The sequence below is a fragment of the Battus philenor genome, unplaced genomic scaffold (genome assembly GCF_028537555.1).
Source record: "Battus philenor isolate CCGP_79_NKW_IND1 unplaced genomic scaffold, ilBatPhil1.0.hap1 SCAF_13, whole genome shotgun sequence".
Classification (NCBI taxonomy): Eukaryota; Metazoa; Arthropoda; class Insecta; order Lepidoptera; family Papilionidae; genus Battus; species Battus philenor.
The window spans coordinates 10,701,583-10,827,723 of record NW_027181675.1 but is presented as its reverse complement, the minus strand read 5'-3'; the positions used below and the strand labels follow the sequence as shown (position 1 = coordinate 10,827,723).

General features: G+C 32.7%; 9 protein-coding genes across 9 annotated transcripts; 6 read left to right on the top strand and 3 right to left on the bottom strand.

Moving 5' to 3' along the window:
- The first annotated feature begins 4,926 nt into the window (after positions 1-4,926).
- Tbh (Tyramine beta hydroxylase) lies at positions 4,927-14,473 on the top strand. The gene is made up of 11 exons (XM_068777452.1): positions 4,927-5,002; positions 5,866-6,086; positions 6,792-6,932; positions 7,498-7,761; positions 8,344-8,493; positions 9,451-9,583; positions 10,165-10,331; positions 11,831-12,013; positions 12,506-12,693; positions 13,899-14,055; positions 14,238-14,473. The coding sequence occupies exons 1-11, from the start codon at positions 4,927-4,929 to the stop codon at positions 14,364-14,366; spliced, it is 1,809 nt and encodes a 602-aa protein (XP_068633553.1). The 3' UTR covers positions 14,367-14,473.
- A 998-nt stretch (positions 14,474-15,471) lies between these two features.
- On the top strand, positions 15,472-18,026 carry LOC137933390 (cold shock domain-containing protein CG9705). The gene is made up of 3 exons (XM_068777337.1): positions 15,472-15,677; positions 15,761-15,883; positions 17,156-18,026. The coding sequence occupies exons 1-3, from the start codon at positions 15,571-15,573 to the stop codon at positions 17,313-17,315; spliced, it is 390 nt and encodes a 129-aa protein (XP_068633438.1). The 5' UTR covers positions 15,472-15,570; the 3' UTR covers positions 17,316-18,026.
- Positions 18,027-18,305: 279 nt separating this feature from the next.
- Positions 18,306-67,110, bottom strand: Hip1 (Huntingtin interacting protein 1). Its single transcript, XM_068777451.1, has 24 exons — positions 66,783-67,110; positions 36,863-36,973; positions 35,077-35,229; positions 34,522-34,679; positions 33,786-33,847; positions 32,669-32,846; positions 31,453-31,573; positions 30,684-30,791; positions 30,379-30,500; positions 29,509-29,605; positions 29,015-29,078; positions 28,837-28,946; positions 28,671-28,771; positions 27,723-28,131; positions 26,338-27,288; positions 25,965-26,261; positions 25,257-25,407; positions 24,611-24,765; positions 23,908-24,028; positions 22,922-23,145; positions 21,547-21,788; positions 20,660-20,889; positions 20,354-20,511; positions 18,306-19,735 (listed from the first exon to the last, which is right to left on the bottom strand). The coding sequence occupies exons 1-24, from the start codon at positions 66,864-66,866 to the stop codon at positions 19,706-19,708; spliced, it is 4,437 nt and encodes a 1,478-aa protein (XP_068633552.1). The 5' UTR covers positions 66,867-67,110; the 3' UTR covers positions 18,306-19,705.
- Positions 67,111-67,506: 396 nt separating this feature from the next.
- On the top strand, positions 67,507-78,400 carry Ssrp (structure specific recognition protein). Its single transcript, XM_068776914.1, has 13 exons — positions 67,507-67,666; positions 67,745-67,930; positions 68,407-68,622; positions 68,764-68,942; positions 69,618-69,857; positions 70,041-70,169; positions 70,500-70,661; positions 71,790-71,922; positions 73,103-73,284; positions 74,689-74,797; positions 75,509-75,706; positions 76,635-76,925; positions 78,073-78,400. Exons 1-13 carry the CDS (start codon positions 67,616-67,618, stop codon positions 78,169-78,171), a joined length of 2,175 nt encoding a protein of 724 aa, XP_068633015.1. The 5' UTR covers positions 67,507-67,615; the 3' UTR covers positions 78,172-78,400.
- Positions 78,401-82,011: 3,611 nt separating this feature from the next.
- Positions 82,012-84,212, top strand: LOC137933166 (high mobility group protein D-like). The gene is made up of 4 exons (XM_068776988.1): positions 82,012-82,121; positions 82,762-82,924; positions 83,001-83,144; positions 83,230-84,212. The coding sequence occupies exons 2-4, from the start codon at positions 82,775-82,777 to the stop codon at positions 83,296-83,298; spliced, it is 363 nt and encodes a 120-aa protein (XP_068633089.1). The 5' UTR covers positions 82,012-82,121; positions 82,762-82,774; the 3' UTR covers positions 83,299-84,212.
- A 1,320-nt stretch (positions 84,213-85,532) lies between these two features.
- On the top strand, positions 85,533-91,498 carry Lst8 (MTOR associated protein, LST8). Its single transcript, XM_068777635.1, has 8 exons — positions 85,533-85,678; positions 85,777-85,916; positions 86,111-86,263; positions 86,341-86,402; positions 87,123-87,276; positions 88,384-88,574; positions 89,701-89,843; positions 91,081-91,498. Exons 1-8 carry the CDS (start codon positions 85,660-85,662, stop codon positions 91,194-91,196), a joined length of 978 nt encoding a protein of 325 aa, XP_068633736.1. The 5' UTR covers positions 85,533-85,659; the 3' UTR covers positions 91,197-91,498.
- Positions 91,499-93,810: 2,312 nt separating this feature from the next.
- On the bottom strand, positions 93,811-101,879 carry Gga (ADP-ribosylation factor-binding protein Gga). Its single transcript, XM_068777634.1, has 8 exons — positions 101,771-101,879; positions 101,406-101,704; positions 101,059-101,328; positions 99,836-100,046; positions 99,017-99,307; positions 98,676-98,802; positions 96,429-97,029; positions 93,811-95,688 (listed from the first exon to the last, which is right to left on the bottom strand). Exons 1-8 carry the CDS (start codon positions 101,805-101,807, stop codon positions 95,476-95,478), a joined length of 2,049 nt encoding a protein of 682 aa, XP_068633735.1. The 5' UTR covers positions 101,808-101,879; the 3' UTR covers positions 93,811-95,475.
- Positions 101,880-102,383: 504 nt separating this feature from the next.
- Positions 102,384-103,664, top strand: EMRE (Essential MCU regulator). The gene has a single exon (XM_068777580.1). It carries the CDS (start codon positions 102,535-102,537, stop codon positions 102,799-102,801), a length of 267 nt encoding a protein of 88 aa, XP_068633681.1. The 5' UTR covers positions 102,384-102,534; the 3' UTR covers positions 102,802-103,664.
- fliI (FLII actin remodeling protein) lies at positions 102,946-124,351 on the bottom strand. The gene is made up of 23 exons (XM_068777579.1): positions 124,242-124,351; positions 124,035-124,145; positions 123,658-123,896; positions 122,237-122,398; positions 121,829-122,043; positions 120,734-120,956; positions 119,295-119,536; positions 118,305-118,458; positions 117,375-117,507; positions 116,854-116,967; positions 115,846-116,028; positions 115,061-115,194; positions 114,059-114,233; positions 112,265-112,431; positions 111,638-111,764; positions 111,208-111,329; positions 109,872-110,085; positions 108,294-108,563; positions 107,139-107,251; positions 106,513-106,663; positions 105,794-105,958; positions 105,268-105,381; positions 102,946-104,744 (listed from the first exon to the last, which is right to left on the bottom strand). The coding sequence occupies exons 1-23, from the start codon at positions 124,302-124,304 to the stop codon at positions 104,610-104,612; spliced, it is 3,726 nt and encodes a 1,241-aa protein (XP_068633680.1). The 5' UTR covers positions 124,305-124,351; the 3' UTR covers positions 102,946-104,609.
- Between the last annotated feature and the right edge of the window lie 1,790 nt (positions 124,352-126,141).

The following is a 126,141-nucleotide window of genomic DNA, read 5'->3' as shown; positions in this document are numbered from 1 at the left end:
TAAATAAGTGAAAGCTTTAAAGGTGTTTGCTGACAAATAAGCCATACGTTCATCCCTTTAAAACTTATATCAATAAGTAATCAACGTGTATATAGCATGTAATATATATCAATGGTAAGCTGAAATTGAGTGATAAGTCAGTTAAAAGCCAAGCCCAAAAGATCAATATAAAAAATCTATTTTTTCCCAACATAGTCGGTCAAAGTTGTATGCGGTAATCATATCGAGTACATTACACTAATCGGTGTAACATTGCTCCTGAGGATGCCCCCTGGAGAGGTGAAAAACGTGTTGAGTGAATTAACAGTGGTAGTTGTGTAATTCGCATTGTTTACCGCATGCGCATTTATCAGCGGGCTGGCGGGCGGTGCACTTCATTGCACGACTACTGCTACATAGCAGAAGTAACTATATATTAGTACTTTTCTTACTTAGGACGGACTTTCGCAAAGTAACGCCTAAATCTATTAAGGTAAAGTACCCAGTAGATGACACCTTAACGATTTATCGAGATGTTTATTGAGATGGTTTGGTATGAAATCATCTTAGACGGAACTGCTTGTCATTACTGGTTGCGCTAATTATTCCCCTTTCAAAATGTGACAAGATTGTAGCAATAAAACTAATGTGTATTTTTATGTTATTTTTTAATAACATAAAAGTACTATGTTGAGTAGTTGACACCTAGTGGAAACTAAAATATTCAGTAGTTGACACTTTATTTTTCAGTAGTTGACATAGGTATGCTTAAATTAATATGAAGGTATAAAATGTATACAAAAAAGATATAAGCTAGTTCCATAAAAAAATCTAATTCGGGGACAGAGTACACATGTCTTGTCTGACTCATGTTTAATGGCTCGTTGATATGATACAACACGTCTTCCCAATTATAGTCCAAAAGATCCACTTTTTGAGGCCATTTCCAAAGTCTTCCACATTTCTGCATTGCCGAAATAGAAGCAGCTGTTTTGGTAACATGAGTAATAACCAAATAACAAAATAGTTCAAAATTATTTTAGAAGATAAAATAGAGTAATTTAACGTATAAGTAGCATAATTACAATAAATAAAACACTATTAGCAAATTATACTACAATCCATAAGTTGACACTCACATGTCAACTACTCAAATTTATGTGATTTCGAGTTTCAGTAATTGACATGACGCCATTTATATAGTTTTTATTGAATGTGATTTTAAATAATATGCATTCACGCTTCAAACTCTAATATAATTAAAGAAATTAATGTTTATTTGACAATGTAAAATAATATTACCTTTCCAACATTAAAATTCTTTTCGCTTGCTCTTAACAAACTTCACAAGAAAATAACAATAAAAATGGTGCGAGACGTGCGGTTGCCGTCATGCAAACGGGGTAACCAGTGGTGTTGTATAAGACACCACGTTAGTTTGTTTTGGTGCTGCAAGATATCTATACTATACCTTAGACACCATCTCGATTTATGGCAACCTGTATTTTTCTTAATATTTTATTTTCTTCCTCAAAGTGTCAACTACTAGTACAGTGTCAATTACTGGTGGTTTTACCTTACATATAAAATGTATATAAACAATAAACAAAATTTCATTAAATATTTGTAGTCTTTATAAAAGTGTCATCTATTACTTGACCTAGATTTTTTTAGTTAATAGTTTTCTGGTTTTAGTCCAATTTATGCTTGATGTTGTATTTGTGATGACTTGTATGTGTAAGAATCGCCCACTTTTCGAAAATAAGTCAATCCGTCACCAATTTTGATATGTAATTGAGAAAAAAATGTCTATATCTTGATTTATCATTGTAATTAAGATATTCAAAGTTTCAAAAATAAGAAATTAAACTATTTTTAGCTCAGAAGAGCTGAATTTTTAAGTTGATCGCAACAGTGGCTCCAGAAGAGCATTATTTCCTACTATTGAATCTTTAAAAAAATATTTACGATTATTAGTGCGCTTTATCGTAAAACATGGATTTGTCTTTTATTCATTAATTAATTTTGAAAGTATTTTATGATAAGTAATAATAATTGGATAATAATTATTATTTTAGGCATTCTTTTTTAAAATTTGGATGACACATTAATTATTCTTTTTTTAAAATATGAATATAGACATTGCGCTTTTCCAAATTTAAATCCGACAAAGGAGTTTTTAAATAAAAAGTCGACGCATTTTTAGTGAAGATTAACCTAAATCTTTTTATTTTAAATTGAAATTAATCCCAAACAGAAGGTATTTATTATTTACATCCATAATAAGTTAACATAGGATTAATAGTGTTTTTTTTTCTAAGAAAATTAAACGCAAACAATTTTTTATTTCATTAATAATATGTATCGTTAGGAACTGAGCATTTAGAATGTGTCAAGTGAACATTGTAACAATGAAAAAGATGTTAAATCAAGTAAAAATCTATAAAACCAAAATAACAAAGAAGAAATCCTATTTCTAATGCGCATTAGATCTTGAGATATATTTAGACATAGCGGTCGTTGATTACGATGTAGTTAAGACGTGATTAAACTCAGGATGCCCCAGGCAGCGTGGCGATGGAGGACACCCGGCCTGGAGGGTGGCGGGTGTAGGCACTCGCAGAATTTAATATAAGCCCAGCGATTTCCATTGCGTTCTGATGCGCATACCTAACGATACCATTAAACTTGAATCGCAAAGCATTTTGAGGAAATATGAAAGAAGTACAGATGTCAAAAGTTACCATAATGTATGATTAATTATTTTTAAATATCTTATATTTTGGGAATCTAATTTTTTTTTTCATTAATAGTTTAGGAGTCGTTTGATTTGTAATTTTGTTTTTAAATCAAACCATCCTCGACGTGATGAGCAGGGGTAGCCAAAAATGACCAGGCTCAATAACAATCAAAAAGTATGACGGGGGTTCGATTTTAGGAAATACAATGTTTCTAAAATTCACACTAGGTTCACTCTTTCATTCCTTATGAGTAGGCTTATATCTTCTTTTTAAAATAGGTTTATACAGGAGTTCCTAACTCACGCTGGTCTAAGAAGAACCCATAACAAATTCTGTTGGGTCTTTTTTGTCATTACTTTCACAAGTAAAGATGAAAGAAACCTTCTTTTTTGCCGCTGTAGCAATAGTTTACAGGTAAATATGTATTCACATGTATTCAAGTATTCCTTGCTTTTTAATAATTCTTATTGCATACAATAACTTAGAATCCTCTTGGCAGGTATCTAATTGTGCTGACTTAATATATCCTTATTTTTGGTACGGATCCCCATCGAACATTTTCTCCTATTCAGGGTATTCGAATAGATTTGGCCTTCCTTCACATGGCAGGCGTCGAAATTGAAATAACCGTCATTAAAGCGACGGAGTCAACAGAAGCCGCCGCTTTCTTAATATATATAATGATTCCTCTAATCATATTTTTTATTTATTTGGAAAATTAACAGCTGTGACTAATTATACAAAGCAATAATGTAAACTAAGAGCTAATTACAAGTCCCCCAAAGATAGCCAGTCATTTGCTCTCCGCATCCAGCCTCTCGTCGCGACTTTAACCGTGTCTACTGCCTCATGATCACCACTTCAAATCATTGCGGTCCTAATAACCGTCGGTTGTGCGACCGATGTGCCTCGCCAACTACCACATATACGATTATTTTTCGTAAAATGTCGAAGTCCTCGGTTTTACTTTCAATCTTTCTGATTCGATTTCGTAGTGAAGCTTCGACCATAGCTCTCCATTGCTCTCTGGGCGATCTTCAGCCTTCTTATCACGCCCATAGTAAGCGACCACGTTTTCATTTATAGTATTATGTTACGTTACAAATATTTCTAAATTATAAGCTTACCTAACAAATTAGACGTTAAACATCTACTTACCGAATGAACGGTGGTCAAAAATTGATAAAAGTCATGCTGCTTACAACAAAATATAAAGGTTATGCTCGTTCGAACTAAAATAGTTATATTGTAACTGTTAAGCCTTCAATTATTTGATGTATTAGTTACTCATAGGGTGGATTATATTGAAGGGCCTTGCAAGATATATAAAAGTTTATTATAGACCAGAAAATCCATCCTTCTTATCATTATACATTAATATTTAGATATACACATTAATATTTACATTAACATTATATCATTTTACATTAATATTTAGACATTATACACAAAATATATTTATTTTAATAGTACTGGGAGAGCCAAAATCATTTTTAGCGATTATAATTAGCGAAATGAAAAAAAATATTTCATCATGTTAAATTTATTTGATAGATAACACTTATTTTCGCGACTGTACTTTCTTTCTATTTAAATTCCTTTGGTTTTAATACACCGGCAGCATCCGTCGATCCTTGCATTCTTTCGTGCCGTCACTTCGGGAGCGTTCATTGCGAACGAACTTAGGAAAGACGGGAGGTTCTTCTCTCACTACAGTCTTTGCTTTCGAAGTGACCGCATCTTCCACAGTCCGCAGTCACAGATAACTCGATTTTAAAATGTGTTAAGTGAAACTATAAATATGGGATCCAAGTATATATCAGTGATATTATTGACAATATTTATTTTTCATTATTCTTTTTCGTTTAATCCAAAAGGTACGTATTAATTCTATTTTATTCCCATAAGATAATTTTCAAATCATTCAAGCAAAATTAAATGGTATATTTAACTTATTTCAATGGCATAATAGTGCATGTTTTAAAAAAATATGTTCTGTAACCAGCGGAATTTCAAGAATCTTTTACTCTTAAGCATAATTTCTATAATTTAAACCATATGAACTGTAAATATGCCCCTTCCATAGATTTCCAATGGAACTGATTAGTAGCGGTTTGCATTTGCCGTTCCGTGATTTCCATTCCAAAGCCTAAAGGCCCCATGACTATCTATGTACTCTGCCCACTGCTACTTCAACTTGCGGATTATGCAGGGCCATGCCGGTTACTCTCACTCAGCTACGGATCCTTACAATAATTCAGTGGTGAAGACCCTGGACGGATGTCGCTTCCAACCAAATAAATATTTAGGAGAGGCCTACGTCCAACAGACGACAAAAAAAGTTTCAGTAGAACTCGATTTTTGTATATAAATAGCTGATCCCAAACGTTGTTTTGCCGTGTATGTTATTTCTAGGAAACATTTTTTTAGTTCAATAAAAATAACTTTTGTATGCTGTATCATAAAAAAAAAGAAAAAAATTTATCTAAAAAATAAAAACTAGGGGGTGGACCACCCATTACATTTAGGGGGATGAAAAATAGATGTTGTCCGATTCTCCACCCTGGCCGATACGCACGCTAAGATTCATGAAAATCGGTCGAGGCGTTACGGAGGAGTTCAATCACGCACACCGTGACACGAAAATTTTATATATTAGATAAAAATAGTATAACCGATTTATGTTGAAATAATAGAGTAGTAGGTGAAAATGTCCAATAGTTATTAAGATACAAGTTTTGAACAATTTTTGAAAATCAAAATTCTTAACACCAACACGTATTCTCTCGTCTCTTTGTAATAAGATGTAACATACATTTGAAAAGGCCATTTACTTGACTTCATTGCTACCGGTACAGCTGTACCGCGCCTTAGGTGTACACGCGGGGAAGTATCGGCCTATCTGTTTCGTCCTCGTATTCTTTTTGCCTCGACCCCTATCTCGCGCTTTCTACGGCGCGGTACAGCGGTTTCGGTAGCACTGTAATCACATTTATCTTGAAATCGAAACATTACATTCAGCGCTTCTTTTTGATCGCGTAATACTGTCAGTAAAATGGAAATAATATAAAATTACGTAAATATAACTGCAATTTTCCTAATCAATCGACATTGCCTGTGTTTTAACTTCAGTCTAATGTTATAGATTGGACCGCTGAAAGTCAGTCAGTGTTAGATCCTAACGGCGCGTTGTTGTTAAAGTGGAAAGTCGATTACTTAAATCGAAAGATAAAATTCCAGTTGGTAATATCAGAGAAAGCACCCGAAGCGAACTGGATCGCTTTAGGTTTTTCTGATAGGGGACGTTTAGAAAATGCCGACATTTGTTTAGTCTGGACTGATTATAAAGGACGTGATCATTTCGAGGTAAGTGTATTCATATGTAACTCAAAAGTTAATAAAGTATTTGTCTCTTATATTGCGAACTTCGGCTCAAGATTAGAGATAAGGTAGGTAAATAAAGATCGATTTTTTTTTTATTTATTTACAAGAAACCCATAACAGTAAATATTAGGAGGACCGGAAAGTAATATCGCTTTCTAAACTAAAATTCACACGACTACATTTTTAACAAGTTTTTATTTCTAATCAACAATGTTATCAACAACCTTTTGCTATCTAGTATACGAATTTTCAATGCCGGAGCGCTAAAAAGCAATCGGTTTTTCTGTAAAATGTGCCTACAGAAACGATATTACTTTCCGGTCCCCTAATAAGTGATGAAATTAAAATATATCCCGAACTATTTAGACATAGTACACAACATTATGTTATTTTGTTCGTTAAAACAAAAAATCTCTGTAAATTTGATTTTAAAGGCACCAAGACTAGGGTTAAAAATATTGATTTCTGTTCAATCATCTGATTATTTTATAGAAAGATTATCCTTTTAATTGAATCTCAAATGTATATTGTTCTTTTTGTGAATATGCAACCGAACTGCTATAACACTTGAACCGACTTGATAATAATACAATATCTATTCAATCCGCAAATATTTCAACTTAAAATGAAAAGACTGTTATTATAATTTGTGCTGAACTTAACGAATTGAGGACGTGATGTTTTCAGGATGTACATACGGATTCTGATGGAAAGATAATGCCAGATGTTCAACAAGACTGCGAATCATTTTACGTCAACAGCAAAACTCGAAGTATATTTTTCGAGCGATATTTCGACACCTGCGATGACGAAGATTATGTTATTGAGGTAAATTTTCTCTCTAACTAATCTTATTTTATTTTGTTTACTTATTCAGGTGATTAGTTATCGGTATAAAATCTTTAAATTGGTGAATGTATGTCCCATTTGCTATTATATATATAGTTATTGTATGATACACCTAATCTAAAATCAAAAATTTGTACGTTTGAGTATGTTGAGCGTAATGACATAAAAATCAACATGTTGAATACTCCGTTTAACAGGTTAAGAAAAAAACATTTTGATTATAGCTTTTAGAGCATAATATGCTATATGATACTGCATGCTAGTGATAAATATTACGAACTTGGAAAAACTAAAAAGTAAAGGTAAATTGACCACGAGGGCGCAGCCCCATGCGCTGGTAATCCAGTCCGAACCACGCTCACAGCCAAAGCAATAAGTACCGCCAAAGATCGGCACAGATAGCGTAACATAGTGCGTGGCAAACTTTTTAAAATGCGTCACGATTTTCAGTAGTAAGAGATTCGACGCAAGGATGAGGAAAACTCCTGCCATCATATGCTCCCAAAAATCACTTAACAAAATCTCTTATCAATTTATATTACAGGATGGAACTGTCCACGTGGTATGGGCGCGTGGCGTTGATAAATTATTTACTTCCAAAGGCCTATGTTTAACTTGTACTGAACCTCAGGATCACGGTTTTATTAGAGTTCGCTTGTTGACTCCGACAAATACGCCTCAACAAAATGGCGAACAGTTAATTATTACTAACCAAGATTTAAAGGTACCTGGAACTGATACGACCTACTGGTGCAAGGTTGTTCAACTACCGGATTTTATCAATAAAAATATTCATCACATTATTAAGGTATGATATAATAATAATAAAATAAATAATTAATAAACGAAAAGGGATTCCGAGATCTCTACATCGCTGAATAATAGACAAAGCATATATCTTTATATTTAATTTGATGTCGAATCTATGTGACGACTAGGTCCCTTATCTAAGTAACTAAATTGTTATGTTGGTCCTGAAAAATGTGGAGTTATTTAGAATAAAAGAGAATTTTTCGAATTCTATCTTGCCTGCTAAAATATCAACTTTTAGTAAGTTTCTCAGGTTCCAAATCCACTTATAGAGAATGCACCTCGCTACATTTCCTTCTCCCTTTAAGACCAGGAGAATATGTCTTAGAAACGCCCTGTCCGGTCCGCTCTCCAGAGATCTGACAACACCATCTCCTTCTATGTAATAGAGATATTTTAAACTTTGTCTAACATTTATCACACCAATAGAGTAAACATAAATTTTTTTGATTTCATTATTTGCTTTCTTGATTATTACGCCACTAAGCTCCAATAATTATAATATCGTATTTGATTATGATTTTTGTACTCTGTATTGATGAACCTTAAATATATAAAAATAAATAAGAGGCTTTTTTAGTTCGAGTCTACAATTACTAAAGGAAACGAAGGCTTAGTGCATCACATGGAACTATTTTATTGCGATGCCGATCCCAAAATAGAGATGCCGCTTTATAATGGAAATTGCTTTTCATCCGATCGACCTGAGATCACTAAATTATGTTCAAAGGTATGTACTTTATCAAATATACAATTTATGAAACATTAGCTTATAATTTTGAATTTTATTATGAATTTGAAAGGTGGTCTTTTACTTCGAGTCTCTCTAGCGAGTTCCCAGTCGCTCGAGTAAATTTACGAATTATTTCAAGCAAAGACTCATCCAAAAGGTATGTTACAATATGTCAAACTCAGAATAAAATCGTTAGGAAAATAATTGTTCTAGTTTCAAAGAAAATATTTTTTTTTTTCAATTAATAAAATATTTTTTTAATATATTACAAGCCCCTTTGAGTTTTTTGTTAAATCTTCTCAAAAAGTGGCGCTGTACGAACTAAAGTAAACGTAATTGTAAGCTTATGATTAAAGATGATAGTAATGATCTAATATAATAAATCTATTTTGGCTTTGACATTGATACTAATTTCTGTCAAATTGAGTCCTTTTGGCATTCTTCTCGTACGACAACACATAAATGTGATTGTTGAGATTGATTTTGAAGCGAAAAATAATAGCAATGCAAAGAATCTGTTCAAAACACTAAAGTCAATATTGCGAGACTTGTGATTTTCTGCAATTCAAATTAAACAAATTCTTTGTTTAACATACGATGAATTTATTAACTGATTAACTTCCAGTTGAGTCTACCACATGTTCGGTTAATAAATGTGTCAGATCTGAGAAGAACCAGCAAAAGAAATTCAGGAGGGCTGAGCTAATATTTATTTTAAACGAATACAAAATGACATGGATTTTGCTAAAATCATTTCCAATGTAGAAGTAACGCTTACGTGCTTTGACAATGTTTTTACATCTGGCAAAAGAAACTTTCTAAAAATTCTCCGGGATTCTGTTATAAAATCATATACATTGCCTTTGTTCGACAGTGGACGTCCTACGGCTGAAAGGATGATGATAGTTCATGCACAAGCATTTCATTTAATGTGATTACCTTATCATTGTTTAGGTGCGAGCAGCTTGGGCTATGGGTGCACCGCCGTTTGCTTATCCGGAAGAAGCGGGGCTACCTATTGGAGGTCCCAGATCTAACAAATTCGTAATGCTCGAAGTGCATTACAACAATCCTGAGTTAAGAAACGGTATCAACAATCATTTTTCCTAAATTGATCTTGAAGATGACATAGAATAAAAAATGTGTCTCAAATGAAAGTTTGTATTTAATAGATAGATAAAAAAAGTTACGGCGTCAGATGAAAATTGTTTAATTAGTAAAGCACTCAATTTGAGAATTGCCCCGTGAAAAATATCCGCAAGTGAATTGACCTGATTGCTGCATTTTTTAAATTTGTTTTTTTTTTTAATTTTTTTCATATTTGTGTCACAAAGAAGCGTACACTCTTAAAAAAGCTCACAAAAATATGTTTTTACCATCAACAATTATTTATTAACCATCAGGTGATTTCAGTTGCAATGATAAATGCATACATTGCACGCAGAACAGATGCGACTGGAACTTTAAGGTTCAGTGGTGATGTTGAATAGACAATATTGCTAATGTTCTCGAAACATGCTGGAAGCAGGATGCTATAAACCTGTCTTAATGGGGGAGGTGTATATCCAGCAGTGAGCGTTCTACTACTGAAATGATGATAAACAGGTGATTTCATAAAACGATCGCGACGATATGAAATGTGCTTAATTAAAATCACGTTTATCACAGATTGGGTCGACAGTTCCGGGATCATATTGCATTTGACATCGAAGAGAAGACGTTTCGACGCAGCTATCATGGAACTCGGCTTAGAGTATACGGATAAGATGGCAATTCCTGGTGGCCAAGAAGCCTTCCCCTTGACCGGTTACTGCATTCCTCAATGTACCGGAGTGGTATGTTTTCGAGTAGTCGTATATTTATAATAATTGAACCAAGTCCTATTCAATCGTGGCTCTATCTATATCTCTATCTTGGTGCTATGCATAGACTAAACGATAGATAACAAGCATATTAAGTTATTATTATCAACATCAGAATTTTTCGAAACCCGTATCTGACAATCACAAGTTGGTAACATGAAGAAACACAAATGAAGGTGACTACGTTTCGTCGTAGACTATCGTGGAATAGGTCCTGACAAGGATAGTTCTGCATGGGCTTACAAATCAGATGATCACCCTACTTTAACACAAAGTATACTTTCGCTTAGTTCAAACTACGCTTCGAAATCGCACAAGAAATCACTGTCTAAATAACTTACCAAATAGTCATTTTGTAATAGACACACTTTGATCGTAGATGTTAATCTTAAAACTCAAAAAACGACACTGAATTGTCAACATTGTATTGTATTGTATCTGTGAAGTTTTTGCTGTTAGTCTTAAAGCTTTTACAGCTTCAATGGAAATGAGGTCGCAAAACTGGAGGGTCTGTGAATTATCTTGTTGACATGGGGAGTAAACCTATTTATACTACGAAGAAGGTTCTAGTAAGTTCGCGACAGTACTCGGTTAGAGTTTCCAAGAACTGTACACAAAAATGTATAAATAACTTCAAGGTCACGCGTGTTTACGGCACTTCTTGATCCTAGGTCCCATGTTTATTGTTTAGACGGAAGAACTCGAGCTTTATAACATTTATGTAGATACTCTACATATTACAGTTTCTCCGAATTTAATTGTAAAAAAATTAGATCAATATATAATTAAATACTAAATCAAATAATAATAAAGTCAAATAAATTTCACATTACGTTACTTAATTCCACTTATCATTAAGATAGTGCCAATTACAATTATAAAAGTTTTTTTTCTTTAATTAACGCCTCTCAAACAATGCAAACTCTAGGAACACCTTCGTTCCACGACGGATTTCTTCACCGAGAATATAAAGAGGAGAAGGCAGGTCCAAGATTTCATTCGACAACAAATTAGAAGAAACTTTTTCGACAAAAACGATGACCAAATTGGAAAATCCGGAAAGATTGGCAGAATAAAATACAAAACGTATGAATAAAATCAAGCGGATATTATTGACGAATGACAGCTCCCAGCCTTAAACCCAATCCCTCCACGGAGCGTCCGCCTAAGTGATCTAAGAACTCTGCGGCCTCCCAACCCGGTGAACTTGTGAGCCATTGAGCTTCGCTATCATCAAGAAAGTTATAGATTAAGCGCTATTGGACACAATATACCCTACAGTTGCGTTATGCAGCTGTTATTAGAGAACAGCGCCTCGTGCCTTTGATTCTAGGCTACATTGATATCACTACTATGTACGCTGTACACCTTATGGCTATATAACACACTTCATGTATACCAAACATTTTAGTTTCAATAATATAAAATCAACTTTATCCAGTTTTTAATATTGTCTATGATATTTATTTTAGGGACTACCGGAACATGGCATCGTGGTTTTTGGAAGCCAGCTGCACACGCATTTAACCGGTATTGCGGTTTGGACTCGACATTCGAGACAAGGAGTCGAGTTGCCCGTATTGAACAAAGATCTTCACTATTCTACACATTTTCAAGAAATCAGAATATTGCACCGGCCTGTGAAAGTTTTGCCGGTATAAACTTTTAATCAGTTTATCAAATTCTGTCCATTGTGATGATGTGACTTTGTACCGATTAAACACAGTGCCTAATATCATCATTGTTTTCATCATTTCAGTCGTAGGACAGCCACTGTAAAACATAGGCTTTCTCCGTAAATTTTCAATATGACCGAATTTAGTCGGTTTGCATTCAGGGTCTTCCGACGGCCTTAATAAGGTTGTCAGTCGACCTTGTTAGCGAGCATCCTACAAGATACTTGCCAGTCCAAGATCTCTATTTCAGAACCTTTAGGCTCCATGGCGCGCCCTCTGACGTTTCAACTTATCAATCAGCTGGGCTATATCATTAACTTTCGTTCGTTTACGGGTCTCATTCATGATTCGAACTTGTAGAGAAATTCAGAACAAAGTCATGGCTCATTTAATGTCTCTGAGCTTGCCAATGAGGCCTGAAGAACTATTTTTTATTAGTTTATTTCACAAATATTTTTAATCTATACCCAGGGTGATTTTTTGGAAACAACATGCATTTATAATACAACGGATAAAGCTAACGCAACCATTGGCGGACATGCAATTACGGATGAAATGTGCGTCAACTACATGCATTATTACCCCGCTACTGAGTTGGAAGTTTGCAAAAGTGCCGTATCCAACCTCGCCTTAGAAAACTTTTTTAAGTTCGAAGACCGGTAAGCTATGGTATTTTAATAACTCGTAATTGTTTAACACTGGGTTTACGGGCGTTTTTAATATACCTATCTCTACGAACACTTGTCAAATTGACGAGGAGGTGAAAATATGTACTTACTTAAAAAGAAATTATTAAAACTACGTCGCATTTGAACCATACATGGATTTACGTAAAAATAAAATATTAATACGTCAATTTCTTATCACGGATATAATAATAATAAAATAAATGCTACATGGTAATTATTTTCATTAAGCACATTTTTTACACATATTTTGAAAATCTTTTATAAATTTTCCGAATACTATTATTTTTACTGACACTTTACTTATCAATTTTTTCGGAAACCTGGGGTTGAAAGAGCCAATACAACGACTAAACAAAATATGAACTCTTTTCTGAATATTTTGGATCCATTGGGTGACATTAGGTCCGCGACGTCGGCACCAAACGTTTTTTTGTTTCCACCAACACATGAACCAAATATGTTATTACAGACGTATTAACTGATCATAATTAATCGCAACTCGATTTTATCATTAGGTGGCTCCCTTCGGAACCTTAGTCGGGTCATTACATTCTGTATTTCACTGGATTGGAATACTGCAGAACTCTTAGGTAACTTGAACGGATAGATCCATGGGGCTTGTAGGTGTTCGCGCTCAAAATCGGAAACTCGGTATAAGCTCTCATTTGATGTCCAAGGGAACCGAACATCTGCTCTTTGTCCATTTTATACAAATGCCATTCGCAAACTGTCAATGATGCAATTATAAAATCTCTGTCGTGATTGATCTATTCATAGCATATTAATAATAAAAAAACTCAAAGGTAATTAGATTGTATCGATATAATTCAACACTTGTGTAGATTGGTACCGTAAGTGGAGTCTAACAAATTAAATTTTATACTACATCTTATAGATTAAATTTTCAAGGGGGGGCAAATATACAGATTAGACACTATTTAAGCTGTGTATATTGTTATGAAACAGTTTACGTTTCATTTATCTTTTTCTTAAATATAACAATGTTATTTCAAAGGTCCCATAATATATTATAATAAGAAATATATATTTTTTTAATTTCTGTTGTATTTTCAACTATATAGAATCAAAACATTTACAGTAAAATTTTCCATGTCTAAATTGCATAAAAAGTTAATAAATATCCTTAAAAATTATTTTTTTTAACTATATTTCAGATGGGATAACATGTCTATATCCTATGACTTGCCTCCACGAGCAAATTATTTAGCTATTAAACCTTGGTCGCCATTGCGAGCAAATGCTTTGAATACTCTGTACACAGAATCTCCAATATCGATGCAGTGCAACAAATCGGATGGAAATCGATTTCAGGTTAAATTATTTTTGTAATACAATCACCATTTATTTGTCAATATTTGGGCGCCGATAAGTATGGTGTAAGATAACTCAAGTTGTTAAGATTATATAAGTTTCAATAATTATAAATGAATGCAAAAATGTTTTTTATAATAGTGAAAAGATTATGATAATAATTTGCTTATTAAAACTTTCAGGGTGACTGGGAGGGGCTGCCAATTCCAAAAATTAAAGTACCTCTACCAGAAGAACGACGAATTTGTTCTAAAACAAGAAAACGGGCATATAAAATCGTCACGTCTAAAAATTATGTCTACGGGAAATAGATCATCCTAATACATTCTGTAGTGTTAAAATAATGTTACACCTGCAATATTATTGTATTAATTATAAATTAATTCCAATGTGCATACATAAAGACATTAATAAGTTAATCCATATCAAAAAATTTAAATGAGCAAATCCATATCTGCTTCTTCTGTCTATTGTAAATAAAAATAAATTGACGTGAAAAACAACAAACACGGTTTACTTATTTATTTCCTCAACATTGTTGTTGAAATGCTGTTTCTTTCGACATATTTTACAAAAAACCGATTTTTTTTACTGCTCTGTCATTGAAAATTTGTATACTAGAAGGCAAAAAGATGTTAATATCGAAGGTGAAATATATTGTTGATTAGAAATAAAAAGTTGTTTAAAATGTTGTCGCATGAATCTAACTTAAGAAAGAATTACATTTTGGTCCCCCTAATATAAATGAATGTAGTGAAGAGTAATTTTTTTCGATTTTCTAAGAACATTATTACTAAATTAAAAATCGATATCAAGCACCGTAAGTCCAATGACGCAATCGGTGTCGGCGCATAGCCTTTTTTAAAAACTTCGCGGCAACGTATTTAAAGGTTCTAAACAAGAAATTAAATAAAATAAAAACTCTGTACTTATGTATGTTTTACACAAAGGCAATCAAAATCACAAATCAAAAATAACTTACCACCTACTTAAAATAACCTTTATAGATAATTTTGTAATAATAGTTTGATTAAAAGTATATATATATATAATATATATATATATATATATATATATATATATATATATATATATATATATATATATATATATATATATATATATATATATATACCAATAAGCGATATTTTCACGAAGTCCCACAAATCACACATGAGGTTATACAGATTTTTTTCGAATAAACTTATTACTATTATCTTTTAAAATGAAACTTAGGTAAAATTATAGGATTAATATTCATATAAGCCAAGTGATATTTTAGTTTAAAATAAACGAAACTTCCAACTGAATTTGTTTAAACTTCAATCTAATAGCATTTTTTTAGATAAATTATACCAACCATAATTTATATATGAGCAACACTGTTATAGTAGTCAGAAACTGAGAACACTGATAGATGATGGTAGATATGATAGCTGTCAGACATTTCGTATTTGTCTTGGTCTTGTGAACGAATTAGTTTATTTGTACATATATCACCTTGATTGCAAAATCATGTCGCACGATTATGGTTTTAACAGCGACGATTCTCCTAATAAAACGAATTCTCATTTACAACTTCCTAGTCCTATAATTACGCGTCGTAACCGAACTGCTTCGACGTAAGTATAATCTTTACGTTTAATCAAATATTATTTATCAACGCGTGAAATCTTGTTTCCAAATAACATCGCTTTTTTTTTAGTTCCGAAAGAGCTTTGGGAAATCCATTGGAAACTGGTAAAATAAAATCATTTTGCCGAGAGAAAGGTCATGGCTTCGTGACTCCAGAAAGGGGTGGAGAAGACTTGTTTGTACACATTTCTGAGTAAGTTAAATTTAACGTAATGTTAAAAGCATACGCTTTCTGTTTTATCTGAAACTCATTCTCCTTATTTTTGTACATTTTCATGCTGGTGTTTTTTATATTTATCTTCAATGCTGCTTCCCCGAACAGTGCTCAAGTACTAATCGAACTTAGTAGATTAAACTAATCAAATTAAATTTTTTGGGTTATATTAGAATTGGTAGATCTCCTCATTTTTGTACGATGATACACAACATTTTTTTTAACAGTTGTGATCAATTTTTACTTGTGAAGTAATTTGAACCATAAAAAAAACTTTTGTTCCATTTATTAATTCAAAAGTAACAAGTAATTTGGACTTAAAATAGTACAAAACTAGGATATGTCAATACTTCATATCTTACTAGTACTAGTGATATTAAAAGTCATAAAATAATTATAATGTAAGGTTTTGTGTATCTTAATAAAATTACATGAGTTTGCTAAAGTTTCAGTATTGATATCAACAATATTCTATAAAGGAATGGAATGCAATTTTGTTGCTCTTGTTTATTACCATTATTATTTATAAGGTCATTGGTTTCTACATTTTGATTATGGTTAAATAAAAAGTATGTATGAAAATTTGTGCATCACATGTAGCTAAGAAAATATTACCGGTATGTTTTGTAAAATGAAAAAATCATTCATTTGATTAAAACTAATGAAACTAATTATAAAAAGTGAGTATCTTATAGGATGTATGAACTTGACATAAAATTATTTATGACATAATTTCCAATTCAATAACCTTTAATTGCACCAATTAATTGCCTATATATTACTATTTAACGAACATCATACCTTTAATTGAACAATTATGATGTAAGTAGTTTTCATTATTATCCATAAATGGTGAAAAAGTTTTAAAATAACACATCTGATGATGTCTTTGTGAACTATGTATTTATATTTTTGTATATATATATTTCATGTGTTTCTGCTTCAAAAGCTTCCTGTTACAATCATTAGAGAAGTTAATTGATTATAAAGACTGATTTATAACATCTTTAAACCCACTAAAATAACTGGTTGCTTTTAAAACTATTTGACTTATTTTAGATTTTTCAAAATAAATATTGGTTTCATAGTTTTAGGGCACATGTAAATTGCTCACAATTTTTTTTGTTTATAAATTAAAAAGTAAATATCTTAATAGTATTTAAATCTTATCTATTATATTTAAAGACATCCTGTAATTATCATTTTTTATTCTGAATGTAGAACTAAATCTAGTATGTTTGTTTTCTATAGTATCGAGGGAGAATATGTTCCTCTACCAGGCGATGATGTAACATACCGACTTTGCCCGATCCCACCAAAGTTTGAAAAGAATCAAGCCGTCCACGTTCGTATTGTGCATCTCACTCATGAGAAGCACCTTAAGTGGGATGAGCCACCACCATTACACTAAGCTCATTTTTTAACAGAAACTCATTCAAACAACGACAATTCTTTGTAAAAGTAAACAACCAGTCATAATTGCAACAGGTATATTTTAAAATCCCTATAAGGGCCTATCATATTTAACTGTAGTTGTAAGATCATATTCTTTGTCTTTTTAAGGTATAAAGAAGGGTCTGTAACTAATTAGATTGATAAATCAGTCCATCTTAAAACAGTATTTGAGGAAACAAAAGCCAATGTGTGGTGCTAAATTTTCGAAAGTTTTATCAACATCTTAAGATTTTGATATCATATATGGTATATGATGGTACCTGGTAAGATGGTTATGGCTTTTTGTGGGGACAACTATCATTTACAACGACAATAGATACTGCAAAAGTTAAAGGTTAATTGGCCTAATGTTAAAAACATAGTTGTCCATTAGATTTAATAATTACATGGATATTGTGAATAATTTCGCACAAATTGTCGTACATGCATTATATACTGCATTATTTTTTATATAAATCTATGACACAGCATTTTGTCCATTCCAAGACAAAGCATTTTTAAAGAAATCTATTTTTATTCTGAACATACAAATTTTTTTTTTGCACAAAAATAATTTTTAATCATATTAATGTAGCTTTTACTGTGTTGCAAGGCTTCTTGAATATTAAATGTAATTATAGTGTTCATTACTGAATAATTAATACAAAGTGTGTAATATTGTAATGAGGTAATAAATGTAAGCATTATTTTGTTGTTTTAATTACTCCCAATAAATTAGTAAATATAAAAGTTTATTTGCAATTGTTCTTCACAATAATTAGCTAACTTAATTTAGCACTTGAATATATAATAAAAAAGATTATTAACATATCGATAATTTTTAATAAAAATAAATTCCGAAATTCATACTTTACTTTTACATCTGAAAGAACATCATTTTAATAAAAAAATTGGCAGAAATAAAAAAATTGATATGACGTGAATCATTTATTTTTATCAATAAAGTACATAATAAATGTTACAAAAATGGGTTTCCAGGCTTTTTCTAAAAATTTAAATTAATAATTATATCTACCTACATGATATATGATTAATGTTATAGAGGTTAGATAAAAAAAACTAAACACTTTAAACTTTACTATAATTAAGGGTTTTGTATATAAATGTAACAACAAAATTATAACATAAGAGGGTAATATAAAATGTCTATACATAAAGAATTAATATAAAACTCCCAATTCCTTACTTGTCTTAGTCTTATTCCTTAAAGCTTAATGTCTTGTCATTTAGTATTGGTTTACTTGAAGGAAGTTAGAATAATAATATATCTATTGTGATTTATTTATTGAGTATAACATAATAAGCAGCGCTTTTAATAATTTTAAGTCAGAATAGAAAAAGACAACTAACTAATAACAAAAACTTTGAGTTTATTTTTAATTTAATGAAGTAAATATTAATTGAAGATATTTATTATGTCTATGTTACATAAGACCCAAAAAAAGATGGCGATTTAATTTCCGTTACATAAAGATCCCATAACTTCAGTTGGTATCAGCTTTTCTACATTGATTAAAGCAGTTACAGATTTAATGAATACATAATGAAAATTCACATAATAAAGTTATATAAGAACAAAATAGAATGGAATGAAAAGGGTACTAAAGCAGGTTTTATAGGACAACATTGAAGAGTACACATAATAAATGTATTTTTTATTAGAGTGCAGATGGCTGCCTTTTTCATTTTTTTTTCACAAAAAGTACCTCCAATGCTAGTCTCTATTGCATTTAAATCAGCTTCAAAATCAAGTTTTTATTGTGGATGGATGATTTTTGGTGAATGTCCATTTATAATTTAAACTCGTACAATTATAGGCAGTTTACTAGTCAACGGTATAAAGGACAAAATATTAGAAAATGGTTAAAAACCGTTTTTAACCAGTCCTTATCGATATTGATGTGATCACAGATACTACAAGCCATGTTAGGTTAAATACTGGAAATAACATTTTTGATGTTTTCCCGATTTGCTTACCAGACTAAATTTCATATGTGACAGTCTTTTTATATATTTTAAAGAGGGAAATGCCAATTAAAACTCGATACTATTTATTTTATTTAACGCATCTAAGTCCGAATGCATTTATTATGTACTTAAATGAATCAGTGTAAAAGTAAAACCGTTACAATATTGAATAGTTTACATTGGCTTAAATCATATTTTTGATGTCTTTGATTCTTGCGCTATTTTCATTTATAAAACAATTCGTTGTTCGATAAATTAAATGCATTTCGAGAATTATTGTGATTCCATTGTCGCATATTCTGTGCATTACCTTTTTTTTCCAATCTTTAACTTATGCCTTTCCGGCTTGTCTATATTAGCTCCATATTATTTCTATCATTACTCTTTACCATTTGTCATGTCGGCATTCTGTGAATAAAAAAAATATATTAATTAAAGAATAACCACAAACTAACAAATTATATAAAAAAGTGCACTACGACTACTACGAGACTAGAATTTTCCTATATGATAACTAGGCTTCAGGTTAGAGCCTTTCAACATCAACATTCCGTGTGGTGGTGTAATTTTAATTAATATCAAATTAAATGCAGGTTTCAATTAATTTTTTTAACAAAATTACACTAAAACTAAACTATAAATTCAACGAATATTATTAATAAACAAACAAAGTAGCAATAGCGATATTGTATCTGTTTAGTTGTACATGGGGGTGATAACATATAACCAATATGTGTAATGGCTTGAAAAGGGTGGAATGTGTATCTCATGTCAAGAAAAGGCTTCAACAATTTTACAATAATTTAAAGCTTTTTCTCTTATCTTCAATCATCCTGAACAAAATTATCACTGAAGGTGTTAATTTTTTTATTTATTTAATCACTACCTGCCTTCTAATCTGTGATTTGGCGAGATATATAGATATACTGATGATAAATCTGCCCTGCCTATTGTGAATTTGAATATGGCCCACACATTTCACGAAGAAGGGCTTTGTTTGTATCTCAAGTTATAACTTAATTGTACCTCTTCGAGCTGCGCGAGTTGATAGTGCCTCTTTCTTAGCTCTGCCAGACGCACTCGTTCGGCCTCCAGCGCCGTCTCGAGTTCCAGCGAGCGGACTTTACTCTCCATTTCCAATATCCTCGTTGCAGTCAACGTTAGCGCTGACGTATCGAGGGCTTCTATAAATTTTTACAAGATATATTAACTCCGAGACCAATCGAGCATTATATAAATAAGACAAGAGTAAAAAAAAACATAATAGAAAATCATGTGCATATTAATAAAAATAGATACAGGTGTTAGCCTTCGAAATAAAGAAATAATGACCAGTGTCGCGCGCGAGGTCTGCGGCGTGTCGCGCAGCTGCGAGGACCGCGCCCGCTGCGGCGGCCACGTGTCGCGAGGCGGCCGTGAGCCGAGCGAGTGAGGGCGCTGCGGGCGGGGCGCGCGCTCGCGACGCCGCCACCAGTTGCGCAGTGCTGCCCGCAACCGAGTGCACCGCCGCAGACACTCCCTCTACGCGACCCTTGCCGTTCACCGTCTCGTCCGCTGATGAACTAAAGTCAAATGGTATTCTAACGGTTACTTCCCAATTATCTTATAATAACATAAATTATTTATGTGCCATAAATTAAAATCTTATATGAAAAACAGTTATAGACATAGGATGAATACGAAAAATAAAAATAAACGCCTAAATATCATCTTCAAAAAGACCTCCCTTTTTTCAGTTCTAAATCTAAATTTAAAAGTATATTAACAAATAATATTATTTTAATATTCAACAGTTGAAAATTATTCAAAATATGAGGCACTTGATTCATTAACTCATGTTACTTGGAGTGCACATATAAAAATTGTTAAATTTTACTTAAAATAGCAACTGTTGAGCTTTTGACTAGCTCTTCTCAGCTGATTAACGTTCCGATCCATTGGTAGTTTACTACGTATTATGTTAAAATAATCTACAATTGGAAAACTATGTAAATGCCTACTTTAATAAAGATATTTTCGATTTTCAATGTCAAAATAGCTTTATTACATAATCACTATAACTTTAAATCATCAGCTTAAAATTAAGATTACGTTAGTTCGTAACACTCCACCTACTGAGAAGAACTAAGAAGAAACTGAGGAGTTTGTAATATTTTTAATGATTCTTCTAACAAAAACAATCTTTAAAATTAGAACAATTAATTTATTATTATACTCACACGAGAAGCTTGGCAGCGAAGACAACGGCCTTAGCTGCAGAGATAAGACCCTCGGACCACTGAGGGTTTCGCCTGTACATCTTTTGCCGCGTCTTAATATCCCCGAGCTCGTTCTGCAGCTTCCTCGCGTCCTGGACAAGAACCTTCACTGCACCCATCAACGTGGTGCAAGCGTCGAGAATCTTCTCGTTAACTTCGAGCTTCACACCAGAATCAGCAGCTCTACTCGCCGCGAGCATCTCCTAAAATGTAAAATGGAAATATTAATATTCCAAACCTTCAAATATTTTTTAATTTAGCCTTTTGACAATCAAAATTTTTGTGTAATGGCGGACATGCCTTTAATTTTTCATATTTTTCATTCACATCAGACAATCCAAGGCGGTGCAAAAATAACTAATGAGAAGGTGTATAAATGTTACAGTAAACGTAATTATATTAAATATTCGCGCCTCAACGAGGTGCTAGGTTTAATAATTAAATTATTAAAAGGCAACTATTAGCAGTTAAGTTTACTATCGATTTTATAATTGAAATCTAGATCAGAATATATAATAAAACTTTAAAAGGGATTCGAAAATAATTCGTAACATAAATTTTCAACATTTTTTTAAGTATATGTCATAGATTAGCAATGAGTAAATTTAATCGGAAAAGCTTCTAGCGTGAAGCCGGATTTCGATTTAACCCCACCCGCTTCAACACGTTTTCTGTTAAAGACTTTGTCACATTTTACAATAAATAAACTTGCTCTCTATTATGATGTACTAACAATACAAAAACATGTTAAATCATAAATACATAAAACAATCGTTTATAATTGGACCTGCTTTCACCCTTATTCAAGGCCCACTAGAAGGCAATAACGCTTTCGTTGTGTTCACTTCAAAAATGACCTTTATTATACTATATTTAAGCTTATTTTGGTATGATTGCTTATCATGACAGCTTTTATTGCGTTTTCAAAATCTTCCTGGACAGCACCGGAGTAACCTATCTACCATGACCTTAGGGACTAGAGTGACGTGAATGATATAACACGCGTGTGTGAGGCTGAATGCTTCTGTTACCTTTGTTTTTTTTGCTATACCATGTTCACTCTTCCCTAAATTTGTCTAGACTACGTACTACCGTACTGTTATATCTAGCTAATGAATCTTATCCAACACACTCGGCATTTCCTAACACCCTTTCAACGCAATCACTCCGCCCGGCTAGCCTCCTTTGAACCGCACCAAACGATTGTCTTTCTATCATTTAATCAATTTTCATTCAAAGCTTTTTCTTGAGAGTTATATTTTTTTATTATAGATAAACAGGCTTCTCAATGAGGGTCTTAAGAGTACGATGGCCAAAATAAAAAGTATACACAGACCTCGATTTGCGCGGCGGCTTGTTCGATGGCTGTGTCCATAGTAGCGAGCTCATCATCGACACTGCCCGCGATCGGCTGTCGATCCACAGCACCTGCGCATGCTCCAGCTTTTCGCACTCCCTCTAACGCTGCCTCCCAAGCTCTTCTCTCAACTCTTCCTCCTCCCAACGCCTCTAGACACGCCTTCGTGGAAGACAGCATCGTGCGGCATTCATTGCTCAATTCTAAAAAGTTACATCAATTTCATAGTTTTTGTTACATACTTTTTTATTTATATATCTTGTGAGGCGTTTTTAGGCAGTCCCACTTACATTAACAAAGTTCAACTACATCACAGTTTTGTATACATTGTGAATCACGACATATCCGAAAATCTTAATTTACACACACGAAACACGATCCGATAGATTTACACTGAAATTTTTGTAAGAACGCAAATATTACAACGCTAAATCAAAAATAATAAAAGTTCGTATTTATTATGTATATATACGTGTGTATATGTAGCTGAAACTTTAAAAATATATGATCGAAACACTAAAGTTACTTAAAAATATATCACATTATACCCATTGAAAGAAATCCCATAGTATGATATAGCACCTTTCTTTTACATTTTTTAATAATTAAAGTCTTCGGACATCTTTGTGTTTCAATGCCGAGGTATGAAAGTTTCGAGAAATAACTTTAATAAGACACTTAGAATTTCGATTAGAGATGGTATAACGCTGAATGAGTTTTGTTCATTATTACTATTTTCTTTATCATTCGTATTATATAAGTGGATGCTATGAGAATGCCACGTGAAGAATACCTGAAGATTCCAATTTTAAATAAAGAAACAAATTAAGCTACAATAACATGCATAAACTTAAACCTACTAGTGTTCCAAAATTCTCAACTCAAAAAACTCGGCACGGAAATTACATTACCTATTTACCTGATTGGAAAGAAGTTTATGGTAGTTTAATATAGTGAGTACTTACTATCCGACAGCTCCATGTCCGTGGACACGTTACACAAGTCCGTGATATAGGACGACAGCTGAGCAGTGTTGTGCGCAGCGAATACAGCTGATTTCGCCACGGCTTCTTCGCTGCCTTCAACCTAAAATCGTTAAAAAACAAATGGTTTCCTCAAGATTTATCACGTTATGTGCTATTTAGAAGGCTGGGTGGACAAACGATATACTTAAGATCGCGAGAAGTCGATGAATGCGGTCAACGAAAGTCCAGACGATCCATGGCAAAGGCCATACGCCCTGCAATGGGCATCTACCGGATGATATGATGATGCAGCTATTCCGCAGTGACTTTAAATTAACTTTCACATCTTATGATCATAATACACCCTTAGTTTCGAATTTTTAAATAGGTTATTTCTAATTCTAGTGAAACACCAAAAGTTATTAAAGTTAATATGTCTTAACTTTAATAAGTAAATAAAACGGATAACTATATTAAACAGCTTACTAAATAATAAAACAAGATACGAACAGTTTCAAGGCCTCTCCCAAAGACCTGTCCTGCGCTTCTCGCATCCATCGACTTTTTGCGACTTTGACTACGTCGTTCGTCCATCTAGTGAGGGACTACCCACGCAATTTATTGTATATCGATTTAAATATAGTCAAAATTTTACACAAAAAATTACATTTTTAATAACGTAGATAATTTCTAGAAACAATACCTCGGAAGTTTTAGCCAGCTCTTCAAAAGCCTTCGCCGCCATTTCTGCTGCTAGCCGATTAGTGTCGCCCACACTGCCATGCTCGAAAGCATGCAGGGCACCGTTGGTCACCTCCAATGCAGCTTCGCTAGCGCATGTTACTAATCGCGATGTTTCTATTTCCAAACATAATTATAAAGCTATTATTCAATTATTAAAACATGATTTATACGTTTATTATAAGAAGTCGAAATATTATCGGAATTCGGATGATGTTTAGGTGAAATTGGGTAGCCGTTCATTTGTTGTCTCATTGCCGTTCGAACTCATGGCGATGAAAAGGGGTTATTGTTGAGGCACGGGATGGTATAAGAAAACGTGACGACGACTGTTAAGAAACTTTATGCCGATTATATATATACCTTACTTGGACATATGAATAATAAAGGAATTATTTAATTTCCATTCGACAAGACAAAACATTAGACAATTATAACTAACTAAAACCGGAGATTGTTAATGTTTTCAGCGTATTCAATATTTGTTAAGACATGATAAATATTTATATGCCTGAAACATGTGGGCGACCCCTTATATGATATAAGCCAGCACCACAGACTTACGCAGCTAAGCTAAATGTTTAGGTCTGTGGTACTTGAATACTAACGTCGTTTAATTTCCGCCTTCGCCTCTTGCAGCTGCGCTCTCATAGACGCAACGTCTGCTTCGAGCACTGTGTTGTGTTGAAGCAGGTCCTGTAATTCACACTCGGCATTCAGTCGCTCAGTCTCCGTATGCTCAAGTCTAGCGCTTACCATCTACATTATTACGATATTACATTGAAAAGAAAGAAAAATACTTAACGTAAGATTGAGTTGATAATTCCAGAACAGAATCGTCAGAAGGAATCCAGCGCATGCAGCGTATTGCGAAGTTGCAGAACCAAGCCGTAGATGAAGGAGAGAATAAAAATACATGCCATTAGAAAATGTAGCATCATGCGAACTTATTAAATAGTTTTTTCTACAGAGACCCACAATTAGAACTAAGTCACGAGATAGTTGAAACATGATCAAGTAGCAATTTGTATGCATAAGTATTATGTATAAAGAAATGTTATTAAACATTTATTAAAATGTAATTTGATTGTAAATATAAAAAGTCACGTAAAAAATGTAGAAGGATAATGATATGTAAGACAAATTTATGAATGAACATTCACATTAAATATATTTTACGATTGTCGACAAGCAATTTGAAGTGTATATTTATTTTAACGAAATATTTATACAATAACAATAAAACAATAACCTTCACCGATCTTAATAATTAATCAACAAAACGAACAGTGAAGCCACACAAATATTAATCTAACCTGATTTTCTTTTTCTTTCTCTGATAACAATAGTTCCAAATCGTCTCTTTTTGTGTTCAGTTCATGAATCTGATTTGTGATTTCATCTCTTTGCGCCACGACTAAGTCTATTGTACTTTGTAAATTTTTAATTTCTGTATTCTTCATATTAATAAGGTTTTCTCTTTCTTTTTTTAACTGCTCTATTTCACTATTTAACTTATTTTCAATTTCCACTTTCTCGAATTGCAATGCGCTTATATTATTATTTAATGTTACTATGTTTTCATGCATTGTTCTTTTATCGTTTTCTAACACCTAGTAAATTTAATTCTGTATTATTAAAGCGTGTACTGTATTCAAATATATTATTTGTTTTAAATGGACGTCACAATATACTTACTTGTTTTTGTACTGTCAGTTCATCGATCACTTTATGATTCTCTGTTTCTGTTTCAATTTTTTCCGCGGTCAGTTTAGCGAATTCATCGCTGAGTTTCTGATATTTACTATGTTCGAAAGCTAAATCTGCATCATTTATATTCTTTAAGTTTGTGAGATCTTCCTTTAAACTTAATAGGTTATTGGTAGTTGTTTCCAATTCTACATGAGTTTCCTTTAGTTCGTTTTGAACACGAACTAATTCATTTAACGATTTGTTTATTTCACCACGAAGAGTAATTATTTCTTTATCTTTCTCTGTTATAATTTCATTATAATTTACAATAGCTTCTTCCTTAGAGTTACTCACATGTTGTATACTTTCACGTAAGCTTGTTATTTCCATTGTCGTTTGATTTTGATAAACTTCAAATTCTTTCCTTTCATTTTCTATGCAGATTAATTCTTCGTTGAGTTTTGCTTGTAACTCTGATATATTTTCATCTTTTTTTGTTATACTACTTTCTAATTCAGATATTTTACTCAAGAATTTTTCATTCTCGTTAATCTTTTCCAGGTAGGTATCAGTTTTCTCACTTAATAATTGTTGTAATCTTTGAATTTCAATATTTTTTTCAGATTCAATTTCTTCCAATCTATTCTTTAGTTGGGTTGTATATGTATCTTTCTGAGCTGTTAAATCTTCCATTTCTTTTAATTTTACTAGCATATTATTTAAATCTACCTGTAGCTGCTCAACATGCACTGCAGTAGAATCTTTAGTTTTTTGAAGTTCATCTATTTTTTGTTGAATCATGTCTATTTCTATTAACTGATTATTGAACCTTTCATTATAAACCTTTTGATCTTTTTCATATTCACAATTCTTATCTTGTAGTGTGATTAGAACGTTTTGAATTTTTTTATTACTTTCTTGGCTTGCTAATAATTCATCACTTAGTTTCTGTGTTGTGAAACATAGGGTTTTATTGTTAGTACTACATTTTGTATTTGTATTGTATAATAAAAAATACTATCGTGTATCATAATTTGTGCTAATGCAGTGTGATAATTAGTGGCAATACGTATTGTACTTCGAATGATATCAATATAAGTAATGCGAAGTATTATTATATTTGTTCAACATAACTTACAGCATTTTTTTTATTCTAATATAGAAAAAAAAACTTTAGAATATTGACACTATATATTTGTATCATAAAACAGTAAGTACAAGAAGCTCAAAAGCTTTGCGTTAGTCTATTAGTAAAGCCGTAATATTAAATTCTAGTCACAAATCATGCAAGGTTAGTTCAATTAAAAACTATGACATACTATATAAATATATAATTCGTGCAAAATGTGTTATTATCCAGCTACTAGAAAAAAAAATCTGACCTGCTTTTCTTGTTGATACTGTTGCTTCAAATCCGCAATCTCCTGTAACGCCGATTCTTTCTCCTCCATCACTATTTTAAGTTCCTCCTCGTTTTTCTGCTTTATAACCATCAGCTCCTGTTTAGTCTTGTTTAATTCTGTCTCCTTTTCTTCTTTCTCTTTTTGCACTCTATCGAAATTTTCTGTGATTTCTTTCAGTTCATTTGCTATTGATATAACTTTCTCCTGTTGCTCGGCCGTTGCGGTTTTGTGTTCGATTTCTAAAGTTTCCATTGACGCTCTTAAACTTTCCAATTCAACTTCTTTTTGTCTAGAATTTTCTAATTCAGTTCGGAGATTGGAAATTTCGTTTTTATATGCCTCTATTTCTTCACTAGACGATGCGCTCTGTTGAAGGAGTTCCTCATCTCTGAAGAAATGAGTGACTTGATTAACCTTTATTTAATTATTTTATATTTAAAACAACACCTCAATAGTAAACAAAGATTTACGAAAATTTAACTGCTTTCGATAGCAAAGAACTAAAAGAATTTGCTTAACTTCTCTTATCAATAAAGGCAGAAGTTTTTTTATTTTTTTATAGAAGCACTTTTTTAATGGCTAACTTTATTTCTTGACCTCTAGTTAAAACACAACCAATCAATTAATTAAGAAACCAATTGTCACCTTTTTTTTCAAAAATTATTAAGTCGTGGTTGGAAATCAGTTACAAAACAAAATTATCATACCACATATCTAATATTCACATTTTTCGTCGTGTTTTAGTAGTATGGCAGCAATGTAGCTAAAGGGGATCCACCCGAGTCGATTAAATTTTAAAAGTGATCTAATAGAAAAAGTCTGGGAATGTCTAGTGTAGATAAATCTTATGATAAAAAAGTTATTGATACGGAAAAATTTGTATACTATCCTTAATTTAATTAACATGTTTTAACTTAATGAACTTACTTAATTCTGTCATTGAGCTGTTGTTGCAACATTAACTTGGCACTTTCATGCTGAGCCGCGGCGGCTCTAAGACCGGACGCCATTTTGTCTACTTCCGCTTTCTGAAAAGAACGCAATCTAATTCTGTGTTCTTATTTTGAAATAAAATAAACATGTGATTCTCTACCTGTCTGATTAGTGCAATGTGCTCTTCGCGCAACTGTGTGTAAGCGCCTTTAAGTTTTTGAAATTTTTCATCTATCACTTTAGCTCTATCTTCCGTCTCCACCAATTTCTCTGCAAATATAAATAAATACTCAACACCTTTCAACTTAATGTAACAATAAAGTATAAAATTCACATACGTTTTATTCCTGGAGTTTCCGCAGAAAGTATTTCGGCTTTTTGTTTCTCGGTTTCTAATTCTGACTGTAAACAGAACTCTGATTAATTTCTTGGAAAGTGTATATTGAACTGTGTTACGTTTATAATGCTATCGAAATCGCTGTACCACTAGGTCTCTGCGCACCCAGGCTAAGTAGGCCCCACCTATCCGCTCTTTCCAAAAACGTAGTACAGCAGTTTCGATAGAACTATAATATGTTACAATAAACGGCTTATAACCTAAAAATTAACTATAACAGCGGGAATTCGGGAACATCGTGTCCGGATTTAATGCCGAAATGAAACGTACGAATAAAGATAGAATGTTGTTTTGAACGGCGTCGATAGATGTCTTAGTGCACGTTTGGCGCGAGGTCTTGGCTGTATTAAGTGTAATAAAATAACCTTATTAAACCAAAATTGTGTAACCCCTATATAATGTAATGTATATAAATTAAAATATTAGTTTATATACCTTCGTAGCATGTAGCTGAGATTCGAGACGAGTGCAGTGTTCTCTCATCGAGCCCAGCATTGTGTTACGCTCTTGCACTAGCTGTGACACCTCGGTCCTGTCGTACACAATGTTCAATTTAAATCTTATATTAAAAATACTGACAGACACATGATAAATACAAGAAATAAAAAAACCCGTATTGCCTAAATCTAAATAATCTGTCATTGGTCTAAGTGCACGCATATAAATGTAAATGTAAAGTAATAAATCTTATTATAACATTCAGGACTTTTTACTTGATTCGTTGACTGATTTACATGATTGATATTATAATATCCTTATAATATGAGCAACTGTTAAGTTTTTGTCTGTCTCTTCTCGGCAGATCAGCATCCCGAGCCGGTGGTAGCTTAACACTAATAATGTTAAAATAATTGACAATTCAAAAGCACCATGTAAATGTCTACTTAAATCACGACATTTTAAATTTGAAAAGCCAATAGTTAAAGCTTAACAAAATGGTTATCAGATGTATGTGTGTTAGTATATTTTAGAAAGTTGCTATAGTGGGCTATATTTTGCCCGCATACAGAGATGACGGTCAACCTGAAACCAAAAACGTCCCCAAATTTCTCAAAGATTTCTAGTAGGACGAGTAGAAAACGGTTGTCTTACCATCTTGTAGGGAGACATCCAACGCTAATTAATGGTGTATTTTCTATATATAACTAAAAATAATATTGATAAGCCGTTACTGTAGCCACCTATCGTTGCGAAATGTATAGAATTTGAGTTAACCATAGCTTTAATTAAGATCAACTCATTGAGTTATTTTATTTCTATCCAAGTGATGAATTATGTTGTAGAAACAAATATGTTATATAATACCTCATTCTCTTCAGTTCGTTCTGTAGATGATCGATCAGTCGGTCGCGTTCCACTATAGGATCAGGCTGTGGCGACGGCGTGGTGCGCGTGTCGAAAGCCTCCACGGGTTCCAAATGTGAAACCTGAACAATGATTATAGACTCGTGATTAACTATATAATAACAAACATTTTTCTCAAAACTGTCTAAACCAGCATAACTACCGCGATTGAAACCCAGCTCGTTATATTACTACCTATAATGCAATAATAAAAGATCTGGCTAGATTGTATATATATACAATCTAGCCATAACCATATGGTTTACCTGACTTGCGGTATCGGACGTGTCTATGAGCGAGCCAACGGAGTCGACCTCATCAGGCGGTGGCTCGGGAATTGACACTACAGGCGTCACGTATGTTCCAAAGTCACTCTGTAACAAAATATTTATATCAATAATATGGCATTCCTGAGACTTTTATAAGTAAATTTAAATACTTTCACAGCAGCATTCCAGATAATGTTCGAAATAGTCATATTTCTATTTAAACAAATTGTCAAAAATCACTGTACATAAGTTCATAGAAAATAGCACACGTTACAAATAATATGTTTCTCGCCACGTTATTTCAATGTTAATAAAATATGCAATTTTTATATATCATAATCATCACAGACGGGTTGGCGATCGCAGTATGGTATTATGGTGCTCAAAGGACGCAGCTGGCTATACTCTCAATACTTGTTTGTAAGCTGTGGCAATCCCATACAATTAATGCACAAAGTGTGAATTATATAAGATTGTTGCAAGTCTCAGTTATTTAGCGCAGTGCTACCACTGCTCAAGTTCCAAATATTCTTCTCAGGTATGAGATATTTATAATCAAAAGAGATAGTAAACACATCTGAATATCAGTACGAATCCGCTGGACCATATTAGTCCTAATCCCGAGAAATGGTAACCCTGAGGGTAGCCTTCTCTATGACTCATTGAGCTACTGTCAGCTTGCCAATAAGTCCCGATGTGAAACACCACGTACCAAAGATATATAACTTAAGTAATAAAAGGTAAAAAGATTGATTCTGGTACGAACCTGCAAAAGGAAGTTGGGCGGATTAGAAGGCAGCACAGGCAGTGTCAGTAAATTTCTATAGTACTGTAGACTGCTTGCATGTTTGTAGAAGGAACTCAACTTTTTGAACTGCTGTCGGAACCTGTAATTGCAAAGTGCAAATAATGCAAAAAGTCATCAATAAAATGCAAAAAAAACGTATATACAGATGCGTATTTACCTAAAATACAAGTATTGACTTAAAGGAAGTTAAACACTTAAAATGAAAAAAATCAAGAATGCAAATGGGCGAGCGAGAGAGACTTGTGCGAGTGAGACAAATGTGTAACGATGTACGCACTGTTACGGAGCTTAATCGAAATATTTTTTTTAAAAAGTTTTTATTGAAATATACTATAATAAAACAGAAAATAATATAAAAGTAAAAGAGATCCTTGAGAAACCGTTTAACGAGCGTGTGTACTGAACTTCTTGGTAGGCTGCTGTGATGTATAGAAGTGATAGAATACTATAAAGTGATAGGCTAAAGATGCTTAATTGAGAGGTCCGTTAAATGTAACGAAAGCTGCTGATGCTACGCTTGGCGTGGAGGGAAACTGATAGTAATTCACAGTCTTCAACGACTTTCATACTTTGATGTTTTTATTAACCGTTTATGAATAATCGCAACGCCGTGTAGGTTTTAATATTAAACAAATGTTTGATCTCGTGTGTATTGTGGTCCAATTCTACTATAAAAATCATTTCAATCATTTCTTACCCCCGCAAAGAGTATCCCATGTAGGATTACCACTCCGAAAAAAGGCTCATCCTGCGGTGCCTGTACACATTCAACTTAACCACAGGATGTGCCTTAGCATATTACCCAGGAGCTGCGCTTTTCATAGAAAATCTAGGTGCCTTTCTAAAGGTACAGAGATCGTTCACCCAGGGGATTTTAGTGGATAGACATCCCACGTAGCCTTGACATTTCCCCAGAGACCAGAATATAAAAAAGATTTACTGCCGAAACAAAAAAAATTATACTCCTGGCGATGCCAGGGGAGATTAGGTTTTTCTCCGGAATATGCAGACACAATAAGTAGGGGCATCTGTGCGTTCCGTAGGAGATTCAAGTTCCAATTCAAAGGTGCGGAGAGTAGGAATCGTACATAACCTTGTTTTTCTTTTTTTCCTCCAGAGGGCAGAGTTTCTAGTGCTTACACAGATTTTCTCCCCAAAACTAATAAACAGTTACCTTTCACGGTGGCCGACGAGCGTGTCGGCTGGCAATGCGGCGTGCAAGCGGAACAGAAGGCGTACGTTGCAATCGTAGATGTGTGAGGAATCCTGAGCGCACGGAATGAGCGCTGCCAGCCGGCATTGCCCGCTAGCGGTCATCGAGTTGGCGCGCGCGTTGCCCAAACTCTCGAACACTACACGAACGACATCACTTATTCATTATTTTCCAATATAAATCTTTAGATCTTAAAGTTCTGCAGTAAAGGCCAATAAAACAAATGTTAATTCTTTCGAATAGATTTTACTAAGCCTTTTCGAAAAATCTATATACAGCATACAATTAAACATGCCAGGTGCGTAATGATAAATTTTTGATTCTAGAATCTGACAAGAAACTCGATAGCTACTCTTTGAACGCCAATATTACTGTCATATATCGACAAGCGCAGCGTACGGCGTTAGGTAGACAGACCTTGTTAAAATCGCTGCAACATGCTGAATGCAAGCTGCATCTAACCGATCTTATCTGAAATCTATGAGGCAGGTCTACGTCCGGCAGAGGACTTAAAACAACAGAAAATGATGATAATAGATCATTCAAAGTAATCACTTGTTTATGAAAAAAAGTAGTTTAATAGAGTCTATAAAATAAAATTTAGTTACTGTATAATGAAATTTTTTAATCCTGAAAATCAATGCTTAAAATAAAGTTTCAATGGGAAAAATACGTTATGAGCTGAGAAGAGCGCCAGCTAAGTTAATCGGCGTCTTTTTGTAATCACTTTAATGAATATCCTTAATACTGTAGTCAAAGCAATTAGCTTAAGCTGTATTATTATTTAAAAATATTTTATTTAATATAACAACGTTAGTAGCATTTTACTAGTTATTAATAAACTTTTTGGTTGCACGCAAAGGATTATCATATCAACAGGTCCTAAATGTGCAATATTTTCAACTCTACTATAACAATAATAGTAATTATTTTCTTTTATATATTTTTACGTAATACATAAATCGATTTCTCTCAATATTATTTGTTTTCTAAACCCAAGTAAACATATTTAAAGATGATTGAAAACCGGAAGAAAGGAGAGAAGAGAAAGTTTGCTTGAGTTTTTCGTGTAACGTACCTGCGGCTTGAAGGTTCAAAATGTCGTCCATGTAGTCGAATAGCTCTACGCAAAGCTGAAAACTGTAAAATAAGAATAGAAAAATATTTATTGTTTTTATACGTAAAACATGGTGGAGATAATTCTTCACCTACTTTTCAGTCGATGGACACCCACAGCAAGGTATAGGCCTACATCGACTTCCTAAAACCTAAAGTATACCGTCGGTATACCTAGAAAGGCACTACCGACGCTAATTACAGTTCAATTTAAGATTTTATAATAAAAGTGATATTTTTGGAGGCCTACCCAAGCCGCATCTGCCAGCTCGTGGTCGCCACTCGAAAATGTTTCAGCCCCAATGAAATGAGAGAATTACAATTAAAATATAGATTTAATATCAACATTAATGAGTTAATAGCATGAATTATTAGTGATAAATCGCATGTATTCATTTAATTAAGGGGGGAATACTAAACTCGTTTCGAATTAGAATCCAAGCCAAGGTCACACTCTCGTGACGAGCATGCAAGCTTGCTCTTGTCCGCCTCGAAATCGAGAGAAATAATTATATTTATGTCCCAACTGTCGGGCCTAATCGAGCTCCAGAGATCAGTTACCATAAAAAAGTCTAGATTAAGTACTTCGCAGCTGTCACTTTAAATTTGTGAAGCTGTAAACACCAAAGAGCAGAATGAATTAGTGGATCACAAAAACCTTCTCATCAATATTAAAATTTGATATTGTTCAAGCTTACTAGTTGTTGACATCGTTCTCCGCAATAGCGTCCAGCTCGTCTGCGGTGAGTTGCATATTGCCAGGGAAGCGAGGGTTGCGCTGATGGAACTTGAGCTTGCACACCAACAAGCTGCAGTACAGGTGAATCAGGCGTCCGTAGCCTTCACGCAGATGCACCTGCAACGGCCAGAAAATAATTTTATTTATTACACTTTAACTAGCTTTAAATAATGTAACCATAAAAAACAATGACACATTTTCAGCTAAAGAGAGATGATAAGAACCAAATTTCGGTAACATCTTTACACAAATGACACATACTCTTCCAACCAATGTACAAGATCGTCTAGAACTTTTTGTACGCCCGATAAATATTAAGTAAACTACAAAGACAGATATTTTTATCAACGTATAAACACATCCTTATCTAGATATTAGACAAACGCGTTTTTCGTTTTGTAGCACTAAGCAATAGGGCGGAAGATTTATTAACATTCTTTAAATAGGTGGGGGCTTGTGCGTTATGTATTTCGCGCTTAAATCTTATAGTGCGAACAGTTGTACCACGACTCACCCATAGCTTGCCTAGGTTCTCAATCATCCCGATGTGGCGCTGCGAGTCGTCCAGGCAGGCTGGATGGCCTTCGCGCAGCAGCTTATGCGTCACATGGCAGAACTTCCACGCCACGATGCGGTTGTCTTGTAGCGGCTGACGTATCGCCACCATCTATATAAAAACTTTAATGTAGTATTTCCATATATCGGTAAAACCATTTATCTTAAAATCTTTAACGTTAATGTATAACTCATTTGTTGTGGATTATTGTATGATACACCCTATACTGAAATAACGTAATGTGTAAAAAGCGTTTTCAAAAGTCGAATTCCTTCATATTATATTTAATTATTATTTAATATCATGTCCATGCGGATTTTGAACCGGGAGAATGTATTGGAGTGATGTCTTTAAACAGGGCGTTTTGAAATAGGTGTAGAAGCTTTAAAGCTTTTTTTCTGATAAATGACATGTATATTCAACCCATTAAAGCTTTTAAATTTTATCATCATAAGGTTCTGGTGTGGAACCCACAAGGTGGAAAATCTTGTGAAGGTCGTCGGAAGAAGCTGGATGCAGACCGCTTCCAGCCGATCCTATAGGTAATCTATGAGTAAAGACTTATGTTCTGCAGTGTACGTCATATATTATTATTAGTTCAAGTAATGACGAATGGCAGTTGATTTTCAACCAATTTCATTTCATGTTCCTGGATTCGAATATTAGTCAATAATTAATAGAAATAGTGACATAAAATTATTAAAGGATAATTTGTTGACAAACGTCTGTTAACATTTAATATCTTCCTGCCCTTAAACAGTCACGTATGCGCCACCGCTCTTTTAAGGAAATAAACAAAAATCAGAATCGAGTTAAACGCATAAGTTTTGATCAAAAAGTAATGTTATTTTTGTTATTTTTAACAGTTAATTAATTAATTGTTTACGGATTAAATTTATTTTTGTCTTTATCATAGTTATCCCCATAATTATTATGTATTTGTGGCAACATTTTTACTCAATCTCGAAGCAATCCAAATGGTTTTTGTAATCTTTTTAACTCCTTCGAAGTAGTATTTTAAAGACCCCTTTATTTTTATGGAAAAAGTCACAGGCCCATTCTTATTCTTCCACAAATGCAAACGTTATGGTTAATTACTGGCGCAAATAGCGCATAACTTGCACGTAATATTTCTTATAGACCGTTGTATCCTGTGGCAAAAACTATGACTTACGCTTTCCTCCTACAGGTTACGTATATGATACATATATATGTATAGACGTAACCTGTAGGAATAATAAATTCGCAATACTTTTTAAAAACTTTGTACACATACGAAAAATAAATTTGTTGTGGTCTCTGCTTAGGCCGTGTTGGCAACGATTAGAAACCTCATGGCTTTTCATTTAAGAGTGCTGTTATAGGGGAGCTTTATCTGATTATAATTTCTATTAAATTGGGCTCTTCCTCCCTTTCTTCTCATGACATTCAATACACGCTCGCTGCAAGGCCTAGGCCTGTTCCAAAGATAGCAACGACTGCCGGTCTTGCTTTACCCGCATCCAGAGCTGCTTCTACCATTGACCTTGACTATGTCGTCGATATTGATAATTACATGAATAAATTAATATATGTATATTATAAGACGAGACGAATAAACCTTGTGACTGGCATTAGTATTATATTTACTAATATAATGTTGAGACTACGCCGGGAAAACAATTGTTTAATCTAAGCAAACGAGGCAGTGTGTCAATGGACCATTGTCGTTTTGATATCACTATACTATAAGTCATTTTTTTACCCAATACGTAACAGCGCTCTGCTCTTGAAAAGTGCCGATGATTGTACTCCGGACATGTTTCTCCTTCACCGGGGTTTCGATAGAATTGATCGCCTTTTGTATGGCTAGCGTCTGAAATAAGAAAAACATTAAATTGATTCAAATGACTTATACTACCGGATGGAATAATACTAGCTTATGACGAATTCATTCCTCTCTTGAAGGCAATCACGTCTGCGGACAAAAATACTGACGCAATCAAACTTTCCAAACTTGCCAAAACGACGTAACGAAACTTTTTCCAATTTCGTATTTTTATATTTACAAATTGATATAATACATACAAAATCACCAATCTATAAACAGCTTGTTAACGATTAGACGGTGTGTGTTCTTTCTCGTTCTTTAAGGTCCTAGCGACCATCTGACCTGCGCGTTATATGACCTTGACTGCCTCTACAACTTGCCAATCCGGAGAGCTGTGTCAGTTATTCTATTCGTCTACGGAACTCCTCATTGAAGATTCTATCTCGTAGAGAAATTTTGAGCTTGTCAATAAATCCCAAAGTGAGAGACCATTTTTCTACACCGTAAGTTATTTTTAGACTTTGGGGGATATTAGACGAGATATTTAGTAGTTTCAAGAACGCTCGGTATGCCCAGAGTTCGATGAAAAAGATATAGTTATCTTGAATTAAAACTTGTCACTGCTCGCAAACATGTTTCCAGAGGATGGACGTGGATCTTCGTACCATATTACCATACTGTGATCGCCAAACGTGGCGATTGTGGTATATCCCCGCGTATATATCTTTGGGAGAATATCTTGCAGTGGGCGTCTATAGGCTGGAATGACGACGATATAAATCTTCATAAAATCCATAATTTAGTAATCAAAAATACATATAGTAAATACGGGTAGAAGGGGTCGTAAATAAATTGATAAGTTGAAACGGAAACACCCAAACGGAAGTGACTATCAAATACAATACTCTCGACATCAGCAAAGAAACAGATTTACGACATTCTATTACGCATTTAACAATTGATGGACCTCTTCTATACAATTGTAGTATTGAATATAAAAACTCGTGAAGAAAACTAGCTAGTACAAAAAAGTATTGGATTCAAAAGAGCTACATATGCAGGGCGATTGGTAATAGGCGTAAATTTTTTAAAGGAGAAATTTCATTTGTCAACAAAAGACTGTAAAACTATACCTATTTTTAATCAAAGTGATCTTGTAAAGTGATCACTCTGAAATATTTAACATTAATATGCTTTTTCTATTGGAATACGACAGACCAATAACTTCGGGCAGTACAGTCTGCAGGGGCAGAGAGTTAGCGATAATGAATTTTCATATGCAGTAATTGGAATATCTTAATTTGAAAACGGTTATCTCAACACATTTTCATTATGTTATTTGTGATTTATGATTTCTGAAACCATAGATTTTTGGATAGGGTGTACTATACATTGACAGCAAATGAGCTAAACATTTAACCCTTTAAAACTTCATTTTGTTTAACTGACAACACGTAGATTTGAATACAACATAAAAGGTCATAATGCAAAAGAAATAAAGAAAGACGATGATGCGAATCCGGTGGATAGACCACGTCTTAACTACTAATGTGTCTTTTTTGCGAAGCCACCAAAAGAACAGTGGAAGTCACGAGTCATCTTCTATGAGAGGTCGATTTAAAAATTGAACGCCATGCTCGCCACAAACCCGAGACGGAAAGCAACACGCTTTCATTAAATGTGGGCAATGTGGCTCTACCATAGGATGAGTTTTGCCAAACGAGTATAAACTTAAATAAATAACGATGACCACCAACAACCCGCTTCAAAGGTTATAGAGCTAAATATGAAGTATGTCAAGACCACGGCTTACTACCGTGTTACACTGTTAAGTATGTAATTTATTATTCACCTGCATTTCCGTAGCGATAACCTTTTACCGCAAACAACGCGTGTCGTTGCAATTGTTCTCGGTTATCCTTATTTAAAATATTCACTACCAGCTGTTCTCCACCCGCTTTGCCTGACCTGTTTTATGGGTATAACTTCGTAAAATCCATTAAGGGTTTTATTAACATGCCAAAAAAAATCTAAGTTCTCTATTTACGAGAGTAATATTTTGAAAATACTCATTTAATTTAAAAAACGCCTTCAAATTAGACTTGCGGATAAAATTTCGAAAAATCAGTTCTTACCTGACCTATACTCTGCAAAAGTAATATTCCTACCAAATATTAAATCTCTGAGCCTTGATTCCATAGATATCGTGATGAATGAGTAAATATTTGTAAATATCTTGTATATATAGGTAAGTATCGCTATTTACTTTACGCTCATAAATATTGTATTTGATTTTTTTTATAATCAATAAAATTACCTGACAAATTTTACCCTTTACATTTTTTAAACTTTTTTTTTATCCGCGAAAGTGGCTTTTCAAAATTGTAGTCGAGTAATTTAGATGAAACTTGGAACTTAAGTAAACCGGACCCATAAAGCATCGTCGCCGTTGAAATGTGGTGCTGAAGAAGAAATTTACGAATTTCGTAAACTGGTAATAGAACCGGCGCATCTACGATAATGATGCCTTCATTTGAGGATATTTGAGTTTTTCGGTCATATAGCCAGGAAAGGATGATAACTCGGAAAAATTATCGATCACTAGAAATGTAGATGAAAACGACGTGCGGTCCGGTGACCTGATCAGATCCCAAACACTGGATACCACAGCCGAAGCAATTCACACTGCTGAAGACCAGCACAGATAGTGTAACATAGTGCACGATAAACCTTTCAGAAAGGGCCACTATCCTTAATAGTGATGAATATGACGCAAGGAGTAGAAAGTTATATAAATATTTTTTAAGTTCATAAATTAAAAACTGTTTACTTTATTCTAGTATATGTAATTATGAACATATTTTAAATGTACATTAATATTTACTTAAACAGTCTTCTTAAAAAAACATACTTGCGTTTGACGAAAAAAATAGTGAGCTCATTACGTCACAAAGCATTGTAGGACAGGGCTACAAAGCACCGAGTAGCAATGTGTAGAAACTATGCAGGGCTCGCAAACACGCGGGGAAGCCTTATTATAAACCATGATTACTTAAGCATAAAGGGTCAAGGTAATTTATTAATCGGCTTTGGTTTATATAAACTAGTTTATGTGACATTGTATAATTATACGGTTTAAATTTTTTTATTTTGCTTCCGTATTTTGCGAAACTCTACCTGCTATATGTATATTTAAAGTCGTTTCAGCGCACAGGCGCCCAATGCAAGTCATAACCATGTCCCAAAGATATCTATGGAAGGAGATACTATAATCGCCACGCTTGGCAGGTTGATGATCACAATGGTATATTATGTGGTACGCACAGAACGCTGCTGTCCATCCTCTGGAAACTTGTTTGTAAGCGGTGGCAATTCTATATAATTAGTGCACTAAGTGTAAATTATGTAAGATTATTTCCCCGGAAAAGAACCTGCGACCTACGATCGCAAGTGTCAGTCTAAATGCCTTATAACCTGTGTAATCCGTGCGTTTATTTTTTTATACCCTCGGTTTTACAACAATTTAACGAATCGTTTAAATTTTAACTATAGATTACATATGAAATTACTTTGTTTCAATATTGTTTAATATAAAAACCCTTTCTTTTTCACACGTGCAACACAAATGCTCCAGCCAATAATCTTTTACCCAAAATTACTTCCTTGTTAAAAGTAACAAAATCTTCAATTAAATACTATTATTCTTTAGATTAGATAAAATCTCCTGGAATTTGTACGCAGGAATACAAAGTCAACTAAAATGACATTTTATTTTTTTTAAAAAACAATAGTTGGCACCTGTTATATCACGTCGCGATGGCAACCCTCGTAGCTATAAATTAAATTAAAAGATAAAATTAATTTATTCAACATTGGAACAAAACTCTTATTGATCGCCAGCTTATTATTTTTTTATTGTTTTTGTCTCTACTCTACACAAGGTGTTTGTTATAGCTGTGGAGAAGAAGCAAAAAGAACTCCACTAAGATTAGAGAAATTATAGGGACCTTGATGTACATATATGATTTCATTCACATTGATCATTACAAATGATTCAAGGTGGAAAATGTATAAAAGTACACTGGACCAATGAATTAGACTTAAGACCGGATGACATACCCAGTTACTTAGATACATGTGTTGGATTATTGATGCGAAACGCACACGCAGATATGAACATTAAAATAAACACTTTACGTAATTCTAAGGATGAAATTTCTTTAAGTATACATCAGGTAAAACAGATCCGTCATTGAATTGAAATGTTCTGGAATAATCGAAACGTCCGCTGTATTTACAATTTAAATACATGCATACATGTTTGTATTTCCGCAGATAGTTTATATATACATGCACACAACAATAACAAAGCGACGGAGAGCTGAACTGTACACGTGCCCGTCGCTGCAAGCCGACGCGAGGTTCGAGTATTTATGGAAGTGTGTATGCATCTGCTTGTAAACAAATACATATCGCATACCTCTATAAATACATTTGTTCCTTAAGAGGATAAGTGGCGTTGTTAAGGATTCTGGAATCGAATCGAGAACATCACACATAAAGACCGTTTTTTTTTTGTATTTGAATAGAAACTGACAGATCTAAAACGTTTGATATATGAAATAATTGCGCATATAAATTGAAAGTTAAAGTATATATAGATCCTTTTGATATTAAACATACATGGCACAGGCTTGATCTTTGACACATAAAACACTAAACACTAAACTTAGGGATAAACGCGATTGCGTTATGCTTTAAAATGCCGGTTGTTAAAGGTCAGTCTGTTGAATCGAAATATCAGAGTTAAGGATCTGTCGTGTAAAACCTGTGTTTCAAATGAACGAACAATTTTAAGTTGGACTTTGAAAACAATTCATAACCGAAGGTTGTGACTGCACACATAGCCCGAGCTTTAATGAATTCGCTTCGAGAAGCTTTCTACCAAAAACTGATCAATCACTTAACTCCAATGTGTTTTATGACGCTAACTCAAAAGAAGAGTTTTCAACAAATCCCAAACTCTCGTGAATTAAAAAAAATATTCGTCGAGAAATTAACTCAATTGAACCAAGTTTAGTGCTTAGTTTAACTTAGCGGAAGACATTTGGATGACATATTCTTTAAACAAAATACGCATTTCTATTCTCTTTCATTGTTTTTATTAAAACTATGTATCAAATATTATTTTTTTATTAAAGTTTAAAAATTTAAATGTACCACCAGATACTCTCTACATTGTTGACTTCTCAAACCAAAACAGAATGATTCGAACTTCAACCTCTTTAGGAGAACTGGTACGGTCATGCACAAAACCAAGATTAAATAAGAGAATATAGCGGGTTTTATCAAATTCTACAACGGATACATAAAATTGTAAAAGTTAAATATGACATTTCATAATATTTCTGATTCACTAAAATTGAGTTTTGTTAACTTTTAGTAATAAAATACATGAAACAGGTCCGGCATTATTCGGTATTATTCCTGTAACTAAAGTGAGGGAAATTTTCATGAATCATCGGTAAGCAACCGTCGTGGTTAATATGAAGTTATTTTTGACGAACAAACGCACTTTGTTTTGTTTTATGCATTTAGCTCGTGTGTTAGTTATTTGTGGCGAACTTTGCTTTAAACGCATTGAATATAAAGTCTATTAATCATTTCTGTTCGTATGAAAATAATGACTTTCCTATTGTTAGGTGAGTTGTTTATGTTAGAGCCGACGCAGTATTAAATTCCAATATTTTAAACAGATACTTTGCTAGACTAACACTAGTTTTATTAACATTACGCTAATGATGCAAGGGATTAATGAGTTATGTAAAGGCTTTGTTTATACAAGGCCAATCATATATCACTAATGCGTTATACGTAAAGATTGTAACAAAATATCTTGATTAAACAAAGAAATTAATCATTTTTGGTTCATTGGTTTTTAAATCAGCCTCACCATAGCACTTACATTTTTATTAATTAGTACTGGCTATCCCGACCGACTGTACTGTCAGAAAAAAAAAACTTTAGTGGTTTCTTTACAAGAAAAAATGTTCTAACTTGAACAGTAATCATTTAATTTAATAATAAACTTAATATTCCCTAAAAATTTTAAAGTATCTGCGCCTTTTTTTCTTTTTTTTCTATGAGAACCTTCTACAAAGTACATTATATTTTTATAAAAAATGAAAATCAATTTATAGGGTATCTAAAAGAACAGGAATTTATTTTTGAATATAGATATAATTCAGATTATACTATTGTCGTCCTTATTTCAGCCATAAGGGGATTTAGTCATGAGAGTAATATACTACAATGGCCACACTTGACAGACGGGATTGGCGGTCGCAGTGTGGTATTATGGTACGCAAAGGGCTCTGCTGTCCATCCTCTGGAATCTTGTTTGTAAGCAATGACAATCCTATATAATACACAATGCACAAAGTGTGAATTATGTAAAATTGTATCCCAGGAATCGAACCAGTGACCTACGATTGCAATTGTCAGAAAGATTCTCTGATTTTACTTTATAACTTGTAATTATAGTACCTGTCACCTTCAGTTGCAAAAGCACGGATGAAATAAAACAATATTAACTGTATCTGGTAAATATTATACGAGTTTTTTAGCTAGAAAAAATAGATGCAGTTGCACCCACTTTTATTTCGTCTTCGAAAAAGGTTATCGCCTGTGGAACTGTTTACAAAGGACTTACGAAAAAAACTTACTTTTTGCTTGTATTATTCAATCAAAAAAATAAACTCACCAGCTGATAGAAGCGCTTATCAGTAGGGTTGGCCATGGCTGCGTGTTAGTGGACTGAGGCGGAGTCAGCGGCATGCATTAGTTAATTCTCGTGCTGCGCTGCAATAAGACGTGTGAGCGATCTGGTATTAGTGGGTTATAGGCATGCAGAGAAGGCATGAAGTAACATTAGCAATTAAATGATACATGATGTAGATTAACATTAAGTGTTAATTAAAATATTCAAGTGAACATGATTACAACGACAATTCAACAAATACTCATAAACAGCACACAGGATGATTGGTTGTAAGTGCTAAAGTTTCAAAGGGGTGAATAAATAGTTCATGTCAGAAAAAAAATTAACACTATTTCCATCAATGTATAAACGTAACCAGTCTGAAAACTTTATTTTAGTTCGATTTGAATACGACATGCTAATAACATTTAACAGTTCAAAGTCAAGATAGTCCTGCCTTTCTCAAATACTGCAGTCATAGTTGAGTACGTGACCAAAAGAATCGGTAATCGGTAAGTATATAAAAACAGGAGGAAATATAAATAAGTGTAAAACAAGAAATGTAAACAAAATATGAAGATAATAAAATATATAAAAATAACTAGAAATAATGTAATAAATTTAAAATCTTGCTGTGAAAAAATATGATAACGACTATAAAATAAGGAAACAAAAGGCATGTTGATAATATAAATCCCTGTATAAAACCAGACAGGGGTGTAAGAAAGGTAAAAGAAAAAAAAACAGTACAAAGTCTTTAATGATAGTAAACAATACTTAAATATAATATGTAGTTATCTGTTATTCTAAAAACGTATTTTCACTACAAATGTTATGATTACGTTATTTTTTCTGAAAACATTGATAGTTAGATAGGGTGTACTTTACATTATTTTACATGAAACGAGTATCGCCCGTTTAAATCGTTTACCTATAACTAGGGGTACGGAAATTTCGTATTCACGAAATAGATGCGAATAAATGCGAAAATTACACATAAATGCGAAATATATGGTAGTGTTCCTATGATGGATTATTAAATTATTATCGTATCGCCCGAGTCGCGGCTCGCATCAATTAAACTTGAGTGAAGTTCGTTTTGGACGAAACAGTCTACGCACTTTTTGGACACGAACTGACTCGACAGAACGAAAGCTTTCGAGTCTCTCTTGTTCGTTGCCTATCGCTCGAGTCGGGGATGTTGCATATGAGCACTCGAGCAGTGTTCATTTGTAACGCTTTAGGCACGCAAGTGTTTTACAAAAATATTTTTTTGTGCACTTGAAATGGGACGCCCTAAGAAAGACTTGACAGATAGAATACTAGAATTTAAGAAAGATGGTCTGTATGTGTCCGACACAAATATTTTGATGTGCCAATATTGTAACATTCGTTTGTCTTAAGGACTATAAAGGAATTGATGAGACAATGAAAACTATGTTGAAATCAGCAAGCGACAAGTTTCAGTAAGCTTTCTCTTCACATAAAATTAAATAAGACGTACGAGGCTTTCTTTCACATTGGCCAATTGTTTTCCCCATCTGCGGCTGCAAGTTCAACCACATTAAATATAAACGTATTGCTGGAAAGCTTTTCGAAAATTCCTTTTTTCCAAGGATTTCCTCAAAATGAGTTAATTGATGGGCATGCGCACTTTCATAGGTTAATTCTTCGGTCTATTAATATAAATGAAAACCCCAATATACGGAACATATTGTTGGCTGTCAAATGCAACTTTCCGTCCAAGTCTGAAGTAGCATTACAGAGTATTTGGAGTCCAACCAACAGCGTGGACGTTGAACGCTTCTACAGCATATACAATGTCGTCGTAACGGACCGAAGAACGACGCTTAAGGAGTGAAATGTTGGAATTTCCACAATGTTAACTTTTAATTAATTAAAATTGTTTTATGTTAAGACTTGTAAAAAATTACTAAACAAGTATTTTTGTTTAATAAATACCTAATTTACCCAAATTTTACAAATTCAAAAATATAAATGCGAAATTTATGCGAAATTTTTAAATTTTGAAAAATATAAATGCGAAATTGGTGATTTTTTTTTTGCGAAATTTCCGTACCTCTACCTATAACTAATCAACCAGTATATGTCATTAATACAATAAAAACGATGAGAAAATCGTACTGTTTGTTTATATTTGACCTTGACTGGAGTGTATAATAATTATCGAACACATACAATAATAACATGCAAGGATTTATAATGGTGGAATAAAATCCCATATAAAGCGATTGTTATTCACCGTACGCCTTTGGGAAAACCGTACGGTATCATTCTTGTGGTAATGATGGTACAGTTAACTTACTGTTAATTGAAATTCATGCTAATGAATTATTATTTACATATATTCCGTTTCAAAACAGATGGTTACCTGTAACAAAAAAAATATTTTTTTATTATAATACCAAACTAAAATATTGTCCAAAGGCAATAAATAATTTTATTAGGGGGACCGGAAAGTAATGTCGTTGCTGTCGACATATTTTATAGAAAACCCGATTTATTTTTACCGCTCCTGTATTGAAAATTTGAATACTAGATGGCAAAGGGTTGTTGATAATGAAGGTGAGTATATTGTTGGTAAGAATGAAATAATTGTTAAAAATGTAGTCGTGTACATTTAACTTCAGGAAGCAATATTACTATGCGATCCCCCTAATATAAAGTTTTTTTTTTCTTTGCCTAATAATATTTGTTCGTTGACATTAATTGTTATTGTATGTTTAGTTTTGCGTTTCAACTTCCTTTCATAATATTAAATTTATCGGAGTATTTTATTATCAAAAGTGTTGTAATTTTAAAATATATAAGTAGTATGAAGCATATGAGTTTATCATTTCAGCCATATGACCGTCCACTTTTAGACATAGCCCACCCCCATAGATTTCCAATAAGCTGGTTTGAAGCGGCTTTCATTCAGCGTCTTCCGACAGCCTTAACCGTTTAAGTTCCAGACGGTATTGAAAAAACACTGTTGAAGAATCCCAAGAGGCGCGATCGCGCTTTCCTTATGTATGTACGAAAATACCCAAAAAGCACGATAGCGCTTGTTTGATTTATTGTCGAGAAGCACCAAGCGGCGCGATAGCGCTTGTATATGATAGGGGGAACGTGATCCTCGTATTTTTTCCGCGTTGTAGAAAATGTATTCATCCAGTATGTTTTGATAAACACCAATGCTACAAATTATAATTGTTACTCTCTATTTAAATTCTTTGCTAACAAATATTTCAACTTTGTTCTATATTTTTCTTAAATATAACAACGAAATTAAAACTTAATATTTTGTAATGTATTATTGTATTTTTATAATACGATTCTACCTATTGTAAAATATGCTATTTACTCCTAAAACGCACCGTCAGCTGCCCGCAGTGCTCGAAATGCGCTGGACTTTCTCGACACAAAATCTGAGCAGCGCGACCGCGCTGCTTAGGACTTAAACGGTTAAGTTGGTGGTGGTAACGATTGGTGGTCTCCACTCCAGAACCCTAATGCCGGAGCTATCTGTTCTGCGCGGTATGTATATACGGTAAGTTAGCACCACCCATTTGTGTATTGTTGAACACGGTACGTTGAGTACTAATGAATGTAAAAGTAATCACAACCTAACACAATAGCGAAAACCTTGACCACATATTTTCATTCCAGTGACTGTTTTGTTTAGTTTTCGCCGGTGCTGAGGCAATAACCGGTGTTTTGTCTAGAAAATATAACCAAGTATTTTAAATAACACTGAAACAAGGACAAATCTACGTATTGTGTAACGTTATCTTTTATTTGAACTTTTATTTCACAGCCTCATAGTTTTAAAACTTTAAAAAAAGGATACTTACATATTTTAAAATTAAAGAATAATATTCGAATTTTTCATATCGCAAGTCGTTACAAATATAATATTCAATGAATATAAAAATATCATACCTGAGATTTTTAAATTTAAAATTTTTAAAAGCCGATGACGGCAATTTACCTTGAAGCATAAGTTGGTATGTATCATTCATCTTAGTTTATTTTAATAACAAATAATACCTTTACATTTTCCGATTCACATTATATATTCCTTCTCACTAATGCTATCAACTTTAATGTATGTATACAACGTTTTATACCTACCCATTAACTGTTTGTAAACTGAGTTTCGTTTTAAATTTTGAATATTGCAATTTATTTTTTAAGTATTTAGAGACGCGCTTAGCTACGTATGTTATTGATTAATTTAATTTCAACATTATTGACACAATATGGCTAAAACTGCGTACACCTACATAAGATATACATACATAAATTACTCATATAAAATTGTAGATTAGAATATACATCCTTCAATAAAATTAGGTTACGCTATTTGTGAGCCAAAGTTATTTAAAAAAATACATTGTTACTTAGCTACAAAAATAGGAAATTTACTCTTTAGAAAATGTATCACGAGGATAATCCTGTAATTAATGTAATATATTTTCTTATACATAATACATATTGTAAAAAATTGATTTTAAAAGTGTTTATAGCAAAAATTAAATTAATTACATATCATCATCATCTTCATCAAGTCAGCCGATAGACACCCACTCTAAGGCATAGGTGTCCCACAAAAGATTGCCACAATAACAATTATATTATATTAATTAGATTATACAATATAAAGACAAATATTGTAAGAAATTGAAATCTGAATATAAATACTTCGTATATTTCTCACCAACCAAACTAACTATTAAGTATAATATGCATCTAAGTATTTTTGCGTGTATAATGCTCATACGGTGTACGTTGCTTTAGAAACGCACCGGCGGGAGGCCCACAGGTTATTAGTAGAAATTTCACGCCTGCTTAACTTTTCACGCGAGTTCAAATAGGGTCACCACGTTTGACAAGGGAATCAAAGTTCAAAATTTTTTTATCGCGGATACCAATAAAACAAACAATTGTAACTCCGTTTTATTATTGTATTGTTACTGTGTTATATTGGTAACATGTACAATAAAGGTTTTACTATTATTATAACTAATTTCATTCTTTTATGGTTATACATATAAACATGTTTAAATCAACTGAAAAAATTATTAATGGGACCTTTGAGACATGTGTTATTTATAGCAATTAAACGTGCCTCACTTCTGAATCATGGAGAGGACAATGGTCTGGATTTCATGAATAAATCGAATCCGGAAAATCCGTAGATTAACGATAGTACGACATAGACCAGTTGATTAGCTAGTTGTAGTGGCAGTGTACGGGCACATAGAATACTAAGCGGATATTATCGCCTGGCCGCCCAAGTCGAGGTCGCTTCGTGGGCACACTTGAGTGTAGTAACTCTATGGAGCGATCTAAGAGCTAACGGGCTTCCGATCTGGTAAAATAGTAGTATGTAAAGCTGACGCTCCTCCAGGAGCCCTCGAAATTCGATACCTTGAAAGAGGTTTCAGACTACACGCGCTTTGCAGAATCTAAGCAGCAGTAAGAGTTCGATCTAAAAAAGATCATGTTACGGTCGTCGGAAGACCGTTCGTTACGTCGACGAGGCCGTTTCCACCATTTCCTATTAGAAATCTCTAAGGGAGGCCTCTGTCCCTGCTGCTGAAATGATGAAGATAATGAAGTGTCACTATACAAAAAAAATTAAAGATTTTATTTTTTACGAAAGTTCTGTAGAGTCCGCGTATGGACACCCTAACTCGAATGAACAGTCTGTCCATATCCCGCGGCGCGCGTCTAAATCAGGAAACTGATGTTTACACTTTTTCCACAGTTATAAACTTAGTTTCCAATTACATAGACGGGCTTAGAAAGTGGACCACAATCTAATTGAAACAAAGTATCGGTGGTGTAAAATATGACAGTTTTATTTAGATAATGAGACATGAATGACGCTATCGACGCGGAAAACGGATATGAAATAAACACAACAATAAATAATACTATCATTCAATAACCACCTCTTGATTTTAATTTTCTAAATGCAATTTTTAATATTTCGTTTTAAGGCACATCATGAACGCACTAATATATAAAAAGATTAAATTCAACAAATCTTAAAACTAGCGAATTTAATCTCTAAATGCTAATAAGGCTATAGTAACCAAGACCGAAAAAAAGACAATCCTGCAGAAGATGTAAAATAACTAAAGGGTGCCTTCGACCTTAGTCACTTGAGAAGTCTAGGCTAATCACCTTTAGAGCTCAGGCAACTCGAGTGTAGTGATGTCCTGTCCAAACAGGCAAACACGATTCGATATTAAGTAAAAAACAAATAAGAACACGTGTCAAGTTCTAACGGTAATAAGATTACATATTGATTACTTACAACGGTATTACGTTAGTACGCTTGTAAACGAATAATGTGTGAAGGATTATACCGCATTCCACATCGTAACGTTATTACAGGGTTTACAATATTGCGTTACATTAGGTTATCGATGCTGTTTTCCGAGACTGAGGGAACCGGAAATATTTTGATTGAAATGTTACCAAAACCCCCAACCGCCTTAGTAAAGCGAGACAAGGGGAGAACGTACCTAGACAGTGGGATAATGTCGGAGGATAGAGCTAACATAATTCTTACTGTACTCGATACCCCGAGTATGGTCCGTGGGTAGATGTTCCCAGCACGGTTGTCCCACGCGCACCCATGGGACAATGACCCAAAGAGAAGCGCAGTACGATGGTGCTGTGAAAGCCGGAAAGGGTAGTAGCGCCTAACATCAATCGAATATAGAAAGCACGGCAAACGGTCGATACTCAAGTCAAAGTACATATAAAGCGCTACCAAAATAGCACTGTATAAGGGTTTCGAACTCACCTTGGGCATTTAGAAAAAGACAAGCTCTTGGGTAATATATGACAACGCTCTATGGAGTAATAATTCTACATAATGATGTAACTATATTACTAAAATAACATCATTATGGATGTATCACCTTCATGTGATAATAACTGAGTATATATTATAACAAATAGATGAGATTTATTACCTAATAACAATTAATTACATAAAAGTTAAATAACATCTTCTTATCCGATATTCCCGAGTGCCTAAAAGGCGAAAAAGCACGACTAATATATGTTATAAGTGAAGACTTACGGCAGTGAAACTTTGTATCTCACTTCGGGCCTCTTTTGCAAGCAAGCGCACAGTCGCTCAAAAAGCCATGTAGATTTCTCCTTGGGATTTCTCTACGAAATCGGATTAGGGATGGAAAAACATCTGTAGACGAACGAAAGTTACCGTGCCCAGCGGATTAGCCAATTCAAGTGACAGTGGGCATCTCACGTAGCGCGAAGAACAGAGAAAGTGGAGACAACGAACTGGCAAGCGCAATGTAGGAAGCGGTAGTAACAGAGAGGCAGATTATTGATTTGACTTGATCTGATCTGGTCTTTTACCGTGTACTTTTTGCAGTTACTTAAGTTATATATTTATCTGCGGGCGATGAGACCCAAATAACTTTAGACTCGTTGGTATATATTACCCAAGGTATATTGTTTAAGAACATGATCTCAATGATGATGCAACCTGGTGGTGCATCTTGCAGTCCATGATATAAATAACAATGTTATCCAACATTTTATTGCAAAAGCCTTAATCTTTTACGGTCCGCTGCGCGATTTCACCACGATAATAAGATTCGAAAATCTCTTTATTAGTTAAATCGTTTTGCGAATATACAACACCGACACACAAATTACTTTATATTAAAATACTAGAAATGTATATATATTATCTATGGTTAGGTTAACTTTCAAAAAACATGAGACAGTGTAGGCGATGTCGATGGTTTCACAACATTCCATTGTACGTTGTGCAAGCCATAGAGATACAAGCTTCTCGCCTTATAACTTCTATAGATCAACGCAATATGCACCAATTAAGGTGATTAATAGATAAACATTATGTAGCTTACAATATAATATTATATTTAATAAAGAAAAGAATGAAGGCATAGGTTTAAGTAAAATGAAAAAATCTAATATAAAATTAATGTAAATGGAGAGGTGAGTAGGATTTGACCTGAAAGCCTTCTTTGGCTTTAATGTTATGAAAATGTATTTAAAAAATAAACTGGTAAAATCATACATTTGTAGAAAGCTTATAAAACATTTGAAGAGTACTTGAAAATGCTCTTTAGTGCACTTTAATTTCTATTTTCTACACTAACCAATTATGTTAAAATAATATACTCTCGACACCAAAATTAAGGCTATGTTGCTAATTTAAGGAAACCAGCCCGTAGTGACAAAACGGGGCAAAACAGGGGGGAGGGGATAAATACAGGGTACGAAAGCAATAAAAAATAACGGAAACTATTTATCTGCAGTTCTTGAAAATCGAAATTTAAATGTTATTATTTAAAAAAACAAAACATATTTTCATGCATATGCTATCGTATAAAATAGAGCGTAACACGTAAAATTAAAAGCCGTATCAAATATTGTAATTAACAACGGGACAGTGCGAATGCTAAGCCAGTTGACCGTTCTAACCTAACCGTTTAAAAAGCCAACAGCCGTTAGTTCAGCATGTAAATGAAATTATATATTTTGATAATATCTTCATGAGGTGTTTTAACCATTTGCAAAATTATTGACTATTTTTTGTAGGGGTTAAGTAATTAGAAGAGCACCGTGAGAAACCTCTCTTAATACTTAACTTTTATAAAACTTAAAAATTCTGCATTACGATTTACGGTCGTGTAAAATAATACTTCAATATGTGTGAGAAATGATCTTTATCTATAATTTGTCCACAGCTAGGCATAGGCCTTTCCATAGATTTTCAATAGGACCAATAGGAAGCGATATCTGTCCGTGTGGGTAGAAGTCTACGATGTCATATCGTTGTCTCCACTTCAGTTTGCGGCCCCAGCGGCCATCTGTTCTGCGCGCTTTGTGACCTGCCACCACCCACTGCCGCAACAATTTTCCAATCATAAGCGATGAATAAAATATTAGTGGGGACTGATTATAATCTATAGTAAATTCTCCTTGGTTGTACTTTTTGTATTTGACTGACTGGTTGGCAGATTTCGATAACATTTTACAAATAAAAAATAAGTAAAAACCTCTTTCTGTCTAGCCTAATTACTAGGTTTATTCTTTTATAGTCAAAGATGTTTATGAAATTAAGATAGTGCCAGAAAGAACACGAAATTGGTTTGAATGTTTTTCCGTCCAGGTAACTTGATGTCAAAGATAAAGCTTAATTTGGTCGACTTGTTAATAGACAAATGCGATGCTATGAATCGAACCGACAATTTATTAATCATATGCAAAAAGTTGGCCGGTCAGAGTTAAGGACAGAGAAACGTGGTATGCCTTAGAAGAGGCTTTTATCAGAACGGGGTCCATACATAAAATAATATCATTTATTTGTCATAATGTTGTAATATGTATGGAAATAAATTAAAGCTTTACTTATTATTATGCAGTAATATTAACTATTTGCCTACCCCTACTAATCGAAGAAAACTAATACGGTATATCTACGAAATAATTGTTAAAACAGAAATAGTTTTTATTTTAAAAGTTAGATACGTGTATAATTTAATTTAACCTTATTCAATTATTCGTTCACGCACCAAATAAGGTACGGGTTACGTTACATGCATATAACGTATATACATGCAGTCGGGCGTGAGAAGAAACTGGAAGAAACGGCACAAATAATGCGGAACCATCGACCCGACGCGATAGCGAATACCACTTACGTATACAGGGTGATTGGTTACAGTTGTACAAGTTATATCAATTTTTAAATCTTTATTATTTCATGTTTAATCTTTTTTTGAAAACTTAAAATACAGTTACCAGTTATTTTACGGCAAGGTAAGATTCTCGGTTCTGAGATACTGATGTAACAATACAGAATGATTAATAGCTCATTTGACACCAGAAATCTTTATACACTATTTCCAATCACCCTAAATAAAGTGATCAGTATCGTACATGTTCTATTAATTTATTTTTTCTATAATGCGACAGACCAATAACTTCTGGTAATACAAAATCTACTGTGAAAAATAGTAAACAATAATTAATTTTAATATGTAGTAGTTTGAACTTAAAAACGCTTTTTCTTACTACGTTATCATTGTTTTATTTATATTTGAAACCATTCATTTTTAAATGGGGTGTACCATACATTAATTGACAGCAAATGAGCTATGCGTTTTCTAATTTATATATTTCACACAAATAACCAATCATCCTGTATATATTTCAGATTTTACTTTATAACTTGGAAACATGTTAAGTGACGTGCGAGACGTCCAGGACGTTGAATTAATGCTATTGGTCTTGTAATAGAAAATCCTCTATAGCACTTCTGTATGTAAAAGGTTTTTGTAAATAGTACACATATCTCCAATCAGCCTTTATACATAAAGTATTGTAGTCTAGGCACAAATGCAGTAATTATATTAAGAGCGTATCTAATGTTTACGCAGTTGCGAAATTGTAATCGAAAATGCGCGGTTAACAGAAACATTTAGGTTTTTATAATTATTAAAGAACGTTTTTCCTTCTTATTGTGGAGGAAAATGTATACAAGATACCTCGCCCTGTTCCAAATTCAAACTCTTCGATTAATTTTATCGACATTTGTCGTACAACATCACCACAGATAAAACATAAATATTATAAGTATAATGATTTACGTTTATGTATGTATTTACAAAGATTAAAAATGATAGATTGAATAAGTTTTATCGAAACATCTCTAATCAAACGTATAGGATGCGTACATCTGCGCGGAGTGAACATCCCACAGCGCAACGGAAAAGGACGCGTCGAACGCCCCACCGAACTATATCCCATCTGCCACGCAGCTTGCTGCTCGTGTAACCATTTCCCCTAAAGTGTACGACCGCTATCCAGGTGAGGTCATCGCGTTGATCATTAACAACACACTTGTTGTACTTTGTTAATCCACTATTGTTCGATCACTATAGTCGGATCGCATATTAAGTCGTTATTATTCGACTAGGAGACTAAGGAGATCACATATATGTTGTTCATAAATTTACTGCAGAATGTGGGTCGCTTGTAAATATATGTCTGTACGTACGTACTGGCTCATTTTTTATGTCCACAAAACTATGACAATACGTTTTCTAAGTAACAGAACAAAATAATAAAAACTATATGAGAAGTTTCAAATGTATCACAATTTACCTGAATATCATTTATTTCGCGAAAAATGTCCGCTTCAGGCATAGTTCCGCAGGAAATGGCCGGATGCAACGTCTCTCTTTTGTTTCTATTCAATAGAGCCTTATCACACAATCTATAATATATATATAAATTATGGGTCTTTGCAACTGTGCACTTTTAATTTTAGTTTATTCAAATTTCTTCCAACAATGCTTTCGAGCAGCCATTATCATTTTATTAAATATTGTTCGATTTGCGTCGAAGAATATGCTATGATATTGATCAATTTGATTTATCCCAGAACGTTATAGTTTGATTTTGTGCGACTTTGATAAATATACCTATCCCAATAACTATTTGGTTTTGTTTGTTTTAAAATTACTCTAGATGATGTGATAGTGAAACATAACCTCATTATACAACACATTGAAATCAAAAAGATTTTAAATTTGTATTGTCGTTACTGTCGGACCCGCAAACAGATAACGATGAACGAATAACGAACGTGCGGCGCTCTAAATATCGTCTTTATGACGTAACAGTGCGTTGTTTCAATTACCAGGCGCCAACTACAAACATTACCGTACACGTCCCTTAGTACGTTACTACAACGCTTATAAACACAATTTATTTTTCATTACTCAAAATTTCTTTTTTCAAATAGGCACTTTTTAATCGTTAATTATTTTTAACATAAGGTCAGTGAAGTAAGTCAAGCAAGTTGCCACCGGATCGGAATACTGACTTGCTGAGAAGATCCGATCTGGAACTTAACAGTTTTGAATGCCATGAGTCAACAAACCAAGTTCTACTAACTTATGGATTTGCTAGCCTTTTGAAAACCAAATTTAGGCGTTCCTAGTAATATCAGAATTTAGATATGTTGAGTAATATACGTTAGTTACGTATAAAATTTTATTTTATACCTAACGTAATGAAACCAAATTAAAACAAACATTATTTCAACGCTACTCTTGCTACTTTATTTAAAAACAAAATAATAGTAGGCTTCAATAAATGAATCAACGTTAATATTATTAGAGAATCGACCATTATGTTTTTTTGAATAATATTTGTTCACCCCTATCTAAGTAGGGACAGCAGAGTCTTTTTACTGTGTTAAATTTTTTTCGCGTTCCTATTTTTAATTCTCTTTCTCTCTCCTTATATATTTCACAACTTCTTCCATTCGTCTATTTTCTATTTTATCTATTTTTTGTCACAATATCTTACATTCTCCTGGCTCACTTGTCTTCTTATACGCACAACCTTTCTTTCTGTTCCGGTTCTAAAATAGAACCATTATGTTAGCTTTAATTTACATAAATAAAAATGAATAGAATGGAGAAAAAAATGAAAAACTGCGAGGAAAATAGTTAAACGCTTATATAATTTACCAAACCAAAGGATAAGTGAATAACACCTTTAAGAGACGGGTGTTTTTAACTCGTATGTGCATTTGACGTCAATCTAAACACCGGCGTGCTAATGTATGTAATTATTCTAGCTAAATGCGATGATTACCTCGTGTTTTAAGTTGACAAGGGTAAAAGGTCACTAAAAATAATTTATAAAACAGTTTTAAACGGTACTGGCCCATGTAGATAAATAAATACTCCAGTACTTACCGTCACCATATAAATCGATATGTTCTCGCATCATATTCAGAAATCATAGCTGTCTATGTCATACATTATTAGTAACTGCAATTACCACGATAAACTCTGTGAGAAACCGCGACAGAAAGCCGACTCACAGGTAAACTGATCCAAACAAGCCAACGTTAATATGCTGCACAAGACTTCAAATTTGAAACTATTAGTGAGGAAACATTAAAATTAAACACAAACATGTCTATCACTATTTTATTAGTTACCCTAACTAGCCCCGGAGAACTTCGTTCTGTAAATAAATTGAAGGAAAAGGCATATTATTCAATAAACGAATATTTAAATGACAAGAATCCTTGGCAATGGCATCGTTTTTCATTTAAAGTATAACTAACTGAGAGTGTATGTACATAAATACTATTGTAAAAAGCATAATAAAGCAAGTTGAATAACTTTTTTATGAGATGTGTTGTTGTCGAGTTTCTTCCTGTTTCTTCTCCACAACTATAACGACGCATTGCGAAGCAGAGTAGATTAAAAAAAAATAGATTTGTAAAAAATAAGAGTCCTCTTAAAAATCCCATGTTGAATAAATTACTTTCTTCTCTTCTGTATTTTAAACAGTTATACATAAAGGCCTTTTCGCAATAAAACAGAAAAGAAAATTAAACGTTATTCAGATTGACCATTTCGTTTATTGATATCAAATTTATTATTAATTATGAATAAAACTCAGAGATATACTTTTATTTATAAAACTTTTTTATAAAACAAAATATTTTATTTCGTACACTGTACAAGGCTATTTTTTAAAGGTATGATTATATTTTTCTTATAACACTTTAAACAATTTTAGTTTCATTAAATCTTAACACGCTGTCTTAAATGATATTCAATGTTTGAGAACCATGAATATGTTATATATTATGTGGTTAATGTCGAGGCAAAATGCACGAAGTTTTGGTTTGACCACTGTATTGCCATGTATTGATTGACGTCAAATATTTGACAGTTAAGTCAGTAAAGAGAAAAAAGTAATTTAATTAGGTTTAAAACCTTTCTTGTATGTTATTTAAAACAAGGAAGAATAAGCTTAAATGTTCGATTAGACTTCGAATTTCGGACTTACTACACTTTAAACGATTTCTTTTTATTTATATACAATTTCTTTTACCTTAATATGACTGCCGAGTTAATACGAACTAGATTGGTTATATAAGTGACAATCACCAATATTTTATTATTTGAATATTTATGAGTATAAGCCTACACCACTACTATTCAATGACATAGACAAAGCTAATTAAGAGATTTAAACAGTTTTTAAAAATAGAAGACGTATTAATGTTATAAATATTATCTTAGGTTCTTATACAAACATTAGTAAGCGGTTAGTCATCGAAGGAATCTTCCGGAGCTCGACACACTTATACTAACATAACTATGTATCGTTCACAGCCTTTGATATCATCGAGCATATGTAATACTTTAAAGGTCCTGTTTCACACCCGACAACACATGTAAATCAATATTCTAAAATTTAAAAAAATCTCTATACCTAAACAAAACATAGTATGTTAGTTTTTAAAAACGTATTGTTGAGTTGTTATTGTACATTAAATCTATACTTGTGGTAAAAATAAGTTCTATGGATGAAAATAAATAATTGTGGACTCGGTTTTGTTGCAATGTTTTTTACAAAAACAAAATGTATGTATATGTTTATATATAACAGTCACCATCGTTTCAGCCCATAGACGCTCACTGTATGGCATTTTCCATATGTCTGTGGCAAGGATGCACAGACTGCGGCCCGCCGGTCGAGTACTGGTGGCCCGCCGACAGCAAAAATAATACCCTCGTACATTCGAAAAATATTAAATTCTATTCCAGAATAAAACGAAAAAAATTTAATTACCTATACATCTGGCGGCCGGTCCGCCATCAGTTCATGATTTGCCCGAGTGGCCCCTAGTCTTAATAAGTCTGTGCAACCATGGTCTATGGTGAGATATACCATAATCGCCACGCTTGGCAGGAGGGTTGACGATTCCAGGGTGGTATCATGGTACGAAGAGGAAGCTGCTGTCTCATCTTTTGGAAACTAGGCTGTAAGCAGTCGTAATCCTATATAATTAATGCACAAAGTGTGAATTATTTAAGATTGTATCCCGGCAATCAAACGCGCAACCTACGACTGCAAGGCCCAGTCCTCTACCGCTGAGCTACCACTACTAAATTTAACTGTATATACAATTAATAAATAACTGATGTTTCCATTAAACTTTTATCCAAATTATTAACCGCATTATAAAAAGTATGCCATTTTTTAATGTGTTTTATTTTGTGTCAAACGAATAATTTAATTTCTTCTTAGTTACTAACACCTGAAGATTAACTTAAACGTTTACTTAATGCCTCTAGTGTGTTTAGACATTTAAGAAACATTGTTTAAAGGGGTAAATAGTACAGGTCATGAAAAGATCAAAACTTTAAAACTTGTACATCAAGTCCCAATTACCTTTAATAAAGTGATCACTTTGAAATATGTTAAATTGTTTTATTTATTTTTTCTATTATGATGTAACAAGCCAATAACTTCGGGCAGTACAACGTCTCCTGGGACGGAGATACGATAATTAGATTTAATATGTAGCCATCCGAATTTTTAAAGCGCTATTTTCTTACTATATTATTATTACGCTATTTATAATTTTTGAAACCATTGATTTTTTGGAAGGGTGTGAATACGTCCTCCTTTTTTTCTTCTTGGTCGTTTATCTTCATTGACGTGCTCTTCTTAGAAAGCCTTGGTCGACGATTCGACGAGTTGTCTCCGCTGATGTTCGTGACCTGCTTTTCTTGATGCATCCGTTATTGTAAGGCCCGTCACCACCAGCACAGAGTCCGCCCATTAAATCGGTGATCATCTTTTAGGTCTACTTCCTTCTGATTTTTTTTAGAACCAGTTTATTGAGACTCTGGTTGCCAATTTTCTTTATACCTTTGTCAAATTCTAATGATCAACTGAGTTGTAGTGTGACTTTTGCCAGATAGTTTATATTTTCTGTATAAATTATTTCCGATTAAGGTACATCCCCTTTACAGTTGAGTAGAAGTCCGTTGTTAACATTGCCGTCACGTCAACGTATGCTTTGTACAAATACCGTCACGCGTATTTTATGTTACGTGGGATTGTTTTTCAAATTACTTTCGCAGTGGAATGCTCGCGTACGTCAATGCAGTTTATTATATTAGAATTTTGCGGTACATGCTGCGATATTTTACAAATGCAATAAATGAAAAGTAAAAATAACTAGTTAATGAAAAATATTTTATAAGGCTAACCAAAAGTGCTCAATAACAATATTCCTTTTTTTATTTTTAATCTAAGGCGTTTATACGTTTTTGTTTACATGCATAATACGTTCTATATTTAAACATTTTACTGTAACCTTAGTCCAAAACATAAGCGTCATTAAAATTCTTGTTTGTCCTATGGCATTTACAGACTAACAGGGTTGTTTGCGTGATGTGGAAAAGCTTAAGCCTTAACTTATTTATAGTAATTGAGTTCAAGTACTCTTGGGAACCTTGGCTCGGGACTTGGGATTATTTATTTAATTGGTATAATATAGGGCTCAAACGCGCAAGGCGATGTCATTGTCAAAGTTATCAAAAAACCCTGAATGCAGGCCGCTTCTAACCGGTCCTGTTGTAAATCTATGGGGTAAGTCTCTGCTCAGCGATGGACGTCTAACAGCTCAAACGATGATGATAACGATGATGATGGTTGATTTACTCTTAGCTTGTGTGAGATTATACGAAAATTAAAAATTAAGAATTGAATAGACACGCCATTTTAAATTATTCTTTTCAAAATATAACCTATAGATGTCATAAGATGAATTAGTAATTGTTTTAGATCATAAATAGTAGATTATATTTAAAAATAAAAGTTTTCATTAATAAAATCATACATAACTGTTCGAACGAAACCAGATATGACGTCAATAACCTCCTTTCCACGCTGTTGCGTACACTAAAGCACTTTTTAAACATTTAAGTGTAGTGTATTCTTCAAATTACTAACTTAATTACAACACGTAATGGATTTACTTTTTAGCGAATTCCATTCAGAGTCATTACATAAACACTCAATTTCTATGTTCACTTATATAATATTACAGTTTTATTTACAGTCGTTGCGGATTGAAAGTAGAAGAGCGCAGAGAATGCTTTATCTAAACCTTTTATTTGGTAAATAAGCTGGAGGGCTCCTTCGACAGCCTTGAGGGCCGATCATAAAACACATCTCTTGAAATTTTACTTTCTAAACCCCTTATACATCCCTAAAAATATTGGATGATGATACAAAAATGTTAATTTGTTAATTATAAAGAAATTAATAAATATCACATATATATTAAATAATTTCTTTACTGTTCAGATATCCATGGGCCATCGCGTCGGTGTCACCACTATAGCTAATGTCCTTTTATTCACTAACTTATTACTTATTAGTTCTACAGGTTGCAAATGAGTTGGCAAAAAAAATTGTTTAAACACGTCCGAGCATAGTTAACAATGAACGCCCGCGTAAGGAAGATGCTATCTTTTTTATATTAAAGGTCGCCACAGGTTCCTTAAATATTCTGAGATATGTATAATCGGTATTGAATTATCTTAACTGTGATCTTCTGCCCCTCTCATGTCACCTCTTGTTACACTTAACAATCCACCCTTTCGACAGAGCGAAGTTATTTCATACGACTTATGGGCTCGAGTCTTTGCATAGACATTCCACTGGATAGATAGGGCCACGAGCTCTTAAGATCTCACTTATAGGCGAAAGCGCTATAGAATGACTAGGACACCAGGAAGCGGCATAGGTTTTTAAATTTGGCTGATATAGCCAGTTCGAGAACAATGTGAAGATCTTTTCTTGTACCTGTCACGATAATCAGTGCTACATTGTGTGGCCTAAATATTGTAGCTTCCTTGTGTTTCTTATACAATAGCACCTCTGATTTTTATAGTAACATTCATTGATACAGTTCTTTTTATCCCAAACCATATCATAGCAAGTGTTTCTCGCTACTTCCCCTGTACCTCAGCAAAGGCTAAGAGACGGCCCAAAAACGTACTCCTCACGCCGATCACAGGGTTCCCATCGAACACGCACCACACCACACCCGCTCCAGACACTGACAACACCAGCCTCCACTTCACCTGCGACCCTCTGCACCACACCACAACACCCGTTCTTAGGATCCATCCATGGCTCGTCTATGGTCCACGCTGCCGTCCCAAGCCATATACACAACATCAAGACTACACAGTTCTACTCGGGTAGAGCGGTTTACTACGTGCGAATGTCATCGTTTAACTGGAATGCGTCTGTCCAGCTTTTGTTTTACTGACCCTTCTGCTCCGTGAACTCAGTTCCGATGAAGCTGTAAAAGCAGCCGGGCTAACAGCATCAATTTCAACCGGAACCAAGTAGTAGTAGTTATATTTTCAAAAGATACAAGGCCACTGTACTATTAAAAACTAAAGTAATAACTTTTTATTTCCTCTATGATTATTCTTCAAATTACAGAGCTGATTATAATACCATTAAATGATATATTCAACACTATTCTGCCATATCCCGCGGGTAAATCCCACATTGGACACCTTTTTACTGCGTGGACAACAAAAGATTTATGTCGGACTTTCACAGATTAAAAGCCTCTGTTGTCCTTTCTACGTCTTTTGTCAATGCTATGGCAATGCTCGTTAGTTTAAACAGCGCTAGCCTTATGGCAAGCTACCTCAATTACAAAAAAAAACCTCCACTATATATAATAAAATGCACCAAATCGAGGCATTAACAGCAAGGCTGCAACTTAATCTTACTGCGGATGACCAGGCATGATTAATTAAAACTACTAAAATTCATAAAGATAACATTTCTTTTGCGATAGCATACAATAATATATTATTATCGTTATCTACACACACACATATATATATATATATATATATATATATATATATATATATATATATATATATATATATATATATATATATATTTATATAAGTTATATTTATTTGAGAAGCTTAGCGTTTTAAAGAACATCAAAATTAAATGTAATTAAATGTAATACAGCCAGAAATGTAATCTTCAAAAAGAACTCCAGGAACATAAAATTTTATTATTATTAAAAATGAGTATTGTTATATTGGATATAACAAATAAACGCCCTTCAAGACGACTGAATTCTTATAGTTTGTAACAAAAACAAATAATCACAATAAACACACAAGAAACATTCGATTGTTCGTGTATTTGCTATAAGAAACTGTACAACGTAACGAAAAAAAAATTCTAGAAGGCATAGAATACTGAGTAACTGTACTTAATGTGAACACAGCAGTGCATTGACTGCTTTGTCACCAGAGCTCAAAATAAACGCAACAGTGAGCTGTAATGTAATGCATTTTAAACTAAAAAATAAACAACACAGTAGACGGTTTATTTCAGAATAACGCGTAAGCCAAGCTAGAAAGATAACATCTATTTTTTACGACTTTTCATAGACGAGTAAGCTTTCTGGAAGACTGTAAACCATGGTTGCACAGACTTATTAAGACTAGGGGCCACTCGGGTAAATCATGAACTGATGGCAGGCCGGCCGCCAGAAGTATAGGTAATTAAAGACAATAAAGAATTGCTAATAATTAGAATTCAATACTTTTCGAATGTATGAGAGTATTATTTTTGCTGTCGGCGGGCTACCAGTATTCGACCGGCGGGCCGCGGTCTGTGCATCCATGCTGTAAACATTTGACGTCCTCTCCATGAAAACTGAATAACTCGAGGGACATCGGATGGTAATAGAGGCAGTTCTGACTCCGGGAGAACCGCCGCTCACCAGAGTACCAGCCTACTACTACTTTGACTGCCATGTTGGTCATATATGACCGGCAACGATTTGTCCCGTGACGCAACGGTGATCACTAATAACCGGAGCCTTTTAATTTTTTTACAATTGCATGAAACTTAATAAAAGTAAGAAAAAGACCAATATTTCGTGCAACAAAGTGCACCGCCCGCCAGCCCGCTGATAAATGCATATGCGAAAGTGGCTAAATATTGGTCTTTTTCTTACTTAGGATGGACTTCCGCAAGGTAACGCCTGATTCCATTAAATGTGAAACTTAGTAAAAATCGAGAGTTAGTGTATTTGAATATTACCTATATATAGAATATACTTCGATTATTTTTTTTTTGAATTCCAGCTAAATTAGTATTGTAATCAATTAATTTTTCGGCCAAATTGATACTACTGTACCAGTGATTCGTGTAAATCGTGTGGCTCCTATGTAGAATATTGTTGCATAGATTCATAACACTTGTGAGAGTTACGCATGGTTCATTTGGATTTTTTCCCAAATATATTAGAAATTGATACATATATCATCGGTTGGAACATATTTTGAAAACTGTAATGCCGTATTTAAATCGTTTTCGTTTCATAAATTGCCTAAATTTTACAGGTCATTGGTGACTACCAGTAATAGATCATAAAATAGAAATAACGTTTTGTATACATTTTTAAAAAGAAGTCTCAAAACAATGAATACAAGTAAACAGAATTTAATTAAAATTAATACAGGCAATGTTATAAGAGTTCCCACAATGACCACCCCTTAACAGGTGCGTACTGCAGTACAGCTTAACCCGTACTACAGCGCCGATTTTCATTAAGGGACCTAATTATTTGGTTTTTTAATCTTAAATCCGTTCATTACTGTTCGCGATCGTAATTATAGTTGTGATTTGCCAAGAAAGATAGATAATAATAGAAAATGTGATGTAACTTTCACCAATTCACCGTAGTTTAAACAATAAGCTACAATTGAAGTATTCGATAGAAAAATTTACTCAAACCCATCTTTATTTTGAACTCTTAATTCGTTACACTTGCGCTAACGTGAGCTTATCTTGACTTGAAAACATTCCATTATCGGTTATTAACATTCAAACAACTAACACTTTACCAATGATAAAGATATCACCATTACCGCGAAGTCGCCAAGAAGGCTGGCCAAACTAATGTCATCTTCGACCGGCTAATGAATGGCTTTGCCTTTATTTATTATCATCTTTTCAACCGTATAATGGCTACTGCTTAACATTGGTCTCTCCTATAGATTTCCAATAGGACCAGTTCATCGAATGCATGCGCTTGCCGGTCCACAATCTTTACTCCAGAACCTTAAGGCCGCAGTGGCCATCTGTTCTGCCACTTCAACGTGCCGATCTGCTGATCTATGTCAGTTATTTTCGTTTATCTACTGGTCATTATTAACCTTCGATCTCGAAGAAAAACCTCGGGCTTTGCCCTCTCCGTGGCCCGTTGAGCGACTGCAAGCTTGCCAATAAGGCTCAGAGTTTGATAATCTATTTATGACTGTTATTAGTTAAAACGAATAAAATTCACAGAGACGATATGGCGGACTGAAACTAATGTAAACAGTAAAAGTAAGTGGAACACGATAACCGCACGAGTTGCGTCTGTCGACGGAAACCAACAATCACGAGAGCTGTACTATAATCGGCCTGCCCACGTATCCGATCAAGCCGAAATTAACACACACAACACGCATACACACACCACATACACTACGGATTAGGTAAAATAGTAATTTATTTTGACCAACTGCCTTGCGAATAAACGTCCTCTCAACCCCCTTGTGGATGGAATTTCGTGAAATCTTACAATTTTTACTTAATTTAAAATAAGCTATGATGGATGGCAGATAAAGATCAGTCATCGCGGCGGTTTTTGGGTGAAGCATATGCCTTGCAATGGGCTTAATTGACTGATATGATGATGAATAATCATTAGTAACTAGCTAAACGCCGCCCGCTTCGCGAACCTAATAAACCTCCAAGCCGGTATAGTTTTATAAAATCTATTCTTAGCTAATCTCTGCAAAAAGAACACCCTTACAGTCTTGAAGGCTAATGGTTCCAAAGATAACAATATGAGTCAGTACATAGGTGGAAATCTAATGTGTATTCATATATGTATAGAAAAATTAACTATACTATATTTAGAAAAATATACTAATAAACTTAAATTTATCACGAAATACAGTTAATTACTCCAGTTCCATAATAAAAATCTTATTTTAACTTGATTTATCTAATTGTTACATCAAAATTCTTTTAAAAAGAGACACTATCAAATATTCAGCATTAAATTGCTATACGTAAATTGAGAACTTAATACTTAATAATGTATTCTAATTAGTATTGCAATACATTAAAGTTCAATTTTCAATAAACTTACCGTGTTAATAAATTTTTCCCGTAAATATTAAACTTTACACAAAAAGGCGAATGTGGCGAGAAAATCTAGAACCGCGGCGAAACTGTTCGAGTGTCGCTTACGATACGTTATCGAAAGCGTCAATACTTCATAACAATCAGTTTATCAGTAGGTAAATGATAACAAAAAATGGTAAATAAAATATTACACCACACGCATAATAAAAACTTTCGAACTCTAATAAATATATATATATTACTGTTAAACTGCCACCAGATGGTAAAGATATTTTATTAAACCAAATAAGCAGAAAACATATCACAACTTTACCACTTTAATTAATTTTGCTTAAATATTTTATACAAAGTGTATTAATTATATTCAATATATTTTGAACCTGATTTGAAATTTAGACTGTTCATTGAGAACTGTCTAGTTCACAAAGTATTTGACAATCTTTGCGCTGTAGGGATGATCAGTTAACTCCATTAAAACCAACGTACAAGCTAATAATGTACTTGATTTATTTTTCAGTACTAACTAATAATATTTCTCTATTTTCTACTGTAAAAAGTTACTTTTGCTACATAAATATTTGGTTAACTACAACAATTATAATAAGTAGGCAAATGGACATCTGCCAGTTTTGATAAACGAATAAATATTTATGCACACTTGTACCTAGTTAGATTAATTTGTATCATACTTGTGTATTAAAAGAAACACATTTTAATATCATTTATTAAAATTTACCTACAAATATAGAACATACCAATGAAACAAACACAAGCTCTGCTATATGTTGACAAGAATATTGTAGGTAATTTATACCATATCTTATGTTAAAAATTAAATGAGTTACACATTTGTTAAATAAAGAACCGTAAAATAAAATCATAAGATAATAAATGAATAAAGAAACCGATTACTTTAAGGATAATATTAGACAAAAATTAAGCCACTCCTTAAATTGCAATTACCTGGAATTTCTCGAACTGTTCCCGCTCAGCATCAAGACTATTCTTCTTTAGCTGGAGGACTCGAGGAAGCGATAATGACGCCATAGATTTTGCACATGCAAAAGACACCTACGGATTATAATTTCAAGGACTAAAGTTTTAATATAAATTCCAACTAGATATCAATGACACCTCACTCCACACCTGTTTATTGTATAGCCTGCAGATTAATTACAATAACATTAAAATAAACAAACAATTTCCCAAGGCTTCGAACGAGAATAGTAAACGCGTACTGTTAGCTGTACAACACGACCTACATCAAAAGCAAATTAAACAAACTGATGAATGAAGATGACACAAGAGTTACTGACAGTGATACTGACAGCATACAGAAATATCAAAGCTATTCCATTAGTATAATTTTTAATTTATGAAGTTAAGCTTTAAAGTTCAAAAATAAATAAACTGTAGTCCAAAAAATTAAGGAGTAATAAAAACCATGTTATAAATATTAGATTTCTTAAAAACGATGCTTTTAAAAATTACATACTATTTAATAATTAAATTTTCTATGCCATTAAGTTTTAAACCTTTATCAGTGTCATCATTATTTAAAAGTGATGATAATCAATAGTTAAGAGATGGTTATTATTTTTTAACACATATTATTTATTTTACGTGTTCAAATGGCTGTATGTTTTTAACCCGCTAACAATTTTAATTTTGAAGGTTAAGGGTAAAACATCAACTACGAAACATTGTCAGATTCTTAACCGCGCATGGAAAACTTTATTCGCTAATATATTAATGTTAGAAATCTAAGAAGGTTTAAAGATATCAAGAATTGCACAATGGAATTTCTCGAATATAATGACGTATCAGCTGAAATAAAAGGGACTATGGTATAATTAATAATATTTATTTCTTTTGTTTTGCTATGAAGTTGTTTTGTAAATTCTCTAAATATTGTTTTGTTATAGGTTCCCGGGCGTCTTAAAATGACGGATCAAAATATTATATTTAAAAATAGTAAAACCGGCAAAGTTGAACAAATATCTGCTAATGATATCGATCTAGTAAACTTTCAGAAATTCATTGGTTCCTGGGGTCTAAGGATCTTTCTCAAGAATGGTACTTTGCATAGATATGGAGGGTTTAAAGAAGGGGTATGTCAATAAGTTATTACCAAATTTAATAAAAATTATACATACATTAAAACAGATGAAATTATTTACATCATATTTTAGTTTTGTTCAAGCATATTAGTAGTTGCATCATAATATCTTAATCAATTTTATTCAATCGGTTTTATAAAAATGTAAATAAGATTAACTTGCACATTTTTTCTATGCATACATCTAATAGCTTGGTCATAATCATCTAAGAGCTTGGTCATATAAAAATCCGGCAATATATACATAATGTAAAACTCAAGCGATAGCTTCTGTGGAAACTTAAGAAGAGTTGGCCAAGATTCTTTAACATTGTAGCCCCTTAATCTGGTAAAGCTTTAAACGCCATAACCCTAACAATACTAATCATTGACAAAAAAAATTATCAATAATCATAAGTTGTTTAAAGTTTTATACTCAGAATTTGTAATGATGACTATTGATAATATTATGTGCACATTCTTCGACAGGAACAAGAAAAAGTGGCAAAATTCTTCAAATCAAACTACAACAAAGATATGCTTGAAAAAGAACTGTCATTGAAGGGCTGGAATTGGGGCACAGCTAAGTTCAATGGTGCTGTGTTAAGTTTTAATGTTGGGTCTAACACAGCCTTTGAAATTCCCTTACATTATGTGTCACAATGTAACACTGGCAAGAATGAAGTCACACTTGAATTTCATCAGGTATTTAATTATAATTATATACAGAGTGTACTATAATGTAATGACTGCTATATTTAATTATCATAGTAATAAAATAGTGTTTTTTTTTAAATAAATTACTCTTAAAAGTTAATTTTAAAGTAACTGTATGTATGTTTGTAGAATGATGACACACCGGTGTCTCTGATGGAGATGAGGTTTCACATTCCAACCAATGAGCTGGCAGGTGATATGGATGCTGTAGAAGCCTTCCACCAGCAAGTAATGAACAAAGCCAGTGTGATTTCAGTCTCTGGTGATGCTATTGCCATATTTAGGGAATTACAATGTCTCACACCTCGGTAAGTGTTCAAGAACATATTTAAAAAATTGTACCTCAATTGATAAAGTAATATAGTCTTCTGTGCACCAAGACTTAAGCACTGGAGTCTAAAGCAAATGGCAGTTATTATAAATTTCAAACAGCTCTCATTTTGTTGATTTTTTCTATTGATGTGATGAAATAGCTTTACTTCATCTACAACATAAAATACATACAAAAGCAAAACATCTTGATTTCAATTGAGAAAATATATTTATCTAAGCTTTTGCATCCTTTAGTCTACCATATTTATTAAAAACTAGCTACCCCTACAGACAAGAGAAAAACAAATAAAACGTTTACAGTTATTACTTTGACTTAAGGCTTTATTAAGAAAAAACTTATCAAGAAAAGGTTTTCTATTTCATACAATGAAAGCTAGTATTAATATATTTTCATAGCTTTAAACATAATGTCATTCTTTGATTTGTCCTAGGCCACATTTCTTTTTACTTCATTGACATCAAATATCAGCTTCAAATAGGTGTTTAAATTTATTGTCTGTGTGTTTGTACAGAAAAGGAAGTATTTTGTTTAATGTTGTCCTTACAATTTTTCTTCTACATAAGAACATTATTTTGAATTATTAGCAACACATTGTGAGTTCATTTTTACTTTTACAGATTTTATTACAATTTAATCTAATTTATTTCAGAGGTCGCTATGACATCAAAGTTTTTCAAACCTTCTTCCAACTCCATGGTAAAACATTTGATTACAAGATACCCATGTCTACAGTACTAAGGCTGTTTTTACTGCCACATAAGGATACTAGGCAAATGTTCTTTGTGGTTTCATTGGACCCACCAATCAAGCAAGGTCAAACTAGATATCATTATCTAGTACTGTTGTTCGGAATTGAAGAAGAGTCCAGTATTGAATTGCCATTCACTGAGTAAGTTACTATAACATTATTTGTACACTCCTTATTTAAGGTTTCCACTTAAAGTTATTGACAATATTCTTATATGTTACTACATAAAAATGAATTATTATTTATGAGAATGGTTATTAAAATTTTGCTTGGTTTTTATATTAAAACATCACACATATTATTAATAATGTTATCTTTTTTCAGAGAAGAATTGAAAGAAAAATATGAGGGAAAAATTACAAAAGAACTGTCAGGACCCACTTATGAAGTGCTTGCCAAAATTATGAAGGTGATTATAAACAGAAGAGTAACAGGCCCTGGAGACTTTTTAGGGTAATAATATTTTCTATTAATTGGTAATAATATTGATAGTAGCACGACCAACCAATTCACATGTGAATGTCAAGAGATACATTAGAAATGTTGAAATTACTCAATTGATATAAACTGATATCAAGTTGAACTTCCTAATAATAAGTTTAAAATAAATCCACAATGAATCCAAACACAACCTGATCTGAGAATAGTCTAAAATAAATTTAGTACTTCACAATTGCTGTAGCTGTATTATTACCTAAAAAATATTTTACACTGTAGTAGGTATTCTTTAGTAATTTTTGGTTAGTTGAACAATGTATTAATTTTTTAATTTGTGTATAACAGACATCATAAGACTCCAGCCATCGCATGCTCATACAAAGCCGCAGCAGGATACCTGTACCCTCTGGAGAAAGGCTTTATCTATGTTCATAAACCGCCTGTGCACATTCGCTTTGAAGAAATTGCGTCGGTCAACTTTGCTAGAGGAGGGGCATCCTCAACTAAGTAAGTTGTTCTTAATTAAATATGTGAAGACCTTGCTATACAGCTCACTGATATTTATATATAGATTATTTATACTAAGCCAAGCAAGGCCAAAACACCATTATTGCTAAAATAAATCTTGTCAAAAAATAACATATTTTCTCTAGGTTTCCAAAAACCAAAATATGTTGTCTAAAACAGTTGGTCATTTCTTGTTTGTTTTTATCTATTGCAGACAAAATTATTTATAGCAATATTTATATGTATAACGTAACTTTCCGCCATTACCATTAAAATTTTCTAGTATCTCAAATAGGAAACTGTATAACCAAAGGAACCATATTAAAGAAGAATTATATATAGTTCTAAGGAATATCCATAGGTTTCCAATAGATATACCGTATATGAAAAGCATTGTAACATTTCAAGTTTAAATAATATATCTGGGTGGCGAGTGCAAAGGACTTATAAAGAATCTCTATTGTTTTGAAAAAACATCTATCCATCTTAAATAGTATAATGAACTTTATCATATTGTTATTTTATTTATGTTATATTTTTGTTATAGAAATATTTTTTATATAATTTCTAATTTAAGTACCACTAATTCATAGTTTCAGACATTGTATCTGTACTTTTTGAATATTGTTTATAGGCAAAGCTCTTGACCTCTGTCTTGCCTGCTCTTAAGCAATAAGAAAGTCTACAATTGTACATGCTTGCCTAGATATCAATTCACTCTTGAATTATTATATTGCAAAAGAGCTTGGGAACCTCTTACCATAAATTTAATTTTAGAACATATTATATTAGGATATATAGGATAGGATAGAAGGAATTTTGTTTGGTGGTATCAACCTTTGTGGACATTTCACTCTCAATTTGGTTAAGTTGTAGTTTATAGCGTTCCAAGAGGAGGCTTCTTGAGGAACCCTCGAGCTGTGCTATCTTAAAAAAGATTTTAGGCTGAGCACCCTGCTCCCTCCCTAATCCACGGAATGTGGCATACTTAGGATAACTATGTTTAGCAAATAAGATTTACCTGACTCGCAAGTTAGTAGAAGGTTGAGCTGTGACATTGCCTTGAGGCATGTTAATTTTTAATATAATAATGATGATGGTTAAGCATAACAACAATTTCTTTTTCAGATCATTTGACTTTGAAATAGAGTTGAAATCAGGCAGTATACACACATTCAGCAGCATAGAGAAGGGAGAGTATGACAAGTTGTTTGATTATATCACCTCGAAGAAACTTCACGTAAAGAATACCGGCAAAAACGTAAGTATTACAGATTATGTAATTTCTTACTCATAAGTCAATTTAGAAGAAATAACCTAACCCAGTTGTCCCATAAAACAACGTAAATTCGAAATCGGGTGATAGGATTAGTAGTGGCTATCGTCAGAAAATAATTTAAACACATTTTTGAATACGATGATGAACTTAAGTATTATGTTGTAAAATTTTGTCAAAATATTTGGCTGGAAAAGAAGCCTACAGTGGCTTCATTTTTCAAGTGCATTCGTTTTTGTTTGAACAGAATTGCTTCTGATAACATTAGAAATACGTGACAAAGACTATTTTAAATTAATTATTTTGGTCCAGACAATTTTATTTTTACATTGATTCAGGAGTCTTTTTTTAAATTAATATATTGTTTGAAAATTCCGAAAATATGAAATAAAAAATTACACAAAACAGGTTTACGAAATAGGACCAAAATTACTTAAATGTATAATAAATAATTTTAGTATTAGAAATAAAATAGTATTAGAGAGAAAAGATATAGATCTAATGGATATATATCATAGAGAATATATATCTCATAGAGAAACTACAATTTCATTAATTATTATACATCTATAATATTTTTACCTCTAAAATAATAATATAATTTAGTTTTATTTTCTTATGAAAATTATAAAGTTTGTCAATTATAAATTATACTTAAACATTCGATGTTGATGTTTTTAAATAAAATTTCAACAATATAATTTTAGCTTAAAATTTTAGTTAAAAAATTATCAAACGGTTGAACCTATTTCATGAAAACCCCTACCAGAGTATCGATTTATCGTCTCTTGACTGGCCGCCTTACGTCGTTTTCTCACTACTGAAGATCGTAACCATTTTCGGAAAGTTGTCGCGCACGATTTTACGCCAATAGTGTCGGTTTTCGACGATGTGTATTGCTTCAAATACAGTGGTATCAAACGTGGTTCAGACCTGATTGGCAGCATGGAGCTGCGGCGTTGTGGTGGTCCCCACCATCCATGTGTCCGGTGTTCAAAAGTTTTCTTCGCTTACCCTGGCTATGTGACTGAAAAACTCTAATATAAACCTTCTATTGACCGATGTTAGTTACGAAAATAAAATCAACATTATTTAAATGTGTTCCACTTTTGTAATAATAATTGTAATTTTTGAAATACTAACGTGTTGTGATTATCGGTTTCAGGACAAGGCGCTGTACGACGACGACTTCGGCGATTCGGACACGGAGAAGGAGCCGGACGCGTACCTGGCGCGTGTAAAGGCCGAGGCCAAGGAACGGGACTCCAATGACTCGGACGGCAGCGACGAGAGTACCGACGAGGACTTCAACCCGGATAAGGCCAACCAGAGCGACGTGGCCGAGGAGTTAGTACCATGTTCTCTTTTACCCGTTTACCCACAATCTTTAATTGTTATTACATCTTTACACAGCGCTTGCTGATCCGAGACTTATGGGTTTGTTGAGTTATGTCGGTTATTTTTATTGCGTGTAAGGATCTACTTATTCTACTTACTCTGTGAACAAATAAGAACAAAAACTGTGTAATGTGGAGCAGTCTTCTTGTATTTCGTCTCCATTTTCTGTAGATTGGCATATTAGGGTTACATATTTTTTTTTTTACTTGATAAAATAGGTCTCATACTTTTAAAATACCAATAATAATATTTATTATTATATATTAAAAACTTAACACATTCTTTATAGGAAAATTTACATTTCGTGTTAATTCAACTAATCGGCTAAGACAATGAAATCTATTAAATTTAAGAAAATATTTGCACTATTTAGTATTTTTAATCTTAAAACGTCCAGGATATAGGGATTCCTCCAAAATGTTTTTTTTTTTAATTACGTACTTAAAGAAATAATTATTATTTACGAGTATACAAGAGTCAGTAGTACTTAGTAAATCCGAAAGCTCTGCGAATCCATATAAAAAATTATTGTTGAAAGCAGTTTCACACATAATTTCAATAGAATTTTTGTAGTTTGTATATAATATCAAGTAATGTTAAATCTGATTAAGTACCCCTATAGCGGCATTTTACAGAACCTATATAACAAGCTTATATTAATTAAATTCTAATTTGTTTTATGCAATATAGATTTCAAACCATCTAGTTTATTTGCAAGAAATATTTTAGGTGAGGAATGGAACCTGTGCGAATGTGTTCTAATAAAACACTTTGAAATATATAACCGTAAGATTGTACACCCAATGGCTTTTTTCAGTAGTAATTATTATAATTGATTTGAATTTATTTAGCTTTACAGGACCTGCATATTTTTAGTCTCATATAATCTTGTGATAAATTAAAAATAGTATAAAAAATTTAATAATTATATGAATGATTTTAATGAACATAAACCAAACGTCTTATATTTATAAATGATATCTAAATTAATTAGAACAGTCTACCTAAAACATTGGGATGATTCTGCAAGTAAAGTGTGGACTATATGCTATCGAAACCGCTGTACCGCGCCTCAGAAAACCGAGCCAAAGTGGGGACCGAGGAAAAATAGAGCATGAGCGTTGACTGACGTAACCGAGCGACCGATATTCCTCTCCGCCATAGATTACCGCGGTACAGCGGTTTCTATGGCACTGTAGTAAAATTGCTGATAAAGTAAATTGTGTATATTTTGAGGGTAATTTCTTTCAAGGGCGAAAAAATATTAAACAAAATGATTGCCGAGGATACTCGAAATTATCACTATAAGCTTCGCCATATTTATCTTAAATAATCCATTTATTTCTCACTAAGGTATGATACCAATCCATCGTCATCCGAGGAGTCCGACGCATCAGGGGCGTCAAACGACAGCAAAAAAGAAAAGAAAAAGGAGAAGAAACCCAAGAAAACCATCACAATTGTAAGTTTCAATATTTTATTATTTAAAATAATCAAATATAAACATTCATAGAGCCATTCTAAAACGTAGTTTTCTTTTATTAAACTTTAGGTTTAAGTATATATATAGTCAATCTTTAACCAATATCTATGATGAGCTGCAAAAACTGTTTATTCAACCCGATATGTATATAAACTCTTTATTCAATATGATAAATGTCGCAGACCTGAGAAGATCAAATGATAGAAACACAACAGGGCTGTGTATGTGTCTAAATATTATAAAATCTCATATTGAATTAACATTGAAATTGCCAAGGGACAGCCACGTCATCCCGTCATCCCAAAGTGTGCTATTATCTATGAAGTCATTTACAATATAGTAACTCTTATTATACAAATATTTTTCAAATCTAGCATTAAGTGCTGCTTCTTGATTGGCCATACAAAGTTTTACTACATGTAGCAAAGTCCTATGTATACATACAAAACTCGCATAATATTAAATTTTACTAAAAACCATTACCAGTTGCATTATCACTTTAGTTTGCTCTGTAGTTTATGTATAGTATATTATACATTTCCCGTAAATAAACATCAGTAAATGGCGAAAGTAACACAACACATGTATATGCAGTGGACGTGCGCTAGATTGAATTAGACAGTAAAGATATAATGTGAGAAAATTAGATTTTGTGATGAAAATATTAAACATTTCTTTTTTTTTTACCAGTCAGAAGCTCCACGCAAGCGTAAAGAGAAATCTAAGAAACGGGAAAAAGACGCAAATGCACCGAAACGGCCGGTCACCGCATTCATGTTGTGGCTCAACGAGAACCGAAAGAAGATCGTCGAAGAGAACCCGGGGATCAAAGTAACGGAGATCGCTAAGAAAGGCGGCGAGCTCTGGCGAGACCTTAAAGACAAATCTGTATGTTTGTTTATCTTATGTAAAATAGCTTTTTATGTACACAAAAATCCTCAAAATATGAACGTAATTACTAGATCCAACTTAACTGAAGAATGACACATTAAATGTCGTTAATAGCTTAAGAAAGATGGCGCTAATAATTATAATCTTTAACTTAGGTATAACTTATAAGCATCTATTATTAATTACCAATAATATTATTATTCAGTTATAATGTCTAGGAGAATAGAATGTTAGAAAGCGCAATTGGAAAGAAACTAATATAAGACTGTAGTCTTCATAAGAGCATCCTTCAACTTAAAACCTTGAAGCCTTCAAATGCACCCTGATCTCAGAAAAGCCCATAACAAATTAGAGGAGTTTTTGTGGTTATTATAACATGGAAAATATTAATCTTTTATAAACATAATATGCTAAAAAACTACCTATTATGCAAACAAATATTTGTGTCAAAATAATTAAATTTCGACAGATATAATGAATAATCCAGCGATGTGTTACCACTTTGCATCAATATCATGAAATCAATGTTTCTATATGAACATTGTCTAAATGTTAACATGTCCGACGTTGCACAGAGCGTACCGGCCTCGTTTCAATCATCATACGACGCTGCAAGCAGGCCTCTACCAACCATTTCTATCGGAAATCTATATTTGAGGCCGATGTACAACAGCGGTCGCCCTGCGAATGAGTTGATGACAATAACCCTAAACTAACTTAAGAGCATTAGTAACACACTAGCATTAATTATTCTCCCTTAGGCGCTTCATATCTTTACATTTGGGACTACAATAAGACACTTGTGTAATACAATTCGTTAATTCCATTAGTATATTGCGTTGTTACATACTGTTATAATATATGTGTACAATTTGTTTTTATTGGAAAATGTTAAATCCAAATAAAGTTTATTTATTTCATTTAGGAGTGGGAGGAGAAGGCAAACAAAGCAAAGGAAGAATACAATCAGGCGATGAAGAAGTATAAAGAAAGTGGAGCGGCTGATGAGTTCAAGCAGAAAAAGAAGGCAGCTGAAAAGGAGCGTAAGGCAGCAGACAAGAAGAGTAAACCTCCACCACCAAGTAAGAAAGCGAAGACCGCCAGCACTGTCGGCGCTGGGTCCGGCAAGTTCACGAGCAAAGAGTATATAGAAGACGATGACAGTTCTTCAGACTCCGATAAAGAAAAGAAGGAAAAGAAGAAAGATAGCAAAGAAGTAAGAACACATATAAATATTTTTTTTTCAACTCAATGTGTATAATATGAGTATATTTTAATGCACCGCTTCTAATTCTCATTTTGTTTAATTTACATGTACGAAAATATAGATTGCAAAATGTATATTGAAAAATGCAGGCTATATTCCTTTTTTTGTAAAAAAAAAATACCGTTCTTCTAAGGCAAAAATCGTTATGATCTTTTAAGAATCTTCAAAGTTACCGACAGATTTTGAAAATACTTAGAGGATCATAACGGTTCTTACATTAATAAGTTTTTTTTCGGGTCATCGTAGCGATATTAAGAGAAGGCCTGTGCTTTGGAGTGGGTGTCTTTCGGCTGACATGTTGATGGTGATAAAATATAAATATAGATATTATTGAGAAATTTTGTGCTTATACCACCAGCATAGAAGGACCGGAAGCACTCGCAATTTTGAGAATACGATTTGACTAATTCAGTTAACAATTTCTGGAATTTTTCATGAAGACAGAGAATTGAAAATTGTATATAGGTAACGGTTAAATAATAATCCTTTTGGCGTTTACCACAATGTTAGTTAAAACAACTCTCCGTAGATGTCGAAAATACATCAATGAAAACAAAATAGGCTTGTTAGTATTTTGGTTAGTTCGAATTAAATTACAAAAACTTTTAAAGGTACAAAGTTTATTGCGACAAGACAACTAGTTTATTATAAATGAAAATTAAGAAAAAATATGAATAAATATGTTTTTTCTTGAGTATTGCGTAAAATTTTATAAATGGAATATAAGCTATAGAGCTAATATTATGATGCAATATAGAGTTAACTCTTTTAACATGTTTTAACAATTTATTTAGTATTAATAGCAGTGGTTAACATATAGCTAAGGTCTCGCTAACCATCAAGAAAAATATCATGATACCGGCAAACTAAGTCAATTCATAAGTTATATAATTTACTAATCAATCAATCAAATTTTCTGCTATACAAAGTTGTAAACAAGTTTAATTAAAAATGCTGCATAAACGTGGAACCTGCAGACCACGGCAAAATGAAAGAGAGGAAGAAAGTTTTTTTTATAAACAAATTTGTGCAAACAACATGAGATTTATCACCTATAAATATGAACGATATTAACTATATTAATTCATATTTACAGACTAAAGAATCTAAGAAAGAGAAGAAGGCCTCGTCTTCAGAAGCAGAAGCGTCATCAGGATCTGGCGATGAAAGCGGAAGCGGTAGCGGAAGTGATTAGATGTAACATTTAATGTAATTAAAATAAGTTTCAATATAATGTTTTAATTTCTAACCTTTACCTGTCCAACAAATCCTAATAGAAACTATGAATGTTACATGGATAAGATTCATAGTTTCCATTCAGATAGTGCATTTTATTTTCTTAAAAAACTTGTTAAAATGTAAATCACAAATACTTTAATTCATACAAGAAAACTATAAAAGCCATTGAGAAATAAAACGCATAAACTTTTAATCGTGGTTTTGCTGCACCTGTCCTTTATGTGTGAAAAATACTCTTGCAGCGAAAATTATGGGTTTTGACGGACTTTCACCGACAAAAACACGCTAATGTTCCACCATCATCAGTGGGCACTGACAACGTTTTCACATCTGCATCTCCGCAATAGTCGACCGCCTGCGCATGGGCTGAAATAGGGAATATATTTTTGTACAAATTGGAAAAAAAAATTTGAAAACAATATCGTTTTTCTCTGTATATATGAATGGAATAATTCCTTAATAGGCCAATTATTTAAATCAGAATCTTATTAAGCTTTTTTTCTTTATCTTCTTCATTATGTATATTATTTACGCGCCATCTTATTTTTTTAAATAAGATAATTTGCGGCTTAAACAACTTATAAAATATACTAACAATTTTCATAACTAATTATAGGGACAAAGAAAATAAAAATTGCATGTTTTACAATGTGTATGTTTTATTATTCTGTATCAATTTTTTTTTGCTTTATTTCTGTCTAAATCATTTCTCATTTTTAGACAAAGTATGTATTTCATATAACAATAGAACAGGTGTACTTTTAATGTTGTAAAAGTAGTTTGATTTATTTTATGTAAGTTATCAAACATGTAGTTTATTTGATTTAGTTTTAGTGTAATGTTCTTTCAGAAATTATCGGAGAGTCATTGCGGTCAAGATTTAACTTACTGTATGTAAAATTGTGTAATGTTTATAAGACAAAGTAAATCTTAATTGAAGGACGGAATAAATATTTATATGCTTGGTTGATTTTTCTATTTCAACTATCCTATTTTTTAGCTATATTACACCATCAGTAGATAATTAAAATAATTAACACAATATATATATTTATAAATTTGATTTCTAAAAATGTATTGAGGTAAAATAAAAAGTATTAAAAACGACTATTTTTTCCTCCTTTTTGATTAAATAATGTAAAATTAATTGTCGGCTTATACATTCTTATAAATAACATTTACATCGGTATCATCTATGTCGTCTATTCAAAAGAAGATTCGTAAAAGAATAAAAAGGCAAAATTTGTCACTTTTTAGTGTATAGTTTGACCTATTTTAGTGTATTTTTTACAATCTCTTATAACGATTGGTAATTACTTTTTAAACAATGATTTATTCCATTTGATTCAATTTCTTATACCACGTGGGTAATAATAATAAAAGACTAATGAATAGTACCAAAATGTTTTTCTCGTGTATTACGTATTGTAACATGTGCAATTTTAACATCATATTAAAATCTAAAATTTTAGTCAATATTATAATAATTTTTAATAGTATTGAACTATAACAATTGAAGCTTTGTAATAATGCTTGCAGAGGGGTGCATCGTGTACCTGCGGTAATATAGTTGGGGCACAAAATGGCGCGAAAACCGTTGTTAATACAATGTTCTTGTTCCCCGAAAGTTTTTTGTGCGAAGGGTTCCTTACTTATTATTTTAGCACACAATAGTTCTTTTTTACCTCATGCAATAATCGCCCTTCCCATTCTTTAATGCTAACTTTCTAATAAACAATAAAGTAAGATTAGAACCTGACGAAAAGCTTGCTTTTCAAATAAATTATAATGAATTTTACAAGAATATTGTTGTTTTTACGTGCATTTGAGTTAATTTGCAACCGCTGAAAACCTAAACTTTAAATCTGTACAACAGCTTTAATCATCACATTGCTATGGTATATTCCTTAGATTTCAAACAAAAACCCTACTAAACCTAGCTTCCTAGCTATTGGTTTAACAAGATAAAGATAGTGAAATTATTATTTCAACAACATTATGACAATAAACATTAGTCTGATTAATTATAAACAACATTACTATTTTTAGAACGTATTTTAGACCATCGGGTGACCATTAGGAAATTGATTATTTTTTCTATTAAGGTTTACTAGAAAAAATACTTTTAATTCATTATAATTTATAAATTAACAGCAGACCATATAAATTGAAATATATAAAAAATGACATTCTTGCCTTAATTCTCATAAATAACACACACAAAGTCATCGTTAGTGTACCTATGTAGAAACCTTTTAAATCTAATTATTATTATAATAACTACTGTAATTATTGTATAGTTATAAACTATTTAACAAATGGCCCAGACATTGTTAGGCCAAAACCATTACAATTATTGACTAATCTAGGATGGCAGTTTATCGACGACCTCACAAGTAGGCAAAAGTAAGAAAAGAAAAAAACCGCTGACAAAGTACGGTGAAAAGTATGAGAGAAACCAATTTCAACGGTATTTAGACTGCGTTTGATAAAATCAGTTGTTTTGTAATCACGTTGCTACTAAATTTAACAAAGTAACAGTATTGCTGTTTAAGAATAATGCTCGAATTGATCCGAATTTAAATTAAAATAACTTCATTATGTAAACAAATTTATAAGTTCTAATAGCAAATCGATAATTAATAAATAATTTATCATCAGATCAACGTATAAACTTATGCAATGGAAGTATATACATGCATTTTGTTAACGTACCTCGTACTAAATAAGTCTTTATATCCTATTGAATAAATAATGCGATACAAGAAGTAACACGATTCGTAGTTACATAAAATAATTAATAATTCTGTTCATAACATACTCCACCTAAAGATTGTACTAGAAATTAACTTATCGTAAAGAAGCGGCAAATGATACAGAAATGAAGTCGCTAACTATGTCACTAAAAATGAGCTTTCGTTTAAATTCAAGTACTTTTGTTCATTTAGTTCTACTTATTATCTTAATAACTTGAATATTTTTGGTATATAGTTAACATAACATTGGTAAAAAAATAATCTTGAATAATCTTGATGAATCTGTATAAAACTTTGGATTGTGTATTAAAAATAAAAGAGTGCATAAGAATGAAGATCAAAGAATATTAGTGTCGTTTAGTCAACGGAGCATCCGAGAAGCTTAAACATATAAATCTTGTTATTTACTATGGTTCAAGAATGTATTTTATTGCTATGGTTTTAAGTTCTAAATGTAAGTCACCCTTATAGAATAAGGAATAAAAACTATTTCTCAAGTCTTGTCGAAATACCAAATCGTAAACAAACGCAACTCTGCCTTTCAAACGTTGTTTTATTGGTGTCCCTTTCCCGCGAACGTTTGCCGCGCTTTTTATGTTTTCGAAATAAACGTTGGCGGCATTTGAAATAGGGCGCGAGTAAATTTGGTCGAAGTCTGGCAAGGGAAACCTAAAGAGGACTGGGCACCTTTTTGAGATACTTCTTATACTAAAAATTATAAAGTTAACATTTAAAATATAGTTTTGATTGTTAATTACCACAACACCTTAATATAATCAATATTAAATACGTATTTCATTGAAAATTACACAAAATAATTTTTATAGGATAATGTACGGGGCTAAAATAACGTTTCAAAAATATACTCTGTTGCATAGCAATAAAGATGTATATTGAATGATGTTAGAGAATAATACGTCACGGATATACGTAGTACAAGACGTTTAATTGGCTTCTTATGGTTGGCCATACTGAACGCGTCGGCCAATCACAGCGAACGTAGATGGCGCTTAAGTGCCGACGCGAGTCGACCCAAGCTAGCTAGCACTGGGAACATTGCTTCGAGCTCCATACATTTTCTTCTGGTTCTCTACGTCTGCAGTTTGGTTGTGTACCAGTTCAAAAATTATTTCAAAATTTTTGCCATCAGGTAAGTTCTTATCATTTATTAACATTTTTTATGTGTTTTATTGTTCTTAAATATGTTTATAATTATGAGATTCGATCAAAAATATTTCAATCCACGTTGGAATTCTGAGTCAAACATGGCTATAGCCGTCGTCGTACTTCGCCTAGTACGCGTGGGTATGGAATTGGACGCCCTATTTTAAATAATTAATTTCTCGAATCTTTTTCATTAAAGGTATTAAACAGTTCTTCTACAAGTTATAGTTTATTACTTTAATGATTATTTTGTAATTATGTCATCTATAGTTATTGCGTATTTTCAACACAATACGTGAAAACAAAATGGCTCGTTCGACCCAAGCATAGGCCAGTGAACTCGATACAAGGGGCGATAACTATTTTAGTTGATTATCACTTTATAAATGACTATAAATGAAGTGCTTTTAATATTTAAATACTATATTTTTGCTAATGTGAGCCGCAGACAATCGGATTTACACACATATGCGTTAAATATGTTTCCCGCCAAAACGCGTCCTCACAATGGCATATAAATGGTGCAGTGGCACGTTGAATCTCTTTTAACATGATTTTAGTCCTAAACAACCTGTTGAGGGTTGTTTTTTATATTATTTTATTGCTAAATTGTCATGTTTTTTCAGGAAAAAAGTTAAAATGACGGACAAGCCTAAGCGTCCTATGTCAGCATACATGTTATGGCTTAATAGCGCAAGAGAACAGATCAAAGCTGATAATCCAGGGCTTAAAGTCACCGAAATAGCCAAGAAAGGAGGTGAAATATGGAGGTCAATGGAAGATAAGAGTGTAAGTAATTAATAACAATTGAAAATACTGTTAAATTTATTTTTGTAATTATTTAACATTTTTTATATTTATTCAGGTCTGGGAAGAGAAGGCAGCCAAGGCGAAAGAACAATACACAAAAGATCTTGAATCGTATAACGCTAATGGTGGTGGTGGAGAAGGTGGCGGCAAAAAAGCACAGAAACGAGGAAAAAAGGGCAAGAAGGCAGCTGCACCTGCTGTATGTATAATATCTACTGCATTAATTGTATTATTATATCTATGTATCATTATTTAAAAACATACTCATTGATGTTTATTTTCAGAAATCTAAGAAGAAGAAGGAGGAATCCGAAGATGAGGATGGTGAGGAGGAGGAAGAGGAAAGCGAATGATCTCCCAATTCACTTGGCATTTCTGTTCATATTGAATAATTTACTTGGACTTAATTTATTACAAAGTAAAAAAGGACTGACTTTCCAAAGTCTGTATTACTGACTTACTACCTACCATTTTGTATTTAAGTGTATTTCTTATGATTAATTTTCGAATGTTATTTTCAGAATATTGTACGAGTATATAAGTTGTTTGGCAAATTTATAAAATTCTTGAATAATTACATTATATAGATTTTTTTACATGTTTAATGAAATTAATGTATTATTAATTGCAGAATTTGGAAAGTTCCACCGCTGGCTAGGTCTAGATTTCTAAGCCTCAAAAAAAGAGTAATGTTTAAGTGTTAAGCATGTATACACTGGGGAATTGTACAGTTAGCCCTCCCTCGTTAAGTTCGCTGTGACAACGGATGCTCATCTTTGATGTACCTTGAGTGGTTTTATCAAAACTTTTATGTCAACCATATTTCTCCATTTGTGTAAAAGCTGTGCTTTTCAATTTAGTTTGCCATAACTGATGTACTACCATTAAGTCAATTTCCGTTCACTTGAGGACATAAGAGTTTTGGTCAATCTGTACCTTATGTAAAATTAGAGACGACTTCATGAAAGATGTAATGGCTTATTGTTAATTAAACCTACCTCTTCTCATTGTAAATTTCAATGCTGACAATGGTACCAAACCTTAAGATAGGACTGCGCAGAGCGTGGTTTCGCGTTCAGCAAGTTGAATAATTTAGGAAATTGATGTGTATGTTGTATTTTTAGTTAGTTAATAGGTAGGTTTTCAATGTGATTAGTCTCTTAAATTTTACATTTGTGTTATATGTAAATGAGAATTAGCATTCCTCATGTCAATACGGATTTTACATGTTCAATAAAGTAATTTCATATAAAATTTATATTTCCAATTGGTCTTTTATTCTCCTTGTTAGTAATAAAGAAAAGCGAACCTTTGTTCCTAAAAATATTATTTAATGATGTTGCATCGATATCTAAAGAATCCTATAAACCGGTACCGCAAACGAGGTTAAATTTCCATTTATCTAAACAAAAACGCGTTGAGCTTTTGATGACGCATTTAACCAAATTGTCAATATAGCGTGGCTTCGGTTTGTGGTGTTGCACGTATCAAAATTCAAATTAATTTTAAAATCAATAAGTTATACACGTAATTACAGATAATGGCTTAAGCTTATTTTGCATGTCAAAGATATTCAATTAATGAATCATTATTTTCTTTAAGCAAAAATATTTAGACAATTCTTAGTACAAAAAGGACACGCTTTATAATATTAAAATTATAGTTATTTATTTTAAATAAAATTAATTATTTTGTTAACGACTAGGAAAATAATTAAACTATTAAAAGTTATTAAAAAATAATGTATAGTTAAAAATTGATGATTTACACCTAAAATATAGTAATATAACAATTAAGGGACGGTAAACCAATGCTAGGCAGTACAGAAAAAAATTTGGCAAATAATTTTTTTTACCATATTTTAATCGATTTCAAGAGATTAGAAGAGGCAGCAGACTGGGTTTAAAATTCTTATTAAATAACTATACTTAAAAGTTATTCTTTACGAGATCTTCTTTGAAAATCTCGCTTTAGAACCTATACATATAAATGTGAACCGAATGAGAGACCACCGAGAATTTGAGTCGCTTGGGTGGACGCTCCGATGGCAACCGTAGGATAGTCTATCACTCAACAAGCATTTAACGTTTCGATTAGTGAATACGAGAGCGACCAACCTCTGATTAAATTTTATTCGATTAACAAACAATAAATGTAACAATGGTTAAAACTAATTTCACTTTATGGTTCCTAAAGCGATTCAAAGTAGTAAATAATTAGTATCATTGTTATCGCCGACGGTATTATCGCTCTAGTACAAGGTCATGTACCTCGACATAAAAATTCGGATTTTAGATTGTAATGTGATTTTATAATTTTAATTTCATATTCTGTGTAGTTACGACGAATTGTTAATGTCATAAACGAAAACTTTTGGTTTCTTAAAACATTTTTTTCTTATGAAACTCCTTTCACATTTTTTGCATTACTAACTAAAAATAACGTAACGAGCTTGTTGTTCAATACCAAACATTTGAAAATGCGAAGATAAACACTGTTTCTGTAGGATACATTTTAATTTTTAATCTATGATTTTATTTTTCCCGTAAAGAAATAGATATATATTTATAGATCTGTCAAAATATTAGTTACCTGTAATGTACACATGTCAAATACAAAATTGTAAACAATATTTCTTTTCGATTATATCAATTTTATTTATGTTATAATTTGTATTAACATATTTGTCCGTGATAAAGAAAGTTACGTTCCGTATGGTTCAGTTATTATCAAGTAAGTAAATAAAAATCTTTTCGTGTTTTAAAAGATGTTTTTAATGATTGTTAGTAATGTTTACAAATCATTTATTTTTTATTAATTATATATTTCAGATAACATGTCCGGGGATGGGTCTGGTGGTGTCGGTGGCGGCGCACAAGTGGCGCTGGTTACAGGGGGTTATGATCATACCATCAAGCTGTGGCAAGCGCATAGTGGCGTCTGTTTACGTACTATGCAACATCCAGACTCTGTAAATATATTTAATTTAATGTTACTGTCTATAATAGGTATCGTTACTATTGTTTATGGTAATTATATGCAAGCTCCATTTCTCTAGTATTTTAAATTCCAATTTTAACGAAATTGCATAAAATATAGTCAAACTTATTTTGAAATTTCCATTTATTATATGTTATATACATAAGTATGCTGAACTATTTTCAGCAGGTAAATGACTTGGAAATAACACCAAATGGACAAATGGTAGCAGCATGTGGATATCAGCATATTCGGATGTATGACCTGGCCAGTGCAAACCCCGACCCAGTGATGAATTTTGAAGCAATAACCAAAAATGTTTCAAGAGTTGGTTTCCAAGTAAGTTATAAATACAATTTACCTAGCTATTTGGGGAAGATCTTTCAATTTTTATTTAACTGCTTACAACATTTCAGGAAAATGGACAATGGATGTATACAGGTGGTGAAGATTGCACAGCACGAATATGGGATTTGAGGTAAAGTTTTTGTTTAATGTATAAATTATTATAAGCTTTTGATCTGGCACTTGGGAAATATCTTTATTTAGAAAAGGACCAATATTTAGCCACTTCCGCACATGCAGTGGTAGTCGTGCAAAAAAGTGCACCACCCACCAGCCGGCTGATAAATGTGTATGCGGACAAACAATGCGAAACACACAACCGCCACTGCCAAATTACTCAACACGTGTTTCACCCCTCCATGGAGCATCTTCAGGAGTTATGTTACATCGATTAGTGCCAAGCACTTTGTTGCATGACTACCACTGCATCTGCCGAAGTGGCTCTATATTTGTCCTTTTCTTACTTAGGATGGACTTCCGCAAGGTAATGCCTGATTCCATAAAATATCATAATGTATTTATAATGAGAAATATATTTATAAAGTAAACTAGTGTTTTATAACTATTATATTAATGATATTTGGTTACTTAACTTTGATTTGGAACTGAAGTGTTTGGAACGAATACTGTAGAAACAGTAGAAATCTATGGGGGTAGCCTATGTCCAGCAATGGAAGCGCTAAGGCTACAATGATAATAATATATTCTGATTAAAGCAAAGCTCTTTTTTACATGTCTACCTGTGGCAACATTTAATTAGTGTATAGTTAGTTCCCTTTTCTATTTTAGAACATTTTAGCAGTGTGTGTCAGTAAATAAGTGAATATATAACATACAATATTTTTTTAAACAGGGCAGGGCGACCATTTCAGTGTCAGCGTATCTTTCAAGTACCTGCACCAGTGAATGCAGTGGTACTTCATCCAGATCAGTCCCAAATCATGGTGGGCGGCCAAAGTGGCATCATCCATATGTGGGATCTGAAGACAGATCATAATGAACAGCTGGTAGGTATATTAACATAGAATGTGGTTAACATTTCTGCTCATAGCATTATTTTTGTTTAATATGATTCAAATTCTTGTTAAATCCTTTGTGTTTTGGTTTCTCAACTATTTATGTATATAAATATACACATGGACATGTATTTTAATGATTATTGTTTGAAAAAAATTTGTACAATCATTATCATTGCTATTATAGTTTTGGGTTGCAAACCTTCAGTGTAGATACTGATGTTATACTGATGTAATGGTAATACGAAAGTTTTGATAAACACAGTGCTACAAAATTCTCTGTATCGTTCCTAAATAATGCGTGTTGCTAAACGACGAGAGTATAAGACGTACATTCCATCAGTCTCTTGTTAAGGCTCGCGATGACGGCGGTCATGCTTTGTTTTCTTTGGCACCAACAGCGGTATAGCGGTTTCGGTAGCAGTATAGCAGGAAAATTACTAAACGATGTATTAGTAGAAGTCATTCCCATTACCACAATTTAAATTTAAGTTATTTTTAATTTTTTGTATTAAATTTGTATTATACCGTAATAAACTTATTTATTGCTAAACTGTTGACTGTTGCATTGAAATAAATCTAATTCGTGTAAGATTATCTAGTTTAATGGTATGTACTGGGCGTGGTCAAGTCTGATATTTCGAGCCATTGTTCGAAATTTGAAATATTTCGCGAGCCGCTATTTATTTTTACACATTTAATATACGCAAACGATTATTTTTTTTTACAAAAATTATTATTGAAATTATATGACAAACGTACAAAATATGTGTATTGAAGTTAGATATGATGGCACACGCACATGACAGCACTCCTTATAATACTTAAGATGCCTGTTCATAATGATCAGTGTTTGATTTCGCTAATTTTATGGTGGAATTATAATAATTATTATTCACACCAGTAATTTGATTCGATTTTCCAGGAGCTGACATAAGGTTATATAAATTTAAATTTGAAATAATTCGACAATCAATCGGAGCCAAAAATAATCGTTCAAAGAACCGCACGTGGCTCGCGAGCCGCAGTTTGGCCATCCCTGATATAAATTGTATAAAATAATAAAATAAATTATGATTGCTTTTTTGATTGTTCAAGATACCAGAAGCTGAAGCATCAATCCAGGACATCGCGATTGATCCTGAAGGTAAAATGATGGCGGCTGTGAACAACAAGGGTAACTGCTACGTGTGGTCTTTGGGGGGATCCCCGCCGCGTCCAGTACCTAGGAAACATTTGCAGGCGCACAAAAAGTACGCGCTGCGCTGCAAATTTAGTCCTGATTCTACGTAAGTATTTGGTCTCCTACAAAAATGTAAGTTCTTGATAATGGTAATTTTGAACTCAAATATAAAGTCAGTTTGCGAATGTTGGCTCTTAAGAAGACATTGGATATACAATCAGCGAACAATGCAGGAAAATTTTTAATTTTTTATAAATGTGCAAGAAATAACCAATGAGGCAATCAGGCAACAAAGAATTCATTAAATTGAATCGCTCACAAATTGTTTTTGGTAAAAGAATAAAAAATCTTCTCATAGCTGAAGTGGATACACTTTAGCAATGGTGCATAATTCAATTAAATAAGAATTATTTTTTGTTTAATTCTTTAATATTAAATAGTCATTTTATATATAAGGATGTAATATTACTCTAGAAATAAATATTAAAGTATGTTTTATTAGATATTATTTTGGGAGAGTAGTCGGATCCAATGCTTGGGGTACAATCTTTTATAATTCACTCTTTGTGTATTAACTATATAGGATTGTGTGCTATTTAGATCGTATATCCTCCTACAGATACAGCTTGTATGACTTTAGTTCAATGAGTTTTATAGTTTCGAACAAACTGATAGACACTTAGAGAGAAGTGAAATCTCCTGAACAGTGTTTAAAAAAGAGACAATCAAATCAACATATAAATATGAATTTGTTATTTTGTTATAAATATCCAATTCGGCCGGACAGAGTTCGAGAAACTTCGGAACATTCAATTTTCTTTGTCCGATATGTTGTCAGTGCCTTAAAAAGAATGCGTGATCTCACATTTCAGACATTGCAAGCTCGCTATTGATCAACGTGCCAGAGGGTTATGCATGGGATTTCTGTAAATAAATTAGGAAATCAGGGGACCAATGAAAAATAACCGATTCCGCCCAGCGAAGTGGAAAGTTGAAGTGGCAATGGGCAGGTTCCGTAACTCGTAGAACTGATAACCGCCGGGGCCTTAAGTACATTAAATAAGACAAATAATTTTGAACTGTAAATTAAAAAAGTGGAATAAACAGTTTATTATAGACATACATAGTATATGTATACTATTTGTTACAAATTTTAGGAGACCTACGTCCAACAGTGACTGTCTTACGGATGTTTTTGTATTTTGATGTAAGAGCGCGCGTTTTGGTTGCAGCATGCTGGTGACGACGTCGGGTGACTGCTCAGCGCGCGTGTGGCGCACCAGCGACTGGTCGCTCATGCAAGAACTGCGCCACGACACCCAGCGCTGGGTGTGGGATGCCGCTTTCAGCATTGACTCGCGCTATCTTTTTACAGGTATTCTTGTTGCTTATACTACTTTAATAATAACTATTAGGTTAATATCATATGTTAACGAAGTTGATATCCACCAGATCTGATTTTTCAAAACTAAACTTTCCGCTGCCCTTAATTGTTGAGAAGTAAATAAATAAAGCGTATTTTAGTGATCACTTTATTAATCGATATAGTGTTTTAATATTTAATGATTACTTATAAAAACAGACTTCTTGTTTTGCACTTTGTAAAATTTTAATAGTAAGGCGATTTTCATCCTAATATTTTTTTTTTGGTTCTAATGCGCTTTTTAGTTTTGATTAACGGAATAAAACAATTTTATTCTTAAAATGTCAGCATGTTGCAGTTAACTAATAAATAAAATCACCTACGTGATATTAATAAAAATACTGTTGGACCTATGTGATAGTTTTAATATAATTTATATCATTTTTAAACATTGAGAGAACTATTAATTTTTTCCAAAAAGTCAACTGTACAAGCCATTAATAGTCGATGCATCGAATTTTAACTGTTAATGATTCGATTGTTCTAATTGTAGGCTGTGTAACATTGTAAGCTGCAATTATGTACACATGGGTAATTTTCGACATATATCGGGATATTAGGTACTTCAGATAAAATAAAGTAAACAAAATTGTAATAATATACTTTAAAAAATTTGAACAGTTTTTAAATTTATGTATTATGGGTTAATGCCTTTGATACTGATACAAATTTTTATTACAATAGAGTAGTTTGTGGATTTTTAAATTTGAGAGAAATGTTTCGTGGACAAAATATTATGATAGTACAAACTCAATTCATATATGATTATATTTCATTCATATATATATGATAAAGATAGAGCTTAATATACTTTTCTCTATTTTGGGTATACAATAAGGAGTGTATTTTAATTATCATGCATTTTTTACGAAGTTTATTAAACAGAAACTTGAAATAATCTTGTTATAGCGTGAAGGATTTTTATGTTTGCGAATAAAATAAAATAAAATATTGTAAAAATGACCGCAAAAAAAAACTTGTCTGTGTTTTTGGCGGACTCCTCGCAGATCAGGGCGCGTTAAGAGCCCTCGTAACTTTAAGTTGTGGAATGCCATAATAAGTGAGCTTGGTCTAGTTCCTAATTTTATCAAATTGGGCTCTTCTATTATTCATCTCACGAGATATACATGTAGTCCTACGAGGACTATAAAGTGAATTAATGAATAATATTCATTGGTTTAATTTTCAGGCTCATCGGACAGCTACGCAAGACTTTGGGATCTTGAAAAGGGAACGCTTGAGCGAGAATATTGCGGGCATCAAAAACCGATAACAGCGCTGGCTTTTAGAGACCAGGCTGTTTGAAACTAAAGTCATACGCGACTGGACAAAACCTCTGACTATTTCTACTTTAGACGCTTTACTGAGGCCATGTTTGTAGTGTTTTGTCTATATTTTTAAAATGTTATATATGATGTGTATAAAAATATCCTCGCTGTGTGTATTTGACATTAATTTTGTTACGCACTGTTGTACATACCGTCGTACTCATGTTCTTTGCATTTACTAAGTAAATGCCAACTTTATAGTTATGTAAGCCGTTTGGTATTTTATAAGAAATAAAACACATATACACTACAGTCGTTTTATTTTTCGAGGCAATAACAGCATGTTATTATTATATGCTTAAATTATAAATTCAGATCCATACTTCGTTATTGACTACAGTATTACCAAATAAGATCTGTTAATAATTCAGCCAAAAATGATAATTTCTTATTATGTATTATATTTAGAGAGATTAAATTATTGGAGTCATTACTGTCCTAGTAACTTTAACTCTAATTCTAGATACGATCATTAGCCAACATCTGGAAATTCGATTCTATATTCGAAATAAAAAAATTGTAAACCTGGAACTTTTCATATAGATAAAATATTTCTGAATGGCCTAGGCCAACAACACCTTAATTTTAGTAAAACATTAAATTCAATTATCAACATTTAATTCAAAGTGCTTTCGGTTACAAGCTAACTCTTAAACTTTTGTTAAGCATGCATCTTAATATATCTCTGAATATACATATCGTTTAACAGCAACATATTCGTCATTACTTTTACAAAGAAGGATTTGTAATTAAAAAATTATAATACCAAACATATCATGTAAGTAAAAACAAGAGTTAAAAATGGCTTAATCTTTTTTTAAACACTATTTGGTAATACCGTATATCAAATTCACATATTATAACATTTCAATTGTAAAATATATATAGTTCAAACAAGTTGCATTTTAATAATAGGAATGTATTGTTAATGTAACTTTTAAATACATAATCTCATTTTAAAACAAACAATTACGAAAACTTGCTTTTAGATTAAGAAATCAAAACGGTTTCAACTATTGCAATATCATAAAAAATCTTGAAAAGTAAATTGCACGTAAAATAAGGAAAAGGAATACGAAATTTATGTAAACTAAATGCTTTTTTGTCCTTATATAACTAAAATAACGTCATATATTTGTTATATTTTCCTCATAATACTGTATTATTTTCTAAATCCAAACAAATAATGTATATGTAACAATCTTAATAAATGATTACCTCAATTTTTCACTATCCATGTAAGTGAATTAATAATTTTTAAAAATTAAATGTGAGTTAGACTAGAACATAATTGATCTTTCATTATATAATAATAAAGGATATAATAAAAAGTTTATTAAAAACACATATACTCTTTGATCATAGCTTATTATGACCAGAAGAAAATAAAGATTTAAGGCCGGATAACATTGTAAGATGAAGTTTCTTTGTGCAACTTGATTTAGTAGACACAAAAGACAGTAAAGTCAACACAATACAAATATACAAAAGCTACTAAGCATAAGCTGTTAATGTACAGTCAGATCTACTCTGAGACATTGACAACAACATATACATTATAGAAGCATTGCTTTAGCAAATGAAACAGCTTACATTTTATTTAAGTACATGTTTGTAAGGCTGCCAATTGCCCAAGAGTCCATGAGCTCTCATTATAAAAGCTGGATGTTTCTCAGTGGATGCTACACAAGTAGAAGCATTGGCCAACTATGAAGTTTGATTCATGGTGACTTTGACTGGTAACAGGCATCTAAAGTGTCGAAACGACGATTTAATTTCGACAAATTATAAAGCCTAATTTATTAATTTTTTCCGTGGAGTTCCGTAAGAAGTGATTTCTTACAGATAAACCATTGCCAGACACCTCAAATTAATTTTTTATAACTTACAACTGACTTCTCTTATAGTTGCAAAATGAATAAACCGTTTGTATGATAAATGTCTCAGATCGGATAAGAGAAAAAATCCAGCAAGATTTAATTTTACATAGTGCCAGCCCGTTGCCAGATGCCCACAGATAAATTGGAAATCTGCAGGTGAGATTAGAGAGAGGCGGAATGCAGGAGAGAAATTATAATAATAATAGTAATGTGATACTTGGATAAATATTACAAGAAATTTTCTCAACAGCCCAAATTTTATTAGTTCCAATCCGCAGCAAAAACTTAGATATCTGTTGTCTGTCAAAGCCAAAGCTTCTGAATTTGGAGCATGTGCTGTAAAATTTCCATCTTATATGAAATAATGAAGATTTGCATTTATGGGCTCCTGCGCAACAAGTATATAAGTTATAATTAAATATTTAAATCGCTATAATAATAAATTCAGTGATGACGTGGTATGGTGTTTTGAAGTTCTGTCTCCTCATATGTAATGATCCCATTTCTGAGCTGCAGAAGTCTTCTTGGGAAAGATTTGGAGAGTCAATAAGAAACTGTTCATGAAATATGTGTCTGAAATCTAAATTGACTTAATGTCTATCCCCATCGTCACACAAGTGACATTTCCTACGACCTCCCCTGGAAATATATAATATTATAAATTGCCCCCCCCCCCTCCCCACCTATATTTAATTAAATTGATACGTGAAATAAAAAATAAATAATCAATTTTATTATTGTTGCATTGAAGTATCTTTTCTCACGTTTTTTATACCCTCACATTTGATTACACTAAGCGATCGCCCTCGTTCAGAGTTACAAAGCTTACGGAGAGATGTCACATGTTATCCCTTATTTTATTACAAGATATTCTGGTTACTTTTTCTATTAGAAGATTAAATATACATATGTATGTTATATTAATTTAATTTCTTAGCATTGTTCTATTATTATTTTTAGCTAAATATGTATTAATATAATAAAGTTAACTGTTACATAATTTAAAACATTAATGTTTGTCAAAAATATGAAATGTAATGAAATAAATAATGTGTAAAATTTGATCCGAGATTAGATACACATTTGTCGCACTTGTATGCCTTCCTTTTATTTCATAATTCCAATGTCTATATTTTAATATAAAAGGATTTTATTTTTGATTGATTAAGGCATATCCTTCAGACTACTATTTTTCTATTATGAGGATCTACTCCGGATAATAGATATGAGGGCCTTTAAGCTCAGTTACAATATTTTAAAGAAAGTTTAGCCTAAGCGAATAGAATCTGTAAATGTCAATAATCTTCTATCAAAGGAATAAAGTTTATAATTAAGACTTTGATCTGCACCACATAGTGTAGATTCAGCCCGAAAATGGACTTTGGTAAATTTGTTTCCTGTAATTGCACTATGTTTTTTTTTAATCAATATGTACCCTTATGACCTATACCTAGCCACCCGCTTTCGTGCCCTCACATTAATGACAAGACAATAATAGTTTTTATGCTGTTATATATGAGCTCTACTGTAGTTGTCTTGTTCAAATCTGATTTTTTGTAATACCAAATCTTATATAACCCATCATCAGTTATCATTGCTCTCTAAAACTCAACAATTCGTTTGAGTTAGAGAAATATTTGCATTTTAACCTTTCGTGTGCTTAGACTTGGATCTAACGGAAAAAACTCTACACTTGGATGCGTGAAATGGGCTTTTCATGAAATACCTTACTTTAAAATTACACTTCTCTTAACCTCGCCCTTTGTTGTCACACCACTTTATAATTTTTGTAACCTTCCTTGGAAATGTTAAGTTAATTAACAAAAACCCTTAAAAATAATCAGACAAAATATTTTCACAAAAAATATTAATTAGTTATAACGAAATATAAATAAATTAATAAATAGCTGAATAGAAACAGATAGATTATTAATTGTTAAGACTTCCAAGGATTTCTTGAATAATCTGAATTATTAAGTGGATGGTACTAAGATGAACTAAGCGAAATATCTGTGATGATCATTTTTTCTTAGCCTACCCGTGTCACCTCTTATCACACTAAGCGACCTCCTTTCTCCACTCTTCGAAGCGAAAGTATTTAATGAACGACCCCAAAGTGGTGCCTCCACAAATGTAATACAATTTTAACGTGATTTTGTTAATTATTCTTTGGATATTTAGTTTAAGGAGCATTCGCCGTTTTCTCGTTCCAAGTCATGGCGGTTGCCGTTGCCATTACTTGCTTGCAAACACACGAAAGGCTCATGCGAATATCGGCGTTAAACAATAGGTTTTTTTTTGAGATCAATTAATACATACTACTTTTTGGCAGCCTTAACATACAAATGCACTGATAACATATATGTATGCACGGAGCTATATGTCATCGAGTGGCAGGTCCGTTGCATCGCCCATCTCGGAGCACATCTCATCGTCGCAGGTGTACGTGATGACGAATTTCAAGTCGACCTGCTTGAGGCGAGCTGGACGTGCCAGTAACATCACCTGCGTTAGCGCAGGCGGTGGCAGGAACGGGTTGTACCCCGGCAGCGAACATCCAGATGGCGTTAATAGTCTTACTTTGCATCCCTGAAACATGCTATCAATTTTAAAGAATATCCGATATATTTATTGCCAGCATATTAACATGACTCGGATCTAATTCAACCTATATGTATTGCTAACAATATTTGTTGGTATATATGCAGGCCTTTGCCTAGTAAACGCATGACCCTGGCGTTCTAGAATAGTACCCCCAGAGTGGGCAAACGAACTTGTTAGGGACTCTGGAAGACGCTAGATGCAAGTCGCTTGCAACCGGTCATACTGGAAATGTATAGGGAGACATACACATCTTAAAATTATAAACCACTTGGACCACAAATATTACTAATGACAAATTTACAGTTTGTTTTACAGTCATAATTTTTTTTAAACAAAGTAAATTTTTTGATGACAAACTTTTACGAGCTTTTGCTGCAAAAAAAAAAATTAAAAATGTAAACGGATCGTTCGCTTGCTTGCTATAATTTATAAAACTAATAAGACAATATACTTGTTTTAATTTTTTTATAGCAAAAATTTTTAAAAGCTACCAATTTTCAATTGCTTGTATAAAGTGATGTATATGAAATATGTTACATTCATAAATGTTTTCTATCGCAATACGACAGCCCCAGTAACTATTAGCAGTTTGTCTTCTTAGACAGGTAGGAAACAGTAGTTTTAATATGTAGTAATTCTAATTTTGGAAACGCTACTTCGCACCCTAATCTGAAAAAAGCCCACAGTAAACCAATGATTCTTAATAAGATTAAAAGATAAGTTACCTTTGGTAAAACCGCTTGAAACTTGTAATCTTCAATGGGAGAACTGTTCTTGCTTGTCGTAGAGATAACAATAACATTGACATCCGGGCGCGGTTTGTCTTTGCAGAAATGCAGGACCACCGTGAGCCCTCCTTCTTCCTCATACACTGTTAATGGTGGCACTTTACTCGGCTGGACGCTTTGAAGTGTAACATTGATATCTGTTAAAGGCTTAACTTCATATTTGATATTCTTTACATTTTCCTTATGATCAAGTCCTTTGGTACTTTCCTTTTTAACTGATGATAGTTCCGTGTTCACTTGTGTTATATTATTATCTACTGGCAAGTCTAAATCTAAAATGTTGTCCGTAGGACTGTCTGTTACACTTACATTGTTATTGAAAACTGAAGTAGACACATTTGTACTGATGTCAACCATCACGTCGTCATTTAGTGCCATTTGGCTGTCGGCTTGATTTGCTTCGGGTAGTTCAACTTTTTCATCTTCTTTCTTGACGAAGAAGTCCAGGTCAAACAGTGTTCCATTGTTCGTTGCCTGTGTTTCATGTTTAGGTGATGGTTTTTCTAAAGCATTCATAGGAATCTTTTTAATTTGTTTGCTGGAACAAATAACAACTATCATATATTTTTAACATTACTGTATAAATGCATTTTTTAACCAATATTTAGATATTATAATATATAAAACAAAGAGATATCAACTTTATATACAATGGTATGCTCCGGTCTTTGAGAGGACGGAACTCAAGCTCGCCGAGGTTAAGAGTGTTAGTGATAAACCGAAAGGATCACCCTCGGCAGATGGAGAACTGTGAGACCGAACGGGGACTGAACTTGGCCTGAAGGAAAGAAAGTTATCCGACGAAAATGGCGCCCTTTTCTTGCCCCCCTTAAACTAATCTCAGCCAATCTCCAGCACAGCGTAAATGCAACTGTTCAAATCAGACGCTGGCTGGATGACCAAAATACTGCTGTTGCTCTGGAGGGGATGAGAGGGTGCCCTCAAGGAAGAGTCCTTTCGCCGATCCTTTGAAACCTGGCCAGTAATGATCTCTTCACAAGATTTAATGAGAAACGCTTTTTTGCGATAGATTATGCAGACGATTTGGTGATATTCATCAGAGGAAGTTTCGAAAGTCTAGTGTGCAATTACACCCATTCTGCGCTCAATCGTAGATCAATAGTGTAGAGAGTATGATATCCACAAAGACTGAACTAGTAATGTTCACGAAAAAACGGTGACTAGAATTATATAGCCTACCCTACTAAAGCTGTTCTAGACAAGGTTTCTGTTCTCAACGAAGTTTAAGTACCTGTACTTAATCTAAGACAACAAGCTCACATGGAGCTTACACTTAACAAAAAAAACCGAGAAGGCGTGTACGCTTTTTTGACAATGCAAAATAATTGGTGAGAATCCTACAACTTGATGATGGGTGATGATAAGCGTCATACCTCAGTTAAACGCTTATCATCACCCTCTGGCCGTACAAAACAGTCAAGTGTCCTCTGGTCACATATGGAGCGGTAGAATGGTGGCCCAGAATAAACCAAGTAACTGCAAAGGCAAACGTTCAAAAACTCCAGACGAAAGCGTGCATGGCGGTGAAGGGATGCTTGAGAACCACACCGAAGGCTGCCGTCGAGGCTAGGCTTTAATCCTGGCACCAACTACAACTATGTAAAACAGGAAGAAGAAAGAGCAGCTGCTCTTTCTGCAATGAGGCTAAATACCCGTAGGTAGAGAAAAAAAAGGTAAAGAAATTAAGATGAAAACTTGAATAAAAACAAACTAAGGAGAAACATTAAAAACTCAAAATAATATTATGTAAATTATAAGAACTGAAAACTGCGATAAATTATGATAATGTATAATAAATAAGCATATAAAATAAGAATATGAAATAGAATGAAATATACATAAACTAAGGTGTTATTTGAGTAACGAGGTGAAGGAAATGAGGTGATGAATTAGTATGAAAAGGAATGATATAAAATTTTAGAACAAAAGAAGAGGCCGTACGATGAATGACAGAAAGAGTAAAGAAATAAAAAGAAAAGTATGTGAAAATAATTATTAAAGAATGTCAGACTTTGTCCTAGAACAAGATAGTACGAGAGGTCCCCAATATCAGGGGCTACTAAAAAAAAAATTACCCTTAGGATACGAGAAAGGATAGGCGGCGTCGCGTGATGTGATGTAAATGAATGCTGTGATAATAATTATCATTGTATCGTAACTTACCTGCTAAAACTATCAATTCGTTTCGCATTTTCAGGCAAAGATTGCTTCAATAACTGTTCTCCTAGACTATCTAATTCATTCCAGCCTTCAGTTTTGTTTGTCTTATCACCTAAGAGGTCAATATCATCTGTAAGAGATAAACTCAAAATTTATTCATTTGCTAAACAAATATTTTTTGGTTTATGGATTGATTCAGCTTTGAAATGTACAGAAAGTTGCAAGGTATAGGACATAAATCTAAAGATATTAGCACAATGCTTGTAAAACATAGCTTAATATTTTGAAGATGTCTCTTGGAGCATTATAATTCTCCATTGCAAAATTAACAACTGTTTTCTCACCATTATGCATCAGCGTAACAGGTTTCAATGGTTCTGCAATATTGTTTGAACCACTTTCATTCAAAAAAATATCTCCCAGCTCATCTATTACATTTGGTTTAGAAACGGAAGGACTTTTGGATTTTTTCCCAATATTCTTATTAGTTGGAGCTCCGGCAAAATCAAGTAGAGTGTCACTGTTCACTGGCAACATTTCTTTTGTAGCTTTTGATTTGGGAGTTTTATGTGAGGTGAAAGCATTATACTTTTCAGACACTTCAACCAGAACATCATTTGCATGTAGAATATCACCTAAAATAAATATTTGTGGTAATGTATTAATGTTTTATTTAAAATGCTCAAGCTTCTGTGATAATGGTGACATGTTTCTGTTACACTAGTTTAGAATAAGGTTCTAGAGTGGAGACCATGAACTAGAAAATGTAGCACATGACATCAGCTTACAATTTAAAAGCTTTAAAAGACCTATCCTAAAAACAATGGTTTCATTAATAATAAATAATATAATGATAACAAAAGAGTGATTAAATAGAAGAATAGATAACATAGAAAAATTATTTCCAAATTAGGATTATTGCATATTATTGTTTGCTATCTATGCTTACGAACTTGGTACTGTGGTGTCAGAAGTTATTAGCCTCTTGCATTCCACAGAGTTTCAGAGAGATAACTTCAAGCAGAATTATTGAAGATAGGTGTAAAAACTTTAAAGCTTTTTGCTAACAAATGTGCCCTACATTCTCCCTTTTAAAGCTTTTGCACCTATTTCCAATCTTCCTTTACACACATGTATAAAAAAAAGAAAATTAGTAGCCATACTCAAGTTGTCCGCTTGTGTGTCTGAGGCAGCTAGTCGCTGCAGCACTGGACGTAATCTAGAACAGCTTGCATACAGCTCATGTATCAACTGCTCCTCATCTGGCGAAGCATCGGATGCATGTTCCAGCATGTCTCGCAATAGGCCAGCACTGTCCAATGCCGCGCTCACTTCTTGTGCTCGCCGGCTATTTGCTTCATTGCGACGCTCTTCCTAAAAAATAAAAAATTGATCATAAGCACCTAGTCCACACCAAGACCAGTAAAACTGTTTTAAGATCTCAAAATCAAATTCTAACAACAAGGCTCTTAATAATTCTTGCTCAATTTACTTTAAACAAATGCAACCATTGTATGCCATCAGTGATGACTTACAGCACAGAAACAGTATCAAACTTTGGTCCTCTCGGGCAAGCTCACACTAGCTCAACAAACCATGGCAAGGGATGAGGTCTATGCTTGAGAACTCCCTACTAGATTGAATCATGGAAAAAAGGATTTGCAAGTTGAAGTAGCAGTAGCAAGGTGACATGGGATGTCCAAATGCAAGATGGACCCATGACCTGATGGTAATTGGTCCTATTAAGAATATATGGAGGAGGCCTATATCTAGCAGTGGATGTCCAATGGCTGACTAAAATGGTGATGATAAACCAGTTTGTTGACAATGAAACATTTATTCAAATTTTCTTTTGCAAATGCAAATACCTACTTATTTGCTTAGCAGCATACATATAGATACATTTAAGCACATATTTAGAGTGTGACCGTAATTATAATGGTCAATATTATTCTGGCAATTAGTTAATGTGGCAATTACATAAGCAACACTAATTTGATTAATGTACAAGTAGTAAGCAATCAAAAGAAAAAATGAAGAAGAACAAAAAGATTTCACATTATTATTATGGCCATTACAGTGGTATTAAAAATGAGTTAAGATGTTCCAAGTAAACAAGTTTTTAGTATTAAGTAAGACATACAATCTTATCAGTATGTACCAATGTAATCTTACAAATTATCCATCATTCCATTTTAACTGAATTCACTGTTTCTCTATTTTTACAAATTATTGAAAGTTAGTGCAGGCTACCCATTATTAAAGAAATTGACAAAAAAAATATTGAAAATTTAACTAAATATTGCAAGCAATAAACACAATAGAAACTGCTTATCTTTATAATATCAAATCTAAACCTCAAAGTAATTACACAATTTTTCCTTACCTCTCTAACCATAGTTTTAATCAATCTGTTTGCATGTTGTAAGTCCTCTGGTTTTTTACTCTGGAGCAACTTTTGTAATAGTTTTGATTTTTCTTCATCTTCAAAGATTGCATTTTTTGCTCTCTGCCGTGTTGGTAGAAGACTATCCTCTGGTAGTAAAGGCGGTGGTGTCTCTTTAACCACACCCTGATTTTTTAACATGTTATAAGCAACTTTAAATTTTGCTTCTTTTGGATATTCAATAGACCAGGCATGTAATAACTGTAATACCTAAAAATGTAAAAAAAACATTACATTAAAATTTCTAATTTATCTTACTTCAAGACAATAAATAGTAAATAACTCACTCTAGTTTGCACTTCAGGTGATGTCCTATCAGCTAAGTATTTAGGTGAAACAAGTTTAATCATCTCGTTTAAAAATCTAAATTTCCCGACTTCAGCGTGAAAAGTCAGTTCACACCGGCGCATGCAACGATCTAGCATAGTAAGGGCAAGAAGAGCTTCACGTGGGTTTTGAGAATGAATGCGGTTAGCTAAAGCTTGTGCCGCAAGCTGCGGTCCATCCACCGAATCTTTCATTATCGTACAAAATGCTTCTAGAGCAGCTGCGTCAGGATGTGGCAGGCTCTCATGAGTTGCTTTCACTGGTAAAACATAAAAAGTTATCATCTGTTGTTTATAATATAACTACATTATATAATTATACTTACGAATCAAAGCCTCTAAACTAGTCAATGTAATATTCATTTTAATGTTATTTTTTGTATTTCCATAAATTTAAATATAAATACTTTATCTTCCTTTGACTTGTTTATTTGAAAATTTTGACAAATGTCAACAAATAAGAACATAAAATTTAAAAGACATTTCAATTGTGAAGTTCTATCATTTTTGGTTCATGTGTATCTTATATTGTTATTGATTATATTTACAATTATAATCCTTAATATTATTCATAAATATCAAGTAACAAATTTTTGCTGAAGCTAATATACCGCGGTATTCGTATGCATAAATATGTTTCAATCCCTAGAACTGTTATTTACTTCGAAACACTCATTTTTTACAGCATAAAATTAAAAAGAAAACAATTAATCAATGAATATAATGATTAATTAATCTTTTCCTTGTAATTTTTGAAACAATTTCGTAATTAAGTCTTCTGACGCACGAAATTATTTTGTTAGTTTAACTGAATACTTCAAACTAACATCTAGTAGTAATAGTTAAAATGTCTTTTTGGTAATTGAAGTTATATTAATTACTGTTAGAATTAATTAACATTATTAATTACAAGTTATATAATAAATTACTCGTAGCCTTTACAATATTTTGTTCATTACAGTCAGTAACACTGAAGTGTTAGCATTCATTGATATTGTCATTTTGCTGTCATATTTATCATTATAGAAACAATCGATCTGTTAAAGCTATAAATAAACTAAATTATTTTCCCGTTTTCGTCTATAATACGATGGCGATTTCTCGACTGACTCGTCTTGTTACACAATCAAAAACCATCACAAGACATGAACAAACCTTACAAATAAGGAAAGCGACAACGACTCCGAGCGGTGCCATCCTTCCAGAACCTGAGAAAACCCCGTTTGGTTTGCTGAGCATAGTGTGTGCCGTAGTCCCTGGTCTACTGATTGGTGCCGCGATTAGTAAAAACATTGCTAACTTTTTAGAAGAGAATGAATTGTTTGTCCCTTCGGATGATGACGACGACGATGATTAGTTTTTAAGCGCAGGTTTAGATGTCTCTTTTTATTTTGCTTTAATCTCTTTAAAATATTCTCTTTAATTTTATGAACAAATGTATTTGAGGTACAGTTAGTAAAACTTCAACTTCAATTTTTTAGTTTCTTTATTATGTTATGAAAGTTACATTGCTGCATAGTTATTTTTGTGCTGCATTTCCTAAATAACCTTTATTGTTAACAATTTTTGTTGTTGTGTTCATGTTTATATTTCACATAGAAACATCTTAAGCAATATTTACAATTTTTAGCATGTAGATACAGAAAAGTATGTATAAAATTTACAGCATTCTATATACAATTCTTCGAATGTATTATTACTTTAAGTACATTTTAAAGGATTGTGACATTGTATTCTTGAGTAACACTTCAGCAGTCTCTGCTCACCTAGTCAATATGTTACTCTCGATATTAATAAGTTATTACAGTAATCTCACCTCATTCATTATAATTGTTTAAGTTGTAAATGTAAAATAAAGTCAATGATTGCATGAATCAGTCTTTAATTTTTCATGATTTCATTGTTAAGCCTCTTTATTCAACTCATTACTTGTGGAAGTCGCACTACAGCACATTACACTTAATTTATTCACAAAATAAATAAAATTCTTTGAATTAAAAGGCATTTAAAGGTCTATTTAAAAAAAAATGCCTGCTGGATAGACTTAAATGATTATAGTTTAATACATGCAAGTTAAGAGGTAACTGAAACTAAACAGTTTTATGAATAAAGACAATTTTTATAATTATTTTCTAAACAAGAGTTCAAAATTTAATTGCATAAAATTGTAAAATAGAAGAACAATACTGGCCACAACATTATTTAATTTTTGAAATCAGATTGAAGAACAGATGTGTTCATTTATGTTAAATGATAGATTCACACTTAGGCAGTTGCAACCAATTTATAGATTTACGTTTCAATGCCTATTAAAATAGTTGTAGTATAATATTACTATGTAAAAATAATAATATTGTTATTCCTTTCTATTTATATTATTGTTTATTTAAAATCATTCATTATCTATGTTATTTATTATTTTTGTGAAATAAGTTCAAAAGGTGTAATGTTAATCTTTTTATTAACGGAAAAAAAAATTATTAGTATAAAATTTTATAATTACATTTTAAACAGAAGCTCTACTAAAAGGTTCAATAAATATCTATAAATTAAAAACCATAATTTTATCAAGTATTCGGTATAAACAATTAAATACCAGTATAACTACTAACTTTCTATCACAAATCTGTACCAATATGATGCAGGACAAGTTTTAACCAAATTGTTGTACAAAAATACAACCAAAGTATTCATTTTGGTCAAAAGTTAAGATGTCATAACAATTACTTAAATGAAACATGATTAAATTGTTTCGCTAATTCCTTACAATGATATATAACTATGCAGATTATTTATATGTTAAACATGTGAAATAAATCACAGGCAAATATTAGGGTCATTACATCTTAAAGAATATCATTCAAATTTTTTTGTTATATATGAAGACATTTAAAGCCAAAATAACTTCAATCATTCATTCTTAGTCATAAACTCATATGAATTATAATACATATACTCATAAATTATAATATCAATTACATATACAAAGTGCAAGAGGCAAGTTTGTTTAACAAATAGTACTTTCAATCAACAAAATTGTAAAATATTTTTGTATAAATATTGTTTTTCATATATTGTTGTAAAAGTTAAAAATTAGGCATATGCTATATTGTAGGTTGTTCAAGTTAAGATAAAATACAGGTCTCAAAAAATAGTAAATGCAATTTACTCTGGAGGCCTTTTGTGCTCTCCCCAACCATGGAAACACTTAGTGAACCGGCGAGACTCCTTGTCTTTCAGTGTGAGAAACAGTTTTCTTGGACGATCTGGCTGCATTGATTTCATATGTTGAATATACACCTTGAAAGTTTTAAGAGGAAGTGGTTAGGTGGACATGTTTGTTACTGGTATATGAGGTTCTTTATTAAAACAATTTCTTTAGAAATTTGTCCACTTAACTGCAGAGCTAAAATGAAGTTGTTTTGTTTGTGGGAGAATATAGCCCATACATGGGCTATATTCATATATACCAATATTTCGAGAATGTAGAAAACTTGCCATAAAAACTTAAAAAAAATTGTAAAAAAAGAATAAAAAACCGATTTTGGTAATATTTCCACTTCTATAATACTTCTACAAACGGTCAAAATTATTTGATTCTATTTCCAATAACATGTTTTAAAAAAAATTAATTCTATTTTTTCCTCAGGAAGACAAAAAAATGATGGGGATATTAAGTTTTAAAAATAATGGAGCATCCAAAAGAAAACTAAAAAAAGGCCTGGCTACAATTAATATTACCTTGCATGTGATTAATGAATATGAAAATGACATCATATATGTAATTTTTATATTGAAATATTATCTGCTGCGAATTTCTTACCTGCGCGGATTTATACGCGAGTTTGATTTCGACCTCAGAACACTTGGCTCCGAGCCAGAGGAACACTTGTTCGCCGTTGTCCAAAATCATTATATCGTCATCTGCTAGATCATCCTGCTCACAATAATTTTATGATACAAAATAATTGAATATTTTAGGATTACTGAACTGAAAAATTTGTTTTCTTAGTTAAATAATATATATAAATATATATATAAACAAATATTATAAATATTTATAACATATATTCAAATATAAGTATTTATACAAAGTGTTATTAGTTCCAAGTTTCATCATATACTACTGACTGGTTCGGAATCTTAATTCTATTGAGATGAACCTGGCAAAAACCATGATAGTTACTGTTTTGAATGCCAACTTTACATTTTTCCTATATAAAAAAAATCGTTATAAATCTTCTGCTTGATGTAAAAATCTTGTCTTAAAATAAGCTTTCAATTTATTTGTGGATTAATGTAAAATTGCTTGAAGGAGTTTATCACAGAAGCATAATTTTGAACATTACCTGACAGAAATCAGTGCATTTCTCAGACACAGTAAAGTATCCTTTTTCGTTAGAGCAGCGAAAGAGTCGAGTGTAGTTTAGATAGTCCGCATCGGTGTCGTATGCTTTGCGACCTCCTAGGGCCACCCAGAAGAAATTGTCTGGCTCATTGCCTTCAGTCAACACCTGTGGACATTTCTTTATTACTTCTCTAAATTTAATCTAATACTAATGAACAATAATTTTTGTGTGTGTATATATAAATGTATATAAATACACCATAATGTTTGAACTTACTGGGCTTTTTTAAAGTTATTTTTAAAGAATTGTTAATCATTTCGATCAGTTTTATGGCATGTATTGGCTACCATCTGTCTCTATTTGCTACATCTTACTATTTTCTAAGTATAAATAGGGATTAATTCAAACCTTTTCTTACATTGGCATTAAACTAACATTTTATTACACAACCTTCCATCTAACTGTTGGTTATTTTCATAACAGTTTATTGTCCACAAGTCTTAATGGGTATACATACACAAGTTTTTGTTATTCGATTTAATATGAAGAAAATGCTAATCTTATACAAACATTATCCATTTCAACTATTCTATTACATAAATACCAAGCACTCTGATCACTGTGTTGAAGACAATGTAAAATAGTAAAGCATCCAATTTTTCTCACGTTTTACTACATAATAATTATTAAAAGTTTAAAAATGGTCGGCATTACAATACCTGTAAGCTAACCCAGGGATTGTTGAACTTCTCCTCGGCGATCTGCTCGATGAGGCGCGCGGAGTCGGCGTCGCTCTTGCTGCCGATCCACACATACACTATCGCAGACGATGCGTCCCCGCTGCCCTCCAGCGGCACGTTGAGAATGTAGCTGCACATTAAAACATAAAAGCACATTTCATATTTAAAGATGAATAAAAGAAAAAACAGTTTCTCGAATGGAGACACCAATCCGGTGAAACAGTAACATGTAGCGACTCAAGCCCGAGTTCTTAACGGAGTCCTCGAGTTTTCCTACTTTAAAATAGGTCTTAGGCTAGGCGCACTCTGCGCACTGCCACCCCTTACCCGCGGAATCTGTAAATGTCATTTGGGCAACAGTTAAAGTTCATTAAAAAAAAGAATGGACACTATGAACCGGTAAACGCATTGAGGGTAAACCACTCACTAGGCAGACCGACGATATAGTCAAGGTTGTGAGATGTAGCTGGATGCGGGCAGTGTGAGATCAATCATTGTGGTGATCTTTGGCATGATAGAAAAAAAACAGAGTTCATTACACACCTAGTATCGTATCTTGTAAATTAAAATTATTATCTAGTCTCGTTATCTATGTGTAGACTTACCAAAACGCGCTGTTTAGTTGAGCGGGATCGGCTTTCACTTGCACAAGGCGAGTGCAAAGCGCTGACCCGTTACTACGCAGTTCAAACAGCTCAACTGGTAATTTTCCACCTTCCTATAATTTTAGAATAGCATACTAAATTATTCCTTCTAAAACTAAAACTCATTATTAGTCAAATATTCATAGTCAATTCATTACAAAATGTTTTAAATTTTTTATTTAGGCAATTTAGGCAAGTTTGTTTTGAAATTACTATTCTTAATCAACATAATTATTTAAATAAAGTTTTTCCAATATTGTTGTATAAGTTATAAGTCATCGGAATTTTTTTTTAGACAAATAAAAGAGTTCTCAAAAAGTAGTAAATGCATTTACTTTAGAAGCTTTTTGTGGTCCCTCATTCATGGAAACACTTGGTGAACCTTTCATATAATATACTGTTAATTAGGCAAGTTATTTTTGAATAAGCTCTAATATTTTAATTTATCAATAAACTAATAAAAATTTTTAACAGCGCTTTCAATTTGTTATAACCTTTGACTGAAAAAAATAAATAAAATAGCAACAATGTTATTAATTACTTTTATTTTCTTTATTAAACTTTATACAAACGCATCTTAAATTTACCTGCCTTTGATACAAACGATTAAATTTTAATTTATTGTGCCAACACTGAATCATTAATTCAGAAATGATAGCATTAAAATAATTTTTATCAAATTTCTGTTTTTTCCTGCCACATTTCTACTATATTGCTAAATCTCGACAAAAATATGAAGATTAGATCTAACTATAGAAATTTGTGTCGCGGCTGAATTCCAGCAAAACCAGTTTTCGAAAAAAAAGACTATTGTTCCTTTGAACATCTGGACCAATGTTGCAGATGACAGTGACAGTTTGCAAGTTTTATCACTTTGTACAGAATATAGTATATGACAATTTTTACAAGCAACAGTCGCTGAGCTTTTAAAAATACTATTTGCGACATCAATAGGTGAGGTCAAGTTAACTTTTTCACTATAGAAAGCAGATAAATTTTAGTGGACCCCCTAAAGACTTGAGTTTCCCCTGAAATCTATGGAATTAATGGTTTGGAAGTAAATTTTAAATAAAATAGATGGATAATTTTTTTAAAAATGTGACAAAGTAGACTTACCGGCTGATGGTTTCTCTTGCCATCGCGTATGACGAACCGACGACGAAAGTGGGCCATGAACTTCAAGCTCTCTTGCTGCTGGTGAGTCCGCACTACATCGAGGCGCCGACACAGCTGCTTGAACTTCCTCTCCAGCCCGAACGTGAAAGTGAGCCAGCCCATGTTAGGCGCCTTGCGACCTTGCCAGAAGTAAACCACCCACGTTGCAGACTCGCCTTCTTCGGCCTCCTGTTCTGCATCGATCCAATTGTCAGCGTTTTCTTCTTCCGCCTGCAATACGTGTAATTTAACGTGTAATTTTTAATTTATTTAAGGTAACTTTTAGATGAGTGTATGAAACATAAATTTTGTATCAAACATTTAAATTAAAACTAAATTTTGAAATTATTCATCACTACCTAATAATATATATACCTTTGGGTTAGAAAAACTTTTTATACCCCGAATGTATTTTTTGCTGTATAAGATTCTGTAAGCACTGTCAAAATTAGTATTAAAAATTTTTTTACAGACTTGTGTTATAAAAAAAATTAATGTAAAAATGTACAATTATTCTTATTGGTAAACAAAGCTGAAATGAGGTACCTATTATCATAACATGTCATGCCTTAATTAACTTTATTTTTAAAATATACATAGTTTTTGGTTCTAGGTGTAAGGGGGTTAATATATAGGTCATTTGCTAGCAAAAGGATCCATTTTGTGATCACTATGAAATATCTTAAATTCATTTATTTTTTCATTGGCCAAAAACTTTTGGTAATACAGTATGCAGTAACATGAATTTTAAAAACAGTTTTTCTTAGTATATATTTATTATAAAGTACATTATTATTTCTAAAACCTTCGACTTCTAGATTGAATTTATCTTACATTAATTTACAGCTATAACCAATCACTCGGTGGAGTCTCGTTTAACACGGTGATATGTTGAAATTATATTTGTTACAAGTAGAAGGTGCTTTTCAAAGGTGTCTATTCGCAAGGACTTTTGGAAAACAACCCTTTCGAAACTACCGGCGAGTTTTTAAAGTAGCAGCGATCGAGACGTCGCTTATAAAAAACGTACGATTTTGTTTAAGGGACAAGATTCAGTTAGACACTCTTTCTAATGGAATCTTTGTTCGAGTGACGGAAATTACTTGTTTTTTTTTTTTAATGTTTATGTTGGTTTGTGATCTTGTTATATTTATCAATTTTATTTAATATAGAGGTATGAGTGACTTCTATTTTTTTAATTATTTCACTCCCTTGGTCCCTATTAATATATATTTTAATACATATTATTTATCTTTATATAATTAATGTTGTCTCATAGTAATAATGTGTGCAGATATTGATTTTTTGTATTATACTGAATAATAGTTATAATCTGGTGTGATATGGTGGACTGGCGACATAGTAAGATCGTAGGAATTAGCTAGATGAGGGCAGTGCTAAACCAGTCCATTGTAGGGATTTTTAGAGGAGATTTATATCTAGCAGTGGGCAACTATAGACTAAAATGATGATAAAGAGTTAAAAAGTAATGTATGTGACATCAGATGAAATACAGAAATTTTAAAGAAAGCTAATTACCTCAGCAGGGAGAACGTATCGGCAAAGGAAAACATAGCAGTCGTGGCTATAGAAGACGCCGAGCTCGTGGTCAGGAAGTCGCACAAAGTGTCGTCCCTCCAGTACAAAGGCCTCCATAGCCTCCAGGTCTTCGTTCCACTCGTCCGCCAATGCCTTGGCTTCCGTCGCCGGCATCGGAGGCTGGCGCGCCATGAACAGTGCCGACAAGTCCGTTCTACGAACAACAAATTCAGTAACTTCAAGCAACGGAAAAGTAACATTGATAATATATATTTAAATAATAAAGTTAAGATAGAAGTGTTTAGTTACTTTAAAAAAATATTTATATTCTTTTTATTACACATACATACATGTTTTGAATGACATTTCTTAATGACTGTAGCAAAGAAATTTTAAATTCAGCCAAATATTAAAAACGATGCCAAAAGCAGTTAACCAAAACAAGATATGGATGATTTCCAAACAAATTGCGTTGACAACGCCATCACGTACGTAAGGAGAACGTAAGAAAACGAACAAAGCAGATGTAAGAAGTAGAAGAAAAACGTAAGAAGCAGATGTGTGCGACCACTTCAAGTAAACTTCCTCTCTAGCTATATTATTTTTGGTGGTTATATCTATTGATATTAAATTTTATCTATTTATTCATATAATTATCGATATAAGAGAATTAACAGCCACCACTCGTGTATACCAATAGAAGAATGCCAGGAGGTTCCCCATATTGGGATCGTTCAACTTATAGTTATGAACGTTCAAAATGCGCTCCAATCAGAGATCAACCCAGAATAATAACAGACGGGTTTTTGTGGTCACTCTTAAATATTCTTAATACAATAGTTTTTTTTTGATCGGACTCACTGCTACCCAAATGGCATTTGCAGATTCCGCGGGTTTGAGATGGTAAGGCGCAGAGGGCGCTTAGACAACGACCTTTTTTAAGGAAGCCAAGCTTGAGAGCTTACATGGGAACCCAGGTTTGGACCGCTACATACTACTATTACACCGACTTGGGAGGCCTATGAGCTCTGAGATCGCTTCTGCGAACGCTGGATGTCGACTTAGCCCGTCACTTGTGGGTAATATCCGCCTAGAATTCTAACTCAAGAATGCCCGAGAAAGCCATAGTTCGATACAGTAGTAGTAAAATATATTTTCAAACTTTATTATCACTTGAAAAATCATTCACGCTATTAGTTTTTATCCAATGAATTTCATAAATTTATTACATGATATTTTATATTGTAATACCGTGATCACTTTCGCACGAGAGATTCCTATTAATTGAAGCTGCAATTTATTGTTATTAATTAAATCGTTAAGCTGCAAGACTTACTTTGTCTCTTGTTGTTTGGCCCAGCTGGCGAGGTCTGCGCCGGTCCTGGCCACAGACTCTGCTGTTCGAGTGAAGTCCACCGCTATCACTTCTTCCCAGCCTAAGAAATATGTCTTAAACACCTGCAAAATTAATAACAGAGTTATATTTGTTTCTACCTAAGGTTTTTTTACTAATGGTTGTACAAGATGACATGAAACTTTTCTCGAAATGAAATGAACACTACATGTGTTTTTGTATTTTGAAATCATCACCTCATCATTGACACCACATTTTTTAAGATGTCAGAGATTATATTATTATTGATTAGGTGATGGGTTTGTTTTAAGCCGCTTCAAACAGTTACTAATTGAAATTTATTAGGCAGGACAATGTCGTGTTCATCCAATGGCTGAAATGATGATAATGAAATGAATTAATGATCATATACCTGTGTCTCAGTGCCTTCTTGTAGTCTAGTGACGAGAGCGTGGCTAGGCCGCTTCACCATGTTGAACAACTCCTGGGCCAGTTTAACGGCGGCCGCTCTAACCAGCCGCGACGACTTCTTTCCAAACCTAAAGAATATTTTAAAATTATTTTCACAGCTGAATAGATCACTTATATATTATAAATTTATTAATATTAAAAATTATCAGTATTATAAATATACCATGTGCTATTTCTTAAAAGCGAATTTTCCTTTCAACTTGTTTCTAGTTTTAGCAACCTTGTAGCAATTTGTAATTGTAGTTTTTTTTATTAATAAAGCAAAGAACATTCTTTGTTAATTTTTGTGAAAATAACTAAACTTTTTTGATGACGAATTTGATAGGCATGAATGACAAAAGTATATTAACCCTGTATTGTTAGTTATATATCCATTAGAATTCCGATATCCACCTATAGGCCTCAAATTATTCACCAGTCACCTCGTAACTACGAAGAGGATAGTTTAAAAAGTTTAGCACGGGATTTTTAATTTTTTTTTTACGATTTTAGATTTTTCGAAAATCTGGTGGAGGACAAAATTACAAACTATCGGAAAAATAGCGAATGAAAAAACATGATATATTACCATACAAAGACATCGATGTGAGCGTCAAGTATGTAAACATTGCGAGTTGCGAGCAGGTCACGGGCTAGAGGCGCCGGTTCGGGCTGCGGCAGCTCCAGGTAGCCCATGCCTAGTTCCACGCGGTACAGCCGCGGCGCCGCCCACGTGAACTCCGCAGGAACATGCTCCTGCCACATACAGAAAATAGTAAAGGAATGTTCCAACAGCTACAACACAAAACCTTAGCTATATTAAACCCTAGATTAGTAATTGTCACATATCTTTATGTTTTTTGATTTAAGGACTCTGCACAGTGGAGTTAAGTAATTTTTCGTTTATATACTGAATAACTGTATAGCCATACTTATTTTACTACATTTTTTAAATTACACGATATTATACTGTAATCGTAATACAGTTTTAAAATCATTTATGTCACATGTAACTCTGGCACACAATATATTATCAAAAAATTAAAAAAAATCTCGAATCATGCGTTAAATAATATGCCCTTTATAACTGTACAAAGTAAATTTTAGTTATACACAAATGTCACAAGAAGAATGACGGAAAAGCCCAATTTGATAGAAACTATAATCAGAAAAAGATTAAGCTTCCCTATAGTGCAGTGTTTCGCAATCGGTTTTTACCTTTCTAAGATTCTTACGCCCCATTATGAAACATACGTGATTTTTATAGCCAACGTGTAGTGTCCATTTTCGATTTGCCCTCTTAACAATCAAAATCACACTTCATCATACATTAAACATCCTTCAACTCGAAGTTACTATAAGAGCCCACCAAATAATGTTTAAATTTATTTGTTTTTTTTTCGGTTCACTGTTCAATTATTTTAAGCACAGTGATGGTTTAATTCATTTCCAAGTCTTATTATGACTTAAAAAACGTTAATACTGTAATAGAATTTTTAACATGTTTTTGATACCTTAGTTTACTAATTAATAAAATAAAATTAATAATAAGATAATTCAGAGAGACAAAGTATGCTATGTCCGTTAATTTGAACTCTAGATCAACCATCATAATGAGCTAGTAATAACCAATACTCCTACCAATGTTACTGGCAAATACTGATTATATATGTATAGATAAAAAATATGTTATTAAAATATATTCACAAAAAATACATTCTTATGAAATATTATATCAAAATAACTGCACCTCGCCACTTATTTACTTCTTATTGAAAATACCTATCAATGATAAATAAACCATAGTCCTTTATAGTAATAGTATGGTAAGTATCAGTACTTTCTGTACCGAGTCAACATGTAAAAACTGATCTAAGATATATTATAATAAATATAATGTAAATATTCAAATACATCCAAATTTTTGACAAAGAATGAACAATTTCATAGCAAAACTATTTATAGCCTGATAAAGATAAAGGATTAACTAACCAGTATCAAAACAATGCTATATAATAGGCTGCATTTACATTTGTCTATCTAGTCTATTTTTATTGTCTATTATAACAAAATCCCACAGAAATGAGGATATAGTTTTATAGATATTTTGATAAATTAACATATTTCATTGTAAATTTAAGAAAAAAATATTAGGCACAGCACAGCCAAAAGTGCCAACAATTCTATTTCAGAGTATATTAACGATAAACAGGTTTCGAACTGAATTGTTTGTTAAGGATTAATTTTAAAATAATGAAAAAAAAACATTAGAAACCATCCGAGTCTGTTGTTAGGTGTTTTAAATAGGCGGCGCGTGACGAACTAAGGTATACTTAATTATAAGCTATTAATAAACTCATTTTGACTTTGACTCGGCAAATACCTCGGGCACAAAAGGTTCTTCGTCTTCATATTCCAGCGTTTTCCAGAACGCCCGCGGTTCCTTACCGGGCGGCTCGGCAATCAGTTCAGCTTTGTTCTTTCTCTCTTCTTTATTAATTTTCTCAGCAAAGAGTCGAGCTTTTGATTTTAAAGTGTTCTTCGCTTTTTTACCATTCCTAAACACAATAAAAATTGAAATATAATTAAACATTAATATGTTAACCACCACCCGTAACATTCATTGGCAACACCTGTTTTTAATTACGAGTCGACGTTAATTGAGCCGTTTATTTTGAAAGTGGCATAAATCACTTTGATTTTAAGTCGAGATATTTTTTAAAAATGGAAAGAGACCGTTCAATTGTATTTAGTGTAAACCTATAACTCGTTTTTTTTTGAAAAAGTGACTTAAGCCACTGTAAAAATAAAAGGCTCTAATATGTTACAGACGTTATAGAATAATTTATTAAGTATTAAAAATTACTAAGAAAAAACAATATACAAAAATGTACTTAGCACTCATTTTAAATTAATAATTCATGCAGAATATAGAGTGATCGGTTATAGATCGAAATCAACGAAAAAGTAAATTTCTTTAAATAATGTATAGCCGATTTACCAGCATAAAGCTTTAAAGCTTTTATACTTATTTCTTATAACCTAAGGCTTTCAAAGATCATTCATAAATATTATAAATTATATCTTAAATGGTATGTGACAGGTCAGTAGCTTCAGGCAGTATAAAGTCTACATGAACAGATAGTAAACAATAACTAATTTTAATATGTAGCAATCTGAATATTGAAAACTTTTTTTCTTACTATATTATAAAAACATTATTTATTATTTGTGAATAAATTTATTTTTGGATAGGGTGTACCATACATTGATAACAAATGAGATTTCTAATGCTTTTAACTGCTTAAATTTTATTATTCTATAATAGCCTTGTAGAAAATATATGAGTGTGTACATTTATATATGAAACGAGAGATATACAAACCAGAGGTAAATGATAAGACCGGTGTCCAGTATGAACACGTATCGAGGGTCGAGCAAGCTGGCAGCAACAGGCACGGGCTCCAGGTGTATACTGCTGCCCGCTCCGTGCACGCGGTAAAGTCGGGTCACGTAATGCTGCAAAATATTATGATAATATGAAAATAAAACAACCATTTATACCGGACTCGTGAAGGATTTCTATGAAGTTATTTGGCAAAACTACGTGAACTTTCGCATACTATCGTAGCTATAACGGCGATGGCCTAGTACCTAATCTTACGCTTGTTGTCCGCGGCATGTTTTCTTAACATTACATGGTAATCGTTTGGTAAAAAAATTTGGGTTGGGTATGGCAAGGCGAAAAATCATAATTTTCTGTTATTAAATAAAACTTTTATTTTAACTATATTATTTTTACTTATATAAAATATAGTTAATATTTTACTTATATTAACTATACTATTACAGCCAAGTATAACTTTTTTTATTATCACAAAAAATGTCTTACAATGTATTTATTATTAGTATATATAAATAAATATACATATGTATGTACATGTAAAAATATATGTTTGCATGAACATGTAAACTACCTGCTACTGGTCCATTTCTATTCTATGATTCTCTTGAAGAAATTATCTGGAGTGATAAGACCGACCGTTGTGCTTTTTTTTAGTTATTATTGAACTGTGTATTTAGATTATGACGTGTATTATTAGTATTAATTTAAAAAAATTAAATATTTTTGTATAAAAACTGATCATATGTGTGTAAAGTAACGCTTACCGGGTCGTCGACCGTAAAGAATCCTGAGGGTGTGCGACTGCCTTGTATGTAGACGGGGGGCGTCGGGAACAGCGCAAGGAACTCGGGCGTCTCGTCGTTCTGCTCGTGTCGCTGCGTGCGCTTCGCTCCCAGCAGGTTGCGGAGGTTCACCGCGTGCATTGCCGCACACGCACCCTTGTCTAACTGAAATTATTATACTTGCTACAAACGGGGCCCGGATGCGTCCATTTGCTGGAAATGCCATCAAGGGATGATGAACGTTTCCTGTGGATTCTGAGTGTGAAAAAGAATCGACACATTACTTTGACTAATTTTTCTATTGATTTAATGATTAAATTCATTGAAAATTTTATATTGGTAGTAATTTAGAGCAAACAAAAGTATCTTTTTCATATTAATTCATAAAGAATATTATAAAATTATATTCAAAGATGAAGATGATCCTTTGACATGAAAAAGGTAATAAAATACTGTATTAACATTAAAGAATTTTGATTTTTTGAAGATTTGTAATAATGTAAATAATTATAATTAATATTAATTTGCATAGCTTGCAAGTTACATACGTTAAGTATATTATTATGCAACTAATCAAACTACTCATTTAAGCAGTGGCAGCCCGACGATAGAGGGCTGACGCTTGCGATCGTAGGTCGCGGCTTCGATTTTTGGGGTACAATCTTGTATATTTCACACATGTACATTGATTACATATAATTGCCACTGTTCACAAATAAGTTTCAAGAGGATGGGCAGCAGTGTCCTCGGTGTACCATAATACCACACTGCAATCGCCAACCCGCCTGCCAAGCGTGGCAATTATAGTATATCACCCATAGGTATCTTTGAGGTAGGCCTACGTGTTGTTGTGGACATCTATGGGCTTTAAGAACAACCACGAAATAAACTATAAATATTTTCATAGGTGTAAAATCATAAAATATGGTTTGAGTTAATAATTGTCTTGACTTATTACAAAAATTAATCAAATGTAAATAATTTGCTTACTGTAGCCTTGGATCCAATCCAGAAGTGAATATCCCAAGACAGTTGACCTTGTTCCTCAATTGATGTTTTCAGAACTATGTAACAATCGCCTTCAAAGAACTTGCCGTGGGCCACCTAAAACAATAATGCCAAGCTTGCTTATAGAGATCCGCAGGTAACTTGGCTTCAAATATGGCAAAGATTAAACAACACTTCATATGCTATTGAGAAGAACTCATTAGAATAATAAAGTAAGGAAGAAGAAAAAAATACTTCCAGAAAAAAAAATTAGAATAGTGTAAAGTGAAAATACCTGATGTTACTAATTAAAGATAATAGCAGATGAACAAAATTACTTCCTTGATGAAAACTCAAATTTTTAATTGGTGAATAATATAATATAATATTTAGCAAAATAAACGAGCTGTATTCATTAATAATTATTTGCAATATGTAATAATGATATTGTAATAATGTAAAATTTGTAATAATGATATATCTGTTTGTAGAAATAATGAAATAGTCACATTTTAAATTCTTACTTCATCAACGGGTGCAGGTATAAAATTCTCAATCTCCCACACTTGCAGACCAGGCGTTTGCCCCGTGTCTTCGTCGAAAAACTCTGAGTAGTCCAGCGGAGGCTTCTCCAAGCTCTCATCCCAACGTTTAGGTCTGTTGGAGTTATAAGATAACTATATATTAATTAAATACAGACAGATTTGATATATGTGTAAAAACTTTAATGGGTGAATGAAAGTATAGCTTTGTTATCAATTAACGTGTAGTACATCCTATACAAAAATCAATGGTTTCAGAAATGGTAAACCATGTCATAATGACATAGTAAGAAGAAACGTTTTCAAACAGCAATGTAACAAACTTAGATATGAACACAACTATTTTACAAATAACACTAACTGTATTTTGATGTGTGGTCTTTAAAATAAAGTAAACTTCGCGGTACGCAGGGTGAACTCGAACAAGGCATTAAGTGTAGGTATGGAGCTGACTTTCTTTTTACGTTAAGTTTTAAAACAGCCTGAATCCTACAAAATCTATTTACCCACGACAACGATACGGACGGACGGATAATAATATATTAACAGAGTGTGTTAGAATAAGCGAGCCTTATACATATTACAAGGCTCAATGTCACTTAAAAAGCAATGGAGTGAGCATGGGCTTCGCTGCGAACTGCGAGATTGAACCAGAAATGAAGAGATCCACAGAAGAACCCAGGCCACTGTGGCAATGGACTGGGCATATCGGTCATTAGGGCAGACAAGTTCTCGGGTGGCGGCCAAAGTCTGGTACATGAGGTATAGCCAGGCCTCCCATTAGGTGGATTAACGACCTAAGATCGCGGGAAGTCCCTGAAAAGTAAGACTAGTCACCGTTTGGGCGAGGCCTATGCTTTACAGTGTGTATCTATTGGCTGACATGATAATAATGAGCGAAGTGTCTCTCACTTGAGCTCGCTGTAGTGGTGGTCTGGTCCAGCGTCGTGCTGCGTGCTGGCCTGCTCGCGCATGCCGCGCAAGATGAGCGCAGATCCCCGTTGCTCAGCTTCAGCGCGTCCTCGTCTCAGCCGGAGCTTACGTGCCATCGGATCTGATTTTACGCCTGCAATCATTTCCAACATATTAAAATTAACTTTTAATTACCATTTACTTTATGTAAATAAGATTTTAATCAACAACATTTTTAAAACCAAAATAATGTACAACAAAACAACAACTATAATTTGGGAAGTATCTCCAGCTAATTTACGTCCCAACAAATTATAAACAGAAAACTATATTGCTTGAAGGAGGACAAATGTACCTTACTGAATGGAATGAAGGAATGTAACAATGTATTGTAATATTAAAAAATCAACATGAATAATATTAATGAGTATCCAATGAAAAACACCTTGTTTAAAAATAAATATAATGGAATGTAAATTATCTAATGATTATTTTATCAAAATTTCAAATACAATTTAAAAATAAACCTGCTCTTAATAAAGACACGATTTTTTTATTTTAAATTTGCGATTTTGAATTGATTCTTCATGGTAATGTGTACAGGCTATACTTATATAAATTTTAACATATCTGCATAAAAAATTAAAAAAATATCTTGCAGTGTTAAATCGAGAAATTACTGAAATTATAACACTGTGAAATTTTGTTTGTTATAATATTATTATTACAGTCACCAACACTGAGTAATATGTGGAATTATCTTCCTGAAATTCCTTATATTAACCTCATACTCTTCTACGAAGTAACGACTTTCTTTTACAAAGTTACGAGTCATTGCCGCAGTGAAACGAGGGGACACCACTACGTTTCGTCAGTCCGCCATAAAAGCACGCGACGGTAGCGCTCATGCTCTTTTTTTCCCAGGCCCCTCCTCACCTCGCTTTTCTAAGGCGCGGTACAAAAATTTTGGTAGCACTATAATCGACTTACTGGCAGGTGTGGTAGGTTCAGCCGTCGCCGCGCCTGCCAACTGCAGTTGCGCTTGCAGAGAAAAGTCAATGTTGTAGTATTGGAGACCGGCTCCCCGGGCCTGTTCTACCGGCTTGGGAGGCATCACGAGGTCTGGGTTTCCATGTAATTGTAGACTTTCTAAGTCACTTAGAAGGTGTATGGCGTCGGGAAGCGTTATTAATTTATTACAACTTAAATTAAGTTTCTTTAGTGCTCCACATCTGAAAATTGAATATTTTATGACATATAAAAAATTGTAAATGTTTTTCATGATTATCATATAAGACGGTAGGCATAGGCCTCACCCAAAAATTGCCACGATCAACAGCCTTTCACTACCACAATCAGCGGATTCCTACAACCTTGACTACGTCATTGGTCCACATAGTGGGAACCTACATCGCAACTACCGATTCGTGGTTGCCACTCGTGAACTTGTTTCGGTTAATGTTCAATATAAATACAGGAACAAATTTCCTACCTTATTTAAACTTGATGTCGGTTTACCTGATCAAGCATGACGATAAACTTTTCTTTTTATTTATACACGCTTTGCTAGTCTTGCGTGATAGTAATTGATATTGGGTGATATTATACTGTTCAGCCAATTGTAACGGACGAAAATGTTGTTCCCTTTACTGAAGCTGGTGTGTAACAATTTAAAAGTGACTATAATGTGATTTGGATCTCAAATATGACAAAATATTTATTTATACTACATAAATTATTAAACCAAGGTGCTATGGACATAAACAGTAATTGAAATTAATATTTAACTTGAAATTACTAAAAATTTTAAATAAATAGTATGAAAAATCGACTATAAGCTGTTCATTCCGGTTTTTTTAAATACAGTTCAAAATTGGCTGTCTAAATAATTGCTATTAGTATTAATAATATTTTACTCAAATATAGACACTTCTTTAGATAAAAGCCTGCTCTAGATTTTTCAGAACGGCGCTATCCTTGAACATCTGTAATCCAGTCATATCTACATCATCATTAAGCCATAGGACGCCCACTGCTTGACATATAACAGATTTAATTTAAGACTTGTGGATGGACATACTATGCTGCGTTTGCCTGGACATGGTCTCTTCAACTAAACTTTAAGCTCCAGTATACATCGGTTCTACGCGTTATATAATAACTGTATCTACCTACATAAAATCCTCTAATATACACTATCGGCGATAAATATTGCACATCAACCTTTGGCAAGAGACAATCGATTAATTTCGGCTTCGTAGAGCGTTAACTCTGTCGCACGAAATACGATTGATAAAACGTCACATATATAGTGTGGGATAGAGATAATGCTTTACGAAGTCGAAATTAGCCGATTGTGTCTATCCAAATGTCGATGTGCTATATTGATCGCCGGGTACTGTAAGAACTTATTTAAATAATTATCTTACCTGCACAGTCCTTCTGGAATCATCTCCAATAGATTATTAGCAGCAGAGAACACTTCCAAACTGCCCAGTTTTCCAATACCAGAAGGAATTCCCTCAAAGTCCATTTGATTATCATCCACATGAAGTCGACGTAAATTCTGCAACTTACACAGCGAAGCTGGGAGTGCAGTCAACTTGTTACGAGAAAGGTTTAGGCATTCTAGTTTTTGCCAGATGTCCATTGCTGTGAATATAGACATAGCAAGCCATTTTTAATATTCTTACAGACCAAAGGTACATAAAGTGGTCCAGGAGGACTCCATTAGTCCACAGGAGACTCGAGATAAATGGGGTTCACAATTCATATGCAGGGTCCACTAAATTTTGATGTTTTAAGAAGATGTCACTCAAAATGATAATATTCAAATTATCATGGTCACATCTATTCTTATATCTAATCTTCGCATTTTAGTCGAGTTTCCAGTATATAGTGGAAATGTGGGGTCCGTCAGAAACAGCTAGATGTTGAAAGTGGTCTATGGTAAAAAAATCTAAGTAACTCTTCCATAGATGAAAAGGTACATATTAAAGCCATCGCAGTATTAGGTGATTTTTTTTTGTTGTATAAACAATTACAGTTGCACTACAGGATGCAATCTATGTCATAAAGTTTCATGTGTAGGCAAATTATGTGAAATCATGATTGTGTGGAGAGAAAGTTATTTGATGACTTATGCTGACAATAATTGATGCAAATATGCAAACATTCCTTGCAATATTGCTCATGAATGTTTATGTTTGGTCAGAGACTTCAATGAGTGAAAAACTACCACTGAAAAAACTGGTTTGTATAATGATTTTACATTGCTACTGATTTCTTGAAAATGGGCTGATATTAATCTTATTTTAAATTTTCGCAACATTTGTAAATACAGGTACAAAAACACAATGAAAAATTAAATGACTATTGATTCATTTTGTAAAAACAAATTGAATATTATGCTTAAATCTCAAAGATCTTTTTGATATATAATTTTGTTGTGTACTTTACAGATTTGACAATTTTCTAGTAAGGAACTTAGATAAAAGATTTTATATTTTTTGATAAACACTTACCTGAAGAGACCTCAGTTATCTCATTGTCACTTAGATTCAGCCTCTTTAGGGTTTGTAATGAATACAGGGCGTCAGGTACTTTGGTCAATGCATTTTTTGAAAGGTCCACATCTGAGAGATTGCACAGAGTTTCAAGGGATGTCGGAAGATTAGCAAGTGTGCGTTGCGTATTCCGCATATGCAGTGTTTCTAAACTTTGCAGTGAAGGTAACTGCCTATAACAAAAATGATTGATAAACCATCATTATTTCAACCACAAGATATACACAATAGTAAACCTATAGACCACCACCAAAGACTTTCAATAGGGCCAGTTGGAAGTTGCCTGCATCACACATCTTCTGACAACTATGTATGTGGATTGATGAATACAAAAAAAAAATTGGTATATTATTGAGATAAACATACCTTAGCTGAAACAGTCCAAGAGGATTATCATTAAGTATTAGAGTCTGCAGGTTTGCCAGTCTTCTAGTCTGAGGAGGAAGGGTCTCCAGTAAATTGTTAGATAAGTCCAAAAATAACAGGTCTGTTAACTGAACAAACAATGTCGGTGGAATACTCTCAATCCTAAAAAAGAGTTAAAATTAATTCAACATATGAATACCTTTTTTGTCTTTAACAATAATTATGTTAATGTTTTCTACATTCCATTTTCTTTTAATGAGGTAGGTAATAAAACATATACAAACAAGTACAATCTTATTAAAATCATTGTGCATGAGTTGGAACTGGTAATGAACATAACTAAGTGATATTCAAAAACATTTCTAATCATTAGATCAGCTATTCTTTGAAACAACATTCTTAAACTTGCAATGAATAATTTGTTATTTCATTGTATGAAAGAACTGTAAAAACTTTCAAAGTTAATGTATTAACTATTACTTTTATTACTCTGTTAAAAGGGTTGGCAAAAATTTGTAGATCATATTATCTTATTATAATTAATTAAAATATAATAGTTATTTAAACACAACAGCTTTGTGACAGAAATGGTACCCGCAAATACAAATTACTATAGTCAAAAACTACCTGTAATTTAAAGTGGTTAAAAGGAAACCAGAAAGTCAATTGCGAATTATGTTTGAGTTCACTTAAGTATAATTTTGCAAACATAAAATAACTAAAAACTGTATTGTACTCATGTATACTTAATACAACAAGAAACCTGAAATTGATTTTCAAATTTGTGTAATATTAACTAAACTCAGCATGTAAACTTTAGCTCATAGCTATAATCTGTCTATTAAAATACTTGCAAATGATACAATGTAACTATATTTATTATGTACTACACTATTTCTAAAGACATAATTATCTCAGGTTTTTATGCAGGAAATTTTCAGACAATTGGGAATACTCAACAATAAGGACACACTCAAACTATCTGCAATACCTTCTAAACAAAAACCAAAGAAATATTTTACAATTAACTATTTTGTTATTAATCAAAACAAGCTTGTCTTTGTTTTGGCACCTAAACTGAATGTTTTAAAAAAAATGTTAAGTTTTTGATGTAATGAAACACCCAAATCCATGTATCAATTGTAGTCTCTAATGCTTTCACAAATGAATTAATTAATTTTTATCATTTTTGTTTTTTTTTATAGTTTTGTGTAATGATAAATAACATCCATCTTTAAAAAAAATAGGAGTCACAACCCTATAAGACTAGGACTAAACAATGATATCTTATGTTTAAAACCCTATATCTTAGAAAACAACTAAGATTCTTAAACAATTTACTATTCTACATTCATGCACCAATTTTATGAATATGAAATCTTAAACATTCATTTAATGTTTTAGCAAAAAGAGATACTTACTTATTATGGCTGAGGTTCAATACAAGGAGTGACTTTGCTTTCTCCAAGCCTTCCGGAACTTCCTTTAGCCTATTATGAGACAAGTCAAGAGTGGTGAGCTCCTCTAGACGGAATAGTTCTGCTGGGATTCCTGAACTTTTTACATTGTTGTGTCTTACATTTAACGAGCGTAAACATTTCAATTCAGTAAGCTCACCAAATAATTTTTCTAAATTATTCTTTTTTAATGACAAATTTTCCTGCAAAATTAAGTCATGTTACTTTATTAATTAAGTAGTATTATTGTGTTCCAATTATGTAAATAAATTAATTAGTTTATTACAAAATATTTTTACTATACACTAATAGGAAAACGAAAGAAACTCTTTAAAACTTACCAATTTCATTAATTTGCCTAATTCTTCTGGGATATCTGCTAAATTTGTTTTATCGAGTCTAAGCCATTGAAGTCCGGTCATATATCGAATTGCATCAGGAAATCTATCCCCCTAAAAAATATCAAATAACATTGAAGCCAACAACTGGACAGGTTAGTAAGCAAAGGCAGTTTGAAAATTGTAGTTTCAATATTTAAATAGACTTACACTAAAGTCATTACAAGTAAAATCTACCCCTCGTACGAAAGGCAACAGGCCCGTATTTGCCATGTTTATAAATATTTCCAAAGAAAACCATTTACAACAACTCGCCTATAACAATCTTACTCACAATGACATGTAAATAGTTACCAACATCCCAAACATGTTACCTGTAAAAAAAAAAAACAAATTTTATCCATATCCCATCCATTTACCATACTAATTACAATCTAGTGTTAATTTTATAAAAATCTATGATACATGTATATAACATGTATCATAGATTTTGATGGTGATTGACATTAATATAAAAATACTAAAAACTACATTTTTTCTCAACATTATACAAAATAAAAATTTCTTAAGAACAAGCGTAAATTATGAACTTACAGTAATATTATATAGTTTTTTTTTAGTATTTATCATAAATAAAGTAACAATATATTTGAATCTATACTAATAAATAGTAGGTGATCGTATAGGTACTTACTGAACAAATGTCGCCTGAAATATTTAATTGACGATTGATATATTTATGAAATGTGAATTCAAATCACTTATTTCATACAATTAATAAAAAAAATGGTTTTGGTCTCTACTTTAAAACCCTAGGATTTTAAAGTTACCGTGTATTTGTTTAAAAACCGAGTGTTTTTCACTTTTCAATAAGCAATTTATATTTTATGTTAGTCTTACATGGTCGTGGGAAAATAATATTGTCGATATATAATAGTTAGAAAAGTTTGAGAGACATTTTTAGCTCGTCTACTGTAAGATTTTGAAATATCTTTTAAATATTTGTTATATTATTCCAATCAACATTTTTTTTATATGAGTGCTTAGTTTCTAATAATATTCTTTTCCGCTCATTACGGTTGTGTAACATTTATCAAGATAAGTATTTTTGCTAAGTTAGTTTGATGTTTGGTTACAGGTTTGATTTAAGAAAACTACTGCACTAAAAATTAAGTAGTGCAGATTATTATAATACCCTCATTGCAATAACACAATACATAACAAAAATAGCTTCCAGAAAATGTAAGTTTTTAAGTTTTCGAAATTTCAAATTAAATGTTTGGTATTATTGTCATGTAAATAGATTCTTTACATACGATCACGCCACACATATTACGTTAAATAGATATAGTATCAATACGTTGTAACTACTTTTGTCTGACAATAGATATTAATAGAGTTAATATTAAACAGATTAAATAATAAGAAGAAAATAGAAAGCACTTAACCGTTTTTTCTTACCTGCGTAAAGTGATTTTGATTACAGCGCAAACAACATTATAAATTTAAATTGTTTTTTTTTGTTAAAATATAATTTTTAAATAATTTAACAGCATGTATCAAGAATATTTTTCGTCCCGCATTTAAGGATTAAAGCTTAAATCCGTATTTTTAATATTTATTTAAGTTATCGTCTTTTTGCCACGATCAACTATCATTACACAAGCTATTACAATTGTTAGTGCAGCTGATCACTGATGGCTTCCTTTTATAAAACTAAGCAAATATGTGTGAATCAACCAGAAAATGTTATTTTAGTGGGACTGCCAAAAAAATAACCAGATTAACATTTCTGGTTTATAGACAAATTAGCAACATCAAATATATTGTACAATGACGAAATCGGTACAATGTTTTCTACTACAAACTTTTCCCGTCTTTTACAAAATAATCCATTAACCTCTACCTCTATCATCCGATTTCTTATTAAAAATACACTTGGAATTTATAAGAAATACATCAAGAGTTTGGATTCAGGTCGCTTCCAACTGGTCTTCTGGGAAAACTATAGATTAGGATCCTATCCAGTGAACATCCCCCCTCTGAAATAATGATTATTTTATAACAATTCTTAGATGTACGATGGAAAAAAGGGCAATGCCTTTTAATA

Bases quoted from the DNA above. Each gene is read 5' to 3' on its own strand.
- Hip1 (XM_068777451.1), bottom strand. From the start codon at position 66,866: ATGGCGTCATTATCGCTTCCTCGAGTCCTCCAGCTAAAGAAGAATAGT. The intron at 25,408-25,964 runs GTTAGATTAATA...GTAATAATGTAG, and splicing joins AGAAAGAAAAAGAAAATCAG to ATGGTAAGCGCTAGACTTGA. The intron at 24,029-24,610 runs GTATTGTTTCTA...TAACGATTTTAG, and splicing joins AGCTGGCTAAAACTTCCGAG to GTTGAAGGCAGCGAAGAAGC.
- Gga (XM_068777634.1), bottom strand. From the start codon at position 101,807: ATGAATATTACATTGACTAGTTTAGAGGCTTTGATTC. The intron at 100,047-101,058 runs GTAAGGAAAAAT...TTTATTTTTTAG, and splicing joins TTAAAACTATGGTTAGAGAG to GAAGAGCGTCGCAATGAAGC. The intron at 95,689-96,428 runs GTAACTTATCTT...AGCATGTTTCAG, and splicing joins TTCAAGCGGTTTTACCAAAG to GGATGCAAAGTAAGACTATT.
- LOC137933390 (XM_068777337.1), top strand. From the start codon at position 15,571: ATGTCGCACGATTATGGTTTTAACAGCGACGATTCTCCTAATAAAACG. The intron at 15,678-15,760 runs GTAAGTATAATC...CTTTTTTTTTAG, and splicing joins CGTAACCGAACTGCTTCGAC to TTCCGAAAGAGCTTTGGGAA. The intron at 15,884-17,155 runs GTAAGTTAAATT...TGTTTTCTATAG, and splicing joins TTGTTTGTACACATTTCTGA to TATCGAGGGAGAATATGTTC.
- Tbh (XM_068777452.1), top strand. From the start codon at position 4,927: ATGCAGGGCCATGCCGGTTACTCTCACTCAGCTACGGATCCTTACAAT. The intron at 5,003-5,865 runs GTCGCTTCCAAC...CTAATGTTATAG, and splicing joins GGTGAAGACCCTGGACGGAT to ATTGGACCGCTGAAAGTCAG. The intron at 6,087-6,791 runs GTAAGTGTATTC...TGATGTTTTCAG, and splicing joins AAGGACGTGATCATTTCGAG to GATGTACATACGGATTCTGA.
- fliI (XM_068777579.1), bottom strand. From the start codon at position 124,304: ATGGCAAATACGGGCCTGTTGCCTTTCGTACGAGGGGTAGATTTTACT. The intron at 124,146-124,241 runs GTAAGTCTATTT...GATATTTTTTAG, and splicing joins TTACTTGTAATGACTTTAGT to GGGGATAGATTTCCTGATGC. The intron at 105,959-106,512 runs GTATTGTAATGC...AAATGTCCACAG, and splicing joins ATCCCTGGGTTAGCTTACAG to GTGTTGACTGAAGGCAATGA.
- Ssrp (XM_068776914.1), top strand. From the start codon at position 67,616: ATGGAATTTCTCGAATATAATGACGTATCAGCTGAAATAAAAGGGACT. The intron at 70,662-71,789 runs GTAAGTTGTTCT...TTTCTTTTTCAG, and splicing joins GGAGGGGCATCCTCAACTAA to ATCATTTGACTTTGAAATAG. The intron at 75,707-76,634 runs GTATGTTTGTTT...TATTTCATTTAG, and splicing joins GAGACCTTAAAGACAAATCT to GAGTGGGAGGAGAAGGCAAA.
- EMRE (XM_068777580.1), top strand. From the start codon at position 102,535: ATGGCGATTTCTCGACTGACTCGTCTTGTTACACAATCAAAAACCATC.
- LOC137933166 (XM_068776988.1), top strand. From the start codon at position 82,775: ATGACGGACAAGCCTAAGCGTCCTATGTCAGCATACATGTTATGGCTT. The intron at 82,925-83,000 runs GTAAGTAATTAA...ATATTTATTCAG, and splicing joins GGTCAATGGAAGATAAGAGT to GTCTGGGAAGAGAAGGCAGC. The intron at 83,145-83,229 runs GTATGTATAATA...GTTTATTTTCAG, and splicing joins AGAAGGCAGCTGCACCTGCT to AAATCTAAGAAGAAGAAGGA.
- Lst8 (XM_068777635.1), top strand. The intron at 86,264-86,340 runs GTAAGTTATAAA...ACAACATTTCAG, and splicing joins TTTCAAGAGTTGGTTTCCAA to GAAAATGGACAATGGATGTA. The intron at 87,277-88,383 runs GTAGGTATATTA...TGATTGTTCAAG, and splicing joins CAGATCATAATGAACAGCTG to ATACCAGAAGCTGAAGCATC.